The 144,179-nt window shown below is 40.2% G+C and overlaps 2 protein-coding genes and 2 long non-coding RNA genes across 4 annotated transcripts; 2 read left to right on the forward strand and 2 right to left on the reverse strand.

Moving 5' to 3' along the window:
* Positions 1-24,741: 24,741 nt before the first annotated feature.
* Positions 24,742-76,974, reverse strand: itgb2 (integrin, beta 2). Its single transcript, XM_084361949.1, has 17 exons — positions 76,867-76,974; positions 76,244-76,335; positions 70,634-70,685; positions 68,404-68,501; positions 55,057-55,258; positions 54,668-54,838; positions 53,322-53,563; positions 50,081-50,239; positions 49,728-49,823; positions 49,530-49,619; positions 49,230-49,367; positions 47,778-47,968; positions 43,965-44,197; positions 34,629-34,848; positions 34,279-34,493; positions 27,499-27,665; positions 24,742-25,558 (listed from the first exon to the last, which is right to left on the reverse strand). The coding sequence occupies exons 1-17, from the start codon at positions 76,955-76,957 to the stop codon at positions 25,493-25,495; spliced, it is 2,523 nt and encodes an 840-aa protein (XP_084218075.1). The 5' UTR covers positions 76,958-76,974; the 3' UTR covers positions 24,742-25,492.
* Positions 76,975-89,026: 12,052 nt separating this feature from the next.
* Positions 89,027-91,250, forward strand: LOC311262381. Its single transcript, XR_014623242.1, has 3 exons — positions 89,027-89,524; positions 90,089-90,188; positions 91,138-91,250. It is a non-coding gene; the product is annotated as an uncharacterized lncRNA (long non-coding RNA).
* Positions 91,251-91,484: 234 nt separating this feature from the next.
* Positions 91,485-92,694, reverse strand: LOC311262380. The gene is made up of 3 exons (XR_014623241.1): positions 92,444-92,694; positions 91,957-92,135; positions 91,485-91,565 (listed from the first exon to the last, which is right to left on the reverse strand). It is a non-coding gene; the product is annotated as an uncharacterized lncRNA (long non-coding RNA).
* Positions 92,695-113,745: 21,051 nt separating this feature from the next.
* Positions 113,746-117,159, forward strand: LOC311262170 (uncharacterized protein; the record flags this gene model as incomplete). Its single annotated transcript, XM_084361402.1, has 3 exons — positions 113,746-113,914; positions 114,075-114,263; positions 114,581-117,159. 3 exons carry the CDS (start codon positions 113,746-113,748, stop codon positions 114,763-114,765), a joined length of 543 nt encoding a protein of 180 aa, XP_084217528.1. The 3' UTR covers positions 114,766-117,159.
* Positions 117,160-144,179: the final 27,020 nt, after the last annotated feature.

Genomic DNA, 144,179 nt, shown 5'->3' on the forward strand with positions numbered 1-144,179 from the left:
GATAACGACCAGTCAAATTTGTTTTCCTTACTCAGGTAAACTCGTGCAGCAACTCGTGACAACTCGGCGCGACAAACAGGACAAACGGCCATTTCTGTACACCTTTAAGCAGTGCATATGGTTTGTCCTATGTAACTTGCGATGTCCACACCAAATAAAATATAATAACAATAACAATAATAAAGAGTGCAAAGAAGGAATAAAAAGTATGAACAAAATGAGAGAATGGTTACTTCGCTCCATTTAAACATGCACAAGTACTCTCTATATTTTTAAGAATTTCCCCATGAAGCCATCTGAATAAAGGCTTTTTAAGTTATTGACATGAGAGTGGCTTTGAAACCTCACTTTTTTGGGATCAACATTTAATGTACTTTTTGTAACATTGGGAATCTATGACTTAAGAGAGGTTGAGGAAATCTGTAGTAGATCAGAAAAGTAGTATCTTCTGACTGTGGGAAATACATTGGTGGATTTACAGTCTTAATAGACTGAAAAATAAAACGAACGATGAGACTATGCTTTTTTATCTTACCTGGCAAGGCACTAATTTATGCATTATAAATTTCAAATAAAATATTTAACCTTAACACCATACATTGTGCAGTGCAAATAAAGTCAATATATGAATGTGTGTGCATTTCATGGTTATTAAATATATACAATCTCACCTTCAATCATTAATTTGAACACTGCCTCCATATTTTGGAGGCAGGTCCTTGCTGCTGTGCTCAGTCTCGAATACTGTGGCATCATGACTCTTGAAGTTTTGGGGTATCCAATCAGCAGAAGAGGCTTTCCAGCTTGAGAAATTGCACGCCCTTGGCCTGGAAAAAAAATTGTTGAGAAGAAAAGAGATCAATTACACAATCCATACACAAAACTGCAGTTTACCCTTTGGGTGAATGAGAATATTCTGTAAAATACAGACCAAAATAGCTGCATCGTCCATGACATGTGACTTTAGTCACTGAGGCACACCACTCAGTGACCTGACGATGGAATTTATCTATTTTTTTTTTCTCCTCACTTGCTGAGGTTGTGGGGACTGACAAAACAGACAAACCTTCACACCATTGTAAATTTTTTGCCCACAGTTTGGGCATGTTTTTTTAGGGATCCCCCAGGCATCACAGAAAGACAAGACCGAACAAAAACGGAAAAACAAACAATACAATACAATACAAACACAATGAACACTACACAAAATGAAGAGAGAGAGAGAGAGAGTGGCTGACTGAAAGAGAGAGAAAGACAGCGAGAATGACTGAAAGAGAGAGAGTGATTGAAAGACAGGGGTAAGACAAACAATACAGAATGGCTCTTAAAAGTGCCTTTGTTTTTTTGGTGAGTGTGTGTGTATGTGTGTATGGGTGTCTCGATGTAAATGTTGCAATGAAGCTGCAAAACAAGAAAAAGAAAAGCATAATTAGAATAACTTTCAAATAAATGAGCATTTATTATTTTCTGTGACCAAATATACTATAATCAATCAAATATTTTAACCTAATCAAAACCACTATGTACAATACAAACCAATCTTTAATGTACAAATATCAGATACGACATTCACTCTGACACAAGCAACTCCCCGCACAAGTTTATTTCATATTAAGCCTACAGACAGTTCTGTGTGTATTGTGTGTGAGTGTGTATGTGTGTGTATATATATATATATATATATATATATATATATATACATATATATATACACAGTATATATATATGCCATTTTGAAAAAGATGAGCCGATGCTTTTAAATTATTCTTTGCATAGTGTTGTTTTCAATAAAGCTTTATTTTTTTTGAGCTACGTCTGTTTTTTTACGTCTCATCTCCTTGTTCAAAGCCACTCAACTTTGGTTTGACTGATATCACCTGGTGTAAATAACAATTAAAAATTGTTTTGATTTTTTAAAAAAAAAAACGGAGTTATCTGCTTTTGCAAATTAACTCTTCAATATATAGCTATATAACGTTATAACCCCAAGTTACCCGTAGTGCCCTAACTCACTTCCTGCGTCAGCGGAAGTTACCAAACCCAACCTCAACAAATTAAAACACAAAAATTAAACAGCTCCTACAAAATGATTAACTGATTTCGGTGGTTGACAGACTGACTGACAATCTAAATCTTGCCAGAGACCGCTAGTTGTCATGCAACGATAGCATAATCTGCTAACGTTCAGTCGGTCAAGCTCCTATTAGACTGTATGGTCAAGCTAGAGTTAACAACGATAACAATGCATCATATTAAAACACTCAAACTAAGCTCCGCAGTTAAAACGCTAGAAACACTGTGCTACAATGGAAGAAATAACAGTAATATAATTTTGTGATTTGAAATAATAAAGAGGCCTTTGGCTGAAACCGGAGAGAGTTACTTACTGTGGTCTGGCCGGAAGTGGTCTGGCGGGGGGCAGAAAACGCAGTAAATATGGGAATATGGAGGACACACCCACATTACCAAGGCAACGGGCAACGCCAGTGTTTTACAAATATATCAAAACATGCATCCACAAAAACTAACCAACCCTAGCTTTAAAGCATCCCCCCCACACACACCCCCCTCCTCTCTGTGCTCCTTAATCCCTCCCCTCCGAGCTCGCATCGCTCTCCCCTCAGAGCCTTCCGCGACACACCCCCTCCTGCAACAAGCACCAAGAGCAACAAGCCGGCCGGCAGAAACCAAATACAGCCCAGCTTTGAATGTGGAGTAACGATTTCGGACTCACAGGTAAAGTTATTACAATGCACGTTGAAACTCACGTAAATCTTGTAAATCATTACAATGTCCACAGCTAAGCTCCACAGTCAAACTAGCGTAACGTTAGCATGTTACAGCTACGTTACGTTACAGCTACGTAATAAGTTACTACTTATCAAAAGCTAAGTTAGCCACTTCTAAAAGTTACTGAGGGCCAAGAGACTAACAGATGCTGCCGTTAGCTTTAATCACAACGATCGCTTCCACATTGTGGCTGAAAAATAAACCTGTGTGAGCCTCGGACCATCTGTGTCCCAGCTGCTGTCTGAGTAGCACCAGACCGCGACACAAACGTGCCCGTAAACCGTAATCTCTTGGTTATGATAGATAAGACACAAAAATACACACATCGTAACGCCTATATGATAATCCATCATATTGATTTAGCAAAGGCTTCGTTGAAAACAAACGGACAAGACCAGGAGGAGGGTTAGCAAAACAGCTAAGTAGTGACCAGGCGAGAGGTTGTTACGGAGAAATAAATCCGGACAAATAAAATAAAAATATGGAAATGAATCCGAAACCCCTCCGCTTCGCGTTGGGGTTTCATTCATCCATTCATTCATCTTACTTGCTGCTTCATTTACAGTAGGTACTACTTCAAAGTGGCCATTTCACTCGCGGGGAGCGAGATTCACGCAACGCGTGAAATGTAAGTGACAACTGTAGCCACTAGGTGGAAGCATAGTACTGAATTGCAGCTCAAACAATTTTGGGACAATTCCACATTTGACCACAATGTAGCTGCAATGGAGAGTGGCGCTGTTTTAGGCTACAGGTAGAGTGAATGGAGAGGGGGACTGCTAAACCGTATCAGATTGATTCAGACTGATTGTTTCACAGCGGTGGGACACCTCAATTATCTGGGTGACCTTGGATAATCACTTGTGCTTTCTTTGTTTTACAGTAGAGCTAAAATATGGACATTAGTTGTTTTTTAAGGAACATTTGTTTACTGGTAAAATTGCCGACCTGAATTATTGTCCCAGTCCGCCCCCGTGAGCCTATATCACGGCCTGACTGGATGTTGCTTAAATATAAGAATAGCCTATAATAATATCTGATACCCTAAAGACATCTGAGGTTGTGATTTTGCTTGCTCACTGCAGCCACGGCTAAGCGGAGGCAGAAACAATTACGCACAGCCTACAGAAGTTTCAACGTCCATACAAGCATTCAAGAAATGATTCTTATCAGTTCCATAATTCAGAGAGGATTTTTACTCAACGAAAAAATCTATAAAGATCAGTTTTTAGGTTGAAGACACGACAGCAGCACGTATGTCCAGACGCTGATGTGTGTCAGCTGGGGCAGCGGGTCGGTGATCCATAAGACACATGAGAGCATTATGACTGATGTAGGAACACGTCCATCACCTCTACATTCCATTGAGGTTCTGCTCTTGCATTGATTACTCCTCTCATCTGCAAGCTGACTGTTTTCAGGAAAGAGACGCTATGAAGTCTCTCACCTCTTCACCTGACTTGTTTTTCTTCCAATGAAACCGTCAGATTGACGCATCACAGGAAAAACCCCTCTTCTTTATTTACAGCTTGAATAACCCTTTTTGCCCTCTTCCCCCACTCAAGATGAACACTCCTTTCTCTCAGGTCGGTCGAGTTCATCATCAAATGAATCTCCCTTCAGGGATGAAGAGGAACAGAAGAACTGTCATAATCATGTGTTATAACTTATTTCTTTGCAATTGTAAATTAGGTAACGACTCTGATGTTCTGTGTCTTCTTGTCTTCTTGTGACAAGGATTATCAAGTACACCCACTCTGGGCCTCTCCTCTGTTTTCCTAGCCCTCCTGCCCAAATGGTTTACGACTATGCCTCTCTTATCATACATTCCAACCTATAATGGTTTCTGCACTCATCCAGATTTTAAGCAAGTTCTAAATTAACATTAAACCAGGAACTTATGCTCTTAATTTTAACAGATTAAGAAACAGCTAAAGAAGTTGATAACACTGAACTTTTCCCCATGTCTCTGTGATGAAATTTGACTGAAATCAAGATTTAATGTTTAATGTGTCCTGTGTTCGGTGAAACCACAGCACCTCCTGATGATAAGCCCTGGTACGATTGGGACAGACCTTCAGGAGATCTTTTGTGTAATAAGTTCCTTGATAACCAGTTAATGTTAATGTTAAGTATTAAGCTAGAACCAAGAGGAATAAGTATAAGTGATTCTACTAGTTCTACGGTATATTCAAGTGTGTTTTTATTTTGATCCAGTTTTAATTTCCTTTAATTGTTCAGTGATTTTTAATCATGACATAATCCTTTTTCATGATAGACAAAGTCCATCTATTGAGCCATGGTGAGATTCTGTGAAAGGTGAAGCACGGTTTTGAAACGTTTAAAACTATAGTTTAGTTTTAGTGAGTTCCTGTGAATCTTCACACTAACCACTATCTACTTGGAGACAAAAAGCTGGCAGTCCTGCCCCCAGGCCCACCCGCCTTTTGGAAGACAACAAAACAGAGAGACAGCACTTCTCTCAGTAGTAGTTTTTGTTTTTCAGTGTCAAGCAGTTGTTTCAGTGTTTTTAGAGTTTTTGTTTTAAGCTTTTGCTTTGTGTTAGTTATTCTTAGTCTCACTCTTAATTTTTAAACTCTCGTCTTGAATTTTTCTTTACTTTTACTTTGAAACACGCTTCAAGACAGCGATATCAGCAGAAGTGCTCACGCATTGATTTTTCTCATTTTTATATTTTTCGCAGTATTGATTAGCTTCTTTTTATTAAGTTTGTACCAGAACGAAGTTCTGTTTTAATTTTATTATACAGTTAAGTATCGTAACCTTATTTAAAGGAAGTGAACTTAATTTAGATTATCTTGTATTAAGTAACAACGGAAGATCCGCCTGATCAACGTATCATCCTCCGTTATTTTATCCAAGAAGTTAAATTTAGTTTATAAAATCAGAGCCTGTGAACCACCACTCGAAGCAACGAAGAAGAACATCTTTATTAAAATCATCATCACGACACTACAGCAACTTGCTGTGTCTGAAACCGTGCAAGTGGTTTCCAACGAAAGACAGACTTTGAGACCAGCTCTGACCCACCACGCTCTCAAGCGGTAACTCCCCGCTGGGCAGTGAGCCAGAATTGTCACCGGCTCGGTACTGGACCAGCCACACTCTTCCTAAGACATCGGATCGTGGTCCCCAACCGGCTGATACCGGACGAGCTGACACTCGGCCATTGGACCAGGACTTCCGGCTAGAGTCGCAAACCACCGGAGAGAAACACTCCGCCGCTGACTCCGCCACTCTGCTAAGAAAGTAGGCTCTCCATCACCCATAACAGCTGGATTCACACATAATGAGTTGGTGTCTTAGGGCTCTGATCTTTTAGTTTAAGAGAAATTCAGTTAGGATTCGTTAGTATTAAAATTACTCTCGTAATATTTAGGCTAAATGCTTCAACCTAACTTGTGATCTCACCATCAGCCCATATGCCACTAATAACCCATTACTTAGTTATTCACATGTCCTGTGACCTGTTGTTATTTATTAAATTGCCATTTCATTTATTTAATCTGAATTATTTAGCCAATAAACATATTTAACCGTATGTTGTTGTCTGTGCAGGTTTGTTTTTAATGTGGAGAACCGATGGAAACTGTGTAGAATTCACTAGCCTACTTCATTTATGAGATTGAATAAATTGATCTAAAATTGATTAGAATTGATACAAGTTAACCTTGTTTAGTCGGATTTGATTAATTACCTCCGGATTATTCAAAAAGACAAAACATCGGAGGTGGTGCCCCATTAACGAGTGTTTTATTAATCGCCAGTGATTAATAAATTACAATTATTACTAGTGTATCTCCTACACTGACGTATAGCTCCCCTGGTAGAGCAGCTCCCTCAGTAAGCAGAATCATCCACTAGTATGAGTTCGAATCTCAGTATAGGCTGTACCTTTAGTTAATGTGTCTTCTTTTCTCATCATCATTATGATCACATATGGCTACAAGTTTGAGCAAATAAATGAGCAAATGAGCAAATGAGCATTAATTCGCGGCTTTCCTGCTTGTGTAGAATAGAAAGCGCAAATATTTGTGTTAAATTCTGACACCACAACTGTAGCGTACTGAATATCAATAGATGATAACCAGAAAAAAAAAACGTTCTATTGATCTGATTCACTGGCTTTCTTTCTTTCAGTTGTGGTGTCAGAATTTAACACAAATATTTGTGCTTTCTATTCCTTACATTTTCTACAACAGGCTTATAGAAAGAAGAACGACGCCACGTCATGTCAGACAGTTTTCTCTAGCTTTATTAAAATACATAATCAGCAGCTTCACTGTAGTGGGATATACAGAAGGTTATTTAAAGCGGAGTGAGTCCCTGAAGCAGTCTCCCTGCAGGAGGGTTCCCCTGGCCGTAATGTTCACTGACTGCCAGTCACATGCCAGTTGGTGCTCCCTTTAATGCTATCACTTGCTTGATGACTTTGCCCAAGTGATCAATGTATTTGTTGCAGACCTCTTTGCTGTCCTTAGCGCGCCAGGGTGGGGGTGGGGGCACTGGCGTAGCAAGCTTTTCAAAAGTGTGGGGGATGGATGTGGTCTTTCCAGTTAAGCGAACTTGTTCCAGATGCCTTAACATTAGCATTCCCTCCTGCAAATCTTACTACAGTCGCTCTGTTTCTCTGGCCGCTCTCTGTCTGCGCTGCGGATGCCTCCTCTCCCCCTCCCTCTCCTATTGTTGCTTCAAACACGACACCGGCTTTCAGTGTGACCGGCTGATGATTGGCTGTTCTGCCTCAAGTCCCGCCTCTCTTGCTGTGTTAGATATATCAGGAACAAGCCATAGATATACATATTTATATACATAGACGCTTTACTGAGCGCTGAATCGTACGTCGAAGTCATGGAGTGAACTTTATAAAGCTCCTTCTACAAAGTGCTTTAAGTTAAAGCCTCTCATTTACACATTCACACACGTACGAATATATCTGGTAAACAGACGTACGAAAAACAATGTCTGTAACGTTCTCTGATGATTATAAACGTTAACTACTCCTTATATGTTTAGTAAACAGGTAGGCAACAAACCCACATATGTAGCCTATTTTTCTAATGTTTTTATGAGTGTTTACAGCTGCCAATGTATGTAACTCTGTTACTGTGATGATAAATATTGAATCTATAATAACCAGATCCTGACATGTGATGTCTGTGGGAATAAAAAGCACTGATAATTAGCCTACAATACATTTTACATTTAACTGATTTTGATGAATCGTTTTTAATTCCAGTGAGGAATAGAAAGCACAAATATTTGTGTTAAATTCTGACACCACAACTGAAAGAAAGAAAGCCGGTCATAGACGTCGGAACTAGGGGTGCGGGGGGTGCGGCCGCATCCGCCCCCCCGCACTCCATCCACGGCATTACGCTTTAAAAAAATAAAGAATCTGACAGTTATCTCTTACATATAATTAATGCATAGATCTATGCTTTTGATGTGACATGCAGCCTGCCTGACTACATACAGTAGCCTAAGCATCTGGCATAGGAGTCAGGCTGCATCTGGACCTGGTGCGCTCCGAGGCGGAAAACCTGGCTGCGCACCATGACGCAGGAGAGACTAACACATTTGACCGTTATGAACGTTCACAGTGACCTTATGGATGAAAGCGATGTCTCGACCCTGCTTAAAACCTTCATCAGTAGGTCAACTGAGAGAAGGTCCACTTTTGGAAATGCATGAAAGCCCTGAGTGAGGAGCGCAGACTTTTCTTTTTTTCATTCAAGGGTACAAATAATGCTGTTATGTTCCTTAAATGGCCTGATTTAGTGATCAAAGTTTCATTTTCTTAACAATAAAGATGCCGTGTTCATCCATTCTAGTTCTCTTATAACTGCACGCCATTATAAAATAACTTCAAATCAAATCCTTAATCATTGATAAAAGTGCGTGCTTCCCCCGCCCCTCCCAACAAAAATCCCGCCCCCCCTCTCAGAAAATAGTTCCGACGTCCATGAAGCCGGTGAATCAGATCAATAGAACGTTTTTTTCCTGGTTATCATCTATTGCTCTTCGGTACGCTACAGTTGTGGTGTCAGAATTTAATGTATTTTATGTACACAAGCAGGAAAGCTGGTGCCGCGGCCGGCGGAGAATTAATGCTCATTTGCTCATTTATTTGCTCAAACTTGTAGCCATATGTGATCATAATGATGATGAGAAAAGAAAACACATTAACTAAAGGTACAGCCTATACTGAGATTCGAACTCATACTAGCGGATGATTCTGCTTACTGAGGGAGCTGCTCTACCAGGGGAGCTATACGTCAGTGTAGGAGATACACTAGTAATAATTGTAATTTATTAATCACTGGCGATTAATAAAACACTCGTTAATGGGGCACCACCTCCGATGTTTTGTCTTTTTGAATAATCCGGAGGTAATTAATCAAATCCGACTAAACAAGGTTAACTTGTATCAATTCTAATCAATTTTAGATCAATTTATTCAATCTCATAAATGAAGTAGGCTAGTGAATTCTACACAGTTTCCATCGGTTCTCCACATTAAAAACAAACCTGCACAGACAACAACATACGGTTAAATATGTTTATTGGCTAAATAATTCAGATTAAATAAATGAAATGGCAATTTAATAAATAACAACAGGTCACAGGACATGTGAATAACTAAGTAATGGGTTATTAGTGGCATATGGGCTGATGGTGAGATCACAAGTTAGGTTGAAGCATTTAGCCTAAATATTACGAGAGTAATTTTAATACTAACGAATCCTAACTGAATTTCTCTTAAACTAAAAGATCAGAGCCCTAAGACACCAACTCATTATGTGTGAATCCAGCTGTTATGGGTGATGGAGAGCCTACTTTCTTAGCAGAGTGGCGGAGTCAGCGGCGGAGTGTTTCTCTCCGGTGGTTTGCGACTCTAGCCGGAAGTCCTGGTCCAATGGCCGAGTGTCAGCTCGTCCGGTATCAGCCGGTTGGGGACCACGATCCGATGTCTTAGGAAGAGTGTGGCTGGTCCAGTACCGAGCCGGTGACAATTCTGGCTCACTGCCCAGCGGGGAGTTACCGCTTGAGAGCGTGGTGGGTCAGAGCTGGTCTCAAAGTCTGTCTTTCGTTGGAAACCACTTGCACGGTTTCAGACACAGCAAGTTGCTGTAGTGTCGTGATGATGATTTTAATAAAGATGTTCTTCTTCGTTGCTTCGAGTGGTGGTTCACAGGCTCTGATTTTATAAACTAAATTTAACTTCTTGGATAAAATAACGGAGGATGATACGTTGATCAGGCGGATCTTCCGTTGTTACTTAATACAAGATAATCTAAATTAAGTTCACTTCCTTTAAATAAGGTTACGATACTTAACTGTATAATAAAATTAAAACAGAACTTCGTTCTGGTACAAACTTAATAAAAAGAAGCTAATCAATACTGCGAAAAATATAAAAATGAGAAAAATCAATGCGTGAGCACTTTTGCTGATATCGCTGTCTTGAAGCGTGTTTCAAAGTAAAAGTAAAGAAAAATTCAAGACGAGAGTTTAAAAATTAAGAGTGAGACTAAGAATAACTAACACAAAGCAAAAGCTTAAAACAAAAACTCTAAAAACACTGAAACAACTGCTTGACACTGAAAAACAAAAACTACTACTGAGAGAAGTGCTGTCTCTCTGTTTTGTTGTCTTCCAAAAGGCGGGTGGGCCTGGGGGCAGGACTGCCAGCTTTTTGTCTCCAAGTAGATAGTGGTTAGTGTGAAGATTCACAGGAACTCACTAAAACTAAACTATAGTTTTAAACGTTTCAAAACCGTGCTTCACCTTTCACAGAATCTCACCATGGCTCAATAGATGGACTTTGTCTATCATGAAAAAGGATTATGTCATGATTAAAAATCACTGAACAATTAAAGGAAATTAAAACTGGATCAAAATAAAAACACACTTGAATATACCGTAGAACTAGTAGAATCACTTATACTTATTCCTCTTGGTTCTAGCTTAATACTTGTTAAAACAAAACATATCAGAAACATTTACTGGTTATCAAGGAACTTATTACACAAAAGATCTCCTGAAGGTCTGTCCCAATCGTATCAGGGCTTATCATCAGGAGGTGCTGTGGTTTCACCGAACACAGGACACATTAAACATTAAATCTTGATTTCAGTCAAATTTCATCACAGAGACATGGGGAAAAGTTCAGTGTTATCAACTTCTTTAGCTGTTTCTTAATCTGTTAAAATTAAGAGCATAAGTTCCTGGTTTAATGTTAATTTAGAACTTGCTTAAAATCTGGATGAGTGCAGAAACCATTATAGGTTGGAATGTATGATAAGAGAGGCATAGTCGTAAACCATTTGGGCAGGAGGGCTAGGAAAACAGAGGAGAGGCCCAGAGTGGGTGTACTTGATAATCCTTGTCACAAGAAGACAAGAAGACACAGAACATCAGAGTCGTTACCTAATTTACAATTGCAAAGAAATAAGTTATAACACATGATTATGACAGTTCTTCTGTTCCTCTTCATCCCTGAAGGGAGATTCATTTGATGATGAACTCGACCGACCTGAGAGAAAGGAGTGTTCATCTTGAGTGGGGGAAGAGGGCAAAAAGGGTTATTCAAGCTGTAAATAAAGAAGAGGGGTTTTTCCTGTGATGCGTCAATCTGACGGTTTCATTGGAAGAAAAACAAGTCAGGTGAAGAGGTGAGAGACTTCATAGCGTCTCTTTCCTGAAAACAGTCAGCTTGCAGATGAGAGGAGTAATCAATGCAAGAGCAGAACCTCAATGGAATGTAGAGGTGATGGACATGTGTTCCTACATCAGTCATAATGCTCTCATGTGTCTTATGGATCACCGACCCGCTGCCCCAGCTGACACACATCAGCGTCTGGACATACGTGCTGCTGTCGTGTCTTCAACCTAAAAACTGATCTTTATAGATTTTTTCGTTGAGTAAAAATCCTCTCTGAATTATGGAACTGATAAGAATCATTTCTTGAATGCTTGTATGGACGTTGAAACTTCTGTAGGCTGTGCGTAATTGTTTCTGCCTCCGCTTAGCCGTGGCTGCAGTGAGCGAGCAAAATCACAACCTCAGATGTCTTTAGGGTCTTTGACGTGTGCACAAAAAAAGACCACAGTTAAACATAAAAGCAAAACGAAAACAGATAAACATAAAATGGGAATATCACAGATAAATACAAAATACAAAGAATAAGACCTTAAAAGACATTTAAAAGGCTTCATAGTGAGTTGTTGATGACGATGATGGCGGATGAATGATTTTTTTCACTAAGTTTGTCCTTGCTAGAGGGACCCTGTAGCGACAGGCTGAAGGAAGGAGTTGGAATGAGGTGTGGAGTGGGTAAGGTATTATTAGCTACGTTCTTGTATTTAAGCAACAACGAACAGAAACATAAATCAGGCAACTCTGTCCATTCCCCGTTCATGGTCACTGCTCCCTGCTGCTGCATGTTGTCGTCCTCCTGCTCACAGATGCCACCTGGTGGTTGTTTGGGCACATTGCCGCTTCTCATGAAAACACAATTGATCCTCCACTAAAAAGGTGCGTGAATCACGCGAGAATCACGCGTGAACTCGGCCACAACGAAGTAGTACCTACTGTAGCTGCCACAAGCAAATAAATAGGCTGATGTGGTGTAAACATGATAGCAATGTTAGCTTGTTGTTAGCTTACAATGCTAGCATAGAGGCTAACGTCTCCGTCGAACAAGTAAACAGGTGTTGACAATACTGCAGAGACAGAAATCGTCTCGATACCGTCTAATAACACAGAAACAAACTAACGGCAGCTTTCACAGTCATAAGCCAGCATCGGCATGAAAGTTATCTGTGTCACAATATCCATAATAAAGACGAAAGATTACCTGCTCAACAGAAACGCTGCTGTATCAGCATCGGGTCCATATCTTCACGGACCTTTTTGCCACCGTTCAAATGATGACCCGATGTTTACTCGGTTTGAGCCCTCTTTGTTTCACATCTCTGCTTTGTGTCTTTTCAGTGACAGACTTTCTTTCTTTGACTCTTTGTTGGTGGGGCAAGCAGAGGCAGCTGAACTGCTCAGGGCAAAACAAACCTCTCGGCTGCTTGTAGTTTCAAATGCGGAAGTGGGTCGGGACCAGACGTGAGCAGGAGCAGGAGAGTGAGCGAGGGTATTGGATCGGAAACTTGATCCAATAGGAGCCATCCGGACCAGATGGTTCCTATTGGACAATTTCTTTTCAGTTTTGCAGGCACTAGAGAGAATGGATTTATTTGGTTCATTTTACTCTTCACATTGTGTAGGTTGTACTATTGGGCCATAACCACCATCTAAATGATGTTAATAATAATGACAAATCTTTCAAATCGTAGACCATAGCTTTAATATGGGTGCCTGGAACTTTGTCTATTTAAGGTAATAAAAAAAATCATACACACGGTTAGAAGAAATGAACATTGTCTGTTGGTAGAACATCGATTAAGGATTGTGGTGTCTGGTGTCAAAGTCACCCATCCCCCGAGAGACTCTTTTGAACAGCCTATTTACAGCTAGAGCCTTTAATTAAGCTGGTTCTCTCTTCCTTCTTATGTGTCTGAGTTTTGCGGTCATCCTTAACAATAAGCACATCATTTCCATAATCAGTACTGATTGGATAGTTATTTCTCAGGTTGCCATAAGACGGCCCTCCTCACTGTGAGTCACTCCATGCCGCCGGAGCCTCTCACACAGCGAATATCTTAGCAGACCAAAGGTGGCTACATTCCTGCTTTTCTGCACTTAACCTTAAGCCAGTATGCAATCATATGGAAATAAACATATAAACATACAGGCATTGTTTTTAACCTGCATGCAACATTGAAGAACATCCCAAATATGTCCAGAGATTTCAGTATCTGCATCTCTAGTGTCTTAACACTGAGTTTTTTGTCTTCCTCAGAGACCTTTGCTGAACCTCTTATTCATAAGAATCAACATGGATGCAGTGCTGCTTGTGGAACGGTGGACCAGTGCTTAACTAATTACAAGAGAAGAGAAGAGTATGTTGGTGGGTCATGTGTTTTCTCGAGTTGCAGGAGTCTTGAAACCATGCCCTTCATGTATCCAAGTCTTGTCTAAAATCAAATTACTACAGGCAATTTGGTTTGTGTATAGCCAGAGGTTAGAGCTGTTTTTCCTTTTCAAAGCTCATATAAATACACACAAACCTCCACACACACCCTGCAGACAGGTGCTGCATTACTGGATTTTGAGTGGATTCAGCCAAATGCAGGATTCATCCTGTCAAACTAAATGACCATGTACATTTGATACAATATTATGACAAAATATGAGTCACATGCCGGCAAACATTGCCACTGAAAAATAACCGACTATGCATTTTCTATTTGCAAGAAGTTTGGCATGGGCTTTGTATACTGTGTCCATCAGTCCAGAAACTGTTCAGGTGAGGGTTTTGCACCAAGCAGGTGTACTCAGTTTGCCAGGTGACTTCTAAAATAGCATTCAACAACTTCTCTGAACATTTACTAGTAAATAGCAATAATCAATACATGACTTATTGATGCCTATATATTTATGTTTAGTTTACAAATTCAGATTCAACTGATTAAAAACTATAGCCAAAAATGTATACAGGCTGACAATCCAGCTTCCTGACTCCAGACTTGGGGAACACCTATTTCAATGTTAAAACCAGAAATTGATCTCACTAGGACTGCATGCACTTTATACATTAACATTAGAATGAAAATTAAAAAACAAACAAACAAAAAACTGCATAAATAACTTACCATCTCTCCTGCTCATGATCACAGTTAGGGGTGTAGACAACTCTTACATCGTCAGGGAGATTGTCATGGGTCAAAATTACTTTTGAGGATAAATTCTGTCATGGATTACATATTTGAGAATGCTGTCAGACATAGACAAAATAGCACAAAATAATGAGAAAAAATGTATTGGTCACAAAAGGTAGTTTCAAAGAAACACGTGCATACATAAAAGGAGAAAGGTAGCAAAATTTGCCAGTAATGAATTGACAACGTACTTGGTAGGCGTCTTAAATCAGTTTGACAACATTATCTGAATTTTTTGACAGAACTCCCACCTCTGAGTTTGGAATCATTTGCTGAAGTTGCTGAAATAAAAATAAAGCAACACGACGATCAGAGTAAGAATGTAATGTGTTCTCCATAAATAAATAAAAACAGATTAAGAAACAGAAATGAAAAGTACATCTAATTTACCTTGTAAACCATCTCAACATTCTGTGTCACTACAAATATCGGCTGAATGTTGTTTTTTGTTAACTGCATAGCTAGTTGTTGAGGGGTAGTCCTGCAAACAGCAATCACTGAAATCAGAGAAAGTTTTGAAACCTCATGCATATGTTATGTCTTTTAAATAACCATGGCTTGCCATTCACTGAACAAAACTTACTAATGGTGTGTTTTGAAGAAAAAAATATTTTTTGAAATCAGTGTAGCGATAATGGATGTAGTTTCAATTTAAGACAACCGTGGTCTTATTTACTTACTTCTCCACATCACTTATAATAGCATGGCAATCAAAAGACAATTAAGATTACCTCATGTGATTCCATACTGTACATACCATCTCAGTGCTCTTGGTATAAAGGTTGTTTTCCATGTGGCAATGTTCATCATTGGGTTCCAATATGCCAGCCAGTTTTCCATCCCCGGCCATATGGAATCCAGCATCAGTGGTCAGCACAATCAGCCTAGTGCTGCTGTTTCTCCAACCTATTTTGTCCTAAAAAACAATATGTGATAGGGGCCATGTAAGCAAAAAGACTTCAAAGGCAAAATTAAAAGGAAAGTTTTATTTCATAAACACTTCTCTACCTCCCAAAAACTAAATAAATTAATTAAATGACTGATCAGCTGTGTCTGATTGCCATCATTTTAGATGGCAAACAGCAAATAAATGCCAACATCTACCAGGACTTAAGTAAGGGAATGCTTGCCATAGGATTTGAGAAACCCTGGCCCATATTGCGTAACAAGTGGAAGAGTCTGAAGCGGCGGTACATGTCAGAGAAACGAGAGAGCGGTGCTGGTGGCAAAAACAGAAGGCCTTTCAGGTTTTCAGATGAAATGGAGAGAGACCTCGACCATAGGTCCATGGTAACATCTCCGGGCTTCCACCATCAACAGCTCAGGTTGGTATCAAATTATTAAAACAATCAAATTATTGTTGAACATTTAAAGGGAAACCGTAGGCTAGTTACCATATGTTCCCATTGTGTGTGTCTAAGTGACTAATGGGACATTCTTTAAAATAGATCCACCAGCACTGAGTGAGAGCCCTTCATCCAATGGACATGAAGGAGATCATATGGACAACACTGATTCTGATGGTACTATCTAGCCCTTTTTCACAGCTTGTTGACAGGTATAGCTCCTGTATGTGCTTACTGTTAAAAAATGTTGTAGGCTTCTAAAGCCTGTCTTGTTTTTGGAACAGTACAGGATGTACAGTGCTATACATTTGCAGGTCTAGGTCCAGATAACATGCTCATATGACTCCTAGAACCACTATTAGGAGGGGAATGAACTTTTAGAAATAAATTACGCTAGAATTCCACTTGATGCATGTCCGTGGATCGGCTCCGGTATGGTTTTGCTCCATCGTCCCTTGCCTGGCAACCTCCACCGGCTGCGTTTTGAGTCCAGCACGGCGCAGCACTGCTGGACAGCCGGAGTTGCGAAACTGAGGAGTTCCTGTACAATTACATAATTACGTGTGACCGCAGTTATATATTTGTGTTATAAACACAACTATCTGTGGAGGAGGGCGTTTCCCCTGACCATATTACCATTGTGATTCAAGCAATAAACAGCTTAAAACAAGAACTGTGTGCTTGGTATTACTGAGAGAACTCACGGTATCACGGGAAAGGCTACAGTTCCCAACCAAAGGATTAGAAGAAGTGCTTGGATTTGTTTCTTTTTTGGGATTTTTTGTGCTGCAGTCAACACGAGTGTTTTATTATGAAAATTAACTGGATGTTATGTTGTTGTTTTGGTGTCTGACTTCCTGTCTCCTCTGTGCTGAATTCAGCTGAAATGTAGTGTCGTGCTCTGGCATCCAGCAGAAATGGAAGCCCTGCGTATCTGCTCCAGAAGGCTCCGGACACAAACTGTGTAACTGGTGGCCAGTGCTATCCTCTATGCTGTTGTGTGCTGGGGCGGCAGGCTGAGGGTAGCAGACGCAAAAAGACTGAACAGACTGATCCGCAAGGCCAGTGACGTTGTGGAGTGGAGCTGGACTCTCTGACGGTGGTGTCAGAAAGTTTTCTTGTATTTTTGTTTCATTTTTGTTGTTCTTGTTTATATATAGATATTATTATTATTATTATTATTATTATTATTATTATTATTATTATAACTTATTAAGTGGTGCATATCTTTATCATATTATATTTATTATTATTTGGTCATGGTGTGGTGTACATTTTAAATCATCCCCTGAAACCAGCCTTATTGAGTCTTGACAATGTCATTTGGTCGCCTTTATTAATTTTGCATGAGTGTTAGTGTTATCAATGGTAATGCTGTTGAATGGACCCAAACAGAGTATTTTAGTTTCATTGTTTTCTACTAATAAACCCATACTGGATGTGTTACTCACAATATGTAGAATTCTCTATGGTTTAGTCCTTACCCCACATACAGCAGCCTGCATCATGGCATCAAGTCTTCCTTCAGGAGAGTCCAAGTTCCCAGAAATGGACTGCTCAGTCACTTTTTTCTTGAACTTCTCTGTTGGTGTCATACTAAGCACATGTCTGTAGCCAAAGGCAGCCTGACATTGTTGGTAATTCTCATCACATGGCTTCTGGAGTTTCTTCTCCTTGGTGTTAGTGTAAGGTAGGTTTAAAAACAGATGTCTTACATAAAGACTGCATAAAGAAAATATATGGCCGAGGTTCATCTTTTCTCTTTATTTTGATGACGTCAACTGTACATCCACAGATGAACAGTGTATTAATTGTAGCTTTAGTTTTTACTCACTAATTATAGGGATACATGACATTAATTATATTATTTTGAATATTTCTTTACTTTGCAGTCTGTCTGCATGCACAAACACTGCTGGTTACATACATTTGTGAACACAGACGACATTACAGTTTAATACATCAAAATTAATATCAAAACACCCCTAAGCCTTACTTATATGACTGAGCAGGGCCCAGTTAACTCACTTCTAGCATAATTGTAGGCATTTCACACAGACTTAGACGGACAAATATTAAAATGACGTGCAAAACAGCTGATAATAACAAACGAGTAAGGTTAGCATAACGTTAGCATTGCAAACAAAATAGCATTGTTAGCAATGGCTATGTTCTGAAGTTAACAGCTAACTACGTTCCTGGCAGGTCAACAAATTTAAAAAGGTGTTTGGTTGGAGACGTTTGGTGGATAAGGTCAGCAACAAAAAGTTTGACTAACTTACCTGATGAGCAGCAGCAGCAGCAGCAGCAGCGGCTCAGTCTCCGTCCCAAACACGGTGTGTTTACTTTAAAAATCCCGGAGATTATCTCTCTCAGTTGTGGGAAAGTGGCAGAAATATCAAGTTAGATAAAGGAACAAGCAGCATTACACGTCTTACAACAATGAAACAGGAAATACCCCACAAAATGGTATGTTTCATTATACAACGTGAACAATGGAGATTCATTTATACTCTTGCACGGACCTAATAGGTTACAATAACAAATGCTTTTATTTTGAAATACAAATGTGTTGTGAGAAACAAACTTGTTTTTCTGTTTTTTTTTATTTGGTTTTGAAACGAAAAAACGAAAGAACGTTGGGTACACGGATTTGTATCAATAGAGGGTTATTTTATCTTATTCTATTCTGTATTTAGTTAAACAATTGATAATCTGATTTCTCATGATTTTGTCACTTTTACATTGGCAATCAATGCATAGTGGCATAAAAGCCATAAAAAATGTGTACCTGCTAATTAATCAAACAAAGGAGAGATAACGTATAGAGGGACAAACAGGGACAGTCCATAAGGCTTGTGTTCACATGGATTGAAGAAAACCCTAGCAAAGACTGTACAGGAAGTACATGTCTTGATCAGGATGCTGATCAAACAGCATGATTGGTGCACTAATTATTGCTATAAAAAGGATACTCTCAAAGGCACAGGTTTATCAAACAACACAATGCTGCATGTCATAAGTTTTGAGGGAATGTGCAGTTGGCATGCTGAATGCAAGATTGTCCACTAGATCTGTTGCACATAAATCAAAATGCTCAAAAACAGGATACTTTATGTTAATACACTGTCCCCATCTTACAGGAGTAAAACGTAAAGTAATGTACCTTAAAGCTTGCCAACCAGTGCAAAGGCACCATAGTGATACAATAAATTATTAGGCTTTCTATGCCAAAGTAAACATCTTTTTTGAGGGCTCAAACTTGCTAAAAAAAAAACTCATCTAACTTGTTACAATTGCAGAAGTGGTGACAATATACATCTGATATGGGTATTGGCGATGGGCGTGGTGAAATGGCTTGACATTTTTTCACTGTTTTTGCCATTTCCAGTTGCTGGGAATGAAATGTTGATCCTTCAATGTAATCCTCCCAGCTGATTAACAAGATCTACCTCATATTTGGTCAAAAAAGCCTGAAGAACTTGATGGTGGTGTCAGGTACATTGTCTAATGTTCCCCAAATTCCACATTCGATAAGAGTCCCAGCTCTAAAATTAACAACAAAACAGTTAGGAATTATAGTCATTGTGCCATTTTGTGACAATCATCATTTGACTTGACATTTTAATGATGCGATCTATCCCTGATATACAGTACTTGCACCAGATGAGTAAAGAGGAGTAAAAGAATCCATCTACGTACAAAGTTACAAGGTACATTTATTATCATTTTTTAAAACACAGTGGTTTAAAAAGCAAAACTATGTTTGAGTCCTTTGTGCTACATCTATTTTAGAAAATAGAGTCTTGATGATGAATTGAGGAGTTTTACTGCCTGAGGAATAGCTGCTCCTTAGTCTGGTGGTATGACAGTGGATACTTCTGTATCTTTTGCCAGATGACAGCAGGGTGTGGCTGTTGTGGGTGTCTTTTTATCACCCACTGTAGATTCTTCCTGTCCTGGGTCTTGCACAAACACTAGCCCCATTCACACTGCCCTTTGGTATCATTGGCCGATTCTCCGCATCGTCCCCTGTGTGAAAGTTTCAGATGCGGAGAGGGGGGGGACAGTTCCGCTGCGGCACTGATCCACCTCCGAGGTGCAGATCTGATGGTGTTCACAGTCTGATAGCTTAACAGATCCTTCACTCATCAAATAAAAGCCACAAGACAGTCTGGCTGCAGACCTGCACTGTCAGGACCCTTCGTTGCAGACATGCACTGTGAGGCCACCTCCACTGTGGGGACCGAAGTTGATTCAAAGCTTTTCAAAATAAAAGCGAATATACCGGAAGCACTTATTTTTCGTTCCCCATGTGAACATACTTTATTTCTTGGGTCTTTATAATGTAAATATGATGTATTTGTTCAATTAAAAATATTTTTAAAAAATGTATGTTTCCAGCTCAACTGGAGGGTTAGGGTTAGCAAGAAAATATCAAGATAAAAACCAAACAAAATATTATATATATATATATATAAAAAAAGATGAAAGAGATGTACAGCTTTTGTTAAAACAGCTGTTAGTTTAGTTTGCACTACAAATTCGTTTTTAAACAATACTGTAAATACACCTTAATGTGTGATGGCATAACGAGCTGTCAGACCACATGGATTTGCCAATGGAGGATGTGAGGGTTGATTTTAAATTAACTTAGCTTTGTGTATTCAAAGTGAATTACTGAATACCTACTTACATGACCCAGATAACCAATAACCTCTGTTACAGGAGAAAACAGTAGACAGAAAACAAACTTTCAAATGTCTTTTTTTTCCCCAATAAAATTGTCAATTGGGACTGCGATGGAGATCAACCCCGAGATGCTGAACAAGATGTTGAGCAAGCTTGGCGTGGGTGAGAGCTGGCGCTTCGTGGATGTGCTGGGGCTGGAGGGTGATCAACTCTCCACCGTCCCAAAACCGGGAATTAAGATTGAAATATGCATCTGTAAGAGACAGATAATGTCTTAATAAGTCAAACAAAATTATATGATATGACTCAGTTTTCTTGGTCTTTGAGCTGGAAAATAACACATTTAAGTGAGCACTATCGCGTGCACAAGACGACTTCAACAACAAGTTATTGTACAGTGGAAACTGCTTTAATGTTATATTGATCATGGATACTGATCAACCGTTTATATGGATCAAAATGCCTGGGACAGAATAATTTATATACAAATGCTGTTCGCAAATGACAGTGAAAACCTTCTGATGTCATGCTAATCCCATAGATATATCTAAATAATATCAGGCTCAGTACTTGGACCACTTCTGTTTTTACTATACACTAGATCACTAGGCTCTGCAATCACATCACATAGATTCCCTTATCACTGTTATGCTGACGACACCCAGCTGTTTTTTTCCGTTCCCCTATCCTCCAACAACCATGTTGCCACGCGCATCTCGGAATGTCTGGCAGACATCTCCGCTTGGACAACTGCCCATAATCTCAAGCTCAACCTTAGTAAAACTGAACTCCTCTTCATCCCAGGGAAAGACTGCCCTCACATGGATCTGTCAGTCACTGTCGAAAACGTCACAGTATCGCCTTCATCGACTGCAAAGATCTGGGTGTTATCCTTGACAACGGACTTTCCTGCACCTCCAACATCACCGCGGTGGCCTGATCCTGTAGATTTGCCCTCTACAACATCCACAGGATCCAGTCCTTCCACACAAAGGAAGCAACACAACTCCTGGTTCAATCGCTGGTCATCTCCCGCATCGACTACTGGCTGGACTCCCAGCCTCTGCAACTAAACCTTTGCAACGTATCCAGAACGCTGCAGCATGCCTCGTTTTCAGTCTACCCAAATTCTCCCATGTGACCCCCCTCCTCCGTGACCTCCACTGGCTTCCGGTTGCGGCTCGCATCAGATTCAAGACCATGGTGCTGGCCTTCAAGGCTGTCAATTGAACTGCACCTGTCTACCTCCAAACACTGATCAGACCACACGCCCCATCACGAGCACTTCGCTTTACTACATCGGCCGGTTGGCTGGTACCGCCATCGCTGAGAGCAAACAAAGACCGCACAGCGAAATCCTGATTCTTCTCTGTTCTGGCACCCCAGTGGTTGAATGAACTTCCGACCAACGTCAGGACAGCAGAATCACTCGCCATCTTTCGCAAAAGACTCAAGACTCACTTTTTCAGACTTTACCTTGACCCTGCATAGCCCCAACCCCGACCCCCAACCCCCCAAAAAGAAAAAAAAAACAAACTTATATGCACTTGTATGTTCCTACCTTCAGCACTTACATCATAGCACTTATGGAAAGTATCCTTGATGAATAAGCAGCTACTTTGCTCTGACGAGGGCTTGAATATTGTTTCTATCCTTTCTACTTTATCAACAGAGATATGTTCTGGTTTCTTTGACAAAAGCGTCTGCTAAATGCCCTAAATGTAAATGTAAATGTGAGCAAAACAAAAAAGAGACCAAAACCAAAGCGACCAAAACTACAAATTGCGCACAGCTTCAAACCAACTTACCGGATCCGCCAGACAAACAGGCACAGAACTCTCCCCTGTCATCACACTGTTATCCAAACAAACAATCCAAACCCCCCGCGAAGAGAGACAAAGGATGACAGGAGCTTCGTGCGCCAAACGCGCTCCAACCAGGTATTACGCATGCCCATACACTCCTCTCAGCAGCCAATCCACAGACCACTATATCCAAACCTACAAACACACCTCCCAACGAGCCAACCCCCACAAAGAAATCAGAGTGCCAAGCAATGTACCAACCTGCAAAAACAATCCAAACTGGCAGACCGGACGAATTAAAGTACGCAAACAATAAACTCCAAACCAAATTTAAACAAAAGCGGACGAGCCCCCATTTTGTCACAACCTAGCTCAAAAGCAGTGACAAAAGGAACCACGGAGTGCCAAAATGCCAATAAATGAAATAATTTATTAACACAAAAGTTTAAAGTTGCCACAGACAAAATGGATGAGGTGTGTTAGTCTGTATTGTCAGTTGTGTCAATGTGGGTGAGTGTGTGTGTGGGTGTCATGTTGGATGTAAAACTAAGAGACAAGAAACCAAAAGTGCATCTGCAGGCAGGGAGGAGAGAAAGTGAGAGCCACGCTGAGTTTTAAAGCCTCTCGAAGCACCGGGCCCAGCTGTGCCTGATCAGCCTTGTCATCCAAACCAGGGCAGCAGCACCTCTGCAGGGGAAGACAGGTTAAAGGCCAGCAGGGCCGTGACAAAGAATTTTGACATTCCAAAGAATACTCAACTTATTAAATAACAACTTCCTGTACATTTTCTTCCAAACAGGAAGTGTTGCATATCTCCAGATTGGTGAGTCTGAATAACATGAAACTCAGGTTACTACTTACCCTTAAGGCTCTGTGCAAAATTTCGACTGATGACCACTCGGTGGCGCTCTTTAAATTCAAGTATTTTGTATCTTGACATCGGTTGGTCGGATTAACACAAAACATGGTGAACTCATTGCCAATGCCCTCCTGAGGATAGCTGACGAAGGTGTTACCGATCCGCCACTAGGTGGCGCTCTGGTGGCAGTCTAATTATATATTTGGCACTGTGCCCACACCATAACAATTATGTCAACAAAATTCATAGGGGTGGTATAGACTGGCCCCTGTAACTCACACACCAACAATTAACAGCAGGTGGCACTATTATCAAGACAAAAGCATTTTTTGCCAATAACATAATACATACTATGTCAGACAGTTTTAAACCTTACATCTACATCTTCCCCGAATTCAGCTGAATTGTGTGATGTAGGCCACACCCACTGCCGCCGTAAATGTCTGTTTGCAGAAATCGCGAAATATGAAAAACATACTTTTTCAAACTCCTCCCAGCCAATTTCACTGATTTGCACACGACTTTGCACACAGCATCTGTGGACCCTCCTGACAAAAAGTTATTAAAAGAATTTTGATAGTCCAAAAAACACCCAAAATACAGTCCGAGTGACACAAAACTTTTGCTATTTGTGTTCCATGGCCACATGACGGTTTGTGCAGAATTCGGTGCAAATCGGCCAATAGGTGGTGCTTTTATTGCTAAATGAGGAAATAACAGCTTGACTGCCTTCACTTTTGATTCCTCAATGGAAGTTGCTGCATAAAAAAGCCCCGACAGCAGCATGCCCCGACGCGCGTAGACTGCGAGGGCCTGTTCATCACTGAACTGAGCTGAGCTATTGAAAAAAAACATCCAATTTTTTCAAGAAAAATGGTGACTTTTCATTAAAATATTCATGAAAAAGATTAAAAAAAAAAAAAAGTCCAATCAAAACAGGTGTGCTTCATTCAACCAGTGTAGGAAGGCATTTTGGCATTAATTTTGAGTCAGTGGGTCAAATAACCCACAACCCAATATTCCAGTTTTTAACAGACCTACTATTTTTGAGTTTCCAATCTCTTAATGAATGATCAGTCAGTTGTTATCATCATGTTTATCAATGTCTTGCCGATAATATCTTTCTTTATTCTTCCTTTTGTTCAATTTAGTCTCTTAAATTTCTCAGTTTACAGTATTTTAACCTGTCCTGTAATCAACCAGATTTTACTACCACCAGTCTTGTGTTGATCATTCTAGTGTTCTAGCTTAGAGTTTCATTAATTGGTCAATTTCCAGCTGACCACTTTTAATCAGTTTGTCAGTTTTAATCAATCAGTTCAATGTAAAACACATTTTAAATAAAATATTCTGCAAGATACTTATGGGAGAAAAATCATTGAGGCAAATCTAGATTTCACTTTAATTTAATTTAAACATTATTTGCATGGAAAGTGTGTGTGTTTGTGTGTGTGTTGAAAACAATACGGACATCAAGACATACAGTATCAACTAACAGCCTTTACTGTACTTACTTTAAGAGGCATGCAGAAAAGATGAGAGGTTGGATGCAATTTTGAATGTGTAAAGAGGCTTAAGGACTGTCTTTATTAGTCTCTTGGCTCACTGTTTTGGTTTTACAACATATTCAAAACCCATTTTTGTTCAAAACCTCACATAAAAGGAATCATTTAAGCATTCACTAAAAGTATGTACCACATGAACAGAAAAACAGTGTTTTGAGCTATCAAATGAGCATCTCTGTCCAAAAATAATACATCTAGTATATGTATGTTTTTACATGGTTATATTCTGCCAATCCTATACATACTGTAACACGACCAACTCCCATACTGCATACATTATAAGCTACACTACATTATATCTAAAATCTAAGTAATATATGTGATAAAAAAAGAATTTAATATCTTTTGGCATAATAAGTAAACAAATACAATGCAACTAAAGTTGTATAGACAGTAAATGGCAGTATTTCATTAATGGAAAAAAGCAAGTCAACATGAAAGCCAGAAAATACATCTTTGAATCTGAACATTTGTATGTATCATATATGACCATTACAAATAATACTCTGTTCACATAAAGACATAACTCCAACACAACACTGATGTACTGGAAACCCTGTGATGAAGGGGAAGCCATCACTCTCCAGTGAAGGTTGGATTTTCCACAGTGGTGGTGGCATTTTGGAACAGCGGGTTGTCAGCCTGGCAAAAGAGAAAGCCAGATGATAAGGTTATTTTCATCTACCCCATTTTTTTATCTTGACCGGTCCGGAGAGTCTGTGTAAATCTCCACGATGTAGAAGGCAGACTTTAAATTCTCTTACAAATGCCAGAAATTCAAGTAATGACAAATCTCAAATAATAGCAGCCAGTGGCTGGCACAGAGGCTGGTCTGTCATAAAGCGTAGAAAGTGAATTGCCTGTATTATAATAGCCACATGCAAACTGAAGAATAATGTGTATTTCCACAGCATTCCATCAGTATATCTATGCAGCTGTTCTCACTTACAAGTTTATTATAATCACTCCTACTCTGCCATCAGTATACGGCTACAGTCAGGTTTCAATTCCTACAGCTTGAAACCTGACCAGAACAAAAATACTTTTTTTGTCTAAATGTGTTTCAAGGCCTATGTGATAGATATGGATAGTAATGAATCAGTATTATATGGTACTGTAAATCAAGTTCTTTTGGCAGGAAGATCTGAGGCGAGGAGCCATTACTTTTATACCAGGTCTCCTTTCGTTCTAAACCAAGATCTGGGAACAGCCAAAAGAACCCTGAGGATCTGAGGCTGCACTCTGTGGAAGTAATTTTTCCATCTATTATTTATTCAGTTCAGTGGTCCTGTTCTCTTTTATTGCCATGTACCTAATTTAATCCTGTTGCTCTTCTGTGAAAAGTTGAACTCCATCCATCGTTTCCACTTAACATTGAGTACTCACAGACTAGTCCAATTGGCAGACCAAGATCCATCTGTTACAGCTAGGGTTGTAGCGATATATGGGTTTCAATAATAATTAATAACAAATTGTTATACCTTATACCGTGATATCGTGACATCAACATTCACGTCCAAAGTCAAGTCAAAATACCCATCCATCATTGGAAGGGGTTCTAAAACTGCTCTGGGCAGTATAATGCGTGTCTCATCAATGTAACCATGTACTAATTTGGATTCCAACTGAGAAACCTCTGGACCAGCCTGGTGCCATCAGGACACCCCCACAGCAGAACATCTTCAATGAGGAGGATGAAGCCACCAGAAACTGTAACCAATTACACATATTCAGACATGGCCTAAAGTTTACGAAGCAGTCTTAACTGTTCTCACAGGATTACAGGACCTCAGACCCTAGGGTGCCTGTGTAATGCTAATCTACATGCCTGTCTGTTTACGCACACCACATCCCTTCTTATCCCAGAAGAGAAGCAGGAACAATTCTTGGACAATGTATTGATTTTAACTTTCTATTTCGTTCTGCTGTGTCCTTTTAAAGATATCAATGTATCAACACATGGATGTATGTAATGCGAAATGCCATTTATAACATTACAGACCAAGATAAATAATGTATATCACTAACTCAGTTGTAAATGTGAGATATCTTGTTAATTCATCAATGTTGATATTAGTATTGTTGAGAAGCTGGCCGTTTCAAATCTGTAAACTAAACAGATTTTTTTAATGATTTAATAAGAATTAGGATAAATTAAAGTTTGGTAAAGGATGGGTAAAAGAGGGGAGGAGAGAAGTGTCACATCACGCCACCTGCAAGATATTGTCTTGACCCCAACAAGGGACTGAATGATAAATGATGAATGTAAGACTCATCCCAACCTCCACAACCTCTGTTTTTTCATAATACATATTATGCAAATAGCATGCTACTTGCCGGTAACAGCACTGAAAATCAGCCTTGTACTTACACTGTTGCATAATGCTCCAATTTGAATATTTCTTGAGAGTTGGTCATATGACTTACTATTCAAGCCCTGAAGGGAAGCAGGCTTCACTGCACGACATTTAGCAAGAAACAATAGAAACTGCAATTAAACAGCACCTTAATTGTGGTTATTTCTAGTTTTTATTTTTGTAGGAAGTGATAGGAGAAAACTACATTCAAATAAATTAGCTCACCTCTGCCCACTTGGATCTCTTCTTTTCATTTTCAAATTCTCTGAACGCTTTCAGGTCCTTCATGTAGATGAGTAACTTGATGAGCATCAGCAGCAGGATGCCAATGACAGCCACAGATGCAATGGAGCCTACGATGATAGCTGTGACGCTAGGTGGTTCAGGACAGTCTGAAGGAAGAGATACAAATTACAAAGGTTTAACACATCTCCAAATTGATAAGCTATAACACTGTTGAAATAAAAGTGTATGTCTTTTAGTCCACCACTTTAGTCCAGACTGAAATGTCTCAAGTATTCGATAAATTGCCATAGAATTTTGTATGTTCATTATGGATGTCCCGATCATATTTTTTTACCCCGATCCAATCTTAGTCATTTAATATCTGCCGATACTGAGTCCCGATCTGATACTTAGCCCTAAATAATATTTTCCTAGATAATACAGCTGCATTAAGAAAAAAAAACCTGCATCCAAGCTGTTCCTAAATAGGTTTTTTTTTTTATTTTGTTGAAACAAAGTAAATACTTTCATATGGCTCTTTCTTATTCTGCATATGCTATTGCATGTCTGCGTTCTTCCACAAAACATAAAAATAATCGGGCTTGGGTCCACGTTCAAAATTGCCGATCCCGATCAGTGAAACAATGCCCATATCGGCCCCGATCCCGTGTGTGTGTGTGTGTCATGACAAAATGTGGTCCTGGAGATTCCTTTTGTAACGGGAACGAACATTGAAGCGATTTTGAGTATTTTGCCAGGTGTTTATACATCTGTCTGTCTGTTTATACATCTGTCATCTGTCTGTCTCTCTGTCTGTCTTTCTGTTTGTCTGTCTGTCTCTGAACAGATTTTTGTCAGCATGATGGAGTTACAACTGTGCAGGTACAGTGAAGAAACTATACTTGTTTATATTTGAGATCAAAATGAAGGCTGAGTTTGTAGATAGTAAAGTTAGTAAAGGTGCCAAAACTAGGGAGGCAGGAGTGAGGAAAAGGGCCATTGGTCCCCCACTTTATGTCCCTGGCCCACATTTGTGTTAAGTTGCAGATTACTGTAATTGAGTTCCAGTCATTCCTGTCCACTCTAGTTCAGCTGGTATTGGTTCATGCTGTCCACCTGTCCATCTGTATGTCCATCTGTCTGTGGACAGATTTTTTCACAACCTGCATGGTTGCACAGATGTAGTCAGGAAAACTTGACAGACGTGTAGTTGAAATAAACATGAAGGTCAAGTTCGAAGATGGATATGGTCAGAGCAAGGTAGCTGGTAATAGTGGTGTGTCCCACCTCCCCATGTTATACCCCTGACCCATATTTGTTTTGCTGGAGACACCTACTGTGGCAGGAACTATCACAGAAGCAGTTTTGAGTATTTTGCCAGATGTTTATGTCTGTCTTTCTGTGGATAGATTCTGTCTATGCGATAACATTACAACATTGTATGATGCAGTCATGAAATGTACACACAGGTATTTAGTTGAAATAAAAATGTAGGCAGAGTTTGAAGATGGGTGTGGTCTCATGTAATAGTGTAATAATCATGAGTCATCATGGATCAGAACACGTATTGACAGCTTGGCGTGATCCCATGTGTAATGTTTAAAAAGGATCTATTCCTTTATGTGGAAGCACTCCCCTATGCACTGTTCTCCTATTGGTTATTCGCCATGCGTATGTATACATTGTGTGCAAAAACCGAAAGTAAACCAAGTGATGTTTTCACATGTGAACTCTACCTCCGAGTAAGCTTGATTGTTTCATTAATATGTAGTCACATAGACACGACAAATTGGTGACGAGTAATCTACGAACCTACCAAGCAAATGGAGGTTAAAAGTGCATGGAATGAGAAGTCAACCAGAGGGAAGGAGAGTGAAAATAAGCAACAGCACTAGAGGAGTAGCAAGGCTAATGAAGGACGCGTGAGTAAATCGTGCATAGCTCACAGTAAACTACTCATAAGCAACCTTAAACGGTAAATATCAGACTGTAGATGGCTTTCATTGGAAAAGTAGACTAATGAAGACTGGGAAGCGTAAATGGAAAAGAGTAGAATTGCTTTGTGATGCCAATGATGTGGAGCAAGAGAAGAAAGTTTCTGTTTTCTTCAGTCTAATGGGAGCTAAAACGTACAATCTCTTACGCAACCTAGTCAGCCCAGCCAAACCGCCAAGCAAGAAATTGAGATTCAGACGATTTTTCAAAACCATCTAAAGCCCAAACCTCTAGTGATAGTGAAAAGATTTAGATTCCATAAAAGAAATCAAACAAAGGATGAAAACATTTCGGATTACATGGCCGAACAGAGCATATGATCGAAGTGGAGCGGGGAGTGGAAGGATTTTGTGTTGAGTGAGGAGCGGCTATTTTTTTAAAAGGTGGAGCGGAGCCTTATCTCTCGCTCCAATTTCGCTCCGGTCACTAATGCCCCACCTAAAATGCATCTTTGCACCTGTGCGCACACCCACACTAATTCCTTTCAAAATTATGGAGAGTGTGTATTTCAGAAAAGAAACTGAGAAGTCATACAAGTGTACTATTCCTGTAAAAGTAACAAATGGGGATAATGTGGAACAAGAAAAAGAATGCTGCGACGTTGTTGCAGTCGATAAAGAGTCGTTTTGGAATCTAAAAAGATACATTTCTCTGAAACTCAGGAACAACAGGAACACACTGCGAAATCAAAAAGTGAGCTAGTCGCTAATGTTAGTTAAAAATACGCTTTGTATGTGTAGTAATGTTTGTTTAATTCAATTTGGACCTCCGTTTTATTTAGCGGAGTGGTGAGCGAGTGGAGCAGGATAAAATTTATGATGGAATGGAGCGGAGAATGCACAGATACCCGGTCTGCTCCACTCACATGCTCTGTGGCCAAACTGTTCAAACTTTTACAAAATTGCGATTTCAAAGACGGACTCTCCTATGCCTGAAGGGACAGACTGGTATGTGGCATGCATTGCTCGAGCACACAGAAGAGGCTACTGTCAGAAAAGGACTTGGACTTAGAAAAAGCACTGGCTATTGCAATTTCAATGGAAACAGCAGCTAAGGATGCATCAGAATTACAAAATGAAATGCATAAAATGTCCATAATAAACACAAAAAGGTAGAAATGGTACAGATGTGGAAAATCCTCTCATGATGCAAATGACTGTTGGTTCAAAGAAAAGACCTGCAGAAAATGCCACAAACAAGGCCACATAAAAAGAGGGTCAAAAACAGACAAAAAGCATAGCCAAAAAGAAAAAACATGCTTTTTTGTGAAGGAACCCATGTCAAACCTTCGTGTAAAAGCAGTTTACAAAGGTCGTATTTTCTACCGTATAAGATTTACCATATTTTCGTTTTCGGGTCAAAATCATTTTCAATGCCCTGCTAGGTGCAACTTTACGGTAGCATCAAAATCACTATTTTTAAAACACTAAGAAGACTCGACACAACATGAAACTTTGCTCGTAGTATCATCAGGGTCTCTACACGAGAACACAAACATTGAGAACATTGTTTGTGTACATAGAATTTACTCAAAAGAAGGTTTTTGAACAACTTGTGCTAGCAGTAGCTTGTTCCGCTTGCTGCTGTCCTGCCACTCGAGAAGCGCTGATCCCCGAGTGCGACGTAACGTAGCTTAGTTCTAGTTTAATTAAATTTACTTTAATTTAATTTAAATTAAAATAATTTAGTGCATTTCTATGGAACTAAGCTTTAGGAGCTTTCCACCTTGCCCTGAGCACGCAATTGAAAATTATTTTGATGATTTTTTCGAAAACGAAAATACGGTAATCTTTAAAGTGGCTTTTTCACCATAATTATGCTTTTACACGAAGGTTTGACTCGGGTTCCTTCACAAAAAAAGCCTAGGTTGCATTTTGGCGAGAGTTTCACTTTGTCACAAGCTGTGTTCGAAATCATCCACTCATTCACTCACTCCCTATCCCCTACATCGTGTATATGGTATAGTGCACTACGTCATGTACACGATGTAGGGTACGACGGGAGGAGAATTCAGACACTACACGGGTAATTTTCTGAACGTGGTTACGTCAGCAGATGCGCCAGATACTATATAATTGAGTGAACAAGCGAAGTACACTACATTGTGCTCCTGTATCCCACAATGCAATGCTGTTGTGGTTTGTCAGAGGAGAAGAAGAACACAACTTTCTTTCGTAAGAAAGTAGCCGATAGCTTACGAGCTAAATAGCTACTGACCACTCACGTTAATTTGCACGGGCTAGGTATGTTACAGCTTGTGCACAACACCGAGCACTTACAGCTCATGACGAGGACACAAAACAGTAGCTGAGAAAACCAAACTCACCACCATTGATATTTCAGTTTATTGACCAAGAAACACAACCGCCATGAAGAATCACATCTTTATACCGTCAGGTTTGTTTACATGATGCTCGGTGCGCCAACTGACGTCACATGAGTATCTGGCGCATCTGCTGATGTTACCATGTTCAGAAAATTACCCCTGTAGTGTCCGAATTCTCCTCCCGTCGTACCCTACATCTTGTACATGATGTAGTGCACTATAATTAACTATAATTAATTCATGCATTCATAACAAGTAGACTAGACTACTGTAATGGTCTATTTACTGGCCTCCCAAAATCAGCTGTACAGCGATTACAGTTAATTCAAAATGCAGCTGCACGCGTTCTCACTGGAACAAAAAAGTTCGAACACATTACACCTGTTCTTAGATCCCTACATTGGCTCCCCGTCAAAACTAGAATTGATTTTAAGATTCTGCTACTTGTATATAAAGCTCTAAATGGCCTCGCACCTCAGTATATAAAAGACATGCTCATCAGATATGAACCAGCAAGAACTCTCAGGTCCACCGGCAGCGGTCTTTTAACCATCCCTCGTACTAACTCTAGAGCAGGGGAGGCTGCCTTCTGTATCTATGCCCCAAGTAAATGGAACACCCTGCCTGAGGACCTGAGAGACGCTTCTACACTGAGCATTTTTAAAAGCAGGTTAAAAACCTTCCTTTTTTCTAAAGTTTATGACTAAGTTTCTGTGTGTGTGTGTGTGTGTGTGTATGTGTATGTGTGTGTCTGTGCGTGCGCATGCATGTGTCTGTTCTGTATATTGTAAGATTTGTAAAAGCTGCATGCGCTGGTTCTTTGTATAATTGCACAGACTTTCTGCACTTGTCTTGTATTCATGTTGTCGCTATGTATAAAGCACATTGTGTTACATTGATTTGTATGAAATGTGCTATAGAAATAAAGTTTGATTGATTGATTGATTGATATCATATACACGATGTAGGGGATAGGGAGTGAGTGAATGAGTGGATGATTTCGAACACAGCTCATGTTCTTAATAGCTGTGGATGCCCACTCAAAATGGCCAGAGGTGATACAAATGAAATCCAGGACCTCAGAAAGGACCATTTTTGTTCTCAGGAACATCTTTTCTAGAAACGGCCTGCCTGAGCAAATTGTGAGCTATAATGGGGACAGTTTACTTCAGATGAGTATACACCTTTCATGAAGAAGAATGGCATCAAGCACTTCAAGTCAGCTCCACACCACCCTGCAACAAGTGGGTTGGCAGAACGGTTCATTCAAACCTTTAAGAAGTCAATCAAAGCCATGGGAAAGGAAAACGTCACCCTTCAGCATAAAGTGGCCAATTTTCTTTTTGTGTATCAGAACTCTGTACATTCAACAAGAAATCAAACTCCAGCAACGCTGTTTACGAGGCCTTTGAGATTTTGCATTGACCTCTTAAAACCCAACTTGCAGAGGGAAGTGCAGAACAAGCAATTCAACACATTGCCCAGTCAGGCAGCAAGGAGTTTTGATGTTTGACAGCAAGTTCTGGCACGTGACTATCGAGAAAACAAGTGGACACCGGGACGGATCGTTACAAGAAATGGGCTACTGATGTATGAGGTGGATGTTGGAGACCAGACATGGAGATGTCATGTAGATCAGTTACTGAATGTCTAGCCAAACAGCACCTCTGAGCTGCCAACATCCAACCAACAAGACTCAAAACCAGACTCACCACCAGACCCACTGCTCAGTCCTGTTGATGACACCCCAAAAACCATTACACCTGCAAAGGAAAGTGTGTCCCCAGAGAAGACACCACAGGGTCCAAGGCGTTACCCAGAAAGAATCAGGGCACCACCCAAAAGACTGGAGTTGTAATGAACGGTCTTATGTACAGGTGGCTGTAACAAAGTTATGGATTGTTCTCTAAAAAAAACAAACAAACAAGAAAAGAAACTGTACTAGTACAAACACTGTATCATTTCAAACAGGATCTGTAAAGCAGAATGTTTTGTAGTATTCGACAGTGTTGCAGAAAATGAATGAGTTTGCATATTTAGTTGTGTAGTGTTAATCTAAAAGGGAAGAAGTGTAATGTTTGATAAGGATGTATTTCTTTATGTGGAAGCACTCCCCTATGCACTGTTCTCCTATTTGTTATTCGCCATGCGCATGTATACATTGTGTGCAAAAACCGAAAGTAAACCAAGTTATGTTTTCACATGTGAACTCTACGTCCGAGTAAGCTTGATTATTTTATTTATATGTAGTCGCATAGACATGACACCATGCTAGTATTAGCATTTAGCTCAAAGTGCTGCTGTTCCTTTGTACAACTTCACAGAACTGCTAGCAGACTCCTGGTCTTCTTTAATGTTTTCAAATAGCACACCCACTGAAAACTGCATTCTAACAAATACATGTTTCTTTTGGTCTTTTGTCACATATGAAGAGTCTTTCAAGTTCATCAGCAGCTTACCTCTCCGTTTCAGAATTTCAGCTTTATAGTTATCCTCTCCGACCAACTGGTCCAGCTTAAAATTGATCCAGCAGCCCTCTGTGTCCTTTTGCCTGCACCACTTGTTTGGTATGGGTGACTGATCTACCATCTCATGATAGATGCTCTTGCTGCAAGCCACACTGCAGTTTTTTTTAAAGGGACCTGAGTGAAAGCCAAGGCATTCAATGCAGTACCTGAAAGAAATGTTGAAAGCAACAATAGCATTACTACATTACTACAGCAACAGTACTAAATCATGACCAAATACTGAACCAAATGTTTAATAATAATTTGAGTGTAAACACTGAGTATGAATTTGGACTCCTTACAATTTGGTCTGGCAAGGGTCAGGGCAGCCAAGGCATTCATGGCACCATGGACGCTGGTATCCCTCGTTACACTCACACTGATTACACGTGCAGGTCCCTCTGCCATAGCACACAGTGCTGTTAGGTGTTCGACAGCCCTCGATAGATGTCCTGCACTGACAGGCTGAACCCTCATAGCCTTGAAAGCATTCACATTTGCCACAGTTGCACTTACCATTTCCTACAAGTTGTACAGGAGGAGAGGAGAGTTAGAGTGCTGATATACTTTTATGAACATTTGACAATGTCAAAAACCAAGTAAAGCATCAAGATCAACAGTAACACAAAAGCAGCTTCAGCCCACCAGCCAGCAACTAACAGAATGTGAAGACTTGATCATGCAAACAACCATGAGCAACTCTGGAATAGAAAGCCCAAATAACCCCACAGCAGAGCCAACGCTGGGACCACCAGCTAACCCCACAGCAGAGACCCCACCATGGCTGTCAGCTAACCCCACAGCAGAGCTATCGCCAAGTCAAACAAGTTGCACAGACAAAGGTGTCCTTCTGCTCTTGCTTTACCCACAGCGTGAAATAGTTCAATTAAGTAAGAATCAAGTTTATAGTTAACGTGTTGCACTGGTGGCAGCAGGTTTGTGGACTGTTAATTGTTGTGTGTTGTAATGTGTCACAAATTATCCTCTAAGAAAAATATAAAGATTGTGCTCTTTCTATTTTGTGGCGCACCTGTTATGTGTTTCAAATGAACCTCTAAGAAAATCTAGGTGCTATGTTATGACCTCGAGCACAAGAAAGATAAAACGACAGGGACAGACAGAAAAAGCAACATCCCTAACTTTCTGTACATTTGTTGTAAATTCTCTCCTATTATTAAAATTATTTTCCACATCTTTTTAGTAGGCTGATTCAGTCAGCCTATAACATTGATACACACTCCTCAGTAGAGCATCTTGCAGTGATTACTGCCTAACTATTTAGATTAATGTCACTGGAGACAGAACTTTTTTCTCCACATAGCTACATCGTAACCCTTGAATATCTGATATGGTGGCAATTTTGACACATAGTGGCAATGAGCCGATGTGCTGTCTACATGTATATGTCAATGGATTTGATGCCCTGTGTTGTTTGGCGCTATTGTCACCTGTTACTGTATATACACTATATGTGTAACAAGCCACATAATACTTGGACTGAGTGTTCACGTCAGTTTAAAAAAATGAACAGTACTAAGTAGTTGTAATGTTAGCGTCCTGGACATCTCACTGGCTACTGTGAAAGTACCGACTTGATGACAGTCATAGTCATCTAGATTTTAAATCATACACTGAAAAAAATAATGCATTGGACTTACACAATTCAATAGTGGACACTGGTTGCACACAGATATTTGCTTTGGCAGAAACTCACAAAATTGGGTGAAAGCAACACAAACTATGTGTGTTCAATCAACACAAGTAATCATAATTGTTGATAAAAAGTGATTGAAATGTGTTTTTCGATAAAGTAAATTATACTCTATGATCATTTTACTCTACAATTTCATCACTTTATTCCAACGCAATTCAATCCCTTTTATTGCAACACTATTTGTTATTTAAATATTCTGATGCTAATTACATTTTCATAGATGTAATAGTTAAATTACAATTAATTATTTTTTTATACACTGTTTTTAGTCTAAATTTTTGTTTGAATATAAGAACAACAAAGAAAATTAAATTTTATTAATATTAAAACAATTTAATTAATCAATAATTATTTATCTCATAATGTTGATGTCAAATATTTTTCAATTAGATTTTACATTTTTAACTAACACTTTTTCCCTGTTGAAAAGGATGGAACACTTTGCAAATGATGGAACAGTTACAACCTTTATTACAGTAAATATTCGCAACATTAAATGTGCAAAGAATAAAAAAATGACATAAAATGTCAAATATTCTCGGCTGGGAAAAATACTACACTTCAGATGCGAGTGTTCCAACCTGGTGACATCAATACTCTACGTCACCAAACGTTTCCATCATACACCGATATCAACCAATGCTGTCTCATAAGAAATACAATTTGTACTTCAAAACTTTTTCAGATATCAACAGTCAGTGTTGTTAAATGTAACATGCACTCTTGCACCAGATCATAGGGCTCCTCATTGAGGTAGAGACTGGTGTCTTTGTCTTTCATAACATGTGTCCCCACTGTGGGCTGCTCAATCGATCCCTGAATGAGAGCTTCATGATCTGTGACCTTTAGAATCCAAATTCCCAAAATAAAACAAGATGAGATTAAATGTCGCCATTCAACAGTTAAGTCTGCTAGAGTCAGGAATGTGCACAGACATAAACATAACATACCACACTCACAGGCCGTATACAGGCTGAAAGAGATCTTGGTGTGTGTAATCATTCCCTCTATCCATACAGTCTGTGAAGTGATGACTTCATGACATGACCAGACTGACTGACATTGAGGAAAATATCTTCAGACCTTGTTCTGAAATTAAGATCAAGTTGATAAAAGGCTTCAACAATCTAAGTTAGAAATTCATTTGAAGTTTTAGTTCCAAATCTTCTTTTTGACAGTGACAGCAAACCGATAAAAATATACTGTCAGGCTGAAAATAGCCACTATTTTGTCCGAGTCAGACTGCTGAGGGCTCAGTAATATACTTAATATACTCTGTCTATTTCATTGAGCTAAAGCTAAGAATGTATTTTTTGTGAAGAACAAGGACTTTGTATTTTGTCTCCCATCTCTACATTACATTATCGTCGAGCATCCTGAGTTAGCTAACACTGAGTGGCTCCTGAAGTTCTACTATCTCGTGGACATGACTGAACATCTGAACCAGCTCAATGTGAAACTGCAAGGCGTTGCAAATACAGTCTTATCCCTTCAACAAGCAGTGTTTGCATTTGAAAACAAGCTGGAACTTTTTATCGCCGATATTGAAACAGGTTGTCTACTACACATTGAAAAACTGGGAGAGTTTAAAGATGCATGCACAGCAAGTGACTCTGCTCAACATCTTGATCTTCAGCAGCTAGCGGGCTTCACATCTAATCTCCTGCAGTCATTCAAAAAGAGAATTTCGTGAGCGCACTCATATTTTTAAGTTCATCACCCATCCACACGAGTGTGAAGTGGACAGCGCCGACCTGAGTTACATCCCTGGTGTCTCCGTCAGAGATTTTGAGCTACAAGCTGCTGACCTGAAGGCCTCAGACATGTGGGTGAATAAGTTCAAGTCACTGAATGAAGATTTGGAAAGACTTGCACGACAGCAAGCAGAGTTGGCGAGTAAACACAAGTGGGTAGAAATGAAAAAACTTCAAACGGCGGACCAGCTGATTGTCAAAACTTGGAACGCGCTTCCCGTCACATACCACACACTGCAGCGTGTGAGTATTGCTGTACTGACAATGTTTGGCTCTACGTATGCATGTGAGCAGTCTTTCTCAACGCCTGTATGAAGCTTAACCTCACCACGTATCAACCAGACTACAAAACCATCAGCAAAACCATGCAGCACCAGAAGTCGCATTAATGGTAAGAAGTACTTTATTCATCATTGGTTAGCAATAGCATAACAACGTTATTAAAAAGAATTCGGAGACTTATTGTACTTTAAAAGTGTTGGTCTTACATAAAATGCACACATTTACTTGTATTTAGTTTTAAACATATTGTATGGCTCTCACAGAATTACATTTTAAAATATGTGGCGTTCATGGCTCCCTCAGTCAAAAAGGTTCCCGACCCCTGGATTAGAGGCACCAACAACTCTTTCAACCTAAATGTGGCCTTTGAGTGTTGTACTAACAGGGAAAAGGCATTTAACTGATGACTATTGTAGTATTTAGAGCTTGAGAAGAGAGGACACATAAAATAAAAACAAAACACTTAAAATACTGAACCTTGATAAAATAGACTAACTGCGTAATACATGTAGTACTTGTAGTATACATAGTAGATATAGGAAAGACAGTACTGAGTCCCATGCCTCTCGTCCAAAACATTGCCATCCTGGTGAAGACAAAGATCAGCAAAAAAAAAAACCCCAGCAGGTTAGAATTCTTATTCTTCATTCATATTTGCAGCGATTTGTGCATCAACAGAACAGTGTTGTTGTTGTTTTTTCAGAATGCACTCGTACCATGGCCATGGCTGCCAAAATGAGCTCTAGTGTTTTGGCTCTCTGTCCTCTCTTTATGAATATCTTCTGCGGCTTGTGAGGTTGTACATCTGGAATGCAGTGGATGGTGGTAATACACAAATTCAGCATGTATCTAAAAAAAAGAAAGAATAATAACATAAAAATACATACAGCTGAGATTTAGTAAGGCATTACACTTGCAATCATTTAATACAATTAAGGTACTTTTGTCATTATGACTGATAAAATACAACTAAAATAAATGTTATTTTCAAATTGATTTTGTTTTCCCAACTGCTTGGTGAAGATTACCATCTAATGAATTAAATGCAGTCATAAATCAAAAGAAGAGAAAAAGGGTAGTTTGACACTGTTGCATGAACTCAACAGCACATCTTTTACACACATTTCATGAAACACATGTTACAGATAAGGTTTTAAAAGCTATTTAAGAGAGTTTGACTAGTGAATAGTAGCTAGCTCACATCTGCATTAACATTAATTGGCTCAAGTTGCTTACTCGCTGATAAACTGGGTGATAGCTCAGTAAAATATAATGCATATTAACAGGCCATCTCTAACTCTTACTAATTTGATAGGTTTTAATTACCTTCACTGTGTAGAAAGTCCTGGAGGTCCATAATAAATCCTCTGACACAAGAGAGAAAATGGTGCAGCCTGTACAGGTCCTTGGCTGTTATTGTGTCTGTTTTCAGGAGGCGGGTGTAGACTGTGTTGACAGTTGCTATGGTTACTGCTACAGCGTGATGACGTCAGGGGCGCGGGGAATGCTGGGTACGCGTGGTTGTTGTTCATTCTGGGCTAATGAAGCTAACGGGTGTTACACCGTGACTGTCTGCAGTCTTACTCATTCATGCACATCTACATGGTGTAAGAAGTGAGCCGAACTTAATCTAAGATGGCACAAGGACTCTGCCGGATCGACTCGACCCATGCACAAACTGCGGTGGCCAACACGCACCTGACCGAAACAGGTGTCCAGCTCTCAACAAGCGCTGCAACACATGTGGAAAAATGAACCATTTCTCAAGATGCTGCAGATTAGGCAAACCGTTTGCCGCCAACAGGCCAGGGCAGGTTCCGCCCCCCACTGCACGCCGGGGCAGATACACACACGTGAGTGAACTTGACACGCAGCCAATGCAAGAGCTAACTGATGTGTTTCGCTGCAAGACTGTAGAAATGTTTTACTGTGAGAGCATAGACAAGCCAAGGGATGTGCATGAGCAAGATGAAAGGTTTGCTGAACTGTCTGCGTGCAACACTGGCAGCCAACTGACAGCCGACTGTGAAGATTGACACTGGGGCCAAATGCAACGTCATATCCAGGGCCCTTCTACAGCACATTGATCCTACTGCTCACATCAATCTCAGCAAAAGAGCAAATCTTGTAGCCTACGGAGGTCACATAATCCAGACTCTTGGTGCGGCAGACATAAACTTTAGCTGAGATTTGCTGCGATTCCAAGTTGTGGACAGAAACGTCAAGCCATTGCTGGGTCTCAGAGACAGTGTCAGACTCGGCTATGTGACTTTTGGACCAGAGGTGCATGCTGTCGTCTAGCAGGAAGCGCCAGAGCTGACAGAGTACAAGGACCTATTTGACACCAGCACCATTGGCAAGCTGCCTGTGGTGTATCACATGCGCCTGGATGACACTGTGCACCCCATTATATGCGCTCCAAGACGGGTGCCACTGGCCATGAAGGACAGAATTGAGGCAGAACTGCATAGAATGACCCGACTGGGAGTCATCACACCAGTTCAGGAGCCCACTGAATGGGTTTCAGCCATGGTGGCTGCGAGCAAGGGAGATGGTAGCATCAGACTATGCATCGACCCCGTCAACCTCAACAAAGCCCTCCTCAGACCACACCACCCATTGAAAACTGTGGAAGAGGTGATCGCTGACATGCCTGATGCCAAAGTGTGGTTTCTGTTTTTGACTGGGAGGGAAAGGAGCATCTTGTGCTTGTTGACTCTTACTCTGTCTGGTTCGAGATAGACCGTCTCCCGGGCACAACAAGTGCCACACTTGTAGCCAAGCTTAAACGCCACTTTGCTACTCACGGAGTGCCGCAGCAACTCATGACAGACAATGCTGCTTACTTCACAAGTAGGGAGTTCCAGGAATTTGCTCGCAAGTGGGACTTCTGTCATGTCACCAGCAGTCCCCTGTACCCTCAGTCCAACGGGCTTGCTGAGAGGGCTGTGCGCTCAGCAAAGCACCTGCTGGAGAAATGTGCACGAGATGGAACGGACATAGATGCAGCTCTCCTCAGCCTACGTAACATGCCCAGGAACAAGCTGCCATCGCCAGCTCAATGCCTGCTTTCTCGGCGCACCAGGGCTTTCATTCCCATGACCAAAGCCAGGTACTCACCCAGAGTGGAAACACAGGTCCAAATGGCCCTGACACAAGCGAGACAGAGAGGTAAAGCCTACTACGACAAGTCAGCTAGGCCGCTGGCTCCACTGCGAGCTGGGCAGACAGTGAGAATGCAGACGCAGAGAGGACATGACAGGCTGGCAACAGTGCTAGGAACAGCACCACAACCCAATAGTTACCAGGTCAAGGCTGGAGATGCTACATATATCAGGAACAGACGCCACCTACTTCAGACACCTGAAACCTATGTGTCTGACTCCACGGCAGGGACCCCCCTGCTGTTGCCGCAATCGCACATCCACAAACATGACAGTGTGGGACCAGCACTGTCATAGGGACAGCGGCCTGTGATTGTTACTCGCTCAGGGAGAGTGTCAAGACCCAGCTCTCTCTTCATGGACTTTGTCACAGACCAGCTCTGTGACGTGCAGGCACACTGACATTTGACCCCCCCTCATGTTGCAGCCTGTTCTGGCTGTATGGACTGTTGGACACTCTTTCTAAAATAAAAAAAATTAAAAAAAGAGGGGGGTGGACAACAGATATGTTACATGTTCTGCATTTACACATTATATGCATAACCCATGTTCATTCTATAAATGCTTGGGGTTTCGTTATATGCAAGCCTGTGCTATTTTCTATTATGTGCTCCGTTGACATATAACTTGAGAAGGGGGATGTAGACTGTGTTGACAGTTGCTATGGTTACTGCTACAGCGTGATGACGTCAGGGGCGCGGGGAATGCTGGGTACGCGTGGTTGTTGTTGTTCATTCTGGGCTAATAAAGCTAACGGGTGTTACACCGTGACTGTCTGCAGTCTTCCTCATTCATGCACATCTACAGCGGGGATTTCCATTTTAAATGAAACATAAATGCTTTGAGTCATCTCAACATGATTGAGACTACTAGACTTTATATCCCTCAAGATTAAACTAATTCTACAAAATTAAAACATGTCTGAGAGAGAAACATACAGTGGCTTGCAAAAGTATTAATACCCCTTGAAATGTTCCACTTTTTGTCACTTTACAACCACAAACGTAATTGTATTTTATTGGGATTTTATGTGATAGACCAACTGACAGACTGGGCAAGGAGAGCACTGATCAGAGAAGCAGCCAAGAGGCCCATGGTAACTCTGGAGGAGCTGCAGAGATCCACAGCTCAGGTGGGAGAGTCTGTCTACTCTGACAACTAATAGTCGTACACTCCAGAAATTGAGCCTTTATGGAAGAGTGGCAAGAAGAAAGCCATTGTTGAAACAAAGCCATAAGAAGTCCCGTTTGCAGTTTGCCACAAGTCATGTGGGGGACATGGCAAACATGTGGAGGAAGGTGCTCTGGTCACATGAGACCAAAATTGAAGTTTTTGGCCTAAATGCAAAACGCTATGTGTGGCGGAAAACTAACACTGCACATCACCCTGAACACACCATCCCCACCATGAAACATGGTAGTGGCAGCATCATGCTGTGGGGATGCTTTTCTTCAGCAGGGACAGGGAAGCTGGTCAGAGTTGACGGGAAGATGGGTTGAGCCAAATACAGAGCAATCTTGGAAGAAAACCTGTGAGAGTCTGCAAAAGACTTATGACTGGGGAAGAGGTTCACCTTCAAGCAGGATGACGACCCTAAACATACAGCCAGAGCTACAATGGAATGGTTTAGATCAAAGCATTCATGTGTAAGAATGGCCCAGTCAAAGTCCAGACCTAAATCCAATTGAGAATCTCTGGCTTGAAAAATTGCTGTTCACAGACGCTCTCCATCCAATCTGACTGAGCTTGAGCTATTTTGCAAGGAAGAATGGGCAAAAATTTCAGTCTGTAGATGTGCAAAGCTGGTAGAGACATACCCTAAAAGACCTGCAGCTGTCATAGCAGCAAAAGGTGGATCTACAAAGTATTGACTCAGAGGGGCTGAATACTTTTGCACGCCACACTTTTCTGGTTTTTTATTTGTAAAAAAAAATGAAAACCATGTATAATTTTCCTTCCACTTTCCACAATTTATGCGCCAGTTTGTGTTGGTCTATCACATAAAATCCCAATAAAGTACATTACGTTTGTGGTTGTAATGTGACAAAATGTGGAAATGTTCAAGGGGTATAAATATTTTTGCAAGCCACTGTAAATGAATTGTCTAGTAATCACTAAATGCATGTTCGTATACCCACCATGTCCCTTTTTTCAGGGTGTTCATTTGATATTAATCAGGATGGCCCCAATGAGTCTGCGAGCAGTTCAGTAGGCATCACCATATAATCCAGTTGTCGGGAGGAATGAATCAGGTTTAAAACGGCCATAAACTCCTGTTGTGTGTGCTCAGTCTTATGAAGTCAGGGGCATAGCATAATTTGTGACAAATTCAACATAGGAAGCAGGTCTTGGTTGATGAATGGGTCGAAAACAGTATATTCACCCATGAGAGTGGATTACTGTCCTGTATGGAATGAACTGATATACTAATAGTACATAGACATATTTTTAGACTTAAATCACTTTTTTCATTTGTCTGTGTAATTTGGTTAGGTTTAGACTACAAACCTACTTGGATAAATTCAGGCAAAAAACTACTTGGTAAGGTTTAGGAAAAGATCAGGGTTAAAATAGACCCTTTCAAAGGGATGTTAGAAATGGCTTTCTAGCAGAAAGCCCTTGAGACTTTAAAAAAAATTTTTTTAAAGTCCTGCCTTCATTGATGACATACTTTTGCTTTGACACTTTAAAATGCAGATTAAATGAAAATGACTGAAACTCTACCTCCACATAGTTTATTGTGGGACTTCTCACAATGTTCATCGTCGCACTCGCAGAAGTCACCATGGTAACTGCTTCCACTCTCTGTGGTATGACACTGGCACCTGCCACACACACAATCTCCTTGACCCTCACACTCGGTGCCATTGTGCCTCCGACAAGATGCTCGCAGGGAGTGCTCATCTTTATCGCCAATGGAGCACTCGCAGAATTGACCAACGAAGCCTCCACTGCAGCTGAATAAGGACAAGTTAGAGAGAGCAATCAAATCTAAAATTGGCAAACAAAGGGCTTTCCTCTTTTTTCGCTAGCATCCCTCCCTCTCTAATGCATTTTATAATAGATATTTTCCATAATCAGTTTTGATTGTCCATTAAGGTTAATTTTTGTTCTTTCATTTCCTATTTATATAGAGATTAAACAAACGAGGAGTTAATTAGTGAGTTTTGGAGGTGGTGTTGTATTTATGTGTATGTTGTTGTATACACTAATCCTCCTTCTTAGAGTGATTGGTATGGCATATTCATTTATGACAGACTTCATGGTGTGAATACTACTGACCATTATTATTGCATAGCCCACTTAGCTAATGCTTTTAAGCCTTGAAAGTGCTGCTGGCACCTCAGTTATTCTGATACTTTGTTATTTACGCAAGTTTTGACAAGCACTAGAAGTATCACCCATTATTGTTTCCCCAGTAACCTCCCCAGTGACCACCCTAGGAAACTCATGAATAAATGGTGTAATCTTTTTCAACAGCCTGAAGAACTGCTCTGCGACTGCGACAAAACCACAGTTTGAAGTTTAAGTCAACTATTTTGCCCTGTTAAGTTTGGTCTACTATATTTTTGGATTTGCATGATCAGTGTGCACTTTGCTATGGCAACGGCGGCACATGAAGATGCAGCGGCTGGTAGCTCCTTCGAATTACACTAGTTTTGTTTTTTAAAATGTCATTTTTTTGGCTTTATTGTTGAAACACGTGCTGCTTAGGGCAGAAATACTGTCACCAGCATTGGAGCGGGTGTTTCTGATTAAGAGCAGCAGACTTTCAGACCATCATGCCATGTGGTGTCTTACAACCATCCTGACCAGACCGACCACCCCAGGCAGGAAGAGAATCGGAATAAGAGCCATGCTAATGAAGCATGCCTCTGGCTAATGTCCGGACGCAGGAAAAGGAAATGGACAAATGGGACTCTGGCTGGGAAAGTGAAATCAGAGACTCTTGTTCCCACAGAGATGCAGGACTACAGCTGGAGGGGTGGTGTTCACACACAGTCAAAGGTGGATGGACAGTGTTTCTCTGATGTCGAACTTTAGAAGTGAAGATGCTGACAATATTATCACCGTTGTTTTGCTGCTGTTTACAGTTACCACGATGCAAATTCAAAACATGCAATAGGAATAAATGGATATATGTTTATAAATAACTGTATATCTGCAACCCTTAGTTGTATAATGCTAATTAAATTACCTTGTACCTTTATAGTTTTAAAAGCAATTCAACTGCCAACATTAGAATGTTCCCTGCTGTTGGAGAATGATTATGTGCCATGGGCACTAGGCTGATGCGACTGATCTTATCTCAATTTATCTCTCTTGTTTGTTTGTAGTTTTGCTTTGCATGTTGGTTTGACAAGCATGTTCTTCGTATGGATTTTGGGTTGATCTGCCTGTGCCAGTAAATTGTTAACAGCGAGATTATGGCCCTTTTTGTTTAACAATGGAAAGCAGCAATTCATTGGGAGAGTAAGACAGAGAGGACCTGAACAGCTGAACCTTTCTGTTTTATGAAGACTTTTAAGACTCTTTTCATGTTGTTGTTGTGGTAGACCTTTATTAAAGTGAAGCAATTGCCAAGACAACATTAAAATTTTTAAATTCTTTCAAAATTATTTTTCTATCAGTATCCATACCCCTTGCTTTCATAGTTTTAATCATCAAATCAATTCTTTTTCATTATTTTTTGTTAATATTAACTTTTATTGTTTTTTTTTGGTGACATGGTCTTTATTTTGTTAAACAATCCTTCCGATAAAAGCATTGTTTTAACTTACTGACAGTCTGTGTGGTCTTTGGGTGTCAGCTGCTCTTCCCCAGATTTGAATACACATGTGTGAGCTGGAGCTCTTAGACTTGGGCATCTGTTTAGAAAGACGGACAGGTATCCTGTCCAATCTTTTCGGGCCAAATGAAAATTGGATGGGCTTATTAGAGGCCTGTAGAAGCCACAGTAACGTGATTTTTTAATTTTATTTGTCAGAGCATTTAATTTATTGATTAGTGTCTGGATGTTGATGTAAGATAAATCTGAACTGAATGACCTGAACTGAATAACCTAAAGTAATTCTTCTTGTATAAATACTGATGAAACCTGTTTCTCTGTCCAGGAGAGGAGAATGGCCACATATGAACTGTCTTAACAAACATTAAAGCCTCATGCTCTAGGGACAGGAGGTACAAGGTCCGACGCCTGGCAAACAACAAACAAGAGAACTGCTTAGCTAGAGACCTTCAACTTATGTAAACCTGATGCATAAAAGCCTGTGCTTTAACACAGAGAAAATGTCAGACTTCTCTAACCCACTCGGGGGGGAAAGAGCTCTGTCCCTATTCAGCAGGATAGTTGATGTGACTGGTTTTCTGTCTGAGATTGCTGATATTGTTTACTGACTGTCTATTGCTTAGTATAATTTGTAATGTAATATTAAATGATTTCCTTATATTAAAATACTCAAAGCTTGGTCAATTGAGCATGTTTATTCTCTCACCAGGAAATTATAAGAATTTCCACCACAGTTGAGAGATGTTCTACAAATATATCAAAACATGCATCCACAATAACTTACCAACCCTAGCTTTAATATGGGTGCCTGGAACTTTGTCTATTTAAAGTAATTTAAAAAATCATAGGCACGGTTAGAAGAAACGAACATTGTCTGTTGGTAGAACGTCGATTAAGGATTGTGATGTCTGGTGTCAAAGTCACCCATCCCCCGAGACACTCTTTTGAAAAGTCTATTTACAGCTACAGCCTTAAATTAAGCTGGCTCTCTCTTCCCTCTTATGGGTTTGAGTTTGCCGGTCGTTCTAAACAATAAGCACATCATTTCCATAATCGGTACTGATTGCATAGTTATTTCTCAGGTTGCCATAATATTGATGTATAGCTAAAAGTTATTATCCAAAAACTGTGTATCCACCAGGTTCCCAAGCATTAATTTTCCTTTGCAGTCCTGGTAGCATTCCAATGATATCATATTAATAGGGTAGCATTGAACGCTACAATCAGCCTTTTTTACATTTCTTGAAGAGCTTTTACATAATTGTGTTGGGACAGAAAACACCTATTGCCGACAATCCCTGAGAGAATCAAACAAATGTGAGTGGTTGTATCCGTTGTACTTTGCATAAAGACTTGTGAGTTTTTAATCCCACAAGGTGGTACCAGGCCCAGAATAAATGGATGGCAGCCTGTTGTGCCTCAAGTGTTTTAGCTTGTTTGCATCAATTGGGGGTAAATTTTACTGCACGACAACACCCAGCTAAGTCCTTCCTTCGTCTTTACAAGCGACAGCAATAAACATTGGTCATTTTACAATCTTGAACAAGTGACTGATGCTAGCATTGTATGTGTTGAAGACACAGGCAGCTAGAAAAAACATGTTTATTTTATAAATGCATGCAAGGCCAAGAACCACACATGAATGTATCAAATATACCCAACAGGTGTTGTAACTTAAGACATAAATAGAACTTACAATACATGCCAACTCTATGACAAAGTCATTCTGTAGGAGGTGTAGAGCTTACCTGCAAATACCACAACTGACTCTTCCCTTGCCCTTGCAGTGTGGGTGGTTAATGTTTTTGGGGTCTTCACATTCACACTCACAGTTTGTAGATAAAGTCACTGTCAACGTATCTTTGATGCCCAGTGGTCTGATAGTGAAAGACTTGTTCTCCATACATGAGTCCACCGTCACGGTGACTTCAAAGGAAATCTGGAGAGGGCAATTAAGGTTTTAGATGTACAACCAAAATAATTCAAATTCAAATTCAGTGGTCAAAATATTCATATGCTTGTTCTCCCTCCTAAATATGAATATTCAGTGCATTTGATCCTGCCTTTCTAGATCTTACTGAATTATATTTTACAGAATCTTGTAATCATAGTTGCACTAAACCCAGTCTGCACGGGCATTGTCATTTTTCTGCACTTAACCTTTATTTCAGTATGCAATCATATGGGAATACACATATAAACATACAGGCATTGTTTTTAACCTGCATGCAACATTGAAGAGGTGTATCTATCACAACAGCCCAAATATGTCCAGAGATTTTAGTATCTGCATCTCTAGTGCCTTAGCACTGAGTTTTTTGTCTTCCTCAGAGACCTTTGCTGAACCTCTTATTCATAAGAATCAACATGGATGCAGTGCTGCTTGTGGAACGGTGGACCAGCTCTTAACTAATTGCAAGAGAAGAGAAGAGTATGTTGGTGGGTCATGTGTTTTCTCGAGTTGCAGGAGTCTTGAAACCATGCCCTTTATGTATCCATGTCTTGTCTAAAATCAAATTACTACAGACAATTTGGTTTGTGTATAGCCAGAGGTTAGAGCTGTTTATCCTTTTCAAAGCTCATATAAATACACCCAAACCTCCACACACACCCTGCAGACAGGTGCTGCATTACTGGATTTTGAGTGGATTCAGCCAAATGCAGGGTTCATCCTGTCAAACTAAATGACAATGTACATTTGATGCAATATTATAACAAAATATGAATCACATGCCGGCAAAAATTGCCACTGAAAAATACCCAACTATGCATGTTCTATTTGCAAGAAGTTTGGCATGGGCTTTGTATACTGTGTCCATCAGTCAGACACCTGCCTTCCAGAAACTGTTCAGGTGAGGGTTTTGCACCAAGCAGGTGTACTCAGTTTGCCAGGTGACTTCTACAATAGCATTCAAAAACTTCTCTGAACATTTGCTAATAAATATCAATAATCAATACATGACTTATTGATGCCTATATATTTATGTTTAGTTTAACAAATTCAGATTTAACTGATTTAAAACTATAGCCAAATATTTATACAGGCTGACAATCCAGCTTCCTGACTCCAGACTTGGGGAGCACCCATTCCAATGGTAAAACCAGAAATTGATCTCACAAGGACTGCATGCACTTTATACATTAACATTAGAATGAAAATTAAAAAGCAAACAAACAAAAAAACCGCATAAATAACTTACCATCTCTCCTGCTCCTACTTTGTCACAAACCCCTTCACTGCCCATTGCTGGTCCTGCATGATCACATTTAGGGGTGTAGACAACTCTTACATTGTCAGGGAGATTGTCATGGGTCAAAATTACTTTTGAGGACAGATTCTGTCATGGATTACATATTTGAGAATGTTGTCAGACATAGACAAAATAGCACAAAATAATGAGAAAAAATGTATTGGTCACAAAAGGTAGTGTTAAAGAAACATGTGCATACACAAATGGAGAAAGGTAGCAAAATTTGCCAGTAGTGAATTGACAACGTACTTGGTAGGCATCTTGAATCAGTTTAACAACATTATCTGAATTTTTTGACAGAACTCCCACCTCTGAGTTTGGAATCATTTGCTGAAGTTGCTGAAATGAAAATAACGAAACACGACGATCAGAGTAAGAATATAATGTGTTCTCCATAAAAAATAAAAACAGATACAGAAACAGAAATGAAAAGTACATCTCATTTACCTTGTAAACCATCTCAACGTTCTGTGTCACTGCAAATATCGGCTGAATATTGTTTTTTGTTAACTGCATAGCTAGTTGTCCAACAGAGGGGTAGTCCTGCAAACAACAATCATTGAAATCAGAAAGTTTTGAAACCTCATGCTCATGTTATATATTTTAAATAACTACGACTGGCCATACACTGAACAAAACTTACTAACGGTGTGTTTTGAGGAAAAAATATTTTTTGAAATCAGTGTAGCGATAATGGATGTAGTTTCAATTTAAGACAACCGTGGTCTTATTTTCCATCACTTATAATAGCATGGCAATAAAAAGACAATTAAGATTACCTCATGTGATTCCATACATACCATCTCAGTGCTCTTGGTATAAAGGTTGTTTTCCATGTAGCAATGTTCATCATTGGGTTCCAATATGCCAGCCAGCTTTCCATCCCCGGCCATATGGAATCCAGCATCAGTGGTCAGCACAATCAGCCTAGTGCTGCTGTTTCTCCAACCTATTTTGTCCTAAACAACAATATGTGATAGGGGCCATGTAAGTAAGTAATGTAACTTCTCTACCTCCCCAAAAATGAATAAATAAATTAATGAAATGACTGATCAGCTGTGTCTGCGAAAATATGTCTGGAAGCAGTAGGCACGTGTGGACCGAAGAGGAGACTAAACAATTCCTCTGCCTCATTCACAAAAGGAATATCACAGCCAGTTTAGATGGCAAACAGCAAAGAAATGTTACAATCTACCAGGATTTAAGAAAGGGAATGCTTGCCAAAGGATTTGAGAAATCCTGACCCATATTACGTAACCAGTGGAAGAGTCTGAAGCAGCTGTGGCACCACACTGTTAGGTGCTGGATCTCCTCTCTGTAGGCCGACTCATTGTTATTGCTGATGAGACCAATCACCGTTGTGTCGTCTGCAAACTTAACAATGGTGTTTGAACCTTGTGCAGGTGTGCAGTTGTAGGTGAAGGGGGAGTAAAGGAGGGGGCTCTGCACACATCCTTGTGGAACGCCAGTGCTCAGGGTGAGGGCCGAGGAGGTGTGGCTATCTAACCTAATAGACTGTGGTCTGTTGGTTAGGAAGTCCAGAATCCAGTTGCAGGTCACTGAGTTTGGTGATCAGTTTGGAGGGGATGATGGTGTTAAATGCTGAACTGAAGTTGATGTACAGCATTCTCTTCTGTACTACTGTTCTGGCGGTAGGTGAATTGGAAGGGGTCCAGTGTGGGTGGTAAACTGGTTTTGAGGTGAGTCAGGACCAGCCTCTCGAAGCACTTTGTGATGATGGGGGTGAGTGCAACTGGGCAGAAGTCATAAAGGCTTGCTGCAGTGGAGTGTTTTGGCACCTGCACGATGGAGGTGGTTTTGATATGGACAACACTGATTCTGATGGTACTGTATACCCCTTTTTCACAGCTTGTTGACAGGTATAGCTCCTGTATGTGCTTACTGTTAAAAAATGTTGTAGGCTACTAAAACCCTGTCCTGTTTTTGGAACAGTGCAGGATGTACACTGCTATACATTTGCAGGTCTAGGTTGAGATAACGTGTTCCTATGACTCCTAGAACCACTATTAAGAGGGGAATGGAACTTTTAGAAATAAATTACTCTAGATTTCCACTGGATGCATGTCCATTGCGGATTGGCAATGGATATGGTATGGTTTTGCTCTGTCGATATGGTATGGTTTTGCTCTGTCGTCCCTCGCCTGGCAACCTCCACTGGCTGCATTTTGAGTCCAGCACGGCGCAGCACTGCCGGACAGCTGGAGTTGTGAGACCGATGAGTTCCCGCGATAATTACATAATCACGTGCGACCACAGTTATATGTTTGTGTTATAAACACAAGAACAAGAAGTGTTCCCAACCGAAGGACTAGAAGAAGTGCTAGGATTTGTTTCTTTTTTGAGATTTTGAGTGTTTTATTATGAAAATTAAGCGGATGTTATGTTGTTGTTTCGGTGCCTGACTTCCTGTCTGCTATGTGCTAAATTCGGCTGAATTGTAGTGTCGTGCTCCGGCAGAAAAAGAAGCCCTGCGTATCTGCTCCAGAAGGCTCCGGACTGCCAGAGCTGGGACAGAGCAGATATGCAACGCAGCGGAGCCAGTGGAAGTAAACACATAGACTAGAGTAAAACCTATCAGTGATGGAGTGGAGCCGGGCCGGACACATATCTGGTGGAATTTAGCTGTTAGTAATAGACTGGCCATTTTTTCCTTTTAGTTAGAACAAGAGTCACCAGATAGACTTGACTCTGTGGGCTCATTGGAAGCAGATGTTGACAGATCTGGATCAGACATATCCCAGACCAAGAGATCAGCAGCACCGTCAAGGAGGCAACAATTCTGGACACGTTCCACTGCACACACAAGGCCTACTTCAAGAGCAGAGGACATGACAACCATCTTTGATGCCCTTCTGAGACAACACCAGGAGCAAGCATAGAAAGACAGAGTGACTATGCAGTCCATTTCCAAATAGTAATCAAGTAGTCCTGATGAATGGCTGCATTTTTCCTGTCCTTATGGCTCTAGGGAGCTACCAGGTTCAGTCGGTTTGCCACATGACAGACAAGGGCATCCCTGATTGCCTGGGCCTCTCTGTCGGGTTGATCAACATAGTGCTGACAACATGGCTGAGGTGGGGGGTTCCCCAGGGGGTTCCTTCTCACACAAACTGTGTAACTGGTAACCAGTGCTATCCTCTATGCTGTTGTTTGCTGGGGCAGCAGGCTGAGGATAGCAGACGCAAAAAGACTGAACAGACTGATCCGCAAGACCAGTGACGACGTGGTAGTGGAGCTGGACTGTCTGACGGTGGTGTCAGAAAGGAGGATGCTGTCCAAGTTACATGTCATCTTGGACAATGGCTCCCATCCACTCCATGACGTGGTGGTCAGCAACAGTAATACATTCTGCACTAGACTAATCCCACCAAGATGCACAACAGAACGCCACAGGAAATCATTCCTGCCCGTGGCCATCAAACTGTTCAATTCCTTGCTCTGATTGTCAAAGTTTTTAAATTTGGCATTATTATTGCTCTGTATATATGTGTATTTATTATAGTGGAGTGTACATTTCTTGTATTTTTGTTTTGTTTTTGTTGTTCTTGTTTTTATATAGATATTGTTATCATTATTATTATTATTATTATTATATCTTATTAAAGAAGTGGTGCATATCTTTATCATAAACAGTGGCAGGTAACAGGCATTTCGTATTGTAATATAACAGATTCGATGTAAAAACACTCTACGGTCTAGTATTATATTTATTATTATTTGGTCATGGTGTGGTGTAAATTTTTAAATCATCCCCCTAAAAAAACAGCCTGACTGAGTTTTCTGTACATACTCCAGTAAGTTGGGGCTCACAGCTGGCACAGCCATTGTGCTAAGCTTAGACAGCCTGTTAAAATGCATAGCCTGTGTTAATTTTGCTTGAGTGTTAGTGTTATCAATGGTAATGCTGTTGAATGGACCCAAACAGAGTATTTTAGTTTCATTGTTTTCTACTAATAAACCCATACTGGATGTCTTTGTGTTACTCACAACATGTAGAATTCTCTATGGTTTAGTCCTTACCCCACATACAGCAGCCTGCATCATGGCATCAAGACTTCCTTCAGGAGAGTCCAAGTTCCCAGAAATGGACTGCTCAGTCACTTTTTTCTTGAACTTCTCCTCTGTTGGTGTCATACTAAGCACATGTCTGTAGCCAAAGGCAGCCTGACACTGTTGGTAATTCTCATCACATGGCTTCTGGAGTTTCTTCTCGTTGGTGTTAGTGTAAGGTAGGACCGTCTTATCAACAAAGGCACCAAACCCTATAGTTGTAGAAATGGTTATTAGTTTGTATTTCCTGTTTTGTTTTGAGGTAGCTCATCAAACATTTCAGACCATTGAGATGTATACAGAAGTGATTATATGGAAACTGAAATATTAGGGAATAATGTTCAATTTACACAGGGTCTGTGGTCACCTGAATAGTTTTTAATACTGTATATAATCCATATATTTCTTTCCATTACGTATTTTTTTGTTTCAGTTGGCATACTGAACCAGTATGAAATCTGATTGCTTCTGTCATTACTATTTTGATCAGCTGTTATTACCAAGCTGCCGGGATGCAGTTTAAATCATTATTTTAAGATCACAACATTATCAGACTGAATTAGCTGCAAACATGTAGGCCTATTTATTATTGTAAAACACAACTCTAAACTATAGGAAAAATGTGGCTGCTGAAGAACAGAAGCTATATTTCAATAGACTCCAAGGCAAATTGCTAGCCAATGTATCAAGGTGTCTGCCAATGTGAGAAATTGATGATGAGAAAAAACACTATTTTCAAAAATAGGCCACAAAACACAAACAGCTATCAGTCAGTTTGGTGGCTTGCTGTCACCCACTGCTTTAGAAAAAAGGGTATTTGCTTCCCCATACTGCCCCTACACTGTTCCTGCTGTTCATTAGAGTGTTGCATCTTTTGTACACGTGGTGTACATTTCTGAGGATGTGCACAGTCAACATTCCAAATGGATGCAAAGTACAGGGGCAGAGATCATATGCAGTATATCTCAGGCATTAGGGTTAGACTAATGTTTTGTTTGACAGATACAGTAACTGAATATTTAAAAATGTATTGGGTGGTGGTGGGTAAAACTAGTACCATCCCATGATTATTACATTGAGAGTTTAGTTTTAAATCCAATAACAGTGTAATCTATTTAAAGTATTTAAATAAACAAACCTCTTCTTTCCTTTTAACTGCTTAAAGTAGCCTATATGTCATGGTATTGGTAACAAGTAGGTATTCACTGATAATGGTATGTGCAAGATAATTACACAAGTTGTAGCTGTATTCTAAAGTCTATTCAAATTAATCAATATTGGCAAAGATTATCAAACTAAGACTGCAATATTATTACCTATTTGTGCATGTTCAGTGAACTTTTTCAGAGCTGCAAAAAGATCTTGTCCCAGTTCTTTGACATTTTCCAAGTCATCTTTCATGGAGTAAGACAGGTCCATCAGGTAATAGAGATCAACCGGATAACCCTGAGATCTTTTAAAAGAAACACTGAAGGTAGTAGAAAGCCCTGTAAACACAGAAGAGAAACAAACCATTGAAAATTCAATGTGATGATGATGGTGTTACAAACACATTAAGATTTTCAGAATTTATTTTGCCCTGCCCATTCCTTCACAAATCAAAATAATGACCTTGGAGCACACAGCTAACTGCTCTGGCTTTACTCCAGACACCAAACACTGCAATTCTTCAATTATCAAAACAGCATTAACCGATTCCACTAACCGGGTCGCAGTCTCAGGCTAATCTTCTGTGGACTCAGCTGGACAGGTTCTTGCTGGTTGAATGGCGGTGACAGAGGATCTTCCTTGACAATTGTCAGATTGTTCTTAGGGGAGATGATTTCATCCAACTTGCAGCCTCTCTCTATTAATTGAGCTTGGGTATCACAGCGTGCTGCTTCCTGCTCACCTGCTTTGGTGAAATTCTGTAAAAAAGGGGAGGAAAAAAGACAATAAAAAAAGATAAGAATTGTCTATCATACTAAACATACGTTACATTCATTTGAGACTATAACACTTGAGTAAAACTGAAAACAACAAAAACTGACAAAGGAAACATTAGGTGTTTTCGAACCAAACAGTTCTAAGGAATAGATGAGAGGAACTGCCCACATGGGAGTTACCTGTCAACTTCTTTCAGGGCTTTTTTTCTGTTGGCATTTGTACCACCAGTAGGAGCTCTGAAGTGATGTAAGCTTGTGTTGTCTGTTGTTTACACAGCTGACAGGATTGCTATGGTAGTTTGTGTTCCTATTGTTGATTGGGCATATACCCATTACATTACTTGGCCACTGGCCCCACCATCCTTTTGTTTGATGGAAATCAATAGCAGCAGAGTCTTGGCACACACTACTTTTTCATAAAGTTTGGTTCAATAATGAATTTTTGATGCAAGAAAACGTTTTTAGATAGGAAACTGAAGGGGTTTCAGGTCAGTACTGACATCCTGGAAAAGGTGTGTCAGTCTGATAGCGAGTGTTCTTGTTTTTAATACTTCTGTTTGGCACTGGCACCTGATCTTAGTAAATAGAAACAAGCTAAATAGGATTGTTAAGACAGCAGGGAAGAAAATAGTTTGTTAAGATCGTTGTTTTATTAATGTGATGTGTCTAGTTTTTGTTTTTAATCCTGCCAGAGACAATTTTCCTTCTCCGACTAGACAGTCTTCTGAAAATGTGCCAGTAACTGCTGGGTCAAAAATATACATACAGTCTAATATTTGGTTAAATGTCCCTTGGCCATTTTCACCTCAGTTATGTGCTTTTGATAGCCACTCAAAAGCTTCTGGTAGTCCTCTGGCTAAATTCTGACATTGACATCGAATCGGTGAAGCTCAACTAAATTTGTTAGCTTCCTGGCCCAGACTTGTTTCTTCAGCACAGTCCACATTTTATTGATGGGGTGAAGTCAGGACTTTGGGAAGGCTTTAAAACTCAGTTCTAAATAGACTTAGCCCTTCTTTTACCATTTTTGTTTTCCTGAAAAATTTGGAGATAATCCTCCTTCATTATTCGGTTTACTTTCTTGAGAGCACCAGATCCACTGGCTGCAAAACAGCCACAGCATAATAATACAGTTATGTTACTACATTATCTACGAAGAAAAGTAAGACGTTAGAGTACTTTAGCGTTACCAAAAATGACAGTAAATGCCATGTGCAACTCGTTACCCATGTGGGTTGTATTGTCGGGTGGCGTGTAGCCAGTAGTACCTTTGAATCTATTGACTCTACCATCATTTTGTAACCTTCTTCATGGCCCACAATCAGTAACTCTGCAGTCTAATAATAGGAATGATGAACGCAATATAACATTTACAGCTCTTTATTATACTATCTTTCTGACAGCAAACTGGGCAGAGGCATACATTATTAGGCAAAGCTGTTTCAATGCAAACAATACAACTAGTACTTCTAGGCACAACTTGTATTTCACAGTGATGTTGTACTTGCCCTATTGGCCCAAAGATTCTAAATAATGGGAATATTTCCACAAAGTCAATGCTGTCCTCTCACTACATTGAATTCACTAGCAATGCATGCACACTGACACAACTGTAGGTTTGCCTTCCGCTGGCACACAGCCACCTGCTCAGCAGCAGCAGAGAAACAGAAACAGTAAATGTTTCAGGATTTTCTTTCTCTTTTTCTCTCTAATTTTAAGACAAAGTAACTAAATAACGGATTACTTGAATTGCAGAACTAACAACACTAGTTATTTCATGATAATGAGATAAAAAGTTTGTTTTCTCTGTTGCCTCCACCTGCTGAGAGTTGATGGCCTTCTACTGGAGTCGGCACTGCTATTTTATCTAGCAATATAGACAGGTGTTTGAAGCAGGTTTGACACTCGGGATGTAGCACTCGGCAGGTCACAGGTGAATAGATAGCCTGTTAGGGATACAGTTAGTGCTGTTGTGGAGTATACTAGCCTAGTTAATATGGCCAGTCAGGAAAATAGTGCAGAATACCAGATTGATACAGTAGCTTAGTTTACAACATCTCAACGTTTCCTTCCCTCGCCACTCATTCACTGAATTACCCTTTAAATGTGTAAAACACAATAATCTAAATATTATCTCCACCTCTGACAATGGGGAAATATCTGAGCAAGAGCACAGTTTTACAAAACGAAATACCAAAGTTAATCACTACTGCCTCCCATCATCCCTACCTGCATAGGCAACCAAACATACTATTACTAAAAGGTACCTTATTCCAATTAATACATTAGAATATTAGGAATCGCAGGGGAGGGGGTGAACCTGGGACCTGGGTGCGAGGGGTCTGCCATGATCTTCTTTGCCCTTCTCAGAGCCCTGGTGTCATGCAGGGACCTGGGGGGGGGGGGCAGGGGGGCGCCGATCACCCTCTCTGCTGATCGAATCACCCGCTGCAGCTTGGCCTTGTCCTTGGCCACTGCAGCAGGGAACCAGGTAAGGATGGAGTGGGTTATGATGGACTCAATGATGGCAGTGTAAAATTGAGTCAGCGTAGTCCTCGGCAACCCAAATTTCTTGAGCTGCCGGAGGAAGTACATCCTCATGTGGGCCTTCTTCACCAAGGCCATGATGTTTGGCTCCCACTTTAAGTCCTGCGTGATAGTCACACCTAGAAACCGGCAGGACTCCACCACCATCTCCACTGTTTTCAGGGCATTGAGCTCCAGGTTGTTACAGCTGCACCAGCTTTGCAGCCGGCCAATCTCCCTGCTGTACGCAGACTCATCCCCCCTGGATATGAGGCCCACCAGGGTGGTGTCGTCTGCAAACTTTAGGAGCTTGACCGACGGATGCAGAGAGGTGCAGCTGTTGGTGTACAGTGAAAACATGGCGGGGGACAGAACGCAGCCCTGCATATCCCCTGGTGTATCTGGAGCTGGAGATGTTCTTCCCCAGCTTCACCCGCTGAGACCTGTTGGTCAAGAAGTCGGTGATCCACCTGCAGGTAGAGACCGGCACCTGCAGCAGGGATAGCTGGCGCTCCAGGATGTGGGGTATGATGATATTGAAGGCCGAGCTGAAGTCCACGAACAGAATCCTGGCATAGTTCCCGGCAGAGTCCAGATGTTGCAGCACGTAGTGATCCAATACAGGGTCTGCGATGGACTTCAGGTGGGCCAGCTCTCCTTCCCCGCTGTCTTCTGGTCCACTTTACCGCACAGACGAAAAACGCAGTACCCCTCACGAGTATGTCCAAGATGTATGTAGATCGGGTGAGTAGTTCATGATAATTATCCGGTGGAGTTAGATCCTTAAAGTGCAAAAGTTCTTCTTTTGTGCAAGAAGTTAAACAGGACACTGAAACCGTACAAAACAAAACAAACACAACACAGAGTACCGCTATGGCAGCCATGGACGGCACCATCTTGAAGTCAAGTCATATAGAAGTCAAGTCATATACAGGTGCTGGTCATATAATTAGAATATCATGAAAAAGTTGATTTATTTCAGTAATTCCATTCAAAAAGTGAAACTTGTATAATGTATACATTCATTCCCAACAGACTGATATATTTCAAGTGTTTATTGCTTTTAATTTTGATGATTATAACTGACAACTAATGAAAACCCCAAATTCAGTATCTCAGAAAATTAGAATATTGTGAAAAGATCCAATATTGAAGACACCTGGTGCCACACTCTAATCAGCTAATTAACTCAAAACACCTGCAAAGGCCTTTAAATGGTCTCTCAGTCTAGTTCTGTAGGCTACACAATCATGGGGAAGACTGCTGACTTGACAGTTGTCCAAAAGACGACCATTGACACCTTGCACAAGGAGGGCAAGACACAAAAGGTCATTGCTAAAGAGGCTGGCTGTTCACAGAGCTCTGTGTCCAAGCACATTAATAGAGAGGCAAAGGGAAGGAAAAGATGTGGTAGAAAAAAGTGTACAAGCAATAGGGATAACCGCAACCTGGAGGGGATTGTGAAACAAAACCCATTCAAAAATGTGGATTCACAAAGAGTGGACTGCAGCTGGAGTCAGTGCTTCAAGAACCACCACGCACAGACGTATGCAAGACATGGGTTTCAGCTGTCGCATTCATGTCAAGCCACTCTTGAACAAGAGACAGCGTCAGAAGCGTCTCGCCTGGGCTAAAGACAAAAAGGACTGGACTGCTGCTGAGTGGTCCAAAGTTATGTTCTCTGATGAAAGTAAATTTTGCATTTCCTTTGGAAATCAAGGTCCCAGAGTCTGGAGGAAGAGAGGAGAGGCACAGAATCCACGTTGCTTGAAGTCCAGTGTAAAGTTTCCACAGTCAGTGATGGCTTGGGGTGCCATGTCATCTGCTGGTGTCGGTCCACTGTGTTTTTTGAGGTCCAGGGTCAACGCAGCCATTTATCAGGAAGTTTTAGAGCACTTCATGCTTCCTGCTGCTGACCAACTTTATGGAGATGCAGATTTCATTTTCCAACAGGACTTGGCACCTGCACACAGTGCCAAAGCTACCAGTACCTGGTTTAAGGACCATGGTATCCCTGTTCTTAATTGGCCAGCAAACTCGCCTGACCTTAACCCCATAGAAAATCTATGGGGTATTGTGAAGAGGAAGATGCGATACGCCAGACCCAACAATGCAGAAGAGCTGAAGGCCACTATCAGAGCAACCTGGGCTCTCATAACACCTGAGCAGTGCCACAGACTGATCGACTCCATGCCACGCCGCATTGTTGCAGTAATTCAGGCAAAAGGAGCCCCAACTAAATATTGAGTGCTGTACATGCTCATACTTTCCATGTTCATACTTTTCAGTTGGCCAACATTTCTAAAAAACCTTTTTTTGTATTGGTCTTAAGTAATATTCTAATTTTCTGAGATACTGAATTTTGGATTTTCATTAGTTGTCAGTAATAATCATTAAAATTAAAAGAAATAAACATTTGAAATATATGTCTGTGTGTAAAGAATTAATATAATATACAAGTTTCACTTTTTGAATGGAATTACTGACATAAATCAACTTTTTGATGATATTCTAATTATATGACCAGCACCTGTATATCTACCATTAGCTCCACTGAACAACATATAACTCACAACTGCAGGTCCAATATGCTTAAAACCCTCAAATTTGGCTTCAGTAATATAAGATCATTGTCCACCAAAGCCTTACTGATTAGTGATTTGATTACTGAGCATAATCTGGACATGACCAGCCCATGTGAAACATGGCTGAAACCAAATATTTTTCTACCATTAAATGAAGCCTCCCCACCTGACTATAACTATGCTCATGTTTCTCAAGCCACAAAACAGGGTCGAAGTGTTACTCTTATCTATGAAAATATTTTTAGTTTAACCTCCAACCAGGATACTAATTTAACTTCATTTGAGGCTCTGGCTCTAAAATCAAATCTTGCATGGCGTGATAGTGTATTTATTACTTATTTAAGTGCTCTTAAAGCTGGGGTTGGTAATTCTGTTCAGAAGCATTTTGTATTATATTTGCAGAAAACCTCTAAACATCCTGACAGCAATCAAAATATAAAATGATTTGGAAAAAAAATCCATGGTCTGTGGCTGCAACAGGGCTTTAATAACTTCATCCAATCAATTTTAATGGCCCAAAGGAACAGTCACATGGTAGCCTTAGGCTTGAGACTATTACACATAAGTAAGCCATTTTTTAAGAAAATAGACTTTGCATTTCAATTCTTGATCTGACTGTAAGCTGACCACAGTAGAATTGTTGGAAACTCTGACCATAATTGCTGCACACAATGCTTCTACCAACCCCTTCAAATAAATGCTTGCCACCCATCACCCATCTAACCCCAGACATCTATTTTAAAAAATGTTTTACATAGCAACAGTCCTGTGTTGTCTTTGAGAAAATCAATTAAATTTGTATGCCTTTTTAGTAACTTTTCTGTAGTTAGTTTCACTGAGCTGGAACTCCTTTCTCTTACACCAGGTACTTCAATATGGTGGCTCAGAGGTGTCAGGCCAAATACAAAAGCCACAACACAAATACAAAAACCACAACACAAATATAAAAGTCACAGCACAAATACAAAAGCCACAACACAAATACAAAAGTCACAACACAAATACAAAAGCCACAACACAAATACAAAAGTTACAACACAAATACAAAAGTTGTGGCTTTTATATTTGGCCTGACACCTCTGGGCCACTGTACTCCAAGGTGTACAACAAAAACTCCAGAAAGTAGAGCTCTTAAACACTAGTGTCAAAATGCATAGTGAAAACGTAAAACAATGTGAATTACTCTGAAAGTGAAATTTTGCTAACCCCTCCAACAAAGTAGAATTGGTAGATATGAAATGACTGACAATGGCGGATTCTGATGTTATAGAGGCTATTTCTGGTTGATTTCCGGAATATTACGGAATATGTGTCACTGCATAAAATGCATCCAAATGTGTGGTGTTACAATAAACTGAAAATAAGGATGCGACAGCACCAACATCAACCATCTAACCTGTTGGCCAACACTAATTATACTGTATATTGTCTAAATGATAAAAGGTATACTATTTTTGTAGTGTTATTTACATTTGTTCCGCAAGATTCAATAAACAAGAGTCTTATCTAATTCAGTTGTTATTATCAGTGCATCATGAAAAGTGTAAGAACTGTAATGAGATGGTTGTTTAGGCTGGAAGTGTAAAGAAAAGGCATTCATCATTTTCAAGACTTTATTCAAACAAGTTAGAGATCATGCAAAACAAGGAATAAATTCAGAACAAGAAATAAAAAGGTGTCAGGCAGAGTTCAGCACTTGATGTGATTGCTCCAAACATAGTCCTTGAATTCTGGCCTGTAAAGCAATAGATGAGCAACATGATTAGATATTCAAACGGAACAGAGCTTGACTGTCCTCAGCATACTGTGAACATATACACTTTCAATGGTGAATACTTTAGACGTTCCTGGACTGCTGACTTGAAGCACCAGCCCTTTATCTTTCTAATAAATTTTTCTACTTATTGTCTTTATTGTTATGCACCAAAATACAAATTCAAATTGTTACATGCCTAGTCAATATACTGTACAAACACAAATAGTTTCATCGTAGATGGTGTTTATTAAAAATAGCAAAAGTTATGTTCTTAACTAGGGCCGGGACTCGATTAAAAAAATTAATCTAATTAATTAGAGGCTTTGTAATTAATTAATCTAAATTAATCGCATTTTTAATCGCATATAAATATTTGACCTGAGAAAAGTGAGAAGCAATTTTTTTCATATAGGTTTTAGTATACCATTGAATAATGACTGAATAAAAAAAAAGAAAGAAAAAAAAAAAGTTCCTTTGTAATATTTACAATTTTGGGGATACTGAATTTTAGGTCTTCATTGAATGTTAGCCATAATTATTACTATTAAAATAATAAATAAAGACATGGGATGTTTCATTCGGTGTGTAATGGACATATATATAATGTATTAGTTTCACTTTTTGAATTGAATTAGTGACATAGGCCTTAATAAACTCTCCCATGACATTCTAATGCACCTGTACATCAGAAACAATAGGAGTGATAGGTACAGTAGGATATGCAATAATTAACTACTGCATACATCTTGACAGCTCCACTTTACACTGTTGATTTGTATAATCCCAACAGACATGTCCAGTGATTTTCAGCTTTCTGTGTTTACATTTGTCTGTTTTGATGATACAAGTCAGCGGTCCTGAAATGTGTGTTTCTCTTCTATAAAACACATTCTACATCGCGGAGGCAACGTCTTTCCACTTAAGCTTGATTTATGCTTCTGCGTCGCGGCGACGGCGTAGCTACGTCGTCGACGCAGACCCCTACGCAGACCCTGCGCCGTAGCCTGACGTGCGCCTCCAAAAAATCCTGACTACGCGTCACGTCGACGCGTCGAGACGCGAACGGCAAGGACTGGGATTGGTCCGCTCAGACCGTCACTCCGGCAGTTGCTTTTCCGGTCAACAGTATAACAACACCGCCAGTTACTTCTGCTGCTTGCATGCTTGTCTCCTATTGCTTGTGAACTCCATGCTTTGTGAGATCCCAGCAGGGCAGGAGGAGTATTGGTGTTGTGCAGCATGTAGCTTGTAGCCCCACACTGTGACCAGAATGCTACACAGCATATCCGCTCTGACCGCAACTGCAGTGCAAGAGAGCCAGAACCCCCCGAAACCAATCCCCCCACCCCCCCTCGCAGCTTGGCGGTGAATTGAACGCGTTCCCTCGACGCAGAACTTCGAATGCTCAATGACGGCGTAGGGTCGACGACGTAGCTCCGCCGTCGCCGCGACGCAGAAGCATAAACTAGGCTTTAGGGCTTCCTTCACCTTTGAAACGGGGCAGAGCTCCGTGGGAAACACCTGCCTGACACAGCAATGTAGGGAACCGTGCACGTCCGCGGCGCACAGCTCCACGGACATGCATGTGGGGTAAAAACGGCGTCGCCGTCGCGCCGAATGCACGCGGCTACACGCCGCTTTGGGTTGTGAGCGCGCATGTCGCGCGTCTACATTGGAAGCTAATAGGAAGGCTATTATCAGTATAATCACAGGCAACCATGAATGAGTTTGCCTCAGTTTCACGTGATTGTCACTGTCAGCCTGTTAATTCTACTGACCCGAGCTGAGACGCAACTCGTTAAATAATTGTGCTCCAGTATAATCGGTACGCCTGAAACTCATCCAGTGAGAAACGTTCTGCGGTGCAAATATAAGTGCGATTAAAATACGTTAATTTTTTTAACACGTTAATTTTTGTGTAATTAATTAATCTTAATTAACGCGTTAAAGTCCCGGCCCTATTCTTAACATACCTGTGCATGTGCAATCCTTTGAGCTTGAAAATCTTAAACTTGACATATGTCATCTTTTCCGAGAATATCTGCTCCTTGACCTGTCTCCACTCCCATGTCCAGGTCCTCTGTCTCCACTTCCTCAGACACTGCTGGTTGCCCTCCTGTAGTCCTCTCTAACGTCATGATGTGCTTTGCTCTGGCGTGTACTCATCATCTGAGTCAACGATGCTCTCATCGTAGAAACTAAAATTCAAAACATTGTGTTAGCATGATACCAATACAATATTCATGTTTGTCTGTGAATCACTGAGGGTAACAAAAAGAAAAACGTGTAGCAGGCCCACCACTAATCTTGATGTTTAAGCTTTGCCATGTCTTTACCATACCCAGCTACTGCTAGCTAACCAGCAATAAGTAACAATATAAAAATACACTTTTAAAGCAATTTCTGGGAACTAACAAAGCTAGCTTGACAGCTATCAGTGCTAGCAATGACTATGTTGGTTGTTTATGTTCAATATGATAATATTAGGTGTTTACTTACAGGCGATTGGGACATGGGGTAGCTACTTGTCGTTAGATGTTGTGATGAAAACGATGCACTGATACACTCCTTCCCGCTGCTCGTGAGGACTTGGAACTCCGTTGGCGGTATTCGGCAGTCACTGAACGGTGCGCATTACTCTTACTCAAAAACCGCAGTCAGTGAGCTGTTACCCGTTACTGCAAATTATTTCTTAGATTTCTTTTGCAATAAAATGTAATTAAATTTTGAGATTAGAATCAAAATTATCTCTTCATCTCTGGCTTCCTCTGCAAAGTTGATTGTAAACCATCATTATGCTGATTTCCAGTTAGTTGGCTCTTAACAGTTTTAAAGAATCTCTCTTGAGACATTGTCTAAATTGGTCTCAACCTCAAAACCACCTACCTGCCTCCTCGACCCCCTACCCGCAAAAATGTTTAACGATCTTTGGCCAACACTCGAACCTACAATGCCAAATATTGTACATTAATCATTCATGACAAATTATTACTCATTAAATAACATTTAACATTTGTGATTAACAGGGGAATCAGCTATAGAGACCAAAAATGTTTTTAGTTTCAGGCTGTAAACATCTTTATTTCTGCTGTAAAGTTGGCCATTTTAACACAAAGTCTTAAAAGGGCTTGCTTTTGGAGCCACCCTCAAGTTTTTGCCTTCGATTTTCGGCGCCGGAGGTTATAATTTGGTTGGGCTATACAGTATCACACCCCAGTGGATTTGTAATGCACTGCAATAAACTTGAGCTTCTGTGCTTTCATCACCTGCAATGCAATCACCCACTTCCATTTTTTAATGCGTACTTCTGGGGTTAATTTGGTGAAAGTAATGCAAAAGTAGTGTAATCAGTAACACTTAACTGTACACATACAGTAATACTGCAAGGTAATTTATTACTTCCAAATAAAATAAACTGATTATCCCTTATACATTACACTTTGGAAGTAATTTATTAAGCATTAGTGCTTGACTAAATAAATGAAAATAAAGTTTTAGCTGAAGTTTAGGAGCAGGACCACATCTCAATCACTCACCTTCCTGTCATGTGCCTTTATAAGCCTCACTGTGCTTCATGCCTGCCTGGTCTCATTTCTAGTGCGCAGGACATCGAACCCTATCGCTTGCTAGTAAACCAAATCACAGTCACAAGTCATTAAAAAACTTGGACTCACCCATGGATTGCTCCAACGTGCTACGAGGACCTGTTCAGTTTTGCTCCAGTCTCCTTCAATCTCAGACTGCAGCAGGCCCGGAAGTCAATGGTATCACGGTCACTCCAGAATCCCCGCTCACAGTGTCCTCCATTCCAGAAAATAGGACTCCTGAATACCAGCATCCAACCATACGGTCAGCAGCATCCATTCCTCCGTAATTCCTCTCTTCACTCTCCACAGCTGTATGCAAACTCTTCTGATCATTCTCCTTGTGTTGGGACCCACAGATGAAGTTGTTCATTGTGGATGTCAAAAGGGACTCTGAACTTGAACTCAGAGTCCCTCAGAATTCCCCAGTCTTTATGCCTAGATGCAAGGACGCCACAAGACCCAGCTTTGAGCTACTATTGGTCAGTGTGACAGACCCCCCACTGACCAGGTAGTCAAAACTCCAGCTCCTTCCTTTGTTCTCTCTATTCTCCACCTCTTCCGCCAAGGGGCTGCCTGCCCTCTTCGCTCTCCAGAGCTCTTCTCCAGTTCTGCTCCCACTGGACCTTGCCCCCAGCTCTTCCCTTGGCCGCTTGACTTGCCTGTCTTCACAACCCAACCAATCAATAGTTAACCACGTCCACTTCAATGACCATGAACATCCCAGCATTGATAAATTTGATAACATAAATCTTCCCATTAACAGCTCTCCTTACCTACCCGCCGCAAACAATTACAATTACAATTACAACCACTCTTCTTCTAGGACACATGAACTTTAGCATGCACATAATTCCTCAAGGATGAAACAAGTGTCTGGAAACGCCTTCTCGCAAACTGGAATGGCATCACCTTCTTCTATGAAGACCAACTGGATAAACCCACCCAACATTCAGCTCTTCACTGATATTGCCCCTTATGACGGTTTTGGGGTTTCTAGAATCAATGGTGCATCTAAGCAACACGGGCATGCAAGTTCTTAAGTTCTTTCAAAAAACCTCTTCAACCATCTTCTGCAGCTTTCAAAATCGACCTCCATCGTAATCAGCACTTTCCTGTGGGAACATAAATGGTCAAGAAAATCCATTCCTGTTCACTTCAATAATGTCGCAGCTGTTGACAACTTACAATAAGTAAAGGTTGAGGCAACTCTCCCACAATCATGCCTTTCATTCATTGCCTCACGTGGCTACTTTCGCAACCTTGGCTTCATATGTAGAGATGCATCCTACCCAGGTACCCGGCCATCGTCAAACTCATCAGCATCTCCAAGGAAGCCATCATTAACTATTATCTGTCTGCTGCACTATTTATACTGTACATACTTTGCACTTTACTGCTTTTTGCACTTCTGGTTAGACACTAACTGCATTTTGTTGTCTCTATACTTGTACTGTGCACAATGACAATAAAGTTGAATCTAATCTAAAAAATCTAACAGCATCACCAGCACTCTCAGCTCTCACTGGACCACTTGGTGCTCCTTTCAGTCCAGTATGAAAGGTACCCCCATTCTCATTCTATTGTCATCACACTTTGAATGCCTCCAGCACCAGTCGCCAACTTCAACTCCTTGCTGTCTTCCATGGATTCCTGATGTCCCTACGTTCTAGCCTCCTACGTCACCATCTAGCTAATACTCTTGAATTGACGTTCCCATCTGCCTTTGTTTCCTTCTCAGAGTTGTTCAGAGTTCACCACAACATCTGCTAAATTCAATCCTCATCTCCAAATCCCTGTGTCTGACCTTCACTGCATCTCAGAAGACTGCCTGGTCTACACACTCGAATGAAGAAAAAACAACCAAACTGGCAATCCAATTCCCACAATGTACTTCAAAGTAGAGACGAACCTAAGCCCATCCGAGTCATTCGCACATGCAATTCAGAAAATCTCGAAGCTGGAGCTGCAGCTGATCCCTAACGTAATGAAGCCTTCCCAACACCACAGCCAATAAACACTTCTTCAACATCACAGTCATACTCAATTGCCTTCTTCAACATCGTTCTCAGATTCCACCTCAATAAACTATCATGTACATTTAATGGTGTGGTTCTTGCTCATGAAATAATTCTGAAATAAATAATTACTTTTGCCAAAATATTGCTCTTAAAAAAGTCAAAACATTATGCCACAAATGTATTTTAAGCCAGCAGTAGGCATCATCGGGATGATCACAATAGCCACCATTAGAGTTGGCCCTTAGGTGGTGGGTGTTTAAGAAATATTTGGAGACCCTTCAGCATAAAAGCAGGAGCGCAGAGGGAACTTGTTTAGTTCACTGCTGGGACCTCACTATTTGTTGGTGTTGCTGCCTTGTAGAACCCAATAAACTCCTTTGTGCCAGACTCTGCACCTCGCCAGTGATCATCTTTGAGCCTATTTCTAGGACATTTTCATGTCTGTGCCAAGGGGCCATTGTCTCATAATGTAATTGTAATTTATTACATTAGCAACCTGCTGAGAAACAGGGTGTTTATTCAGCAGGTTGTTAATATAAGAGCTGTCTACAAAAAGTTGAGCCATGGTTTTATGTTGATACATTCTACTGTTTGTAGACATGTTAACACCTGAGCAGGGACAGTGTGAGGGTGTTAAATAAACTTTATCTCTCACCAGCTGTTTGCACCACACGCAGTATGGCCCAGATCTGATACAGTCCCGACAAGAGTTGATCACAGACTTTGAGCAAACTTCCTCCTGTTGACACAAGCCTGGAAAGAAAAACAATATTAAAAGCGTTGAACATACCAGAGACATCAATCTTTGTGACCACCACAACCAGCTGTTACCACAACACATATGCACAAATAAACACAGACAACTCCTCTGTACAGTATAAAAGTTAATTTTATTTATCATTGTCGTCTCCTGTACCCCATGTTCTGTGTTACTCGTCGTTCCTCCAGTGTCACCTCCATTGTCTCCCCCTGTCTTCCCCCATTTGATATGTTTGGATTTTGGTTCCTTGTTTTGTCATTTGATTTGAACTTTGCTTTGCTGTTGCACTTTGTTTAAGCTTTTAGTTGCTACTTTGTTTTTGGTCCTTGTGATCCTTTTTGGTTTTGTTCCCCTTATCCTGCCTCCTGCGTGTGTTCCTGTGTGTCTGCGCTTGGGTCCTCCATTTTGTAGAGAGAGACTGAGAGTGAGAGTGAGAGTGAGAGTGACTGACTGACTAACTGACTGACTGACTGACTGACTGATTGACTGACGTGAGCTTATCAGTGTAGAGGTCATACCAGGGGCTGGTCAGTGGAGGTAGGGACTTGAATGTGACAACGGTTATGCAACGCATTATAGGAATAGTTCACTCTAAAACACAATTCAGTCATGATCGACTCACCCACATGCTGATGATAAGTCTGGTGTAGTTTCTTATTCCTCAAAGTGCAGCTGAAGACTGGGGTACCCTCTGGCAACAATAATCCATATAACGAGCATCAATTGTGACCGAGGGGAAAAGGTCCATAAAAATACACAAAAACTCTGTTCGTCCGCTGCAATCCAAGTGTCCTGAAGTAGCGACATCTAGAGTTTATAGAGTTATTATCTAGAGTCCCGTTCATGTTGTCCGGCGCGGCTTCCGTAGTGCAATTGGCTGTGAGGGAGACTTGCGTGAACGCGGAGCGTGCCTCAAGGCGGATATAGCATAGTGACTGTTTAGGCTGTAAAAATGTACTAAATGACGTTGTTTCGAGTAAACTCTGGATGTCGCCACTTCAGGACACTTGGATTGCAGCGGACGAGCAGTATGGAGAAATATTACAGAGTTTTTGTGTAGTTTTATGGACCTTTTCATCTCAGGTGCCACTTACACTCGTTATATGGATTATTGTTGCCGGAGGGTAGCCCTGCGGGTCTCCAGCTGCACTGAATAAGCTGCAGGAATAAGAAACTACACCGGACTTATCATCAGCAAGTGGGCATGTCGATAATGACGGAATTTTGTTTTAGAGTGAACTATTCCTTTAATAAGTGTGGCATCAGAGCTGAACCCTGCTGTTCCAAGTTATATGTGTGTCACACGCATCTTGTTTCCACAATGGAGGCAAAGTTAACTCCAAACAATATGTTCAAAAGAGGGTGTCCATGGATGTGTTTGTGTACATGTGGGTTAGTAGAGAGGAGAGAGAGAAAGAAGGAAAACGAGAGCTAATACTTTGAGCATAGCAAGGAAGTAACAACCATGGAGAGACACAATACCCGCTTTTCTAAAACTCAGAGGCCAGTTGACAAACTTGGGCTGGATAACCTTCCTCTGGTCTTTGTTACAGATGGAAATTTGCACTCACATGGCAGCACAACTAACACGTCAACTCACTAAGTGGAAAAGCTCAATTCAGCCCGTCAAGAGTACAAAGGCGATCAGTAATCACAAATACTTTAGTCTAGAAACAACCAGCAAATAGCACTTGGCGGTCTCAAAAAATCATAACAAATGCAGCTTAAGCCCACGCTTACAATATCTAGTATCTGCCCAGACACAACAGCCTCTTATTCGGGGTCACACTGGTGGCAACTAGCGTGTGTTCCTTTGCCTCATTAATCCAGCTGGTTCTGATGTTTATGGTTGTTCATTTGTTCATTCTGTCCCTTAGATATATCTTGCTATGTTCTATGTAAAAACAATTGATGTGTTGCTTATAATCCTGCTATTATGAAGATCCTGAGAGGTTAAACTCTTTGACATTTCAAACTATTATTATTAATAGTTTTGAGCCCCTCGCTACCCAATGACATGACAACATGGTGTTACATACATTTTGTAGATGCAAAGTGCCTCTTATGATAACAAAGGATAAAAAAATGCAAACAAATAATGTAATATTAATGTTTTAAGACTTACCATTTGTACCCATCAGCAAAAGCAGAAGAAACGGTAAACACAGATCCATGTCCTGATGACAAAAAACAAATACAGGTTTTTTTTTTCTTAGAGCAGCATTCAATTGATCAGAATTAAAATCATGACATTTACATAGCGTACAGCATAATCCAGACTATTACTATGAAGAAACAATCCCTTCAAACATAAATGCTTAATTTACCAATGAAAATGAATAAAATCCCTTAAAGTTAAAGTTAAGTTAAGGTATTTCAAAAATGGTATATTATATTCTTATGGAGGGTTATCTTATCTTATTCTATCCTGTATTTAGTTAAACAATTGATTATCTGATTTCTCATTATTTTGTCAGTTTTGTCACTTTTACGTTGAAGATCAATGCGTAGTGGCATAAAAGCCATAAGAATGTGTACCTGCTAATTAATCAACCATCCCCAAAGGAGGGATAACATATAGAGGGACAAACACACTTACAGTCCATAAGGCTTGTGTTCACATGGATAGAAGAAAACCCTAGCAAAGACTGTACAGGAAGTACATTTCTTACAAACACTCAACAAAAATGTCACACTTTTGTTTTTGCCCTCAATTTTCACACATTGAAATAAAAGACCAAAAACTTGCCTTTCAAATATGTTTAATGGGAAACCAATCAATTAACAGAGAAATTAACAATCGACAGTTATGTTTCCTTTTTAGTTTTTTACAGAAAATAATAAAAAGTAATCCCTGACATGACTAATGACGAAAACGAATAACAAATAAACAAACAGAAACCTGCAACAACAAAGCAAATGAAACAAGAAAAAAACAAAACAAAAAACAAACCACAAAACAACCAAAAAAGAAAAAAAAAAACAGTGCATACCCTCCCAGCATCCCAGCATGTTTTGCTGTTATAAGGTCATATGCCAAAAGACGCTGTTGTGAAACATTTAGCTTCCTTAGCCCCTCAGAAGTTCCCACAATTATTAAGATAGGATCTGGGTCTAGTTGAACCCCCAAAATCAGTGAAATTTTTTTTTTATATTTCATCCCAATAGTTTTGAAGTTTGGGGCAGAGAGCATAACTATGCAATAAGGTAGCCTCCATAGACTCACATTTCTCACACAAAGGAGAGACTTCAGGAAATATTTTATGCAGCTTCGTTGTGCAGTAATGTAATCTGTGCAGAATTTTAAATTGAATTAAACAGTGTCAGGCATTTATGGAACATTCATGGATGTGCTCCAAACTCTCCTCCCACACATTGGGAGGTATCAGGGCTCCAATCTCTCTTTCCCACTCTTCTTTTATCCAGTCCATTTTGGGAAGGCGCATGTTTTGTAGTGTCTCATATAGTTGCGAGATTATATAACGTGGGTAGGGCAACAGAGTAAATAAATTCTCTAACTTGTCTGGATTTGCCTTCTTAAAATTAGGAAGGTGTGTTCTAACATAGTCCTTAAAGGATAACTACTGTTTTTTACAACCTGGACCTTATTTCTAGCAAAATATATTATCAGTTACTCACCCAGATAACTTTGGTGTCATCTGAAGTCGTTCGGATGAAATTAGATCCAGTTGAGCGCCGCGTATATCCGTATAATGTGAGTGATCCGGGCACCGAAGCGCAGCCTCTATGAGCATTATCTGCCACGAAACTAGTTCATTTCACCAATATTTTGTTACGATACGCTAGTGCTATTCCCCTCTGAGTCCAGGCTTGTCTGTTGTCAACATCCGGGGTCTGTAGGTTGACCTACTACCTCTGACCTGGAAGATGTCATCTCTGAGCTGCACGCGCACCCGCGACAGCCAGCTTGTTTACCTGTAGCTGCTACTGCTAGTTTGACCCCAGATGTTTATAACAGACGAGCCCGGACTCAGAGGGGAATAGCACTAGCGTATCGTAACAAAATATTGGTGAAATGAACTAGTTTCGTGGCAGATAATGCGTTATATAGAGGCTGTGTTTTGGTGCCCCATCATTCGCATTATGTGGATATACTGGCGCTACACTGGATCTAATTTTGTCCGAACGACTTCAAATGACACCAAAGTTATCTGGGTGAGTAAATGATAATATATTTTGCTAGAAATAAGGTCCAGGTTGTAAAAAACGGTAGTTATCCTTTAATGTGAAGATATCTGAAAAACTGATTCCTTGGCAAGTTATATCTTTCTTGGAGTTGCTGGAAAGAAGCAAAAGTCCCTTCTATGTATAGGTTACCAACAATACAAATCCCTAAAGACCCAAAACTTGCACACAAAAACTAATTTCTCTCAAAGTTTGAGCAAAAATTTGGTAAAATCTGTGTCAGTGAGCAGAGCACTTCATTTTTGCCAAAATAATCAATCCATCTGACAAGTGTGGAATATCAGGATGCTGATCAAAGAGCATGATTGGTGCACATTATAGCTATAAAAGACAAAGTTTTATCAAATAACACAATGCTGCATGTCAGAAATTTTGAGGGAATGTGCAGTTAAGTCAGGTCAGTTGCCGGGCATGTTATTTAGCATGGCTAAATGCTACAGAGGGAACATGGTAATGATCTGCCTCACATCTTGGTTAATTACTGCATTTTTAATCCGTAGTAGCAACGATCCGATTCAGAGCAACATAGAAGCTTTGCCTTTCGGCAGACTTTCTGTTTGTTCAACTGAAACGAGGTTCATTGTCATCATGTCAAGTTTGTGAGTGTGTGAGACTGCAAGCAGCCACTGATAAAGACACCCTAAAGATGACAGTAATAAATTGCAATTTGATTACCTCTATAGTCTATACTTCTAAATATTATTATGATGTGGTTGAATATTATCTCTAGTCTACATGATTCAAGTAACATTAAAAAAAAGTTATTGTTTTACACATTCATAGTAAGTTCTACAATGTCACATCTGCATAGCAACGAATTATGGGTATTTAAATCAATGAAATCCAGCCAAGTCTGCAGCCCAAGTGGACTCCCTTGAAGTCTGCAGAAAGTCTGCTTGAGGGCCATTGTGTGAACACACCTGCAAAGTCTGCAAGTGCAGGGAAGTCCAGACATTAGAACGCAGCCTTTGAGGGTGTGTCTGTTCAAGTGAAATGCGTCATGCATGTGGGTGGTGAGACAGTTCTGAGGATCCGAACTAGAGTAAAATAAAGCTCAATAAATAATTTAATATGCCATAAAACACACCAAAATTTTAATTGAAAAGTGCATGTGTAAGCACAAATGTGTAAATGTAAGCATGAATGAATGAATTATTTAAATTTAACATAAATTGATATTTTACCTTATTATTTATTTATTTTGGCAGTTTTTGTCACTCATGCATGAGGCATTTCACTTGTCCAAGCACAGAGTACATTTGCCCTGGCAAGCTTTTGTGTCAAGCCCTGTGTCAGATGTTTAAAAGTGTTAATTTAGCGGATTCACATGATTTGTGTCAAGTGATTGACATGCTCAGGTATTTTAAAGTTATTACTGGCATAGGTTTGTTTAATAAATCATTTTATTCAAAACTAATACATACATCAGTGGGAATGATGGAATAGTAGCATTAGAATGTGCCTAGCTGGCTACTTTTTTCACTTTTTGCCACTGGCTGGCTACTCCATATCCCTGACTTTAGGGGTAGACACTGTCTCACTCAACTCTTGAAAATCTTGTCTTTTCATGCACAAGTTGCTTCCATAACTTGTCTTGACCAAGAAAGTGATCATTACTTAGATACATTTGGTAGTACTGATAGGTATAAACAGTATAGTCGTACCATATCAGAATGCAGAACTATGACTGGAAAATTTGCTATAATAGTTGGTAATGAGTTATTTAACATTTAAAATTTATAGTATGAATTAAAATGGGTGCACACTGACAACTGACAATAAATACAATGATTTAATTAAAAAAAAGCAAAAACTTTAGGATTAGGGTTAGGGGGATATTGTTAGGGTTACCTTACCTAACACTACTGCAGTTAAATAACATTTGATGTTAAAATGTTAAAGGACCTTGGAGCATCATGCAATTAGTGGGACTACATTTGAGAATAATGGTCACTCTGTGGATATGAAATCCATCAGCTGTCAAGTGTACATATCTAATATGAATACAAGGTTTCGTAGACACAGGGCCTTATGTTGCTTTTTCTGTCAATGCTATTCGCTACCGTAAAAGGAAGTCTTGTTCCTTTTATGGTATCGAAAAACTTACAGTGAAGTGTTGTATCATCATTACATTTCCTCTTTTTGACTCAGGCTGAAAAAGTGCACAGCAGAACTATTTTTTTTTTTTTTATAAATTGATATTCTTTCTTTTTGTAAGGTTCCACTGCTATTTCTTTTGGTCAAAATGATAAGCAGACAGTTCAGTATATATTCAGTTCAGTATATATTCAGTATATTCAGTATATAACACTAGCCCAAATATACATTTTTTAAATTAGATTTTAGATGGACAGATGTTGAGGTAGGATTTGCTGGATTATTGTGAATAGTACTTAATCCCTTAAAGTCCAAAATGTAGTCCAATAACCCTAACCCTTTCGACCATGACCTCAGAAATGACCAGAGATTTGAGTCAGCACATATGTGAAGCAGCCTGTGTACAGTTTCATATAGTTCAGTAACTTTGTCCAGCAATGAATACAATGCACAGTTTTTGTACAATTCACAAGAAACAATCTGGAGACAATATCCATAATAAAGCTCTCTTGACTATGAATATGAATGATACATTTTCAGACACCATTGGCACATAATATGTAGCTACAGTGCTGAACTAAATGAAAAGACACATTTATATGAAAATATGTCATTTACAAATGTACAAATACATTTTTCCACATAAAATCCAAGTTAGATTTCTGAGCAATATGAATAATGTACGACTAACACTATACCGTAAATTAAAAAAAAAGGCAACACTCTGAAAGGAGACATTCTGCTGTTTCTGCTGTCCGATTACCATGTGAGTGCTTCGTTAATACAGGTGACTAAATGTATAAAACATGTCCGACAATTTAGATATTAGATATATTTAGATTGAACCTACACAAACTCCACCATAGATAATCCTGCTTGAGATATAGATAAAAATGCTTGTTGATTAAGTTATGTTTGTATGTATGTATGTATGCATGTATGTACGTAAATTGAATTAATACAAAGTAATTAAACTGTTCTGGGTTCAGAAACCAAATTGAATTGGTTCGTTTTTGCAAAATATGTGTCAGTCAACTTCAGTTAGTTCAGTCAACTTCCTCCCAGAAAACAAGAAGCTTGACTTCCTCATTTGGCTCAATATGAATTACAAGACTGCCACAAACCAGTGGTGTGGCTATGTAGACATTTTTTCAAATTATAGTAGTCTGACTTTTTGGACTTTATATGACTCAATATATGACACAATAAACCGTACTTGATTATGTCAAGTACAGTTTATGGTGTCCTTTGTCAGACATCTTTTTAAACACATTCATGTAAAGCATGAAAAATTAAAAGTGAAGAGGGTTGAAAGAGTTAAAAGCTATTAACTACTTACCTTACCAAAAATAAACTATTAATAAAACAATAAATTAACACCAGTGCGACTCAACCCTGGATGAAGACAAAGGTGAAGATAAAAGAAGCTTACCAGTAACAGGAAGATGCAGCTCTCGTCTGTGGTTGACAGTTTTTTGTTGAACCCTATCTGGATGAAGAGACTCCACCTACATGACAGGAAGTCTGAAGCAACCACAGGGTGTGTTCAAGAGAACAGCAAGGGTTGTGTCATAGAAACAGGCCACACATCACGATGTTAAAAAAATTAATTGCACATTATGCGTCTAGCCAGAAGTGGAGATGTGAGAATTGTTTCAACATATAAAATAATAGAACATAACTTCTAACAATGAGACATTGACAGAGGCTGTCCCTAAATGCCACTCAGCTTGAATCATTAATTACTCAAGGTTTTCAATTAGAGGAATCGTTATTTGCTTTCTAATGTACAACTGGTACTCTGTATTTAACCTAGGAAGCAATGGGCACAAGGGACCAACTCCAGGTCGTGGCCGTTGTCAATGGCACTGGCACAAACTGTTTTCATGTTTTGGGGAAACTAATGTAAGCATGGGGAGAACACGCAAACTCCACACAGACAGGCCTGGCCCAACGGAGATGCATACGAAGGACCTTATAGATCATTTGTAAAACATTAAAAATGCTTAAAGGAATAGTTCACTCTAAAACAAAATTCAGTCATTATCGACTCACCAGCATGCTGATGATAAGTCCGGTGTAGTTTCTTATTTCTCAAAGTGCAGCTGGAGACCCGCGGGGGTACCCTCCGGCAACAATAATCCATATATCGAGCGTCAATTGTGCCAGAGATGAAAAGGTCCAGAAAACTACACAAAAACTTTGTAATATTCCTCCATTCTGTAAATCCGCTGCAATCCAAGTTTCCTGAAATGGCGACATCCAGAGTTTACTCGAAACAACGTAATTTAGTAAATTTTTATAGCCTAAACAGTCACTATGCTATATCTGCCTGGAGGCATGCTCCGCGTTCACGCGAGTCTCCCTCACAGCGTTTGCACTACGGTAGCCGCGCCGGACAAGATGAACGAGACTCGCGATAGATACACACCAGTATTTACATCCTGCTGTGAGTTTCAAAGTTTCAAATCACTAGTGCAGGCAGATCCCTCTTGTGTTTGTGCGTTGCTCGGTCGCTCAAAGCAGGAAGTAAATACTGGTGTGTATCTATCGCGAGTCCCGTTCATCTTGTCCGGCGCGGCTTCCGTAGTGCAATCGGCTGTGAGGGAGACTCGCGTGAATGCAGAGCGTGCCTCCAGGCAGATATAGCATAGTGGCTGTTTAGGCTGTAAAAATTTACTAAATGACGTTGTTTCGAGTAAACTCTGGATATTGCCACTTCAGGACACTTGGATTGCAGGGGACGAGCAGTATGGAGGAATATTACAGAGTTTTTGTGTAGTTTTATGGACCTTTTCATCTCGGGCGCCACTACACCGGACTTATCATCAGCATGTGGGTGAGTCGATAATGACTGAATTTTGTTTTCAAGTGAACTATTCCTTTAAAGCTCAAAAATAAACAAATGGAGCTGGCTCAGGTGTCATCATGTGACTTCCGTGTTGAACATCAGTCATGTAATCATTTTGAAATGATTACATTACTGAATATTCAGTGATATATTATATCACTGATATTCAGTGAAATAAATGTAATCAAACAGAAAGAAAATAACTTTTTATTTTATTCTGGAAATTGCTCAGAAACCCTTACTGTCAATATATCCAGGAAAATCATACATCCTCTGAATACCCAGGTCTGTAGTTTGTGGTTGTAAAGTTTCATGAGGCTCTGATTATCCTAGAGGTCACAATAGGTAATTTTATACAGAGAGGTCAAAATTGAGAAAGTGGTGTCACTACAATGAAATGGCTACTATGGGGACTAACATCATCACACATGCATATATCTGGGCTCATTGGATCCACAAGAGTCTCATCTCTCTAGTCATAACCATTAGGCATTTCAAGGCTGTTTAGTGACCCCATATGCAGAAATGTGAAAATACACACTTTTTAGAATAGGAGAAAATATCACTGTTATACTGCAAACAAAACTACATGGGATTAGCATAAATTCAGCCTTTTTGTAAAGGGGTTAATTCAGATATCTTGAGATGATGGCCATGCACATCATCTGCTCATCGGCTTTATTTTTTTATTTTTTGGCCATGCCAGTTTTTCCCTCACCACAACTTAGCCTAATTTCGGAGCGTTATTTATCCCCCTTATCCCCCAAGCTACCATGACATGGTTAGTACTGGTGTATGTAGTTTAGAGTGGGAGTGAGGAGCTTGATTGACAGGGTAGTCATCCAATCATGATGACAATGCCATTCCCAGTATGCGCTCACTTAATGAGTAAGAGACACTTTTAATGTAAACATTGACAATGTACATGTCATTTTATATTTAATACTTAAACTGAAAACAAAAAATTAACACAAACAAGTCTTTTAAGTGATGTCTCGAGTCAATCAAGTCACAAGTCTTTAACTTCGACGTCCAAGTCCACTTATTCATTTTCTGCCAAGTCAAGATGCAAGTCACTTGAGTCCATGTCACAATGACTCGAGTCCACATCTCTGAAAGGTAGTCGCTCGTAGTGATGAATTATCTTCCTTATCTATCTATCCTGAGCAGCTATCCTCATGTCTTTGATGCTTTGTAGTAGAGCCAATTCATAAATATTGGCCGATATTAACTGCCAATATTGGCCTATCAAAGATATATCAGTATCGATATACTGTATGTTATTCAATATGAGCTGAGAAAACTTTTGTTTTTACGGAACAAACAAACCTGCTTGAGCTAATTTATAATTAACAACTTCCCAGTGAAGTTTACTGTTTCAATGCACTGATGTCAAATTTGGACAATAATGTTTATTATTAAACTGTAAAATATCCTGCCTACTTTAAATATGTGTTTAATCACCACACACAAAAAAATCACTCCCTGAAATCACTATCTGCATCGGCTCGAAAAAATGCACATCGGTTGGACTTTACTTTTAAGCACAGTTGCCACTACAAAGTTTCAGTATGTTTTCTTTTATTCTATTTACTTTACCAAAAATAAATTACTATTAAAACAATAAAAGAAGCTTACCAGAAACAGGAAGAGGCAGCGCTGGTCTGAGGTTGACAGTTTCTCGTTCACTATCTTGATGAAGGGACTCGACCTACATGGCAGGATGTCTGAAGCAACCACAGGGCGCTTCCAAGAGAACAGCAAGGGTTTTTGTATAGAATAGGCCACACATCATGATGCTAAAAATAAATTGCACATTACACTTCCAGCCAGAAGTTGAGATGTGACAATTGTGTCATATGTTTTCTTCTTGTATCCTCACATGTTTTAATTGGGCGTTTTCCTGTCAAAACATTGTAAACTGAAGGATATTTCACTTTATCAAGGATGCTGTGAGACTTCTGGCGATTTTATCTTTTGTTGTGCCGAGTCACTATGGCGCTGGGTATTGGGGTATTGTTTACCTCTGGGGCCAGGCGACTGCACTCCTAAAACCTACACTACAGCTAGACCCCAGATGAGTTGAAAAGGAGGCACTGGGGATGCTGCTCCCAAATGGAGAGCAAGGAGGAGGAAATGTAAACCATTTATTCTCTTAATTTTCATGGTGAATTTGAGTTGCCTAGCAAATAAAATGGATGAGCTCAGACCGCTGACAAGGACACAGTGGGAATATCAGGAATGCAGTATAATGTGTTTCACCAAGACAGGAACATATTCCAGATTCTAATGGTTGATAGTTTTCCCACCGGCTAATAAGCTTTTGACAACAGTGGGGTAACTGATACACTGAGCTTTTCAGAAGAAAAGATGCTCACTTCCTTCTGCTGCAGCTTCACAATAAAAGCACTGGACTGGCAAAATCCGGGTTGACTTTTATTTTGAAGTAAGGTGGTCACTGGAATTGCATTGTTCAGTGAGTTCAGCACTTACTGCAATCATTCATCAAAAATGCGTCTACAATAGGAAATATACATTTTTTTGTCATGATTATCTTGTCCAACGTAATTGTGATTCACGATATTATCCTGATAATCATTAAATATTCTTGAAATTTAGAATTAAAACTAAAATTGCACTAAAACATAATGGAATGGTCCATAAGATGTTAGAAAGCGGCTGGGGCATGGAAAAACCCAAAATAAAGCATAATGAATTTATACAAGGGAATCTGATGGTAGATCTTGGTCAAATCCAGTGCAGTAAATTAACAAGCAGTCTCTAACCAATCCAGGAGCACTCTCATATTTATAAATGAGACTGCATCAGACTGTGAAAATGTCATTCATCTTTCGATGGTCCACGCAGAACTGAATAGACACATCCCTCTTCCGCATGAAGGATGGGGATTTAACCATGCACTGTTGGACTCTTCTATTACTCCCATCTTGAGTATAGCTTTAAATTTTTCCTAAGCCACTTTTGTGATCAGGTAACCCAATGCACTGTCACTTCTGGGCAGGTCTCAATATGATGCTGTATGAGATTTGTTTGTCAGGGCAGAGGGGAGAACACATTAGTGTAACGCTGCTAAAACCTTGCAACATCTGCTCTGTGGGACAGTGTGAAAAATGTATCTGAAAACTCAAATGAAGCACACAACATAAGAGTTCATAGTGGGAGGAAATCAACACAGAGAACAATCCACTGCTCAGCGTCACCAAACCCAAGGAGCTGATTGGTCATCTTCTATTTTGAACAGACTTCTGGTTCCGGCTAAGTGGGATTAAGTCGGATCTTAGGTCTGAAATGAGATCACTACGGGGTGAGATGAAAAACGGATTTGCGCGACTGGAAGAGAAAGTGACGACACTGAATGAAGAAGTAAAAAATTTGGATGGCAGACTTGAAGACGCGGAAAGTCAGGTAAGTACCTCGGAGGATCGCAACGATGCCTCGGAGAGATTGATATCTTCCCTCTTGCAAAGTAATCAATATTTGCAAGAAAAATGCCAAGATTTGGAAAACCGAGAGCGACGCTACAATTTGAGGATTTACAGAGTGCCGGAGGACACGGAGGCTGGAGATATGCTGAAGTTTACAGACCCGTTCATTAAAGGTCTCATAGATTTACCACCCGATCGCAATCTGGGAGTAGAAAGAGCCCACAGGTCACTCCAGAGGAAACCAACGAACCCGATGGATCCCCCGAGATCTATGTTGTGAAATTCTCAAGCTTTCAAATTAAAGAAAGAGTTCAAGGGGAAGAATATTTTTTTCGATCATGATCACTCTAACTCTCTGCAGAACAAAAAGAGAGAATACATTGAGATTAAGAAACAATTTAAACAGCAAGAAATTCGATTCCAGTCACGCTATCCCAATAAGCTTAAAATTTTCCTGGAGATGGGAGCGGTGGTGTTCAACTCAGCTTGGGAAGCAGCAGACGGTCTACGTGGACATGGGATTTACTGCAAGATGTCTGAAGCAGAACTTGCTCGGAAAGAACTGCATGGACTGGGCCAGTCAGCTATGTGGGACACAAGGTCCGAGCCTGAACTGAAACGCCAGACCATTAAGGACATCGTTGCACTTTTTGGGAAGGAATAATTCCAGACCAATCATCTGAAAAGACTGGTAGTTGCACAGACACGCATACGCAGACACACATGCAGACACACAGGCTGACGCACACATACACACACGTCCACATACTCCTATGAACATAACGTTATACTGCAAGCTTGCTCATGTAGGTTACACCCACACGAACATACATAATTAGTGTGAATGCTGACACAGCATTCACACTATTGTTCTTCTGGAATTTATTAAACTTCTTAATATTCTTCTTCCGTACGTTTTTCGGCTCACTTCTCCTCCTACAAATTTCGAGATACAGAAACAATTCAACTATTAAAATGTTCAGCTCGTTAAGGACATTACTGCTATTACTTTTGTTTTTCTATCTTTCATACTTTTGGAAATATTCAGCTTTTTCTGCCAAATTTTTCCCATTCATCCTTATGGGGAATTTCTCATATTTCGCTCTGCTACTACTTCAGCATACGTTCAGCTATAGAAACCGTTCAACTATCAAAATGTTCAGCTATTTATGCTCTTTTAGCCTTGTACTTTTCAGCTTTTTAACTTTTCAACTTTTTCAAATATTCAGCTTTATGTTCAGCTATAGAAACTGTTCAGCTATTAAAATCTTCAGCTTCATGTTCAGCTAGAGAAACTGTTCAGCTATCAAAATGTTCAGCTTTTTAAGCTCTTTCAACCTTTTACTTTTCAGCCTTTCTGCCTTTTCAGCTTTTGCATTAGGCAAGTGTTATCCAGCACATTCAGCAGATTTCCGAAATCACTTCAGCCGTCAGCATTCACACTGTATTTTCGCAGGAAATACAATTTTTCTAGTGATTAATAAGATGCTTGTCTCCGTTTAGATGGAGGGGAAAGAAAGAGGAAAACATAATAATAAAAAATAAATTAAAAAAGGAGAGAAAAAAAAAGAAGAATTATGATCGATTGATTTGAATAATGGAAGGCTATAGAGGGCCTGTAGTATTATGAATGAGTGTCTCAAGGTGTATGGATTTAATTTTGATTTAGTGGTGCTGGTTTTAAGTTGATCTCTAAAAGGCTATTGCAATGGGCTGGCTCTATTATTATTATTATTATTATTATTATTATTATTGCACATTATTGACTGAATTTTATAATGAATGACATTAAAAGGAACTTACATTCTAAATATTTTGTTATAACTGTAATCACAGCACTCATTTTGTCTGTATTGTTTTTGTTTTCTGATGGCGGTTTTAATGTCTCAGCCACTTTTCTTTAAACCACAAAAGCATCTAATTATTATCTAGATGCAAATATTTTTGGGGGCTGTCTTTAAAATCTTGCAGCTCTGTGTCCTTATTAAAGACCCTAGCATCCATGCATTGACACAAGCATGGAAGACTGTGAATAGCTACCTTAAGTATGGTAGCCCAAGTGGAAGTCATATTTTGTCGTTTGTTTTTTCTTGTTATATTTTTGTATGTATTTTTGGGTATCAAAGGTTTCTTGAGGATGGATTAAATATTTTCTATATAAATAAGGCACCTAGGTCTACAGGATATAGGTTGAATGAACTTGGTAGATTTAAATATAAAGTAATAGAAAACAGAATATGTTACGTGTTAGTGTATGAATATTAATTTAATTTCATTTAATGTGAATGGCCTGAACAAGCCAATTAAGAGCAGTAAAGTGCTCGCACAAATGAAGTCCCTAGGAGGAGACATTGTATTTATGCAGGAAACACGTCTGTCCATAATGGAACATGAGAAATTAGCCAAATTGTTTAAAGCACAAGTCTTTTATTCGTCTTATCACACATCCAGAAGAGGTGTCATAACAATGACAAGGAACCATCTTCCATTTGAAGTAGAGAATACAGTATGCGATAAAGAGGGCAGATATGTCTTTGTGGTAGGGAAGATAGATGGAGAATATTATTAAACATATACAACCCTCCCAAAGAAGGGACAAGTTTAATAGAGAAGATTATTGATTTAATTACAGTGCAAAGTAAGGGGATAATTGTGTTAGGGGGAGACTTTAATTTACTCATGAAAGGAAAGATGGATTCACAAAGTAGTAGAAAACATAAGGCCCAAAAAGACGCTCATTTGATGAGAAAGTTCTCTAAGGACATGGGATTACTTGATGTATGGCAAACCTTAAATCCAACTCAAAAGGATTATACATATTATTCCCCAGTTACAGGAAATTATTCAAGGCTTGACTACTTTTTTATGTTCTCTAAAGACCTACCAATAGTTAAAAACATTAAAATTGGCCATATATATCTTTCGGATCATGCACCCTTACAAATCAAATCAAATTTTATTTGTATGGCCCAAATTCACAAATCACAGTTTGCCTCAGAGGGCTTTACAATCTGTACAGAGACGACACCCTCTGTCCTTCGACCCTCGATTCGAGTGAGGAAAAACTTGCCCCCAAAAAAAGCCCTTTTAATGAGGAAAAAAAAATGTGGAAGAAACCTCAGGAAGAGCCACAGAGGAGGGATCCCTCTCCCAGGACGGATAGACGTGCAATAGATGTCGCATGTACAGAGCAGATCAACGAGATCACAATGTATACAATTATAATAGATGGTTGACAGGAATGAAAGTACATAAAGAGGTATTACAGCAATAATAATGAAATGCACATAATGGAAATGTGACTACTAGTTATAACAGTAGTAGTGGTTAACGGTAAGGATAGTATGTAGTAATGCAGTACAATTATAGTAGTGGAACGTATGTAACAGAGATATGACTAATATTAGCAACAGTAGTGGTGGGTGTCAGGCAGGGCCATGGCAGTAGGCGCATCCACGATCAGGCAGGGCCATGGCAGTAGGCGCATCCACGATCCACGACCCAGGCGCGGCCAGGATCCATGAGAGCCTGTAGGACTAGAAAGCACAAGGACTCCGGGGAAGAAGTGAAGTCAGTGACATGCAGAGATGGGCGGTGTAATATATATGAAAATCCCCTCAAAGAAAATGAAATGTAGACGAAGACAAGCAATCTACTTGTCTTCTGTGTATTGTGTCCTGATGAATTAACCAGAGCAAAGACATAACCAAAGGGGCACAATATAAACATTAATTTATTAACATCGTAATTTAGCCTACTTTTACAGTGTCCCAAAAATAACATTCTCTGTCCCACATTTGGATTGCTCTGAACGTGTCACCTACCTTTTTTACATGTGATGGCATCAGCCACTTGCACTGCTCTGTTGTGCAGGAAGCTGTATCTCGCATCTTTACCCCAGCTTCAATGGAAAAAAGGACTGCCCCTACATGAGAACACGATTCTGATAGTCTGTGAATAGAATACAATATGACATTTTTTTAAACCTCAAATGCAACTTACACCAGGGGCATTGGCAATCTATATCAGGCTATATTGCACAAAATGTGCTACTTATACTAATATAGAGTAGCACTTTACATTAATTAACACGTTTATCCCTTAAAGGATAAGTACCGTTTTTTACAACCTGGACCTTATTTCTGGCAAAATATATGGTCATTTAACTCACCCAGATAACTTTGGTGTCATTCGGCGTCGTTCGGACGAAATTAGATCCAGTGTAGCGGCGATATATCCATATAATGGGAGAGACGGGGCAGCGACACACAGCCTCTATATAACGCATTATCTGCCACGAAACTAGTTAATTTCATCAATATTTTGTTATGAAATGCTAGCGCTATTCCCCTCTGAGTCCGGGCTCGTCCGTTATCAACATCCGGGGTCAAACTAGCAGTAGCAACTACAGGTAAACAAGCCGCGCTGTCGCGGGTGCGCGCGCAGCTCAGAGACGACATCTTCCAGGTCAGAGGTAGTAGCTCAACCTACAGACCCCGGATGTTGACAATAGACGAGCCCGGACTCAGAGGCTAATAGCGGATTCATTGAGTCCCTGAGTCCATTCACTGTCCATGTTCAGGTCCCTGGACATGTTAATCTCTCCATCGTCATCCTGAGAAGAGAGAAAACACCAACCAGCATCTTTGTAAACGAAAAACATCAAATATTATACATTGTGAGTAAAACATCTGCCATTACTACTGTATGTATATATTTTTATATAGATCAGACATGTCCATAATCTGATTCCAAGATCCGAAACAGTGCACTTACTGCTCTCAAATGGTCTCCCATTTATTCCTATTTTGCTTTGTATGACATGGCCTGTATGTCTGCTCATATACCCCTGTCATCATACTAATCGCCTAATGTCGCCTACAATAAACCCGTAATAACAGCAATGCGACACTATTTGCTTTAATATCATACATTTTTAAATTTCAAATTCCAATTTTTAATTTTGCATTTTGTATTTTCTATTTACTCTTCCATTCCCCCCTTTGTCCAATCTGATTCCCAATCAAAGTTTGGACACCTCTGCTCCAGGCAACGCTACTGCTTTCTATTTGTTGTTATCAGTAACCACTCAACTGTTATTTCATCGAATAACATTCATCCAGTAAAACACAATCAAACAAAAATATGTATAACTTCCAGCAAAATAATAGATAAATGAAGGTTAAAATGACACAACCAAATATCCTCAAGATGAATAATAGGATATAACAAGGTTAAACATTCAAATTGGGTACATATTAGCGATGCACCGATCCAGTTTCCATACCTGGGCTGAGCGTATCGGCCGATACCCGATACCGATCGGATACTACTATTGAATGAATGAACCGTATACCTTGCCATGTGAGTGAAGGCATCAGGCTTGACATAAAATTTGGCCTTGTTAAAAAAAGGTAACAAATTAACACAGATATAAATGTACTTAGTATAGTATTTATTAACAAATAACAACAATAACAACAGTGTACATTAGCAGCAAAAAGAAATAAATAACACTGCAAACAGATATTTTAAAATGTAATACAAAATATAGCAGCTGCCTGAAACCCAACAAACTGGCTTAATTAACTTCAAAATTCAAAAATACAAAATAAACAGAAGTAACATGTAAACATTTAGTGCAAACAGATATTCAAAATCTAATCTAATATAAAATATAGCAGCTAACAAGTGGCTTAATTAACTTGTTCAATCAAAAATACAAAATAAACAGAAGTAACATGTAAACATTTAGTGCAAACAGATATTCAAAATCTAATATAATATAAAATATAGCAGCTGAACCCAACAAACAGAAGTGGCTTAATTAACTTAATAACAAAATTACAAAATAAACAGAAGTAGCCTAACACTTCCAAAACATTTAGAAAATCAAAATCAAAAACAGGTAACTAACTTAAATAAAATGTAAGCATTTTGTGCTCACACCTGACCTGACCTGACCTGCTCAAAATACAGTACTCACTTCAGGAGCAATGGCAGGTTTTTCCTCATGAAAATAAGCATTTCTGCTCTCTCTGGTGTCAGTCTGTTCCTCTTTTCGTCCACAATGTTGGAGGCTGTGCTGAACAGTCTCTCACTTTCTACACTTGTGCAAGGGGCACAGAGGAACTTTCTGGCAGTGGCAGCAAGGTTAGGAAACCGATCCCTGTTGACTCCCCAGTAATAGTAAGGGTTGTCTGAGGTAGCAATTGTTCTCTCAGTAAAAAAAGTATGCACTTGAGCAGCAGTGCTTGTGTTGCTTGCTTCGCCTGGATCCTCACACTCCTCCAGAATCTGATCAAATTCCTTCATTAAGCTGCTCTTACTTGGTGGTGGTGGTGATCCTCCTGCTGCTGCTGCTGCTGATGTTCCTGCTGCTGCTTCCAACCGAGGGGCCTTGTCTGCTGGCTCTGAAGTCCCTGATGCAGCTCTGCTGCTCCTCAAGTCAGCTTCCTGAAGTTCCTGAGTCAGTGCATCTTTCACATGCTTTATGGATTCTGCACCTGAAAAGTATCTGAAACAAAAATAAAACATAGCTAGGTGAAATTATAGGCTTTAAAATTTAAAGCCTATAATTTCACCTAGCTATGTTTCATTTAAAGTTTAAATGACTTGCACACAATACAATGCACACAATTGCTGTTTAAAAAAAAAATTTGCACATAAAAGAGTGTTACTATGGAGATAAAGATTCTATTATGTAATGGTTTACTATCTCACCTGTCTTTATATCTCGGATCCAGCAAGGTGGCAAGTGCATACAGGGGTTCATCTTCCACACTGCTGAATCGTTTATCGACAGCTTGTAGCAGGGTCGTTTTCATTGTTTTAATGCCAGAATCGGCCTCATTTTCCTTAGCCAGGATGCGCTTGAGGACTGTAACGGCTGGAATGACGTCTGCGGCAGAGGCGGTGGATGAGCTTACTTTTGAAGTGTAGTGTCTGTGTGTTTCTTATACCTCCTGAGCTCTGATTGACAGGACAGGATGGGACAGGACCAGATGCTTCCCTTAAAGTATATGTGGGAAGGTGACGACGTAAAAGTCTTATGTCCTGAACAACAACTCCTTAGCCTGTAGTGTGCGTCAGAGAGTAGCTAAAGGAAGAGGTCCACACTGAGAACTGACCAGTTCAGAGGTTCAGGTTTGATTTAATGCAAACATTTCCATCTAAGTATAGAGAAACTAGCAGGTCAACTTTAGATAACATCAATATGGTCACACAAACATATTCCCTTGAAAGATATTCTATAGAGGTGTTATGCAGACCCATTCCTTCCCAACAGGATAGAGGGGCCCTCAGTTCCCCTAAAGTGAACAATTAGAGGAAATGAACAGACTCTCAAAAGGACCCACACACCAAAGAACTGGGGTGAATTTGGTTCTCCCTCCTAAGACTGAGGGTCCGAGAGGATTTCTGATAGAGCAGAGGGAAAAGCATTTTGGGCATCACTTTGCCGAGATTTGAGAATACCAGGGAGTGCACACTCTGGTTCGGACGCTGGCTTGAGATCTGGTTCAATAAAGATTGCTCTATCTTTCACCCAGCCTTGCCTCCGCAGAATTATTTTATCAACATACTACACACCGACACCTTTGGAGGACGACAGCCCATACACTTCAGGTGGCGTCACGAACAGGATCAGCTGTTGACAGCTTGGGCACGCGGACAGGGGTCCAGAGACTGACCTTCACCCCAACTGGCCAACAAGGTGAGCTTTTTCGCTCTAGGGGTCAAACTCATTCCCTGGACGGGACTGTGTGTGTTTCCAATGCTTGTCAAGCTGAAAATTACCAAAATGGGGGTAAATGGGCAAAAGGTGTTTAGTTTGTTGATACGGTTCTGTCTAAATTTGTAAATTAAAGCTTGGGTCTGCAATTCGGTACAAAAGCATGATTTATCATATTTGTATAACATTTCTTAACATCCTGACAGCAATCAAAATATTAAATCATTTGAAAAAAACCAAAATAAGTCCATTATCTCTGGCAGCTCCAGGGCTGTAAAAACGTCTCCCAATCCTTGTTAACGGCCCGAGGATGTTGTATGGACGGACTACCTATCAATCAATGTGCCCTTACCTGACCACCCGCCCCACCCTCTGCTGAGTCTGCGCATCAGTCATTGCGCGTGACCGGCTTTCTACACTGGAGCTATGGCGGACTGTTTACGACAAGACTGGCAGAGAAACTACAGCCACACTTCTCATCACCAGCGGTACCTACAGCAGCTTACACTGCTGAACAGAGACAGCAAAGAAAGACTGAACTCAAGAAGGCTATCAAGAAAAGAAGTTAGACAGTGCAAGAAGTAAAACGAGTCAACATCGGAGTGGCTTTTCAGTGATGGTGACAACTGAAGGAGTCGAAGACCTGAGGACGGACGCCATGGTAGCTGTGTCTCTGTTGGACAGGTAAGAGCTGGTTTGTTTTGTTGGGGAAATGTATTATTACTCTGCGTTATGTAGTCAACGTAGCTAACGTTAGCTCCTTATGTTGCTGTCGCATGTATTCACCCAACACTAACGCTAGCCGGTTGTAGCTAACGTTAGCTAGCTAGCTAATGTTAGCCGGTTGTAGCTGACGTTAGCTAGCTAGCTAGCTAAAATAACAGACTGCTGCCGTATGGAACATATTTACATGTGACGTCACCGTTTAGACGCAGACCAACGTTTACATATATTGTGGATCTGATCCATACAGCAGTGTTCACACATACACTGCTACTCTGGCCTGTTTGGACATTAGCACGACGAGCTGTATGTGAGGGGGCGGACTAGTTCTTGTGTGCAACACATGTGAAAGGCCAAGTCCACTGTTCAGAGGTCATAGGAAGATTACATACATCTGTGATTGTGGTTTGCATTGTATTTGTGAGCCGCTGTTGTAAGATGGTACTCATGTGACGTTCATTCTTATAGCCTTTGAACTAGACGTTTTAGAAATGTGCTGATGTTGCCTATTTCTGTGTCCTATAGTTATCAGAGGGACGCATCAACTTCCAGCCTTGAAGCGTCAGTTCAGAGCAGAACCATGCCCTGATGTTTCCACTATTTCTGCAGAGTCTCTCTCTGACAGGTGAGTGTAACTTGATGCTGATAGCAACATGGATCAAACCACTGTTATTCATGTAATATGTGTCTTTGATGGAAACATTTCATGTATGCATGTGTCCTTCTTTCATATCAAGTTGGTTTGCTTTATGTGCATGACTGTGCTCCTTAGCAGGGATACAATAGGAAAAGGAATTACATCATTTCTTTAGCTGCACCAGGAAAATGCTTCAGGTACTGGTCCTAGCAGTCACATGTTGGCCTACTGCTTGAGACTATTGCATATTAGTAAGACACTTTTTAAAAGAAAATAGACTTTGCATTTCAGTTCATGATCTGACTGTCAGCTGACCACAGCAGAATGTGGGAAACACAGAATGCACCTGACAATCCCTATAAATAATCGCTTGCCACCATCACATAAGCTTCCCATCACCCACCTAACCCCAGACTTCATTTTTTTTTACATAGCAACAGTCCTGTGTTGTCTTTGAGCGAATCAATAACATTTTTATGCCCCATAAACACATTTAGATGTAACTTTATGTCCTGTAAACACATTGAATTCTCCATCCTTATCCAGTTTTCTGTAATTATTATAATTTTTTGCAGAGAGGATGACATTCCTTTCTCTTAGGCCAGGTACTCTAAGGTGTACAACAAGAAGTCCAGCAAGTAGAGCTTGTACACACTACTATAAAAATGCATAGAAAAAACAATGAGAATGTGAAACTATGTAAATTACTCTGAAAGTGACATTTTGCTCACCCCTCAAAAAGTAGAATTGGTAAATATGAAATGACTGTAAATGGCACAATTCTGATGTAACAGAGACTATTTCTGGTTGTTTTCAGGAATATTTGTCACTGTATAAAATGCAACTCAGGTTGTGGTGTTATAATAAATTGAAATTAATTTCAAGGTCCTTGAAAAGCTGCATTTACTGTCAGATAGTAATTGTGTTCTTTCTACAGGACAGTCGCTGCCAAGACAGTAGGGGATTGAGACAGCACCGACATCAACAGCCTAACCAGTCAAGAAACCTCTGGATGTCCTTCCTGTATATAGTTGTTTATGCTAATTGTACTGTATATTGTGTAAACGATAAAAGGTATACTATTTGTATACTATATTTGTCGTTTTATTTACTTACATGTGTTTCAAGAAATGGAATAAACAAGAGTCTTACCTAATTCAGTTGTTATTATTAGTGCATCATGTAAAGTGTAAGAACTGTAATGGGATGGTTGTTTATGCTGGAAGTGTAAAGAAAAGGCATTTATCATTTTCAAGACTTTATTCAAACAAGTTAGAGATAATGCAAAACAAGGAGTAAATACAGAACGACAAATAAATTCAGCACTTGATGTGACTGCTCCAAACGTAGTCCTTGAATTCTGGCCTGTAAAGCAACAGATGAGCAACATGATTAGATATTTTTATGGAACAGAACTCGACTGTCCTCAGAATACTGTAAACATACACACTTTCAATGGTCAATACTTTATACATTCCTGGACAAAACTGTACAGATGTCCCAGTTTATATTACATTAAAAAATAAAAAGGACCAGCCCTTGATCTTTCTTTACATGTTTCTACTTACTGTGTTTATTGTTATGCACCAAAACACAAATTCAAATGGTGAAAAACTACTTGGCAAAAAATGTGATTCTGAACAGGGCACGTGTGTCCAAGTTACATGCCTGGTCAATATACTGTACAAACACAAATAGTTGTAGGTGGTTATCAGGGGACAAAAAGCACCAGTAATGTTCTACTTTAGATGCTGACCTGCTCATGTGCAATCCTTTGAGCTTGAAGATCTACTCGATCTATGAACACCTGCTCCTTGACCTGTCGCCCTCACGTCCACGGCCTCTGCCTCCACTCATGTCCTCCTCTGACGGGATGATGTGCTTCGCTCTGGCGTGTCTTCATCATCAGTCAACAATGCTGTCATCGTGGAAGCTCTAACATGCAAAACATCGTATCATCATGAGTCCAATACAATATTCACGTTCGTCTGTGAATCACTGAGGGAAACGAAAAAATAAAACACGTAGCAGGCCCACCACTAATCTTGATGTTTTAGCTTTTCCATATCTAATGTTAGCATAGCCAGCTGCTGCTAGCTAACCAGCAATGAGTTACAACATCAAAACACACTTTCAAAACAATGTCTCAATGCTAAAAAAAAGCTAAGTTGACAGCTATCAGTGCTAGCAATGACTATGTTGGTTGTATACGTTCAATTTGATTATATTAGGTGTTTACTTACAGGTGAATGAGACATCGTAAAGTTATTGGTAGTCGGACGTTGTGAGACAAAATGATGCGCTGTCCTCCTCACCGCTCGTGAGGACTCGGACTCCGTCGGCGGTGTTCGGCAGTCTTCGGACGGTGCGCGTTCATGGTTTGGGGGGAGCGGCTTCGGAGAGAGGCCTGAGTGCAGGGGCGGAGTTTACTGGCTGGATACTTTCAAAATCTTTCACGGTCTTGATGGTTTTTCCAACTTGCAGACCCCAGCTTTAAACAGAGAACATTTCACATTGAAAGAGCACATACAAAACTTACAGTAAGTAACATGTTCGCTTGAGCATATAGTTTGCGCCGTTGACGGTATATATCTTTGTCATCACTGAGATCATCTGAGAATATGTGGGGGGTTTTCTGGCCCCAGTCACAATCCAAGGAAGGGCCCTCCTCCGGGAACTCACAGCTGAGCTGTCTGACTGGGACACACCGCTACCTGAAGATAAGCTCAGTAAGTGGGAGGCCTGGCAAGACTCACTTCAGGACCTGAGACACCTTCATGTACCACGTACATACACAGCAGCTTCTCTAGCTAAGGCAGTGCATGTAGAGCTCTGTGTGTTCGCGGATGCGTCTACAAAAGCCATCGGTGCTGTGGCTTACCTGAAGGCTGTACAAGAAGATGGAGAAGTTCACGTTGGATTCGTCATGGGGAAGTCCAGACTTGCACCTCAGTCTGAACCAACTATTCCTAGGCTTGAACTTTGTGCAGCAGTCCTAGCTGTGGAAATGGCAGACCTAATTCATGACGAATTGGACTTGAAGATAGATGCCACAAAGTTCTACACTGACAGCAAAGTGGTTCTGGGCTATATCCATAACGAATCCAGACGCTTCTACGTTTACGTCCATAATAGAGTTCGGCGCATTCGCCAAACCACAAGGCCTGAACAATGGCACTATGTGTGCACGGAGGATAATCCTGCTGACCATGCATCGAGGTCTGTTCCTGCCTCACGCCTGGCACAGACAACTTGGTTTGCAGGACCCTACTTCCTGCTCAACTCTCCCAACAGACCAGAACCAGTTCATTCTTTTGACCTAGTCAAACCAGAGCTGGATGTGGATGTCCGCCCAGTAGTAAGGAGCTATGCTACAAAACTTCAAGAGAAAGGCCTCAACACAGAACGCTTTCAAAGGTTCTCCAGCTTCAATTCTCTGGTTCGAACTATAGCACTCCTAATTCACATTGCAAGGTCCTACAATCTCTCCAACAGCATGGACACGTGTAAAGGATGGCATAAGTGTGATTTGCCTCGCACTCCAGAAGAGTTAGCTCAAGCGAAGGAAGTCATCATCACAGCTGTTCAGAAGAGAGCATTCCCAAAGGAATTTGAAGCTTTGAGGACAAACAAGCCAGTCCCTCTAAGCAGCTGTCTTTGTCGCCTCAGTCCAACTTTGCAGAACAATCTCATCTGTCTTGGAGGCCGACTGAAAAATGCTAATCTGGAGACTGGAGAGAAGAACCCAATAATCCTCCCAAAGGATGATCATGTTTCCTTGTTGCTCATCAGACATCATCATTCTCAGGCCAAACACCAAGGCCGTCACCTGACAGAGGGAGCGGTCAGAGCAGCGGGACTATGGCTCTTGGGAGGGAAAAGGCTCATCAACTCAGTCTTACACAAATGTGTAACTTGCCGTAAACTTAGGGGCAAAATGCAAGAACAACACATGGCAGATTTGCCACCAGAGCGCCTCCAAACCTGCCCTCCTTTCACGTACGTGGGGTTGGATGTCTTTGGACCCTGGTCCATCACCACTAGACGTACAAGAGGAGGACAAGCTGAGAGCAAGCGGTGGGCTATAATGTTCTGCTGCATGAGCTCCAGAGCTGTGCACATCGAGGTCATTGATTCAATGGACACTTCAAGCTGCATCAATGCCTTGAGGCGTTTCTTTGCCATAAGAGGACCTGCCAAACAGCTAATGTCTGATTGCGGCACAAACTTCATAGGAGCATGTAAGGAGCTTGGAATGAGCAAAAACCAACCAGACACCACTGTCCAGAGGTACCTAAACCAACAAGGGTGCTCCTGGGAATTCAACCCGCCACATGCCTCGCACATGGGTGGTTCTTGGGAACGTCTGATTGGAGTGGCCAGAAGAATTCTAGACTCAATGCTTCGTGAACAGCACACCCGCTTAACCCATGAAGTTTTGTGCACGCTAATGGCAGAAGTAACAGCTATTATTAACGCACGGCCATTAATCCCAGTTTCAAATGACCCTGAGGATCCATTCATTCTGTCACCAGCGATGCTTTTAAACCAGAAAGTTGGAGTCCCACCTCCACCAGGAGACTTTACAGACAAAGACCTCCTCACCAAGCAATGGAGACAAGTACAGGCTTTTGCTAACAAGTTCTGGACCCGTTGGAGTCGAGAGTACTTGCCAACTTTGCAGCACCGGAGGAAATGGACCAAATCACACCAAAATCTGAAAGAAGGAGACATTGTGCTTCTCAAAGACAGTCAAGCTGCCCGCAACAACTGGCCCATGGCTGTGATCACAAAGACCTTCCCTGGAGGAGACGGAAGAGTGAGAAAGGTGGAATTGAAGATCACAAATCAAGGGCATTCAAAGACTTTTTTCAGACCAGTCTCAGAAGTGGTCTTGCTTCTTGCTAAAGACTGATGTTCAGAGACCCACTTAGTTCATGGGGTGGTTGGTTAATGACCTCACAGAGGCCAGGCGGGGAGTGTGTTGCCTTTAAGGCATACATTTAATTGTGCTTTTATTTTGAAAGACCTTTTATTTTGAAATGGGTTAATCTTGCTTTGGAAGTTAGAGGTTCATAGTTTATTTCCTGTTAGCGGTTTGAGGGAGCCAGCTGAATCTGCACACCTGTGTTTATATGTCCATCCTGTGTAATCCATACTGTAAACACCACGGAGGCAATGTCGTGAGTAAATCATTTCATAATTGAACGCATAAATTAATGTTAAAAGATATTATTTACATGAAAAGACATCTGATGTGTTTGTTTTAAAAATATTTCATTTAGGTCTATTTACATTGAAGAAAAGCACATGTTGCGAGTAAAATGGTGATTTTTGTATTTTATCTTGTTACAGTTTTCACTCTGTCTGTGTAAATTGATGTCGAAGAGAGACAGTAAACAGCAACTAAAGCTCACTCAAGACTCAAGTCATCATTTGCATGGAAGAGTTTAGCTAGTTGTATAGCTGCAGTTCCTACACTGTAGTGAGGACAGCATAGCATTCATTGGGTTATTTGGATGTCCTGTTTTCACTCAGTAATCAGAGAATGAACTGGTAATCAAGCAGAAAAAGCAAAACCACTAAAATCAGTATTATTGAATGTGGTTGTCTTGCCAGTAGGTCAGGGGTGCCTGCGGGATTGAATGTCATGGTAAGGACAAATAAATAGCTCCAAGAGCCTCTCTTACAGGTTGATGTCTGTGTGTGTGTGTGTGTGTGTGTGTGTGTGTGTGTGTGTGTGTGTGTGTGCACATGTGTTGGGACAAAGGAGTGTGAGTTAGAGCTAATAAGAAGGTTGAGGGAATGATCCCAGACCTCTGCAGTCTGCATGTTGAAGTATCTTAGGCAGGACACCCTAAATTTTGTTTGTGTGTGTATGTGGATGGTTATCAGTCTAGTGGCACCTTGCATGGTATCTTCTGCCACCAGTGTATGATTATATGAGTAAATGGGGTGAATGCCGCTTTGAGTAATTGCAAAGACTAAAAAAGAGCTACATAAATGCAGTGCCTTTAACCATCCATCCATCAGAATGTAAGAGGAATGTCATTCTTTTTAAAAAAAAATGGCTATAGGTCTGGTGTCTAGTGTTTATGAACTTTGCACTGAACTGTAACTGAACTATACTTGGATCCTGTATACTTTCACAGCTACCCTGCATGGAACAGGTAAGTACAAAATGATGTGTATGATGAAGCTACATACATACCATTGAGGGCATGGCACCCACTTCACTTTGACTTCCCTTATTCCCTGAAAAATAGCCAATAGCCAAAATGCATCAGACAAAAAAATCATAAGCAATTATAACAGGTATTATAACAATCATAACAGCTGACAGTATAGACTGCATTCACTGTATTTCCAGTCTGGTTCAGGAATGTGAAGATGAATCAATTGAATTAAACATTAAAGAGTAACTTTTTTCAGGTTAAGTCAAACCAATCTTGACATTTTAGTACAAAATATTCTGCCATTCTCTATTCTTCCAGCACAGTGGTTGTTGCACTGTAAGCATGGAGTCCACAGATGTACCCAGTTCAATGTTTTCCCATATTTACTGTAACATATACTGTATTCATAATACATCCGGGGCTATGTGGCTCAGGAGGTAGAGTGGTTGTCCACCAAACAGAAGGTTGGCGGTTCATTCCCTGGCCCCTGCAGTCTACATGTCGAAGTATCCTTGGGCAAGATACTGAACCCCCAGTTTCTCCCGGTGGCATAGCCATCGGTGCGTGAATGTGTATGAATGAGATACTGATGAGCAGGTGGCACTTTGTACAGTAGCCTCGGCCACCAGTATATGAATGTGTGTGTGTGAAAGGGGTGAATGTTGACTAGAGTGTTAAGCGCTTTGAGTGGTTGCAAAGACTAGAAAGGCGCTATATAAGTCAGTCCATTCCATTTCCATTTATCTTGCTCCTCCCTGTACTGCTAGACAAAAATGTACAGTATTCAATTAAAAACAAAAACAACTTACATTTCGAGTCCTTCGTGACACGATTCTGGAATATGGGAAGTTATCCATGGTGGAATGGAATTCACAGTCTGAAAATGAAAGGTAGCCCATTTAAGTTATACAGAAAATAGTATTAGAAGAGTTTGCATGAGGATTTTCATACTGGGTGTGCCTGTCTGTACATGAAATCTGTGCTGTTGTGCAGGGGTTATGAAGATTGTCATGAATATGAATTTCATTTCACTGTGCAAAGACATGGGGGGTGAGGTATCACTGTGATGATTTGTGTTTATCACAGTCTTTCTACATGACCTCTCTCAGCTTGTATCTGCACTTATACAAGTTGTAATAGTCAGGATTTTTCGAAGACACATATAATAACAAACCTTATCAATAATGGAAAATGTTGCCAGCATATCATTAACTGGTCAAAAGGATAGACATATTGGTACTGCAATTAATCACATTAAGGCAAAATACCATATCTAGATTTGGCTTAACTTGAGTGAAATAGTGATGGATATCAGAAAAAAATAAAATATATGTAATACAGATGCAATATTATCTGCTGGGTTGACTGGCTTGGGTCTTTTTCTACGACCTGGGGAGGTGAGGAGCAAATAAAGAAAATGGTTAGGACACAACATATAAATAAAAGGAGGTTATTAAATGTTTATTCAAGGTTATACTATTTAACTCTCCCAAGGCTGCTTTACGTCAATTGATGTAAAATGGTTTAATTATTAGAAGTCAAATGATCACTTTTGTTGTAGTTTTTGATCTATTGAATTTGTTTCCCCTAGGTCAGTGGCAAACTATACTTTCAAATATAGCTGACCAATTAATCCGAACAAAACAAAATTATAACATGGACTAGTGCAAGATCCAAATAGCAGGAGGAGCAATATTTGTTAAAGGCAAAATATGTGTGAAAATAGCACTCTGAATTACGTTTTGTGATTGTAGTAAGTTAGACACTCCCCCACAGACAGAGACACACACCTTGGAGACCTCTCAGCCTCTTGATGTGAACTAGAGACTCTGTTAAAGCTCCAGCAGACTCTCTGTGTTTCCAGTGCAGTCTGACAGCAGCTGTTCATTGCTGGTCAGTTCTGACTACCTGCTCTATTTGCCTACAATGAGCACTGATCAGTGGGTCACACTGTGACCCAGCCACACTAATAACAGTTAACAAAAACAGCTTTTGCATTTAGACGTGGTCTGAGTGATAGGTGCAGGCATGAATTTATGCCAAAACTGCACTGCCAGAAGAGTTGTTTGACACAACCCCTGGAAAGTACCTCGTCTCTTGCAGGTATTTTTCATGAAACCTTACCTGTTTGCTTGAGGGCAGAGCACAGCTTAGGGGGAGGGGGCGAAGCAGAGGGTAGGGGAGTTGGTTCAGGAGGGGTTTGGGACACGATATTGGGTGCAGGCACAGGCTCTAGTGTACAGTGGGGATAGAAAAAATAAACAATAAATAAAACAGTTAAGACATTTTACTGTATCATGTAAGGGTGACAAAAACTTAAGTCTCAAGTTGTTATGGCTAAAATATTCACAAAAACAAGATCCAAAATAATTATAATGCCCTCTTTATTACAAATTCAAACTTCCGTGAATCTTGTATGAAACCTAGCAAAATGGATTATTCTTTGTTCTATCATCAGGGTGCACCATCCATATAGGAAAAGAAAAGACTGGGCACGCATTGTAGTCCACAAAGTATCTTGTGTCTTGCAGGTGTTTTTCATGAAGTCTTACCTGTTTGCTTGAGTGCAGAGCACAGCTTAGGGGTAGGGGGCTTGGTCATGGGGGGTGGGGATAAAGTAGAGGGTCGTGGAGGTCCAAGTGAGGAGGAGGTAGAGGGTGCAGGCGCAGGGTCTAGTGTACAGTGGGGCAAAAGAGTCAAGAATCAACTGATACTGAGTCATTCAACATTTTTTGCATCATTCCCTATTCATAAGTGCCAAAACAGACATTGCAGGGACTAGTGTAGTGACCCTATCAAGTTTCTTCAGAATTGTATAATATTGAGTATCTGCCAATACAGATGCTTGATCAGCTCTCATACCGATCTTTGAGATTGGTTAAGGACTTCCCTACAGCATATAGTATATATTTCTTAGAAAACATTTTGACACAAAATATTTCTTCCTTGGGTTTGGGAAAAATAGAATAAACAATGAAGGAAAGAGTAAAGAAAATTAACTGTATTACAGGATGTTATCTGAAAGTTAGTGGAGATTACACTTGGAAACATACAGGGAAATCATCTAAAGAATGAGTGATTATTCAGTGGTCCACAGGCTTAATCTTTTATTGCTGGGTACCTAAGTGGCCAGTTTGCATGAGCATTCAAACCTACCTCAAAAAGAGAGACTTAGGCCAGTCAGAGACTATGCAATGTCATACATCTTTAGGCTTTACACGATTAATTCTGTTAAATTGATGCAATGGTCTCTGTCACCTGCCCAAATTGTCTTTTTCTTTGCATTGTCAGTGTGGAGAGATTTCGTACCATAAAGACTAAGGACACCCTTCAGCTGTTGAAATAAGCATTTCAGCCCATTTCTCTATTTTTTCAGTCTGTCATTAGAGTGATTATCTGCTGCTTATATCTGACATCTAGCAAAACTGGAGTGAGATGTTAAGTATTGTACTGCTAGTATTGTTGTCCTGTTGTTGCAAGTCGTATAAATGTAGGTAACGTTACATTGCAAGCTTGTATTACATCCAGTGCTTTTTACTTCCAGGCTTAAGAGAAGGGTAACATAATCACAATCCTAGAATTTGTGCTTCCAACCCCCTTCCCTGTGTTTAAGCTGTGAGGCAGTCAGTATATAAGACAAGACATGCTAAAAGCCCGGCAGAGAACAACCATATGGGTCTTCTCTCCATGCAGCATGAAGAAGAGAATTAGAAACTCTCAACATTCAAGAAGAATTTCTTCCACAGTCCTCTGAAGTGGACTCAAAGTGTTTTACAGTAACAAAATTGTCATGCAGTCCTTCTTACCACAAGGTGTTAAAGTTAAAATAACAGTCCCATCCTCCTCTGTGGTGAAGGCCCCAACCACAGCCTCAGGATGCAGAGAGGGCTCAGCAGGGTCCCTTTGTCCCTCTGGGTCCACCGGGGACAAGGCTGCAACCCCTGTCTCCCTTTTAACGATCACTGTTTGGAAAAGAGTTATCTTCATTGTCGTTCATTCTGTATTATTATCATCATACATTAGAGATGTGTGGACTGCAATTTCATCAGCGGGCAAGCAGTTTTAAAAAATATTCTTTAAATTGTTACTATTATACATACAGTATCTTGCTTGTGTTTTATATAATATATACACTAATTTATAGCAGTTACAACTATTCAAGTGCACTCAGTTGATAAATATTTGCAGTGATAGGCTTTCTCAGGTACCATTTGTAAGCAGAGTTGAACATCTTCACCTACACCTCATTGTTTGAGCATTAGCCTTTATCCTGCTCCTTTATGCTGCAGGAAACAACTGATACTAAGTCATTTGACAACATTTTTTGCATCATTGCCTATTCATAAGTGCCAAAACAGACATTACATACCTACAAACAGATTATACCCTTTTACACACATGCAACAGGACAAACACATACGGACTTCTTATTTTCATATTCTTCATACACCTGCACGGTGCTAAAATTTAGAACTACTTTGTGCTGGTCTTGTTTATATCATAATAGAAAGCCAATTTGTTAATGTATTGGACCCCAACATTTCAGTCAGTCTGTTGTCATGGAACAAGTTGTAGATCTGATTGTTGTGATTGTTCTTCATTTTACCATTTGTCCTTGACTCAAATAATGAGTCTGACCATAATTTACCCAGGTCCTCTCATTTTAAGTTCATGATAGAAAGACACTTGTCAGCTCAATAAGTATGTAATTGAAACATGACAGATTGATAACTGAGATTGTGAACCAAATGCATCAACAAATCTAAGCTAATGGTTCCAACAAACAATTCCTAGATATTTTGCTTTCTTTTGCATCCATTGTGTGTTCAGGTGACTGTGAAGTCCTAACATCACCTATATGAGTGAGTGGAGATGAACATCATTACAATTCTAAATATTTCTAACCCTGTAACTAAGAACGAGGGAGCATAGAAGAAAAAACCAGGGAAAATGGCAGAAACTACAGTGTTGGCATGACATTATCCATCACTCCAGAAGGTACTGAGCAGGTCTTCTTTGGTGCCTGGTAGATGATATAAACCAGGGGATTCATGTATAAATGCTACATATGCACAAAACAGGGACTTCACAGACCTCACAGCTATTGTAGTTCAAAGACATGTTTAGTTTGGTGCAAATCTGGAGAATTGGGGCGTTCACAAGTAACAAGTTACTTCCTATTTACCATATGTTTTCCTGAAATTCTATTGTATATGGTGGTCATACTGTCAGATTTCTCTATACATTAAATTGACTGGCTGTGATGTCTAGCTGGTATCATTCATGTGCAAATTGGTTGGTGCATCAATACTGAACCACAAGAACTACAGCTTACCAGAATCCGTGCAGCATCAAAAAGTTTGGCAATATTGCCCCCTTTCTTCAGCTTCTCTCCCCATTCCTTCGTAGCCTTGTTCTTTGCCCTGGTGATTTTTTTTTTCATGGGCTGCTGTGCCCCACAAAGCTTTTCATTGTTGATCCTGGCATTCTGCTGAAAAGGAAAACAAGCAACATTAGCCTATATCACTAGACCATGCACACAGGGTCAGGTTATTACTCTATTATTCATGTAGACCATAGTATCTCAAGAAAAATCTAATTTACTGTTTCAATTAATATGATTTAAAGATAGACAGAAAGAAAATATGCAAAAAATAAGGTCGATATTAAACACTGATTGCAAATATTGAGTAGGATCATATTAGCCTCATAGTGGGCTTAACAGAGACATGTCAGGTTCCTATAGATATTGTATTTCATCAAAAATATCAAATTATTTCCTGACATTAGTGGTTGGCAACATTACTGTCTTTTTGATATCCAGGATGTTTTATGTTCTATAAATGTGTGAGAAACAACTACGATACATAAAAACACAATAAGATATCATAGAAAATGTAGGAGTTTCTTGTAATGTTATGATAAAATATTATTTGCCTACTGTAAAGATTATGGTTGATGGTTGAACCTAACTTGCTGAGAGCGACAACTGATCATACATTGGCAAACTTTAACCATGTGTTAACTTTATTTTGCTTCATAGCTAATGCTAGTTAAAGGTAACTTTGTCTGTGCTGTTAGCTTTAGCTATTAGCTTTAGCCGAGTCAGAACAGTCAGTGCTGTGCTGCTAATGTTGGTTTTCGTACTACTGTTACAGGCAAAAACAATCCAATTCACACAAACATCCCCACTAGTCATGACTGGTTAATACCAGAGTTTAGTTTGAACTGTACTTAATGTTAAAAGATGAAGGTGTACTTACCTCTAAAGATGTATTACGTTCAAGGCGAATGACGCGTTTTCAGTCGGCAGCGTAGATCCACGCCCCAGCGGGCACCTTGACGTCAATTTGATGTTGAGGATTAGTCAAGATTGTGACTACCATCATATAGCCTACAGGAGCTTTGACATCCTTATGGTTGTAAAGAGGTTCAACAAAGGGATCAATCCCACATCGGGTTACTGCGCTATATATCGTAAGTCAAAATATTTGACATCAAATCAACGTTGCTGCTCAATACCTGACATCAAATTGGCGTTGATTTGGCCTTGATGTTGCATTGACATAAGATGCCCGCTGGGTCATGAACTCAACAGCTCCACCTTGTGACTTTTTGACGAAACAACCATGAAACTAACCAAACGAATTTCCACACACATCTGTTTCACTTTATTTGTTGAACTTAATAAATAGTGATTATGATTGCTGTTAATATAACACATAATAAAAATGGATAAGACATTAAAATAGAGGTAGGCTAATGGTTCCCCCTGTGACGCAGCACCGCAAACCTAATAATAATCATGATCGACGGAGAAATCTTGAAAATTAAACGCATTTAATTCATACACGCTGATATTATAATATCATCATATTGAGGCTTACAATATCAACACTATCTCAAGAATGTGATGTTAATTATCAACTAAATAAATCTGGCTGCAATGAAGCTAGTATTTCTTTTGGCAAAAAAAAAAAAAAAAAAAAAAAGGATTCAAGCGCTTGGGTTGAGTTGTCTGCATTTTCAAAATTGTTCTACCTTAATTGCTTATAAATCATTACCTTAACCCAGCTATGGTAATAATCATAGCTTAGAATAGTCATAATGCATGCAATGTAGACGACATTCTGATGCTAATAACCAGCATAAAAGCGCATCGGTCACGTGACCACGGCTCTGTAGCATACGTAGGAAAGCATACGAAAATATCGTGTTTTACTTTTCGTAGTTTTTAGTACGAAAGCTGAATGAGAGCAGCCTGCTCAGATTTAGATAGCAATGGAGGCGGAAATAAGTGTACCCTCCGAGGGGTCAAATTGGCGGACCAAAACAGACCGCCAATTTGGATGGCCAATTGGTGGCTTATTGCCCGGTATAAAAACGGTTAATGACTGCCAACGGCCAGTGCACGTCCACTGCACACAGCTCCATGGACCTGCTTCTCCAGCAGCAACATGCAGGGTTCGTACGGCTGCTTGAAATCCTTGAAAGTGCTTGAATTTCAATGTTGTGTTTTCAAGGTCTGAAAAGTGCTTGGATTTTAGTTTAAGTGCTTGAAAGTGCTTGACATTATAACTCTATGCCCTGTGCTCTTCAAAATAAAAGTTCTTCCGTTTGATAATGTCGACAAAAATATTACTGTATTATAGACACTAGCAGACACAGAGGTCCCCAATACCCACAGTCAAGACTGACCCGGCTTCAAATAAAAATAATAGTATTCATTAGTGGTGTCAACAATAATCTATTCGCCGATGCATTGCAATGCGGGGCATGCACGATTCAGCATCGATGCTGCAAGTGCCATAATCGATTATTTAAGCCTGGCGGGCCGCCAGGTCTTACTTGCCCCCCCGCCAGGCTAAGCATCGTTTATTTATTTTCTTGAAATCAGTTTTTGCGCTCCATCAACACGTGATCAGGTGTGTTTTTCATCACCTGACAATGTCACAACTTCGTCGCGCATAATGGGACATGTCACGGACATCATAGGCTACTCATCAGACCGCTGCTTCACCAGCTGACCGACCTCGTAGCCGTTAACGTGAGCCGAGCCGTGGCTCTAGAGGCTCAGCCAGCTGCTGCAGCGGCTAGTAGCTGTTAGCTGTTAGCATGTCGTCCCCTGCAGCGTCTGAGCTGCTGTGAGCTGAGCTGCTTTCACCAGATGTGAAAATGACCCAGTGTTTCATTTTTCAGCTCATACGGTTCGCGTTTACACACGTTTGTTTTCTCTGGCCAAAACAGTAGATTACAGAGTATCTTTGGTAGATCCGTGATTGTCACGTTTCCATGACGACTGACCGGAAACAGACGCGTGGTCATGTTCATGTGACTCCAGATTGTAAAAATCTCTGAGGAAAAAAATACAAATCTCCGGAGACACCAGGCAGTTGTTTTTTAGTTTTTAGTGCAGACAGTTGATATTATTTATCTAAATAGTATTTTTATTATTTATTTATTTTTGTGGTTGGTTGAACAGCATTTCAAGAGTGCAATCTGTAAGACATGGTGTTACATAAATGTCTCATAATAACACATGATAATGATAATATTTTCAAATTTCCAGTCAACTTTTAACATTGATCTTAAAGCCTTATGGAATCACTCCTTCTAAATTCTACTACTCCATTGATGAATCTGTTACCTATAGGGCCCTGCCATCAGTCAATGGTCAGGGTCAGGCCCCTGACACAAAAAAACAGGCTTGGGCACCGGTGGGCCGCTGGTGGGCCACCCTACCACCGGGCTTAGCAAGTTTTCTGGGGGAAACCCTGGTCACTGTTTATTTTCTGGTCGATCAGCTTGTGTTGTGTTGAGAAATTATGATGTAGGCTTAGGTCAAACTATATATTTCCTCACTCTGAAACTGATTGTTGATGATGGTGATGTTGAACTCAGACCGAAGAAGTTGTTTGCACAAATTTGGTAGTAGGCTAAGCCTACACACTTTATTTTTGGTTTACATTACAATGTTTTTCACATCTTGATATTTTGTTGTATGCAGCTGACATGATTACCAGATAAGAATCTCATCTCAGGTATATAATTGTCATTGTCTTAAAGCTGCTAAGCTGCTGTTTTGTTGAGAATAGTTGCACTTGACTTTACTACTTGAAAAAAAGTTATATCTGACTGCTTGTATTGCCTCATGACTGATGAAAAGTTTGCCTTGTTGTGTGCAGTAGAATTTTGATGCATCACAATGCATCGTAGAATCGAATTGAATCAAATCGTTACCTGGTGAATCGTAATCGAATCGAATTGTGAGGGCAGTGCCAATGCACACCCCTAGTATTCATAATCATTTGAAAATGAGAACTTATGAAGTTATGATGACTTCAGTGCAGTTGATCTTTAGCCACAAGGTGGCGCAGTTGTTACATGAAGAGTAGACCTCAGGGCTTTACTAAGAATGAGGCTCAACATCTCTAGGCTCTGTGTTCATAATCCGGCTCAACAAAACCTAAAACCCCGGTCAGAGTTAACTGTATCACGAAGGTGATCATTGTCCGGCTCTGAGCTTTGTGCTCTGTGCGCGTATAGGTTTACACATCACACTTCTGAACATTAAATCTTTGACCAGGACTGGCTTCTAAACTGTGGTGTCACAAATCATGCTCGTAGGCCCAACTCTTAATCAACTTTTTTAATAGCACATCAGGCAACAATTGTTTCTCACTGTACAGGTGGTGTGTCATTGTGAGTGGCACACCCAAGGACTACGTATGAAAATAACTAAGCTTCTCTAGCAATTATCTGTTACAATAAATACTGTGTCCCTGCCAAATAAAATAAAAATGAAACAAATTTGCACACTGTGCAGTCAGTGAAGCTCAACTGAAAAACTCTTCACAATTATAGATTGATAGATAGACTTTTACTTACTCACTAATTTCCGGAAAAGCATTCTCTACTGGTAGAGTAAGGACACCTCCTGAAGAGTGATCCAATCAACATGTATGAAACCCTCACATTGCTGTACTTAGAGTAGCCTATGGATGAGAAAATAGCACCTGCCATGTGATTTCTGTGTAATTAAATAATAAAAACATTTAATAACTCTCTGAATGACTCATTATTGTGCATTTAAAGATGTATATTATTACATTACTGCATTGTTTGTGTTTTGTCCTGGGATGACATTACAAGACTTCCATGAATGTGCATTTGAGAGAAGTATGGACCAAGGTACGTTTTATCAGTCTGTTTTCTGGAAATAATTGACATAAGCAGAACCCATTAAACGAGCCGTTTTTTCGTTTTTTCGTTTTGGGGCAAAAAACGAAAATCAAAAGTTCAGCTCGTTTTCTTGTTTTTTGGTTCTCACTTACAAAACGAGTTTACCACTCAATATTTTGTTTCCGTTGGTGGGCGGGTCCTCTGACTGCCTAATGTGCTTCCTTGCCCTGTGCTCTTCAAAATAAAAGTTCTTCCGTTTGATAATGTCGACAAAAATATTGCTGTATTATAGACACTAGCAGACACAGAGGTCCCCAACACCCACAGTCAAGACTGACCCGGCTTCAAATAAAAATAATAATATTCATAATCATTTGAAAATGAGAACTTATGAAGTTATGATGACTTCAGTGCAGTTGATGTTTAGCCACAAGGTGGCGCAGTTGTTACATGAAGAGTAGACCTCAGGGCTTTACTACGAAGGAGGCTCAACATCGCCAGGCTCTGTGTTCATAACCCGGCTCAACAAAACCTAAAGCCCCGGTCAGAGTTAACTGTATCACGACGGTGGTCATTGTCCGGCTCTGAGCTTTGTGCTCTGTGCGCGTTCACATTAAAGGAGCTGCGATCGCGGGCTGCTGAGAGCTGAGAGCTGAGGAATAGGAGTGATCACAACCAAATATGAAGTTTTTAATTTCTGACAGCTGAACATTGTGCATCTTTTTTCTTGTTGAAAGATATTTTATATTGTTTTCATATTATTATTTACTGACTGTGATTACAGAATGCGAGTGTGTTATATTGAGAGCGAGGCTGGGTGTGCCTATGAATATAGGCTACAGTGAGTTTTTTAAGGTGCTGTACAAGCAAATCATATTGTCTACTCTGTACAATGACCAAGAGTGTTTATAGTGTACAGTAGCAGGCTACTGTACACTATAAACAAATGATTTTGCTCTTTGCTCATGGCAGTGGTGACAGTCATTTTTGTTTACATGTCAGCAGGCAAGCTTCACTCATGCCAGGGATGTATTATGCTTTGTCCTATAGCCTACTTAATTGTATCACTTGGAACATGTTATGAAATGGATCTATAGTATAGAAATTTGCTCATAACAGGCCGGCTGGAATACAAAGCAAAGAAAAAAACAAGCTCAACTGAAAAAACCTTCACAATTATGACGTGTGCTCCTCAGATAAAAGTAACTCACTGTTTACACTTACAAGACACATGCTCGACGCCCCTCTCCAAAATATATGCAGTGTTTCCTCTAGGATTTTCCCCTAACCCGTTTTTAGTCTGTACTTCCAGGGAGAGTATGCTCTACTTACTCACTAATTTCAGGAAAGCATTCTCTACTGGTAGAGTGAGGACACCTCCTGAAGAGTGATCCAACCTACATGTATGAAACCCTCACATTGCTGTACTTAGAGTAGCCTATGGATAAGGAAATATCACCTGCCATGTGGTTTCTGTGTGATTAAATAATAAAAACATTTAATAACTCTCTGAATGACTCGTTATTGTGCATTTAAAGATGCATATTATTACATTATTGCATTGTTTGTGTTTTGTCCTGGGATGACAATACAAGACTTCCATGAATGTGCATTTGAGAGAGGTAAGTTTGCTCTTTGTCATTGTACAGAGTAGACGATATGATTTGCTTGTACAGAACCTTAAAAAACTCACTGTAGCCTATATTCATAGGCACACCCAGCCTCGCTCTCAATATAACACACTCGCATTCTGAAATCACCGTCAGTAAATAATAATATGAAAACAATATAAAATATCTTTCAACAAGAAAAAAAGATGCACAATGTTCAGCTGTCAGAAATTAAAAACTTCATATTTGGTTGTGATCACTCCTATTCCTCAGCTCTCAGCTCTCAGCAGCCCACGATCGCAGCTCCTTTAATGTGAACGCGCACAGAGCACAAAGCTCAGAGCCGGACAATGACCACCGTCGTGATACAGTTAACTCTGACCGGGGCTTTAGGTTTTGTTGAGCCGGGTTATGAACACAGAGCCTGGCGATGTTGAGCCTCCTTCGTAGTAAAGCCCTGAGGTCTACTCTTCATGTAACAACTGTGCCACCTTGTGGCTAAACATCAACTGCACTGAAGTCATCATAACTTCATAATTTCTCATTTTCAAATGATTATGAATACTATTATTTTTATTTGAAGCCGGGTCAGTCTTGACTGTGGGTGTTGGGGACCTCTGTGTCTGCTAGTGTCTATAATACAGCAATATTTTTGTCGACATTATCAAACGGAAGAACTTTTATTTTGAAGAGCACAGGGCAAGGAAGCACATTAGGCAGTCAGAGGACCCGCCCACCAACGGAAACAAAATATTGAGTGGTAAATTCGTTTTGTAAGTGAGAACCAAAAGACAAGAAAACAAGCTAAACTTTTGATTTTCGTTTTTTGCCCAAAAACGAAAAAACAAAAAAACCGCTTGTTTAATGGGTTCTGCTTATGTCAATTATTTCCAGAAAACAGACTGATAAAATGTACCTTGGTCGGACTGCTTTGTATTCCAGCCGGCCTGTTATGAGCAAATTTTTATACTATAGATCCATTTAATCCATTCGTGCACGACCAAGGTACGTTTTATCAGTCTGTTTTCTAGAAATAATTGACACAAGCTAGTTTTCTAATTCTAGACTGCAGCGATTGAATCGTTTACTTGCTCACCCCTCCCCTTGGTGAAAAGACAGTGGCCTGATCAGCAACCGCGTCTTACTCTACTAACAAACTCTACTAAATACTCATCTCTGCCTTTTTTTCCTCCTTCCTATATTCTCATTCTTTTTTTTTCTCCCTTTGGTTGGCGGGCTTCTCATCCTAAAAGCGAAACGTGCTTTCTAGCTGACCTTCGGGCTGCAGAACAAACATGAACAAACCCACTTAAGTGCGACCCTGCTAAATAGAAGACTAATTCTAAGGCTACGAAAACAAAACAAATTTCATTTTATAGCGATTATGCCCTTTTACAAATATATTTATGAGTAGTATATTCATATTTTGAAATAAAGCTATATTACACACTGTAGCTTTAAGGAATTTATGATCATCAATCAATGGCTTAATTTAAAGTAAATCATCAATAAGTATAAATATTGGGTTGCCATCTTGTTAAAATCCCCCCTTTCTACTAACAATGTCTGATGACTCATCAGGTCTGTGGTTATAAATTAATATTCAATAAAGGATTATCATTTCACAATTTCAAAGTAGTCAGGTCTGCAGTCATTGCTGACAATTGCAGTCAGTTGTTATTAATAATACATTTATTAATAAATTATTAATAAATGGATGTGTCTTTGGATGACCAGAGGGTAACCCCCTAAAGACTGATGGATGTATGATTTATAAAGAATTTGTAAAAGGTTTATCAATTAATGAAGCCATTGATTAATTCTCATAAATACATGTATTTACAACAGCATTAAACAAGCTGCCTGGATGGAGTGGAATGAATTGGAATAATGAGACTGGAATACATCGGATTGATGTCTGTGATGCAATTCAAGGATTTACTTAGCTTGTAGTCTAATAGACCCTAATAGCCTATAGAAATATAGGCTTCTATCTGTGACGCGAGTGATTTAATTGATTGTACATAATGTTACGGCCTGCGGCTGGCCGTCCATCGCTAGTTATCCATTCCTGACATTAGTGGTTAACTACTCTTGTTTTATGAATGGAGTGACGCCAGCGGGGATTCCCTTCAGCTCGCGCAACATTATGTGTACCTACCTGCCGCTGGTCTGATCATGCCTTGCCAATTATTGTAATTTCATTGTACTTGTTACAATGACAATAGAGTAGACTATTATCCTATCCTATCCTATCCAATCATCTGACATTGACAGTTGCGGCTGTGATTTTGTGTAAGCAGCGGTGCCTTTTGTTTGTGTTTTATTGCTCTTGTGTATGTGAAGTTTACTAAACTGTGGACTGTGTTAACTTGATTGTAGCAGATCTCTGATGTTGCCAGTCTGTCGATGAAGGATTGTTCCTTATGAATGTAATAATTTTGGGCAGTAAACGTAGGCTAGCTACTTAGTTACTTTCCACCTATATGGTGTTGCTAGCTGTCTTTGTCAATAAGCCATAGACGACGTGATAGATTCTCAACATCCTTGCAAGCATACAAACAAATTGCATATTTAAACTATATGAACGATGTGTTTTGAGTTGTAGCAACATTAAGCAATACACTTACTTACTGAGTACCTCGCTCCGAGTCCCGCTCAAAGTCTCCTTCTTCTTGTGTAAGCAAAACCAGCGCTAACCTGATGTAATGTGCCCCCTGGCTTTGGCCCCCGGGTGTCAACGTAAATAGGATAACTGATTAGTAGTAAATGAAGGTAATACACTGCATTACACGCACCAATGTTATCCTCAAATCATTATCATCATAGCGTATTTTTCATTATACCTTTTTAATCACGTAGCATAGCCTATTTACCCATCATCTCTTGTTAAACGTTTCAATAAGAGAATCAGCTGGGTACACGGATTCTATTACTGTAACAGTAATTTATTAATTTAAATTTAAAATCATAATATGGCACAGCAAGAGTGCGCTGGCTGGGATGCGAACCGGCGTCCCATGGTTTAAAATGCAATAGTAGGAGACACACTCAACCACACAACTATCATAACATTCCTACACTAGCCAGGGTATTTATACTATATAAAATATATCCGCTAATATTAAATTAAAAAAAATAAATCTAAACTTCGATAACTCTTTTTAGGATAACTTAAGATTTTTTAGGATAATTTAAGATTAATTATACATAAATATGCTGGCGTCTTAAATAGGTGACAATTCAAATAGCTGGCTAATATGGTAAACTGGTGTATTTTGAGAGAAGCAGTTTTACAAACAGACCATATACCTGCCCCTACGGCGCACTCAAAATAAGGTGAAGGAACGCACCCAAGGCGGCATCCGTCATTTGATTGGTCCACACTCTAGCTGTCTCCCTATTGGCTGGTGAAACACAATACTTTAAGCGCAGGGAGGGACAGCCTTGAGTCTGAGCAGACTCCTCAACCGGAGAGGAGGTGCTTGTTCTGAGTGTGTGCACATTAGATTTGAGCGTGCAGACTTTAGATCTGAGCTAGCACAGGACATATTTGAATGTGAGCGAAATTTTTGTGCGCAAGAAGAAGAAGAAGTAGTGTGAGCACAAGTGTAACCCAGGTTTCTAGGCCCTTATTAGTAGTCCAGGTTTATTGGTGAAATAAATAAACAAATAAATTCATATTTTTATGTGACAGATAAATAAATAGGGGGTTCGATTTAAAATAATCTTTCAAGGAAGGAATAAATAGGATTTATGATTAAAATCTTAAATATGTCAATAAATAAATAAATACAAATTTATTTAAATTAATGTACACAAGGTTATCTATATCTGTTAAAAAGGGTATTTCATTTCATTTCATTTCATTTCAAGTGTGGCAAATATGCCTTTTCAAAGTGTACAAGATTCAGGGGACATGAGGAGTTCACGTGATGTAGCGTAACCAATCAGACGCCGTCAGGGTGTACGTGTCGCCGTGCGTTGCTTCACTTCCGGTCTCTCTCTGCCAGACCGACATCGAGGTGGCTGCATGCTAATCTTCGCTGCGGATATTACTGTTTTAGGAAGGCAAGAGAGCCAGATATTCCAACGACTGTGTCATTATTATCGTCGGAGGCGAAAATGAAACCCTTTTTCTTCCTGTGGATTGATTAAGTGGACCGTGTGATATTGACGGAAACGAAGGAGAACTTGAGTTGTGTCTATTAGCAGCCGTGGCGCTAGCTTAGACCGTTAGCCACTTGAACTTTGCTAATTCCCATTGTGAAATCACACATTGCTTGAACTCCCGTGTCCCTGTTTCTTCAAAAGCGGGACCTTGACTGATGAGAGCCGTGTGATCTGCATTGTGCGTGTGTGTATATGATGTTTGAGCCTCTAGTGAGTAAACTTTACCGATATTAGTCGTTAATTTCATGTATATTGTGTTTAAAAATCATTTATATTAAGGTGTTATCTATATTACTATATCACTCCGTGTGTTTTCCTGTGAGAGAGAGTGGCGGTAAAAAGAACAAAAGAGATGAACAGAGGAGTAATGGTTCAGCCATTTTGTTTCATGTTAATGTTGATATATATGTTCAATTCAATTGGTTGATAGTGAGAATAGTTATGATGCTCATTAAGCAACAATGTTTTAATGTACACGAATGTATGTGTTTATATGTGTATATATATTAATATGTAAAGGTATATATATTTTTTCTTTATGAGAATATTATAGTAACCCTCTTTTGGCCTATACAGGCCGGGTCTTTTTCTTTTTCCTTTGAATGGATTCCTGGTTCCAGATCTGCATGAAGACTCCTTCTGCTGGGATTCTTACTGTTCTGTAAAGGTAGACCCTAAACCTCGGTAGTTGTGGCAAGCCATTGAAAACAGGACTGTGATCTTGTCAGTGATTTGGGCTTTTTTTTGTGAACTGTTGTCTGATATCTCATGTGTTTATTGAGACTCTTTGTTTTCCTTTTAATCAATACAGTTCAATACACGTGAACAAACCTGTTGGTTGTGTGAGTTTTTTACTCTTTCACTCAATGCAAATTGCAGTACAGTACCCCTTTCTCTTATAGCGGGTCTAGACTTTTGATTTACTGGTCCACAAAGGGATTAACACGCTGATAAAGAATTATATCTGTAGCACCCAGTCTTACAAATGAAAGTCAGAGCTGAGGTGGGTTACAACAAGCATGTGATTTTTGAGTTCAAGCACACATTTTGAAAGAAAGCAGCAGACATCTCAGTGCGAGCACAAAATGTGAGCATGAGGAGAATAAATCTGAGCACGAGAAGGAGCTGTGTCACTGAAAAGGAATGAAATCATGTTCTCAAATTGAAAAGCTACACTCTTGAATAAAGATAGGATAATTCTTCCATATCGCAGCTGTCAGAATGTGCCTGCTGTAGGCCTAAAGGATAATATAATCATAGAAGGCTGAAAATCACAGGACATTTCTGTTCTAATGGTACAAGTCAGCAGCGTACAGCTCATGCATGTGGGAGACTTCCCATATATAATGGAGGCCGGACTATATACAGATATACTGAATAGAAATGAATACTTAAACGTTTATAATGAACAGTTTCTTTCTTTTAGGTGTGTCCCTGACCCCTACTGCACAGCTGGTGGAAAAAAGGAAATCCCACGAGTTGGAGATTTGTAAACTGAAGGTAGAGTTGCAAAAGGAGAAGATTGATGAGCTTATCAAAGAGAGAGACTACCTAAAAGAACAGCTGGCATCATGTAAGTCTCCGTACACAACTGTGTAGAAAAATGTTTGTGCATTTGGGTCTTATTATGTTAGTTTACCGTATCTCTGGACTGTAGATTATGCATGTCTCTTTGTGCCATATTAGCCTTATGTTTGTGTTTGAATCTACAGCTCTTTAAAAAGAGGATACAGGTTCCACCCAGGCAGTCTGCTTGTCTTCATCTTCCTCTTGTGACAGCTCAGTGGAGGAGTCCTCTGATGCTATGTCTGACTCCTCCTCTACTGCATCCTCATCAGAGGAAGACAAGAAAAAGAAGAGGAGGAAGAAGAAGGGAAAGTCCAAGACGTCAAAGACAATGAAACCACAGACATGTAAAAGAGGTAAAATATGCTACATGTACTTTCCCCCTTTTTTACTCACTGGGTTTTTGGTTTGGTCCTGTTTAGCTCTAGTACAATTGTTCCTCTCCTAGCTGGTTCTTCACACATGATGTGACATTCTGTATGTAATTGTTATTGGTGCATAAATCTATGGTAACAAATCACTTTCTGGATAGAGAGGAATAACCTAGTAAACCATCAATTGTTCTGACCTCAAATCTCATACTGTACAAACTGAATGTGAGTGTGAGACTCCCAAGCCTTTTACCTTTTTTTATGCTGTTGATAACACTAATTCTTTGTCGTCTAAATTGCAGTCCAAAATCCGGATCAGGCCGTGTCCCGGTACAAAAAAATTCTCCGGCTGTTTAGTCGAGGAAGGACAATGGGCCTCATTCATGAACCGTTCTTACAAACAAATTTGTTCTTATGTCCCACTTACGAAGATTTTACAAAGATTGTGGCATTCATGATTTTTTTCTTATCCAGGATTTATTCTTAGGTAAGAACAAATCCTACGTGGTTTTGTTGTGTTTGGTTTAATAAAATAACTTCAAAAATGTAAAAAAAAAAAAAAAAAGAACAAATCCTACGAACACTCAGGAGTACTCTTACACACATTTCAGTGCCGACATGTTGGCATTGTTGTGTTTTCTTCTCTTGTGCAGTTCAATAAAATACTGCAACCTACTGAACGTGGTCTCCCGGTTCCCAGGAGGAGCACACGACTCCTATATTTTCTAAAACAGCTCTGTGGGAACACACCTTGAACAAGGAGCAGCTGGTGACGTATGGCTCATTGGTACGTATCTGTTATAATATAATTATAATTTCCAATAAAAGCGTCTTTTTATTATAACATTTTTAGGGCCAGGACTTTAACGCGTTAATTAAGATTAATTAATTACACAAAAATTAGCGCGTTAAAAAAATTAACGCATTTTAATCGCACTTATATTTGCACTGCGGAACGTTTCTCACTGGATGAGTTTCAGGCGTACCGATTATACTGGAGCACAATTATTTAACGAGTTAAAAAGCCGCCGACACTTGGGGTGCGTCTCACCTCGGGTCAGTAAAATTAACAGGCTGACAGTGACAATCACGTGAAACTGAGGCGAACTCATTCATGGTTGCCTCTGATTATACTGATAATAGCCTACCTATTACAGTAGGTACTACTTCGTTGTGGCCGAGTTCACGCGTGATTCTCGCACCTTTTTAGTGGAGGATCAATTGTGTTTTCATGAGAAGCGGCAATGTGCCCAAACAACCACCAGGTGGCATCTGTGAGCAGGAGGACGACAACATGCAGCAGCAGGGAGCAGTGACCATGAACGGGAATGGACAGAGTTGCCTGATTTATGTTTCTGTTCGTTGTTGCTTAAATACAAGAATGTAGCTAATAATACCTCACCCACTCCACACCTCATTCCAACTCCTTCCTTCAGCCTGTCGCTACAGGGTCCCTCTAGCAAGGACAAACTTAGTGAGTTGTTGATGATGTTGATGGCGGATGAGATGAATGATTTTTTTCACTATGAAGCCTTTTAAAGTACGCACAGCCTACAGAAGTTTCAACGTCCATACAAGCATTTAAGAAATGGAAGATATGAATGACTGGCTTCCGGTTTGGGTGAGCATGTGAAGGCAGCATGGTCTCAGTCTCCAGCAGCGACAACTTTGAAAACTTACTTTTTCCTTAAAAAACCCCACCCAACTAAAACTAAAAGTGCTTTTAACTGAGCCCCAAACACATTAGACGAATGCCAAGAAAGAAGAAAGAACCTATAATGGAAGAAATGGAAGAAACAGAAACAGACGCAGCCGCCTCTTCGACAGACGATAGCAATGTGCTAACTAGCATAGCTACCAGGCTAGAAGAGCGCATAGCTAACATGCTAGAAGAGCACAGAGCTAGCATTGCAACCGATTTCAAGGCTCGACAAAATACAGACAAAGATTACAGACCACGGTCAGCGAATGGACTCACTGGAATCCCACGCTGAAGTGCAAGATCAACGAATTCAAGCCCTGGAGGAGAGGTGTGTAGCACTAGCAAATAGCAACACCAAGCTAACAGCTAAAACTAATGACCTCGAAAGCCGTAGCCGCAGAAACAACATCAGGATCATTGGCCTCCCAGAGTCAATAGAAGGACCCAGGCCCACAAGCTTTTTTGCCGAGCTTCTGGCCGAAGTACTCGGCGACCAGATCCTTCAGTCCCCCCCCGAGCTGGACCGAGCCCATAGAGCGCTCACCGCTAAACCACCGCCAGGCTCTCGGCCCAGACCGGTAATAATTCGCCTCCATCGCTACCAGACCAAGGAGGTGATCATTCGAGAGGCTCGTAAGAGGTGAGGGAAGCTCCAGTACCGAGGGTCACCAATCCAGATCTTTGAGGACTACACGCCTGAAGTCGCCGAAGAACGAGCTACGTACCGGACGGTGATGGCCGAACTTTACAACCTAGCTCTCCGGCCAACGCTTCTCTTCCCGGCCCGCCTACAGATTACTCTGGAGACCGGCGCGAAGAAGAGATTCTCATCACCAAATACCAACAAGCCCCGAGGCCTGATTAGCTTAGCTTATTAGCTGTTTCTCCCGTGGCTAATGTGAGTAATGCTAATCTAGTTACCTCACAAGAGGAGCTGATTTTGTTTTGGCAAGTCTTTAAATGAAGACGGTAGCCTGGAGAGCCCTAGCACTTATTGTTTTGATTGTTTGTTTTTTTTAAGGATGACATACTATGTTTATTATTCTGTTGAGTTTAATGGGACTTGAGGACTAATCAGACGTGCTAGGGCCCAGGCCTGATGTTTACTATTTAGCCTAAATGCTATGTTATTCTAGCATTGACGCTATCCCAGCTGGTTCAGAAGCTGGTTACACTTGATTTCAATTTGTGACTAGTTAAATAATAAATAACCTGTTTTATCGTATCTCATATCATTATATTTCCTATTTTTGATATAAAAAGTTTGGAAAGACATTACATAATTAAAACCTGTTATTATAAGGAATAGGTGATTAACCTCACTTATCACTTAAAGTATAACTCTAAGTGACCAATGCCCTGTATTTTATTTCAACTTTAAAACGAACTCTTTTTAATTTTTTGTTTTTATCATTAAGATACTTTTGAATTACTATGGGCATTCAAATCAAACTGCACAAGTGTCATGAAAGTGTGTTTGGGATCTACATTTTTTCTTTTTTACTATTGGGGTGCTAACTGATCTCTTTAAGCTGCAAAGCTGAGACAAGTGAAGAAGAGAAGAGAAGACGCAGAAAGGGAAGTATGACAGTTCGGGTTTAGTTTTGTTGATTGGGGAAGAGGGATGGGGGGAAATGTTCTCACTCGATTTTGTCTATTTTGAGTTCTGTGCTATGTGTGCATTCATTTTCCATTGTGCTATCTCTGTACAGAGGATTCCACTCACTTGTTGCTGCTTGCTCCTCGAGACCAACCTGACAATTTTACTGCTGGACACCGAACCATGGCTAGTGTAACCAAGGGGGGCGCCGCTGGCGGACAGGCTGTGAGGATAATTTCACTAAACACTGGGGGGCTCAACGCTGCAATCAAACGTACAAAAGTTATGACACACATTAAAAACTTGAATGCCGACATAATGTTTCTCCAGGAAACACATTTATGCAACTCTGACCAGAGGAAATTAAATAGGCCTTGGATTGACCAAACTTTTCATTCTAAGTTCAATGTAAAAACAAGGGGCACAGCTATACTAATACGGAAAAACGTTCACTTCACCTCAGATAAAGTAATTACAGATCCAAATGGTCGATACGTTATAGCCACAGGTACACTATACGAAAAACAGGTAATTCTGGTATCAGTCTATGCTCCCAATTGGGATGACCATAAATTTGTGAGCTCACTGTTTACTACCATTCCAAATTTAGATTCCCACCTTTTAATTATGGGAGGAGACATGAACTGTGTGATTGATCCAACATTGGATAAGTCCAGCTCGCGATCATCCACGTCTATGAAAATGTCTCAGGCTTTTTCCACATTTATGAATCAGTATGGACTGGTCGACCCTTGGCGATTTTCACATCCCTCCGCGAAACAATACTCTTTTTTCTCTCATGCACATCGCTCGTTCTCGCGTATAGACTACTTTCTGGTAGATAAAAAGCTCATCCCAGAGATTGTCTCCACCCAGTATTTACCTATAACAGTATCAGACCACGCCACAGTAATTTTAGATCTTCACTTTAACATGAAGCCAAAGGGATTCAGATATTGGAGGCTAAATCCTCTCTTGTTGGCGGAGGCTAATTTTTGTAAGCATATTTCTGAATCGATTACCTTTTTCTGTGAAACTAATAAAAATAATGAAACCTCCCCGTCCATTTTATGGGACACCCTAAAAGCCTACATAAGGGGCAAAATTATTTCTTTCACGTCTCATGCTAATAAAATACGCAGATCCCGGCAAAAAGAGTTGGAAGAGGCTATCACGGATGTGGATAATTCCCTCTCATCCACAAATACACCTGATCTATATAAAGAGAGAATAAGACTCCAAACAGAACTTGATCTCCTTCTTACTTCCGAGGCTGAACAACTTCTCCTTCGCTCCCGAGGGTTAGTATACGAGCATGGGGACAAAGCTGGTCGTCTCCTTGCACAGCAATTGAAGGCAAAAACAGCATCAAACCAAATTACTCAGATTACTGATGATACAGGTTCAGTAACTTCGGACCCAGACAAAATAAACGACACCTTTAGATCTTTTTTTTCCCATCTTTATACCTCAGAATCCCTCACAGACGAAAGCCAACTAATCAACTTTTTTGAAAAATTGGACTTACCTAAAGGTTCACCCGAAAATAACTTGAAATTAGACGCTGCCCTTACACTTTCAGAAATTAAAGAAGCAATACAGTCAATGAACAGTGGTAAATCACCAGGTCCAGACGGATACCCGGTCGATTTTTATAAAAAATTCTCAGATCAACTAGCTCCACTACTGCTTGAAATGTTTAACCACTCATTCGAACAAGGTACCTTACCACCCACACTCATGCAAGCTTCCATCTCCCTAATTTTTAAAAAGGGTAAAGACCCACTTAGCTGCGCATCCTATCGACCAATATCGTTCCTCCCGGTAGATGTTAAAATACTCGCAAAAATCCTAGCTCGGCGATTGGAATCTGTTATGCCCTTGATTATTTCAGAAGACCAGACGGGATTTATAAGGGGAAGACACTCATATTCTAACATAAGAAGGCTTCTCGGCGTCATCCTCTCTCCATCTCCCTCTAACGTCCCAGAGGCCATAATATCCCTTGACGCCGAGAAAGCCTTCGACAGGGTGGAGTGGGCCTATCTTCTCTTTTCCCTGAGACAGTTTGGTTTTGATAACAATTTCATTTCATGGGTCAGATTACTCTACTCCTCTCCCTGTGCCTCGGTCTGCACAAACAACCAACGCTCCGCTCCGTTCCCACTTTTATGGGGAACAAGACAGGGGTGCCCGCTATCCCCACTATTATTTGCGCTCGCGATTGAACCACTTTCAGTAGCTTTAAAATTGGTGGAGGGATTCGGAGGGATTAATAGATGGGGCATAAAACATCAAGTGTCGTTATACGCAGACGATCTGCTTCTCTATGTTAGTGATCCCTTATCAAATATTCCACGCATTCTGACAATATTAAACTCCTTCGGTCGTTTATCTGGATATAAACTTAACATTTCCAAAAGCGAATACTTCCCAATCAACCAATTGGCCGCCGACATACCCCCATCGACTATACCTTTTAAAAAAGCCAGCACAGGGTTTAAATATCTTGGCATTGCAATTACACGTTCCTTACGAACAATACGAGAGCAAAATCTTACTCTACTAACAACGAAAGTCAAGTCTGATCTACAAAGATGGAACTACTTACCGTTGTCCCTAGCCGGTAGGATCCAAATTATAAAAATGAATGTATTACCAAGATATCTTTATGTTTTCCAATGTTTGCCCATTTTTCTTCCCAAATCATTTTTTACAGTTATAAACGACATTATTTCATCTTTCATTTGGGCTGGCAAACGACCAAGAGCTAGTCGCTCACTTCTCTATAGAGATAGATCAGCTGGGGGACTGGGTCTACCTAATCTAATTGGTTATTACTGGGCATCCAACATGCATAAAATACTATCTTGGTACACGTCCCCCCAAACTAGTTGGTGCCAGAGTGAAGCGGCCTCCTGCTCCTCGTTGCTACGCACCGTAGCATGTAGTACCTTGCAGTCTTCCCCGTCTAGTCTTTCTTCTAACCCAGTTGTTATTGGAACATTAAAAATTTGGTCGCAAATAAGACGCCACTTTGGATGGCTCACCCTCCCTTTGGCATCCCCGATTTGCAACAATCATTTGTTTATCCCAGCAGAGACTGATCAAGGATTCTCTGTCTTAGAAAACAAGGGACTTCGTAGTCTGGGCGACTTATACATCAATGGTATTTTTGCAAGTTTTAATCAATTAATTTCTAACTTTAATCTTAATAAATCAGATTTTTTCCGGTACTTTCAAATGCGTCACTTTGCGAAGACGCACACAACTTCATTTCCACAGATACCGACTCCTAACGGAATGGACTTGGCTCTTAAAGCCAAGGCCCTGCTAAAGGGCCACATCTCCTACTTTTATAACTTACTATCTCCATCCAGCGAATCCCTTTCACATTAGACTAAGATGAACTGGGAGTCAGAACTCCAGCTGAGCTTCTCTGAGACTTTGTGGGAGGGAGCTATAGGGGCCGTTAATTCGTCATCCAGCTGTGCCAGACTTTCATTAATACAATTAATCTACAATTTAAAAGTATTTCACAGACTACACTACAGTAAAGAAAAATTGTCAAAACTTTACCCGGACAAATTTGATGACAAATGTAACAGATGCTCTCAGACTCCATGCAACCTTACCCATATGTTCTGGGCATGCCCCAGGTTGTCTGAATTTTGGCTACGATTTTTCAAAACAATTTCAGATATACTAGACATAAATCTAACTCCGACTCCACATATTGCTATATTTGGCAAACCTCCAGACAACCTTCGTACCACAGGTATCCAAAACAACGTTATTGCTTTTGCCTCTCTTATCGCCCGCAAAAGAATTCTGTTGCTATGGAAATCACCTCAGCCACCATCAATCAAAGTCTGGTTACATGACATTTTAGGTCTCCTGAAGTTGGAGAAGATTAAATTCTCCCTCCGAGGCTCTTCCGATAGGTTCTTTACTCATTGGAGACCGTTACTTAAATATTTAGACAAATTACCAGCTCGGGAAGTTTCTTTGTAGAAGCCTATTTGCGAACATTTACAAACTTATCCATTTGCGCCAGCGGCGGCTGCCCCCCCCCCTAAAAAAGCTTTTCTCTAAGACATCCCAGCATGATAAATCTAATTTGAGGTTTAAGGAGCAAGCAACCATTGATACTACCTCATAATGACTAGCACTAGCACTTTATTTTTGTACTTTTAATTTAATATTTTCTGTGTTGTTATTTGTGGTTTTTCTCTTTATATGTGATCATACCTTCTTTCTTTCCTTGTTGTTTCCTATATATTTTTAGAAAAAGAAAAGAAAAGAAAAAGAAATAATACTATTTGTATGTACCTATGTATTTCATGCCTGACAATTGATAAATAAAAGTTATTAAAAAAAAAAAAAAAAAAGCATTTAAGAAATGATTCTTATCAGTTCCATAATTCAGCGAGAATTTTTACTCAACGAAAAAATGTATAAAGATCAGCTTTTAGGTTGAAGACACGACAGCAGCACGTATGTCCAGACGCTGATGTGTCAGCTGGGGCAGCGAGTCGGTGATTATTAAGACACATGAACACATTGTGACTGACGTATAGCTCCCCTAGTAGAGCAGCTCCCTCAGTAAGCAGAATCACCCGCTGATATTAGTTCGAATCTCAGCGTAGGCTGTAACTTTAGCTAATGTGTTTTCTTTTCTCATCATCATTATGATCACGTTTGGCTCCAAGTCTGCGCAAATAAATGAGCAAATGAGCATTAATTCTCCGCCGGCCGCGGCACCAGCTTTCCTGCTTGTGTACATAAAATACATTAAATTCTGACACCACAACTGTAGCGTACCGAATATCAATAGATGATAACCAGAAGTTCTATTGATCTGATTCACCGGCTTCATGGACGTCGGAACTATTTTCTGAGAGGGGGGGCGGGGGAAGCACGCACTTTTATCAATGATTAAGGATTTGATTTGAAGTTATTTTATAATGGCGTGCAGTTATAAGAGAACTAGATGGATGAACACGGCATCTTTATTGTTAAGAAAATGAAACTTTGATCACTAAATCAAGCCATTTAAGGAACATAACGGCATTATTTGTACCCTTGAATGAAAAAAAGAAAAGTCTGCGCTCCTGACTCAGGGCTTTCATGCATATCCAAAAGTGGACCTTCTCTCAGTTGACCCACTGATGAAGGTTTTAAGCAGGGTCGAGACATCGCTTTCACCCATAAGGTCACTGTGAACGTTCATAACGGTCAAATGTGTTTGTCTCTCCTGCGTCATGGTGCGCAGCCAGGTTTTCAGCCTGCGCAGGGCTGAGAAAGAGCGCTCGGATGCCGCGACAGATATTGGCAGGGCCAGGCACAGCTTAATGAGCTTCTCCACCTCTCTCGTGGAAAGGGGGTCAGTTCCGAGGAACCCACATCCACTCGTTTCCCCTGAGCCGCCTCAAGAACTGCCTGCTCTCGCCCTGCAGCTATGCGGAGTCCTTCCTGATCAAAACGCCGCTCCGCCTCGGAGCGCACCAGGTCCATATGCACATCCTGGATGGTGCTTACTTCTTGTATCTTCCCGTGGGTAGGGAGGCTGATGGGGTGCGTGAGTTCCGACGTCTATGACCGGCTTTCTTTCTTTCAGTTGTGGTGTCAGAATTTAACACAAATATTTGTGCTTTCTATTCCTTATATTTTCTACAACAGGCTTTTTGCTGTCCTCAGCGCGTGGGGGTGGGGGTGGGGGCACTGGCGTAGCAAGCTTTTCAAAAGTGTGGGGAAAGAAGGATGTGTTTCCCAGAGTCGCTCTTAGCTTAAGAAGATCTTTCACTATGAAGGAAATGTAAAATCGAGCTGACCCACTCTTAACAGCCTTCTTAGCGCCCGAATGCTCAGTGATCAAGCCGCGTCAGGGAAATTTACATCCTCCACTTTTCGAAATAATAAAACAATGCTCAATGTTGAAATGCGCTCATAGCTGCGGACCACTGGCGCAAGAAACATAGGTTAATAGTAGAAGAAAAAAAAACTTTTTATTGAATTACACGTTTAAGTTTTCCACACACATCTGCATATGAGTTTATAGTACTACACATAAAAATACAACAACCCTGTGGCATTTCACAGATATTAGGGAAACGGATGTATTAAACTCAGCTGAACCTCATCCAGAGAGGCTTCACCTGCTACTCTATATAAATGCGTTGCCAAAGTCCGCGCGTGTGAGAAACCATGGCTGCAATACAGCACATTCTCGCTGCGAACCAACAGCGTCGCCCTGCGCGAAGCCAGACGGTTTACATAAATGCATACGTGCATCAGCACTCTCTCCCCACTGGACGTGCTGTCAGACCGGGCTGTCCAGGCAAAGTACCGGCTGCCCCGTGCGGAGATCCAACAGCTGATCACTCGGTGTCTCCACACATCCCGAAAGCAACCCGCTGCAATTTTGGCCTCAGCCCGGAGGTGCAGCTCCTGGCTGCGCTGCGTTTTTACGCAGTGGGGAGCTTCCTGGAGTTTCATTTTCTTAACAATAAAGATGCCGTGTTCATCCATCTAGTTCTCTTATAACTGCACGCCATTATAAAATAACTTTAAATCAAATCCTTAATCATTGACAAAAGTGCGTGCTTCCCCCGCCCCCCCTCTCAGAAAATAGTTCCGACGTCCATGAAGCCGGTGAATCAGATCAATAGAACGTTTTTTTTTTTTTTCTAGTTATCATCTATTGATATTTCCGTACGCTACAGTTGTGGTTTCAGAATTTAATGTATTTTATGTACACAAGCAGGAAAGCTGGTGCCGCGGCCCGGCGGAGAATTAATGCTCATTTGCTCATTTATTTGCTCAAACTTGGAGCTATATGTGATCATAATGATGATGAGAAAAGAAAACACATTAACTAAGGGTAGTGCCTTTACAGAGATTCGAACTCATACTAGCAGAAGATTCTGCTTACTGAGGAAGCTGGTCTACCGGGGGAGCTATACGTCTGTTATAACACACATCAGCGTCTGGACATACGTGCTGCTGTCGTGTCTTCAACCTAAGAACTGATCTTTATACATTTTTTCGTTGAGTAAAAATCCTCTCTGAATTATGGAGCTGATAAGAATCATTTCTTAAATGCTTGTATGGACGTTGAAACTTCTGTAGGCTGTGCGTAATTGTTTCTGCCTCCGCTTATTAGCCGTGGCTGCAGCGAGCGAGCAAAATCACAACCTCAGATGTCTTTAGGGTATCAGATTTTATTATAGGCTATTCTTATATTTAAGCAACATCCAGTCAGGCCGTGATATAGGCTCACGGGGGCGGACTGGGACAATAATTCAGGTCGGCAATTTTACCAGTAAACAAATGTTCCTTAAAAAACAACTAATGTCCATATTTTAGCTCTACTGTAAAACAAAGAAAGCACAAGTGATTATCCAAGGTCACCCAGATAACTGAGGTGTCCCACCGCTGTGAAACAATCAGTCTGAATCAATCTGATACGGTTTAACAGTCCCCCTCTCCATTCACTCTACCTGTAGCCTAAAACAGCGCCACTCTCCATTGCAGCTACATTGTGGTCAAATGTGGAATTGTCCCAAAATCGTTTGAGCTGCAATTCAGTACTATACTTCCACCTAGTGGCTACAGTTGTCACTGACATTTCACGCGTTGCGTGAATCTCGCTCCCCGCGAGTGAAATGGCCACTTTGAAGTAGTACCTACTGTAGCTTCCAATGTAGATGCGCAACATGCGCGCTCACAACCCAAAGCGGCGCGTAGCCGCGTGCATTCGGTGCGACGGCGTCGCCGTTTTTTCCCCCCGTGCATGTCCGTGGAACTGTGCGCCGTGGACGTGCACGGTTCCCTACTTTGCTGTGTCAGGCAGGTGTTTCCCACGGAGCTCTGCCCCGTTTCAAAGGTGAAGGAAGCCCTAAGTGGAAAGACGTTGCCTCCGCGATGTAGAATGTGTTTTATAGAAGAGAAACACACATTTCAGGACCGCTGACTTGTATCATCAAAACAGACAAATTTTATTTGAATTTTATTTAAGATTTTATTTAATTTTTTGATACAGAACGATTTGGTAACCCCTTCTTTTACAGTCCCCTAATTACCAGGTATTTACCTGGTAAATTCATGGTAACACAAAAGTGTTACTAGGTAATTACCCATGGTAATAAGAAAGTAAATACAATGAAATAATGGCCAAAATACTGGGCATTTACCTGGTAACTATATGGTAAATTATAGTGTGTTATTGGGTAATTACTGCTGGTAATAAGAAGGTAATTACTCAAAAAAAAAAAAAACAACAACTCAAAAGTACTTTATTATTCCGTTAGGAACTTCGTTGCGGAAGGACATCAAAAGTGCAGGAGCAGCAATACAATACAACAATCCATACATCCCTACATACCACAGACATACCCAACACAATAATAACACACATTCCTACATCCACACATAAGTACAAGTACTCACAGCAAAGGTTAAAAAAAAAGAAGAAAAAAAAAGACACATACAAAGATAAAAATTAGTTAAAAACAGGTTAAAAGAAAAAGAAGTTATGGTGGGAGTTAGGTATTTAAAAGTCGGATTGAGGTGGGAATGAAACTGGATGATGCCCTCTTTGTCCGGAGTGGGAGTGACCTGTATCTGCGTGCAGATGGTAGTAGGCTGTAGTTGCTATGTAGTGTGTGTGTTGTGTCTGTGGCAATCTGTGTGCCTTTTTTCTTGACCTGAGTATTGTAGATGTTGATGAGTGGCTCCTGTTCCTGACCTATGATTTTATTGCTGAGTTTGACTATTTTGTTTAGACTGTTTCGGTGGGAGATGCTGAGTGCACCAAACCAGGCTGTTATGTTGAATGTGAGGATGGATTCAATGAAGCATTTGTAGAAAGCAGAGAGTATTGTTTGATGAACCTGAAGCTTGCGAAGTTTACGGAGAAAAAGGAGGCGTTGCTGACATTTAGAAAAAAGATGTTCACTGTGTAGTTGAAATGTGAGTTTGTAGTCCATTATTGTACCGAGGTATTTGTATGATTCAACCCTTTCTATTGTTTCATTGTTAACAGAGAGTGTGGGAGTGAAGTGTCCGTGGCGGAAGTCAATGACCATTTCTTTGGTTTTAGAGGTGTTTAAGTCTAGGCAATTGTCTCTACACCACAGGGCAAAGGAGTCCAGTTCAGATTGTAACAGTCCGTCTGTGTTGGTGGTGTCCATGATAATAGTGTCATCTGAGTATTTGATGTATGTTATTCCTGGGGTTGAGCTCCTGCAGTTGTCTGTGTATAGTGTGAAGAGTAATGGAGAGATCACAGAGCCTTGAGGGGATCCAGTAGAGATTGTCCGTGTTGCACTGAGGTGGCCACTCACCCTGACCTTCTGGGGTCTACTTGTCAAAAAGGTAGACATAGTTACAATGAAACTATGGCCAAAATGCTGGGTATTTACCTGGTAACTATATGGTAAATTTGTGTATTATTGGGTTATAAACTGGCAATAAGCTGGTAGCTACAGTCCCCTAATTACTAGCTAGTTACCCAGTAAATATATGGTAACACAAATGTGTTACTAGGTATTAACCACTAATAAGAAGGTAAGTACAATGAAACTATGGCCAAAATGCTGGGTATTTATTTACCCAGTAAATTATAAAGCGTTATTGGTAATAATATATTATATATTGGTTTTGGGTAATTCCCACTGTAAAAACTAGGTAAGTACATAGAAAGTATACCTGAAATTCTAGGTATTTATCTATTGTGTTATTGGGAAATTACCACTGGTAATAAGCAGGTAAGTATTTTCCTGTTATATGTATGGTAAATTAAGATTGTTTGTAGATACCTTCCCTTTGCCATTGAATGAGCACAAACTTGCACCATGTAGGTTCAGATATATTACTATGCAATACATGATAATTTTCTCGGTAAGTAAACTAAAACTGTACTGTAAAAGAAAGCCTTGTTTGTTTCCATGTAATAACCATGTTCTTACATATATAATTTGTAATAGATAACGCACCTCACTGGTAAATAAAGACAACACTTAAACAAAAAAACAAAAACAGAACTTTTCAAAATGTTTAAAATCTGAAATAAAGTATGTGACTATTTCGGGCTGCTGCCAGAGTTCACTGAGGAGGACACTGTAGGAAACATTTTGAAGAGTTCTGTTTTTGTTTTTCTGTTGAAGCACTGTCTTTGAACCGGAATCTGCAGTATTAAGTATTGTTCTGCCCTCTGATAAGAGTTGTGATTTGCCCTTTAATTCATTTCATTAAAAAGGGAGTTCATAATTCATGTAATGTTAAAAAATACTATTTACAGCTAAAAAGGTGATAATACATTGCTTTGCATTATTTCATGATGTACTCTTATTTTGAAGGCTTGTAAGAGATGCGCTATGCATTATGGGATAGAGACGAGTTGTTGTAAATAAGTGAAGCTCTGATGAACATGATGGAGGTTTTCCATGTGTCTTAAACTTCTTCTAGACACCTTCAAAAGCAATGGCTATAAGTTTGGGTTGTTTGCCACCTTAAAGCACAAGTTTAAATGTCTTAGATGTGTTTTCTGTACAGAGTAAAATTTCGTTTTTTGCATATCTGTTTTGATAGTAGCTAACTAACTTTGCTAGCATTAATGCTAATCTAGAAGCGTTTTAGCCTATTGTTTGACTGTGTTAGCATGCTAATAGCGTTTCAAGCCTTTTGTTACCATATTAGCATATCAATGACGTTTACCTTTTATAATTTGCATATGACATTAGCGCCTGTTGTTATCCTAATAGCTAACATTAGCACTTATCGCTACCTGTGTTTTAGTCACTCTGTAACAGGTTTTATGCTAATAGCAGATATTTTCTCTCTCTTTTGTTCTATAACAGTTTTACTCAAAGTCTTTGACCTGTCAGTATGGAAACTGTAAAGGAGCAAGGCGCTCACTTCCTGGCTCGTGAAAACTGAGTGTGGCTGGCTGTTTATCTGCGTTAACGTACTGGATGTATATAACACATAGTGGGAACAGTACAACTATATACTGTATTACTTAATAATGTTCATGGTAACTTTGGTACATCTTGTTACTTTACACTGTACCTTTGTTATATATTGGTATTAAACATTCCTTTTTTTGTGGTACAGTTGCATCTTACTGACTGGGTAATTTGACATGTTTTACTTAGTAATGTTGTGGAACTTTTAAGTCAAGTTTGTTTTCTTTGAATGGAGAAGGGCATAATCTATTACAAATTATATGGCAAGAGCCTGTTAATAGAATCGAAACGAGCAAGGCTTCTTTTTACAGTGCATTTTCATCTTACTAACTGGGTAATTTGCCACACTTTACTTAGTAATATTGTGGAACTTATATGGTACAAATTCATTTAACTGCATAGACAATGGAATATTGTATTACAAAGGATTTAGTAAGAACATAGTAATAGCATGCAAACAAGCAAGGCTTCCTTTTACAGTACAGTTTTACTTTACTTATTGAGTAAATTATCATGTATTGCATAGTAATATATCTGAACCTACATGGTACAAGTTTGTGCTTATTCAATGGCAAACGATCTTAATTTACCATGCATATAACAGTAGTTATTACCAATAACGCTTTATAATTTACTGGGTAAATACCCAGTATTTTGGCCATGGGTTCATTGTACTTACCTGCTTATTACCAGTGGTAATTTCCCAATAACATAATATAATTTACCAGATAAATACCTAGAATTTCAGGTATACTTTCTCTATACTTACCTAGTTTTTACAGTGGGAATTACCCAAAACCAATATATAATTTACCAGATAAATACCTAGTATTTCAGCCGTAGATTCGCTGTATTTACCCACTTATTACCAGTAGTTATGACCAATAACGCTTTAAAATTTACTGGGTAAATACCCAGTATTTTGGCCATGGTTTCATTGTACTTTCCTTCTTATTACAGTGGTTAATACCTAGTAACACATTTTTGTTACCATATATTTACTGGGTAAATAGCTAGTAATTAGGGGACTGTAGCTACCAGCTTATAACCCAATAACACACACTAAAGTTTACCATATAGTTACCAGGTAAATACCCAGCATTTTGGCCATAGTTTCATTGTAATTACCTTCTTATTACCAGCAGTAATTACCCAATAACACACTAAAATTTACCATATAGTTACCAGGTAAATACCCAGCATTTTGGCCATAGTTTCATTGTAATTACCTTCTTATTACCAGCAGTAATTACCCAATAACACACTAAAATTTACCATATAGTTACCAGGTAAATGCCCAGTATTTTGGCCATAGTTTCATTGTATTTACTTTCTTATTACCATTGGTAATTACCTAATAACACTTCTGTGTTACCATGAATTTGCCAGGTAAATACCTGGTAATTAGGGGACTGTAAAAGAAAGGGTTACCTTTCAAGGAAACATTTTATTTGCTGTACTTAAACCTCTGTAATCCACTGTTGGTGTTGGCAGGTTTTTATTCAGCCATGCTTACCCTTGTTCGTCTTACATCAACAGAACATTTGTACAGTTACAATATGTTGGGAAGTTGCAATAAATATCAATGCAATATGTTCTATATCCCTTTGTGTTGTGTCTCTCCTTGGTCTGTTAAGATAACCGGAACTTTTGTGAGTCTTGAGGCATTGCCATCCTTTAAATCTCATTTGTAAATGCTTTATAAGGCATAGATAGTGCCCACTTTAGATGAGCTCACACAAAATGCTTAATTAACGAGTAGTAAGTGCTTTGTAACTGCCTGAATTCATGAATTCCTGCATTAATAATTGTTTAAAAGACATCCATTGGAAATGGAATTTGTGAGTTTTTATAAAACATCTACTAACATACTCACTAACCATTAGTACATGTCTGAATAGTGGACGTGTAAGAGCATGCAGACGTGTACATCTAAATAGATTGTTCATCATTTACATATACTCTCTAAATTATCTTACAAACCACTGACAAATCCTAAATAACTGTTGGGTAAGTGATGTAATACTTAATTTAGAAATGCTGAATCCATCATTTATATAGACTTATTAATGAAGAGTAAAACATTTATAACTGATTATAAACCACATACTAATGAGTATTTATGTCAGAAACATGCTTTATGAATGATGAATTCAGTGTTTACGAATCCATAACTACTGTGCTTATTAATGAGTAAAACATTTTTAACTGTTTTTATAAACTACGTACTAATGAGTATCCATACGTTATAAATGAAGAATTCAGTATTTATTAATGGTTAACTAATGTTTAATAGTTTCTACTTATAAAGTGTTACCCTGCTGGGTGACGTCAAATTGTTTTTATTAGAATTACTTACGCAGGAGCAGTGTCTTGGATGCCATCTATCTGGCTGGCCATTGATTCCCTTCCAATTTATCCTCTTACCAACATCACCATGGAACATGTGGGCAAGGATGTTCCATGTGACACGTTTAGTGTCGTGACCCCCGATGGAGGCAAGGGAGCAAATCTAAAATGAAACAAACAGAAAACCAATGTCAATATCTTATAATTTACAGAATGTTAATTTCAAAATTACAGACTTTTAAGATTTAAACAACCAATCAAAATACAAATACAAAAATATGAAAATACTCCTACTTGATGCCCAATATATGTAGTCAATCTTAGTGTTCTTTTATTCGTAATCTGTTATAAAACCAAGACTACAAGAATGTTTTCCTCCGAGCCAAAAGTTGCAGATATCTCGGAAAACCTATACATTAGGACCTACTGTATAGGCTATCTGACTCTTCAGCAAACAACTGAGTAGTTCATGAAAAGCATGATTTAAAGCATTGGAATAGTCTGTGCACGTTATACCGCTTTTCTACCAAAATTATCAGGCTGACACAGGTTTTTTAAAAGCAGGTCAATCCGCTAAAAATCGTCTATTGACCCCATTCACACTTCCCACAGGCAATGCAGCCCGTCTGTGATTTTTATCTGGTGTTATGTTGTACATTATGTTTCACGTCATGAATGCACTGGAAACAGTTGTAACAGAGAAAACTACAATAGACCCACTGTGAAAGAAGTGTCTGTAAAATGGTTGATAAATTATTTTGAGTGTCACAACCCCCGTGAAATGACTCATTTCACTATCAGAATTTGAGCCATTTGGTCCAATAACATTATTACATCCCGGTATGGTTAGGGGATGAAGGGAGTAACATAGTTAAATAATAAACCGGGTGTAAAGGAGGGGAAAGAAACAATGGGTAACAGTAACTCAAAAACTGCTTTATTTAAGCCAGCAGAAACACTAATTAGCCAAGATGCTATTGTTCAAGAAAAACTGTCATCACTGGCATCCGCGGCAACTTATACTGGTTTGCCTAAGTGGCAAGTAGCCTCAGGTGTGGCGCTCCACACACCGACGAGGAGGAAGGGGAGGGTGTCTCCTGAATGGGACAAAAGAAAACATAACACAAAACACACCCACAGCACTGGGGCTGTAACATCCCCTCCCATAAGAACAACCACGTTTGTCCACACACAACCTACAAAACAATGTACAGTATGCCTTCACCACAGGTTATTCACACACACACACACACACACACAGTATAGACCTCTGCCACAGGTCATACTCACCTGGTAACACACAACACTCACGTTACCCAGACGCAGCACCATAATGCCGATCGGCAACACGAAACAAAACCGTTAACTCACCCATGAGACAGTGCAGCTGCCAATATGTTGTCAGCCCCTTTTTTGTGACACACACAGATGTTATAACCCTGCACCAACAGAGCCCAACGTATCAGGCGCTGATTGTGGTTGCGAATCTGCGCCAGGACCACAAGGGGGTTATGGTCAGTGTACACCAACACCCTGGAGGGACTGGAGCCCACATACACCTCAAAATGCTGAAGAGCAAGGAGCATGGCAAGTGTCTCCTTCTCTATCGTGGAGTAGTTGAGCTGGTGGCGTTTAAACTTAAAGGAAAAATAAGACACTGGATGACTTATGCCACTTTCGCCATCCTGCAGCAGCACAGCACCTGCCCCTGATATGCTGGCATCAACCTCGAGCTTGAACAGCTGAGAGAACTTCGGGGCTGCCAGAACAGGGGCACTACAGAGCAGGGACTTAGCCGCTTCGAAAGCGTTTTGACACTCCGCACTCCACACAAAAGGGGCAGCAGGGCTGCACGATTTGGTAAGTGGGGCCACCACAACAGAGAAATTATGACAGAAACACCGATAATATCTGGTCATGCCAAGAAACCGCCTGAGTTCACATCTGGTGGATGGGACAGAATATAACACCACCGCCTGGACCTTTGCATCCACCAGACGGACCTGACCATGGCCCACTTGCTTCCCCAGATAGGTGATGGTGGCCTTAGCGAACTCGCACTTCGCAAGGTTCAGTGTCAGCGATGCTGTAGCCAATCGCCGGAATACCTCAGATAAGGTGGACACATACTCGGCCCATGAGTCAGAATATACAACCACATCATCCAAATAAACATTACAGGCTGGCACATCTCCCAACACCAGGTGCATCAAGCGCTGGAAGGTTGCAGGGCATTCCTCAAACCAAAAGCCATTACATTATACTGCAGAAAATGGTCTGCCGTGACAAACACGGAAATAGCAGACGCTCTGGCTGTTAAAGGGACCTGCCAATATCCTTTCAGAAGATCTAATTTTCTAATGATGGTGGCGGGACCAATGCTATCAATACAATCCTCCATACACGGCAAAGGAAATGAATCAGGCACTGTGACAGAATTTACCTTTCGAAAATCAGTGCAGAAGCACAGTGTTCCATCTGCTTTACGAGCAAGTAAACATGGAGAACTCCTGTTTCATCACCTCCCTCTTTGGGAGTGGACAACGATATGCATGTTGTTTGATGGGCGCAGCAGAGCCAACGTTGATGTTGTGAGACAACACACTGGTACCGGAAGGCACATCACCAAACAGAGAGGGATGTGAGTAGAGCTGATTTACTACGTCACTACGCTGCCTGTCAGGCAGGTAGGACAGATGGGATTCATCTCCCCCCCAGGAGCTGCAGTTGCTGGAGCCGTTTTCCCTTTCCCCTCAGTGACGTCGGAAGGAAGGGAAAGTTTTGACCATGTTCACGTGGCACAACCGTGTTTTGCGTCTACGCTCAGGTGTAAAGATTATATTGTCTGTGGGTGACACCTGACTTTAAACTAGTGCTGCACGATTAATCTAATCGTAATCGCGATGTCATGCTGTGCAATTATGTAATTGCATAAAAGACTGCGATTTGCGATTTAATGTAAACAAATGTGCATGTGTGTGCCTGTGAACAGGAGTCTCTCTCTCTCTCTTTTTTAATTAAAATCTTTATCTAACATTTTGAAAAATACAGACATTCAACATGTAGCCTACATGAAAATAGAGACATATCAGTACAAATACTACAATGAATGGGACTATCTCCCGTGCGGTGTGGAGCACGGTGACGCCACATCCACACTGTGTGCAGCTGCAACTGCAGGTATAGTCACGTGACTACCCGGCTTTCAGCAGAGCAGAGCAGTCAACATGGACGCCGAAGAGGAACTCATGGATTAAAGTTCTCCGTCGCTACGACGGATTTCCGTCATTCAAACTTCACAGAGGCGACTTGTGAGATCAATGTAGATCGGGGGAGAACTGTTGGCTGATGTTTATTGACAGATTGTCGCACTCTACAGCCAATTGTATCGTTAACAGCGCGTGCGCGCCTGACCAATGACAGTGTAGTGACCCACACAGGGCGGGATCTCAACAAGGAGCGGCGCTAAAGTTTAGCTGCTTAGCTAGCAAGGACTCGTCGCGCTGCTACCTTGTCAATTGAGTTTAGTCAGCACGTGAGAAGTCGTCTGACACGGAGAGTCTCCTGTTGTGTGCTACATGTGTGAAATAACAACTATAGTCTGGACTGCAGTGTATCTGTTTAAATGGCTTCATTCAGCGTCTCTCCCTCCCCTCTGGCACCGTTAGTTACCATGGTTACAGGAACGCCCTGAAACTTTATAATGATGATCAAAAGGAAGTTTTTGGTTAGTTTGACTGCACAAAATCATGAATGTTGCCTGATTGTAGCTCAATGCTTAAATCTTGTATTATAACATACAGAACAAAGCCTCAGAGCTTCTTTGATTATTAACAGTATGTTAGTGATGACAGAAAGTGATAATTCGCCATCAGACTGACAAGGTTGCAAAAGTAGCTGCTTGTATGATGTATTTTTCTGTTAAACAATAAGAGGCTCACTTTAAACAATATTATTATTAATAATAATAATTAATGATAATGATGATGAGAAGAAGAAGTTTAAAAATAGCGTACTGAAAAGTCCTGTAGATGGTTGATTATTTGAAAGAGTAAAACTTGAGAGAAGCTTGGCAAAAAAAGGCACAGATTGATTTCATAGATTGAAAATTACATTGAAAAGACAAAAAACATTTTAAGTGTGAATAGAACAGCTGTTCAGATCATCGTCCTGTAAAACACTGTTGGTCAAATATTTAAACTTGATGTCTGCATTAGAGAACATGGTGTGGGGTGAGGCTGTAAATCTTATCTTATTTTTTTAGCACGTGTCAAGTAAAATGCCCTGTAACATGTTTCACAAATTACAAATGACTTGGCTACAGCTCGAAAAAACATTTCAGTCAAAAGATTTTTTTTTGCTTTAATCCATGGGAACTCAAAGAGGGACAAGCTAAGTTGGTGGAGAAAAAAATTGCAATTTCTATTATATGGCGATACTTTGGATTCAGGTATGACGACACTGAACAGCAAGATGTGCTGTGTAAAACATGCAACGCTAAAGTCACTACGTCCCACGGCAATACGACCAATCTATATCAACACTTGATCACCACAAAGTAAAATATGAAGAATGCATTCAAATGAAAGCCCAACAAAGTAACGTGAAAGATACAACTGAAAAACGCCTGAAACGACCACAACAACGCACAATTACGGATGTGGTGACTATTCAACAAAAAACAAACTTGTCACCTGATGGTGGTTTGGGATGGTCTTTAACTCGGTTCCAGAGTGAATAAAAAAGAAAGGTTGCAATGTTGATCTCTTTGGGTGAGGTTCCCGTTTATTTCAACAAAAAAGATAAGTTTGACAAAACAAATTTCTTCTCTGGCTGTCGTGTAAAAACTGTGTCTTTCCCACCACCACTCAACTCAAACTAATCAACTCTCCTGATCTTAAGCAGCTGGGGCCGCTGCTGAGGTGAAAGAAAGCAACAAAAACAATACTGCACCCTTGTGGAAAAGTAAATACCTACACAACATAAAAATGGCTCCTACACACCGGCCCCATAATTGTGTTGGTGTGCACTACAATTATATAAACATATTTCAAAAGGAGCCAAAAATCTTCTTCTTCTTTCAGAAGTCAATGTCCATAAATCAAATCTTCTTTCTTTCAGAAGTCAATCCATATTTCAGTCTTTAATAATAATCTTTATGTCTCCAATAGCATGCAGAGCTTGGTGACAGGCCTCTCCAGAAAGCCTGTCTTGGTCTTCAGCTGAACTGACCGGACAACGCCTCTCCTGTCTGGAAAGGTTTTGGTCACCTTACCCATTAGCGATGAACTTCTTGGAGCAGAAGGGTCCATGATAACAACAACGTCGTCCACAGAAAAATTCCTTCGTGGCTTTGTCCACTTTTGTCTTTCTTGGAGCAGTGGAAGGTACTCCCTTACCCACCGCTTCCAAAATAAATCCGACAGGTACTGTACCTGTCTCCATCTTCGTTTGATGTATATATCACTATCATCAAAAAGTCCAGGAGGAAGAATGGGTTTGGCCTTCAACAGAAGAATGTGGTTGGGTGTAAGTGTTTCCAGGTCATTAGGCTCATCGGATAGTTTGGTTATTGGGCGACTGTTGAGAATGGCTTCAATTACACAAAGAATAGTGCAAAAGCTCTCATCATCCATGGTTTGCTGTTTGACAATGGAATACAGCACCTTTCTTATGAGGCGAATGATCCGCTCCCATGTTCCACCGTAGTGAGATCCAGCAGGAGGGTTGAAGGTCCAAGCTATTCCTCTTTTTGCCAAAGCACTTTGAATTTTGTTGTGATCCAGGGCTTTAAGAGCTTCCCTTAGCTCTCTTTCAGCTCCAACAAAATTGGTGCCGTTGTCTGACCTGAGGTTGGAGACTTGCCCACGTCGACACATGAACCGTCGGATGGCATTTATGCATGAATCTGTTGTTAGTGAGTGGGCTGCTTCAAGGTGTACTGCCCGACTGGTCATGCATGTGAAGATTACGCCATACCTTTTGACCATGCTACGACCTCTTTTGATGTCAATAGGGCCGAAATAATCCACGCCTGCATTAGTAAATGGTGGCAAGTCTGGCAGGAGTCTTTCAGCTGGAAGGTCAGACATTTTCTGTTCTCCAACTCTCCCTTGAAGACGACGACAGGTAACACAATCAGCAATGATTTTTCTGCAGGCTGAGTTTGCATTTGTTATCCAGTAGGTTTTTCGAAGTGTAGATATCATATGATTACGTCCAGCGTGACCCACTTGCTTGTGAATATGTTGTAAGATAAGTTTGGATATGTGTTGATCTTTAGACAGAATTATTGGATGTTTTACTGTTTCAGGCATGGATGCTTTTCTCAGGCGGCCTCCTACTCTCAACAGCCCATCTTGGAGTATGGGATCCAACCTGTAGATGTCACTGTTGGTTGGCACAGATGATGCTCCTTTCTCCAAGAGAGAGATTTCCCTGTGAAATCTTTGCTGTTGGCAGAGGCGTGCAATTTCCAGTTCTGCATTATGTAAATCATCCCGTGTCAATGGTTGAACATTTATCTTTGCTTTGTGTTGCCGATGTCCTTTATTGCATGTTTTACCTTTTTTCCTTAGCTGTTGAAGCAGGTCTTTAAACTTCAAAAACCAGGCGACCTCAAGTTTTGAGTTTTTCCCAGTCTGAAAAATAGGTCAGAAGCTTGTTCATAGTACTGGATGCATCATCAACAACACAAGCATTAACCGTGAGGTCTTGTTTAACCTCGGGGTCATCCAAGCTGACGGCAGGTTTGTTTACCTCCTGTTTTGGCCAGGTCCTTTCCTCAGTCAGCAGAAATTCTGGTCCTTTGAGCCATCGCTCACATTTCAGAAAATCATCAGCTGACAGTCCTCTTGAGGCCTCATCAGCGGGGTTCTGCTTAGAGCCTATGTACCTCCACTGGGCCACCTCTGTGGCTTCTCTTATGACAGCGACTCTGTTCGCTACAAATGTGTGGAATCTCTTTGTTTCACTTGAAATGTAATTAAGCACAGTCGTGCTATCGGTCCAGAACACTGACTGGTCCAATTCCAGTTGAAGCTCCTTTGTAATCATCTTGTCCAGTCTGACAGCTAATACAGCAGCTGTGAGTTCAAGCCTTGGTATTGTGGTTTGTTTCATGGGAGTGACTCTGGACTTTCCAACCATGAAAGCAATGTTAACTTCATCAGAGATGCCTTTCAATCTCAGATAAGAAACAGCGCCGTATCCACACTCACTAGCATCCGAGAAGTGATGCAGCTGTGCATTGCTTACCTTTCCAAAGTTCTTCGGCTTGATACACCGTTCCACCTTAAACAGTGACAATTTATACAGATTTGCCAGCCACTGTGTCCACTTCTGAAGAAAGGTTTGTGGTATTGTGTCATCCCAACCAATTTTTCTTTTGCACAGCTCTTGTAGCATCAGCTTGGGAGGCAGTGTGAATGGGGACAAGAAACCAAGAGGGTCATAGATAGAATTAACCACTGACAAGATTCCACGGCGGGTACATGGACGACTTTCCAGTGCAATCTTGAACATGAACATGTCTGATTCCGCACACCAGTGCAATCCAAGAGCTCTTTCAACAGGTGAGTTGTCTTTATCCAAATTGAGCTCTTTGGTTGCTTTGGAACGATTTTCTTCAGGGATGCTTGCAATAACTGCTCGACTGTTGCTCATCCACTTTGAGAGCCGAAAGCCTCTTTTGGCACATGCAGCAGTGAGATCTTCTCTTGACATTAAAATGTCATCACATGACCTTTCATTAAAGCCTTGGTTGTACTGTGTGATTAACAACTGTTCCACTTTATCAATGGAGATCCTATTGACAGTGACAGTAGGGCAGCCATTCTTCCCTGTATCACTTCCACTTCCTCTAAGTGGGCCGTTCACCACCCACCCCAATAGGGTTCGAACAGCATAGGGTCCATCATTACAGCTGTTAATGATTTCCCACGGTTCCAAAAGCTTTGAGGCATTTGTGCCAATCAACAAATCCACTCCAACTTCAAGCTCGGGAACTCTAATCTTTTGCAGGTAAGGCCATTTTCTCAGATCCTTTTCTGTTACAATATTGTGTCTTGTAACCGGCATGGTTTGCTGAGTGTAAACCTCAGGTAGGTCTAGAAACCTGTTGTCGTCATAACCAGCTACTTCCAGTCCAGTCAGAACATGTGTCTTTACAGTATGTGCTTGTCCCATAGTTCGCAGGAAGATGTGTGTTTGAATGCTGTCCATGTTCAGCTGTCTCATCAGGTGTTCTGTACAAAAGGTAGCTGAGCTTCCGGGATCAAGGAAAGCGTAAGTGGTCAAAATTTTGTTTCCATTCTTAACCTTTACTTGTACAGGTACAATTGGGAGAACACATTTCTGCGTACCGGCCCCAGTGTGAGCACAGGTCTGCTGAGGGACAACAGTGTTGTTTGACTGTTCAAATGTTCTGAATTTAGCTGGATTGTGAAGCATTGTGGGATGTCTGAAGTTACATACATCACATGTTAGACGTTTTTGGCAGCTCTTGCTGATATGACCTGGTTTTAGACAACCAAAACAAACACCACTTTGCCTTAAAAGATCAAGTTTCTCATGATGCACTTTGTTCTTAAGATGTACACAATCTTCTATTGCGTGATCCTCTTTACATATGCAACATGAAGTAGTCTTGCTTTTTGATAGAGAAAAGGCATGGGAGAGCGGTGTTTCTGCAGACTTTATACCTGCTGAAGTGCTTACAGCTGCCACAGTTGCTGGATTTTTATTCCTGGGTGAAAATCTTGTGGGAGCTTTTCCTTTAAGTGTAGCAGTTTGTGTGTCTTGTAGGTTACCAAAGACAGGATCAGAGAGAATTTTGATCTGATGTTCCAGAAAGTTGACCAAATCAGAGAACAAAACTCTACTTCCACGTCTCTCCTGTAGGTCACAAACAGCTGCTCTCCACCTCTCTCTTAATTTTTAGGGCAGTTTCATCACAAGCTGTTTCAGGTTTGATGGTACATTCATTTCTGCCATATATTGTAGACTTTCCATCATGTTACAACATCCTCTCAAAAACAACATGTATGTTTGAAGAGAACCAACATCTTCAGCTTTTATTGGTGGCCAACTTAAGGCTTTGTCCATGTAAGCTGCTCCAATCTTCATTTCATTGCCAAAGTGTTCCTTTAACAAGTACTTGGCTCTGTGATAGCCTTGATCATTTGACATGTGAAAGCAGCTTCTGATCAGTTCTCTAGGCTGCCCCCTAGTGTGCTGTTCTAGGTAGTACAAGCAGTCCTGGAGATTATTGAATTTTCTTTCAATCCCCTGTTCAAATGCCATGATAAAAGATCCGTACTGTAGAGGGTCGCCATCAAATATGGGTATTACTCGAGGTGGAAGAGATGCTGAGTGTTGTTGTTGAACCAGCTGAGCAGTGATTTCTGTTTGTCACTGCATAATGTTGCCAATGTCCTGTATTTCATTTTCATTTGTGTTCATTTGTGGTGTGGTACAAACATTGCTTGACCTGTGACCTTGTAGTGAATTGAAGACAGTTGTATTGCCTCCTGGTGGTCTTTGTAGGGATTGCATTGGTTGTATTGAAGTGAGGTTTTCCCATGATTGTGTTTGGGCAGATTTTCTTTCCTTTGGACGTGCATCATGCAAGTGTGAGAGTTGTTGTTGTAATGGTGGCTCTGTCTTTGGACTTTGTTTTGTAGCTTTATTGAAATATGAGTTCATTCCATCGGATGGTGTAGAGCCACTTCCCACCACACTGCTTTCTAGTATGGCTATCTTAGCTGTAGCAGCAGCTAGTTGGGTTTCTATTTCCAGTTGTTCCTTTTGTCTTTTCAATCGTTCCTGTTCTGCATGCAGTTTTTCCTCCTGAGCCTCCAGTGCATGTTTCTTCTCCAGAGCAGCCATGTGTTGGATTAGTGCTGCCTTTTCAGCCTTTGCTCGTAGGCATGCAGAACTTGTGGTGGAAGATTTAGACGAAGATTTAGACTTAAGATGAGACCTGTGTTTTTCCATGGGGGGAAACATTTGAAATACTATCATTGGGTTGAATTTCATCCTCCTGGTCATCATTTGGTTGAATCTCATCTTCCTGAATTACAGACTCTTTGTCACAATGTTTTTGAGCATCCTTCAACCATTTATACACATCACACATGAACTTTTCATTTGCTTTAAATTTCTGTTCAAACCATGTTTGCTGCCTTTTATATTCTTCTTCAGGCAATGGCATTTCCATGAATGCATCATGAGTTTCAGCAGCAGCATCACACAGCTTATTAAACTCCTTTAAAAGGTTTTCAACATTGCTCAAAGAATCAGTTGTTATTTTGACAGATAACAGATTATCGATCTGCAACTTGATTTTGGATGCTTGATTCAAGGTTAACTTCCGGTTCTTTTGTAGGTTTTCGATTAGAAATGAAACACCTTTTGCAGTTAATTTTCTCTCTCTTTTTGCAACATCACTTTTTGCAGCACGCTCCTCAAGTTTAACATTTTCAACATCAGGATTTTCCTCCATTTCCACACTGTCAATATGTCAACATGTGACGTCAGCAGGACAATAGCAGTCATTCACAGGTGATGATTATTTTCCTCCATTTTCCAATTAACTTTCCATTTCCATTACTTTTTCCATTCATCAACATCCATGACGTCCAGTTCCAAAATCCAATGCATCAATACAGTCCAGTTCCATTAAATCACTCAAACAGGCTCAGTTTCTTCGTTCATGCAGTTTTATTGTCTGCTGTGTCCTTTACCTTTCTCATCTGGCTTTGTCTGATGAAGAGGGGGGGAGGGGTTGCAAGCTCCATGGCCTCCTCCTGATCCAAACAGCAGTCTCTTTCCAACAATGCTTTTTCCTCCATCCAGGGCAAAGCTCTTTACCTGTCCTCCATCCAGGGCAAACAGTTTTTACTTGTGTGGTGACTATTCAACAAAAAACAAACTTGTCACCTGATGGTGGTTTGGGATGGTCTTTAACTCGGTTCCAGAGTGAATAAAAAAGAAAGGTTGCAATGTTGATCTCTTTGGGTGAGGTTCCCGTTTATTTCAACAAAAAAGATAAGTTTGACAAAACAAATTTCTTCTCTGGCTGTCGTGTAAAAACTGTGTCTTTCCCACCACCACTCAACTCAAACTAATCAACTCTCCTGATCTTAAGCAGCTGGGGCCGCTGCTGAGGTGAAAGAAAGCAACAAAAACAATACTGCACCCTTGTGGAAAAGTAAATACCTACACAACATAAAAATGGCTCCTACAACGGATACATTTGCAAGTGTCACACCATACGAAAATACCTCGAAAAGACACAAGGAAATCACTGACTCCATAAGTTATTTTGAGTAAAAATACAGTACTGTAAACTTCAGGTTTTGTATTTTTTGTGTCATATTTGTATGTTTTGAGTTGAGAAATATACAAACTATTGTAATTCTGTGTTGTCCTTGATATTCAAGCAAGTAGACTCATGACACCATTCATTTATAATATCGTAATCGCAATCGCAAATCGCAATATAGTCCACAATAATCGCAATCGCATATTTTCATCAAATCGTGCAGCACTACTTTAAACCACATAAGGACCACTAAATTGTGCACGAAGAGCCGCACCAGGCATGGGCAACAGAACTAATACCTCATCACCAGGATTAAACTGGTGATGAGGTAGAATTTTTATCTGAATTCTTATCTGAGTTTTTATCAAGTCTAGTCCTCAAATCAGATAAAGTAATTATTGAAGGTGATTTTAATATTCATGTGGGTGTCGTTAATGATAGCCTTAGTACTGCATTTATCTCATTATTAGACTCTATTGGCTTCTCTCAGTGTGTACATAAACCAACTCACTGTTTTGACCACACCCTTGACCTTGTTCTAGCTTATGGTATCGAGATTGAAAATCTAACAGTTTCTCCACAGAATCCTCTTTTATCAGACCATCACTTAATAACTTTTGAAGTTCTATTACTGGACTACACACCATTAGGCAAAAACTCCTTCACTAGATGTCTATCTGATAGTGCTGTAGCTAAATTTAAGGAAATTATACCGCTGGCACTTAACTCAATGCCATGTCTTAATATAATAGAGGACTCCTCCGCTAACCTCAGTTCCTCACAAATTGATCATTTTGTTGATAGCACTGCAGGCTCATTGCGAACAACACTGGACTCTATTGCCCCTCCCCCCCCTCGCTTAGCCTGGAAACATAGCCTTAAAATATATAGGAAGGCCCTCCGCAATGCCAGAGCAAGCTATTACTCGCCATTAATAGAGGAAAATAAAAACAACACCAGGTTTCTTTTCAGCACTGTAGCCAGGCTGACAGAAAGTCACAGCTCTACTGAAGCATGTATTCCTACAACGCTCAGTAGTAATGACTTCATGAGCTTCTTTAATGATAAAATTTTAACTATTAGAGACAAAATCCATCATCGCTTGCCCTCAACTGGCACTATTGTATCTTTAAACACAGGAACCTCAGAAACAGTTGCAAATTCTGACTTATATTTAGACTGCTTCTCTCCCATTGACCTCCACCAACTAACTTCGATGATTTCTTCATCTAGACCAACAACTTGTCTCCTAGACCCCATCCCAACTAGGTTGCTGAAAGAAACTTTACCTTTAATTAGCTCATCTCTACTAGAAATGATCAACCTGTCTCTATTAACAGGATACGTACCACAGTCATTTAAACTAGCTGTAATTAGACCGCTTCTTAAAAAGCCTAATCTTGATCCAGAAGCTTTAGCCAACTATAGACCTATATCCAACCTCCCTTTCCTCTCCAAGATCCTTGAGAAAGCAGTCGCCAACCAGCTATGTGACTTTCTTCATAACAATAGTTTATTGATCATCACATTCTACTACAGAGACTGGAACACTTAATTGGCATTAAAGGACCCACATTAAACTGGTTTAAGTCCTATTTATCGGATCGATTTCAGTTTGTACATGTTAATGATGAGTCATCCATGTATACCAAGGTTAGTCATGGTGTTCCTCAAGGCTCCGTGCTTGGACCCATACTATTCACCTTATATATGCTCCCTCTAGGAAATATAATTCGGAAACACTCCATAAACTTTCATTGTTACGCAGATGATACCCAGTTATACCTATCAATAAAGCCAGATGAAACTAATCAGCTAACTAAACTCCATGCATGTCTCAAGGACATTAAGACCTGGATGACCTGCAATTTTCTGCTGTTAAATTCAGATAAAACCGAAGTTATAGTACTTGGTCCTAAACACCTTAGAGATACATTATCTAATGATATAGCTA

The sequence above is a fragment of the Pagrus pagrus genome (assembly GCF_965226575.1).
Source record: "Pagrus pagrus genome assembly, chromosome: 9".
Lineage (NCBI taxonomy): Eukaryota > Metazoa > Chordata > Actinopteri > Spariformes > Sparidae > Pagrus > Pagrus pagrus.

What these genes read in the sequence shown, in the direction of transcription:
- itgb2 (XM_084361949.1), bottom strand. Translation starts at nt 76,957, where the DNA reads ATGGATTATTGTTGCCGGAGGGTACCCCCGCGGGTCTCCAGCTGCACT. An exon ending in GCTGCATCTTCCTGTTACTG is followed by an intron (nt 70,686 to 76,243) that starts GTAAGCTTCTTT and finishes TTTTGTCATCAG; the next exon opens with GACATGGATCTGTGTTTACC. An exon ending in CACTGAACATGCACAAATAG is followed by an intron (nt 53,564 to 54,667) that starts GTAATAATATTG and finishes CTACAACTATAG; the next exon opens with GGTTTGGTGCCTTTGTTGAT.